This window comes from Lichenostomus cassidix, chromosome 1 (assembly GCF_008360975.1).
Source record: "Lichenostomus cassidix isolate B80296 chromosome 1, HeHo_3.0, whole genome shotgun sequence".
In the NCBI taxonomy this organism is placed as follows: Eukaryota; Metazoa; Chordata; class Aves; order Passeriformes; family Meliphagidae; genus Lichenostomus; species Lichenostomus cassidix.
Window position 1 is genome coordinate 30,313,635 of NC_139479.1, and position 123,506 is coordinate 30,437,140.

The 123,506-nt window shown below is 40.8% G+C and overlaps 9 protein-coding genes across 17 annotated transcripts; 5 read left to right on the plus strand and 4 right to left on the minus strand.

Annotated features, from left to right (window-relative positions):
• Positions 1–245: 245 nt before the first annotated feature.
• On the minus strand, positions 246–36,642 carry EIF5B (eukaryotic translation initiation factor 5B). Of its 3 annotated transcripts, none has more exons than XM_085054945.1 (24): positions 36,513–36,642; positions 22,962–23,087; positions 22,784–22,871; positions 21,755–22,403; positions 21,087–21,307; positions 20,759–20,909; positions 19,287–19,382; positions 18,157–18,249; positions 16,768–16,851; positions 14,378–14,673; positions 13,664–13,771; positions 13,409–13,519; positions 12,469–12,536; positions 11,181–11,322; positions 9,486–9,617; positions 8,652–8,834; positions 8,367–8,528; positions 6,645–6,776; positions 5,183–5,314; positions 5,000–5,076; positions 4,720–4,884; positions 3,605–3,743; positions 2,875–3,036; positions 246–2,016 (listed from the first exon to the last, which is right to left on the minus strand). In XM_085054945.1, the coding sequence occupies exons 1-24, from the start codon at positions 36,545–36,547 to the stop codon at positions 1,909–1,911; spliced, it is 3,660 nt and encodes a 1,219-aa protein (XP_084911071.1). In that variant the 5' UTR covers positions 36,548–36,642; the 3' UTR covers positions 246–1,908. The 3 variants fall into 3 exon arrangements, with proteins under 3 accessions (XP_084911071.1, XP_084911062.1, XP_084911052.1); XM_085054936.1 differs by lacking the exon at positions 36,513–36,642 and adding an exon at positions 33,638–33,762 and having other exon boundaries at positions 18,157–18,243; XM_085054926.1 differs by lacking the exon at positions 36,513–36,642 and adding an exon at positions 33,638–33,762.
• Positions 36,643–37,713: 1,071 nt separating this feature from the next.
• Positions 37,714–39,566, minus strand: LOC146444446 (uncharacterized). Its single transcript, XM_085049388.1, has 4 exons — positions 39,531–39,566; positions 39,308–39,396; positions 38,218–39,217; positions 37,714–37,990 (listed from the first exon to the last, which is right to left on the minus strand). The coding sequence occupies exons 1-4, from the start codon at positions 39,564–39,566 to the stop codon at positions 37,970–37,972; spliced, it is 1,146 nt and encodes a 381-aa protein (XP_084905514.1). The 3' UTR covers positions 37,714–37,969.
• On the plus strand, positions 38,761–48,787 carry TXNDC9 (thioredoxin domain containing 9). 5 transcript variants are annotated; one of them, XM_085054986.1, is made up of 5 exons: positions 38,761–38,900; positions 40,382–40,598; positions 42,808–42,926; positions 44,805–45,059; positions 47,253–48,787. In XM_085054986.1, the coding sequence occupies exons 2-5, from the start codon at positions 40,410–40,412 to the stop codon at positions 47,368–47,370; spliced, it is 681 nt and encodes a 226-aa protein (XP_084911112.1). In that variant the 5' UTR covers positions 38,761–38,900; positions 40,382–40,409; the 3' UTR covers positions 47,371–48,787. The 5 variants fall into 5 exon arrangements, with proteins under 5 accessions (XP_084911112.1, XP_084911102.1, XP_084911139.1 ...); XM_085054976.1 differs by having other exon boundaries at positions 38,872–39,015; XM_085055013.1 differs by lacking the exon at positions 47,253–48,787 and adding an exon at positions 47,027–47,144 and having other exon boundaries at positions 38,872–39,015.
• Positions 48,788–50,666: 1,879 nt separating this feature from the next.
• LOC146444448 (lysozyme g-like) lies at positions 50,667–61,981 on the plus strand. Of its 2 annotated transcripts, XM_085055032.1 has the most exons (6): positions 50,667–56,374; positions 57,576–57,650; positions 58,472–58,561; positions 59,617–59,813; positions 60,047–60,185; positions 60,876–61,981. In XM_085055032.1, the coding sequence occupies exons 2-6, from the start codon at positions 57,608–57,610 to the stop codon at positions 61,004–61,006; spliced, it is 600 nt and encodes a 199-aa protein (XP_084911158.1). In that variant the 5' UTR covers positions 50,667–56,374; positions 57,576–57,607; the 3' UTR covers positions 61,007–61,981. The 2 variants fall into 2 exon arrangements, with proteins under 2 accessions (XP_084911158.1, XP_084911152.1); XM_085055026.1 differs by lacking the exon at positions 50,667–56,374 and having other exon boundaries at positions 56,403–57,650.
• Positions 61,982–68,026: 6,045 nt separating this feature from the next.
• LOC146444449 (lysozyme g-like) lies at positions 68,027–72,828 on the plus strand. Its single transcript, XM_085049403.1, is given in 9 exon segments — positions 68,027–68,078; positions 68,462–68,526; positions 69,134–69,320; positions 70,011–70,091; positions 70,551–70,578; positions 70,580–70,744; positions 71,737–71,817; positions 71,819–71,868; positions 72,642–72,828. Coding segments are annotated over 9 exon segments (837 nt in total). The 3' UTR covers positions 72,770–72,828.
• Positions 72,829–75,451: 2,623 nt separating this feature from the next.
• On the minus strand, positions 75,452–78,900 carry MRPL30 (mitochondrial ribosomal protein L30). 2 transcript variants are annotated; one of them, XM_085055054.1, is made up of 5 exons: positions 78,777–78,900; positions 78,370–78,450; positions 76,604–76,750; positions 75,730–75,803; positions 75,452–75,634 (listed from the first exon to the last, which is right to left on the minus strand). In XM_085055054.1, exons 1-5 carry the CDS (start codon positions 78,786–78,788, stop codon positions 75,502–75,504), a joined length of 447 nt encoding a protein of 148 aa, XP_084911180.1. In that variant the 5' UTR covers positions 78,789–78,900; the 3' UTR covers positions 75,452–75,501. The 2 variants fall into 2 exon arrangements, with proteins under 2 accessions (XP_084911180.1, XP_084911172.1); XM_085055046.1 differs by having other exon boundaries at positions 78,738–78,860.
• Positions 78,901–78,958: 58 nt separating this feature from the next.
• Positions 78,959–83,233, plus strand: MITD1 (microtubule interacting and trafficking domain containing 1). Its single transcript, XM_085054957.1, has 7 exons — positions 78,959–79,112; positions 79,298–79,399; positions 79,856–79,992; positions 80,075–80,161; positions 80,814–80,929; positions 81,259–81,319; positions 81,407–83,233. The coding sequence occupies exons 1-7, from the start codon at positions 78,959–78,961 to the stop codon at positions 81,500–81,502; spliced, it is 753 nt and encodes a 250-aa protein (XP_084911083.1). The 3' UTR covers positions 81,503–83,233.
• Positions 83,234–84,454: 1,221 nt separating this feature from the next.
• Positions 84,455–86,157, minus strand: LIPT1 (lipoyltransferase 1). The gene has a single exon (XM_085054964.1). It carries the CDS (start codon positions 85,675–85,677, stop codon positions 84,559–84,561), a length of 1,119 nt encoding a protein of 372 aa, XP_084911090.1. The 5' UTR covers positions 85,678–86,157; the 3' UTR covers positions 84,455–84,558.
• Positions 86,158–93,282: 7,125 nt separating this feature from the next.
• Positions 93,283–117,840, plus strand: TSGA10 (testis specific 10). Its single transcript, XM_085049427.1, is given in 16 exon segments — positions 93,283–93,552; positions 100,853–101,008; positions 101,354–101,522; positions 101,710–101,805; positions 104,206–104,344; positions 105,353–105,413; positions 105,415–105,474; positions 106,351–106,406; positions 106,596–106,717; positions 106,720–106,757; positions 107,284–107,348; positions 108,948–109,087; positions 112,727–112,737; positions 113,312–113,508; positions 113,846–113,954; positions 117,751–117,840. Coding segments are annotated over 16 exon segments (1,779 nt in total).
• Positions 117,841–123,506: the final 5,666 nt, after the last annotated feature.

Consider the following 123,506-nt stretch of genomic DNA (forward strand, 5'->3'; position numbering starts at 1 on the left):
TTTAAAAAGCACTCAGCATTAATTAACTAAGGCTAGTTGTAGTGGTATTTTCTTAGTGATCCCTGTCTCAATCCCCTAAATATAACATTCAACAGGTAGCTGCTGCCTTAAAGCCTTTCAGTGAAGGTTGTAAGTTCCACAACAGGAGCCTGCCAACATCGCATATCCACTTCCCAGAGTTTTTACCTATGGGAAGAACACCCTTACACAGTTGAGGAAACAAGGAATAGATCAAGACCACACTGTTTGACATCTGTGTTCTCAAGAACTTTTTATTAGTGTAGTTTTCATGATTGCATAGTTTGCAAAAGAAAATTTTAACAATTAAATGCAGTCTCCTCCCTTTCATCATTCTGGTCACCCATTGATGGGAATTTGCACCACACACCAGCCATAGTGAAAAGGTCCTTTTCAATGGCAAGTTTAAGTTCTAACAAAAAAAAAAAAAATCCAGAAAATTAAATTCCATTTGCAAAGGAGGTGAGTTATTAAATGTTCCTTTGTAATGGAGTCCACATAGTCCCAATCATAACATTCAGATTTTTCCAACAGAAAAAGTAATCCAAGTGACAAGAAATCTGATCAAACTGCTTGTTGCAAGTTAAACTCCTGTAAGTATCTTAAATGCTAAAAATCTGAGCTGCATAAATGATCCTTCTTGATTTTGTTTCAGCTTGTGCTTTTGAAGAGTGTTTTGCTCCTGTCAACATGAGCTGTGAGTTACCCAGAGACAGCCTGAGTAAGAACACATCAAGCTGTCATCCCAGGCAGGGAGGCAGAGGGGAAGGAGGGGTAGGAGAATGCTGGGATTCCAGACTGACTCCTGGTCATCACAAACAACATCCATCCTGGAGCTGGTTCAGTCCCGCGCTGTCAGCTGACTCCACAGCTGGGATGCAGCATCCTAAGTCACAGCTCCCTGGGTGACAGCTGTTCAAGGTGCTCCTCACACCACTGGGAGCAGCTGGAGAAGAGATGGCAGCTCTGATGTCCTGCGGGAGTCCTGCTGTGCTAATCACCTGGCCTGCCCCTCCCGTGCTTCGGAAACGCTGACATCACCTTGAGCACACAGGAAGTGCATTCAGAGGAAAGGCCTTTGCTGGAAAAGGCCTCCACCCTTTCGCCAAGCAGAGAGACAAGAGGGCCTCTGCCTGGCCTTTCCACATCTGCTACAGCCCATGAAGTGGAACTTTGATTACTGAAGCAAACTGTAAAACAAGTGGGCTGCTACGTCCATCTCCTTTATTTGTGGCTCTGCATTATAATGATTACAAGTTGACTTCCATGAACTGTACAAGCAGTAAAAGGTGGGCAGCTATGCTTTACAACATTGTTTCACACAAAGCAAATACAGAGATATCCAATTGCCTAATTTTCTATTTAAAAAAAATTCTATAGGCACAAAGCAGAAGAATGTTGGAAAAGAAAGTCAAGGAAAGAGGTATGCATAAATAAAGAAGTATTTCTTACATCAAAAATGTCCCGAGAATCACAAAGTCTGCAGAAGCTTGGTTAATCAAATACTGCAGTACTGCTCTCATCAGTATAAAAGTGAAAGAGCTTTAGTTCTGTAATAAAAATTCAATTTATTTTATTTTGGAGAGGAAGAGGGGCAGAAGGTGAAAGGAAGGTGTAAGAGAGGGAAGGGCAAACTTTAAAACAGCAGCCAGTATTAGGAAGGGTAGTAGGAGAGGTGAACAGGCACATTGGAACCATGGGAACATGTAAATTGACCACTGTCAAACCAGTGTAAATTTCTTGGTTTCTCATGGAAAACATTTTATCCACATATTTTCCTCCCAAACATATACCCAACATATACTGTCTTCAACACAGGACTTTGTTGGTAACTTTTTTAGAACAGGAAGAGTGCATTTATTCCTGCCTCCACATTGCTGCAAAAGTTATCTAGATGATTTCAAACACTTTCTTCAGTTCTACTATAAGCTGCCAGTCAGACTTCTGCATCTCATCCCTGAACCAGTCCTTCAGAGCATCGATGGACTGACGGCTGATCTGAAACACACGAGACAAACCCATCAGAAACACAGAGGTATTACAGGCAGCTTTCAGCACATTGGAAACAATTTATCAGAAGAAAGGGTGTCAGTCTGCACACCAGCCAAACTCATTCCAAGCCCCCTTTTGCTACTGATCCAGCTGTATGACCCATCCCCTTTGTTCCCCTTCATTTCTCCTCATATCATGTCCCTCATCTAGTCTTGAGGGGCTGCAGTTGGACAGACCATCCCACACCTTGTGCAGTAAAGCAAAAACTGGAGCAGTCTCCTGCTTCTGCCAGGGCCCACAGTGCCATCAAACCCTCCCTGTCCCTATTCCTACTCACCCTTCACTTGTGGGCACACACCCTGGGCCTGTGTTTGACAGGGGGTGTCTTGTGACAAAGCAGTCGGGAGGGTGGAAAGCTGTGGCTTTACTTCCAACAGCAAAAGACAGAGCAAGGGATCATCTCCTCATCCAAGCCCAGTGCTCCATAAATCACAGCAACTGAAGGATTGCTATTTATTGTGCAATTTCAAGCACAGGCTGTGATGCCCTGGGGGACTGCTGAGCACCAGCTCCATGTACAAACAGTTTGTGAATAGTGAGTGTGGCATTTTGCTCTCAGGTGCTGTGAGCTGCAAGGTCTTTCCAGCCACAGCACCACATTCCTTTGGGCCTCTGCAGGGGCACCACTACACACCTCAAACCAAGGCTCAGCTGCACCATGCCACACACACACTGTCCCAATTGAATGTCAGTGTGGGACAGAAGGTTCCTCTCCCATGTTTTTAAGGCTTCATGCAACATTTCCACTTCAAGCAGGTTGCCACTCTGTCCTAAGCCCTCTCCAATGATGCAGATTGCTCTTACCTTGCTGACGAGGATATCTGTTGCTTCAAAATGTCGTCCGTACATTTTAGGTGATTCCCCAGGAATAGGTTCTATTTTAACACACACCTCTTGGCCCTTCTTTGCAACATCCACCGGTTTGTGGTTTATTTCAATACTTGTAACTATTCCAATTTCAACAAACTGCAATATAATGAAGCATCTGTAACACATCCACCAAACCTCTGTGCACACACCCTTCTCTAAACCCGTCTGTAGGCACAGACTTGCTGCAGGAAGTACGGCACTGGCGCAGCTGCTGCCTCAGCACGGGCAAGCAAAATGTACAGCACAGCAAGCACTCCATACTGAAAAGGGCAAGGACACCAATCTCCCACAGCTCATCTGGGATATCAACTGCTTATCCCTTAAAACATCAGCAGTGAATTTTCCCCCCTTATTAGCTACCAGGAATGACAATTTTGCTCTTGACTCAATACCACAGCACAGAACTAGCAGCAGGGAAGGAGAGTTGTTTGACTGGCAGGTGCCCTCCAGCCACACCTCCTGTGCCCTGCTCTGTGGCTCAACTCCTCTGGCAGAGAGCAGTAACAGATTTGGGCACCAGAAGAAAGACTTGATCTACAAGTCTGAACCTCATCTCCTACCAGAAATCTGTGCACTGGGGAAAGGCATGCAAGCACTCCATGGTGCATCATCCCAGAAACTACCAGCTGGGTCAAACATCCAGTGGGAAGAAGTCCTTACTTACATTTTTGCTAGGTACACACATGGGAGTCCCCTGCTTCACCTGGCCAGCCTCCACCACAACACCCATCACTATTGGGTCACGAGAGTTGAAAATGAACTGAGGGAGTATTTTCAACTTGCATGGAAACACTGCTATATGCCTGGAAGATGACAAGAAAAGGCACTTCGAAAGATATACCAGAACAATGTACATGACATTAACTGTTCTTCCTTCTCCCACACTTCTTGGGCATTCATTCTAGGAGTGTCACTTGGAGAAAAATCAAGCAGAAAAAACCCTCTTTTGAAATCTTGCTAATTCTAGTCAATACCTGACCTTCAAGAGCTACAGGGAGCAGTAATTGTGCATGGCTGGCATGGATTTTAATTTGACAGGCTTAAGCACTCAACTTAGACCAAGACCAAAGGAATAGTAATTTTACAGTATAATTACAGCCTCAGAAGAGCACAGGAATAGAAATATTGCTGCCTCAACTCCAAAATGTCACGATTTTTATTTGCCAAGTGAACAAAGACACAAATGCTGAGCTAAACAAACTCAGATTAGTACCAATATTAACTGAAATATATTTTCATTTATTTTGACTGTCCTTACTCTACTGAAGACCACCCAGTGACACATTATTCCAAAATTAATTTTGGGTCCCTATAAATCCTTAAATGATTACATATTCATGTTGCTGCAGTCAGAATTAAGCCCTCTGCATTGGAATTGCATGAATATGAAACAACAGAATCCAAATCCCTTTAGTTTTGTTTTTTTTAAATTCTGCAAGACTAACCCATCTGTCACATACTAGGAAGAGAAGCCAAGCATAGAAAGCAAACCTTAATAGAAACACTCCATATTACAAAACAGTTCTAGCTGAATCTTGTATCTGCTGCACAGCTTTCACAGCTCTCACCCTACTAGGCCTAATCCAGATCTAAACAATTAGACTGGAGCACTGAATTCTTGAAAACTATCAATTTATTGTCCTACCATCTACCTCCTCTCCTCCCTTTCCATCAGAACTACATGCTAAGGAAACAAGAGGCTAAATAAAGCTTCATTTATACTAAAATAGGAGAGACACTTATTTGGGAAGCATCCAGAATAGGATTGCTTATACTTACTTGAATTCCTCTTGTTTCTGTTTTTTGTAGTCTTGTCTATATTTTGTGAAGGCATCAAATAAGTGATAAATTATTTCAGCACTAAAAATACGAACTCCTAAGCTATCAGCCATCTCCTGCGCGTCACGTTCGATCCTCACGTCGAATGCCAGAATGACGGCGTACCTGTAGGGAACAGTGAGCCCAACAGTTCACCACACACACCACACCCAGAGCCAGGGCTGGCCCTTCCTGCACCATCACTGCATGTTTATCAACAGAGTGAAGCAAAGTTACTTACTGTGGGTCATGCTCCAACATAACTGATGCCTTCATTACATCTTTTTTATGGACAGGACCTATATTAATTCCTGAATACTGTTGAAGAAAGTCACAAAAATGAAATCACTAATCTGAGTCAAAAGAAAACAGTTACTGACTAAAACAGAACCAATGGCATCAGATAAAGCACAGTAGTACTTACTGGCACTTCTGATGTTTTAAGAAATTCAAGTAATGCCTCTAAAGAGCCTAAAGTAGAAGCCTGGACATAAACACCTTTCTCTTCTAATTTGATTGCATTCAGTGTTTGCTTCAGTTCATGTATTAGTTCATCCTTTAGAAAAGAAAAACAGGAGAGAAAAAAAAGCAAGTTTTAGTTCTCTTGCTATTTATGCCTCAGGGTACAAAATCTTCCTGTTCACAAGCTGCTGAAAATATGTGACAGCACTAGTGATAGGTCCCAACTGACAGACCTGCAGTGTAAGTCACACACAGCCTGTGAGACACTGACTGTTTCTGGCATTAGAAAAGCCCGAGCTGACCTAGACCTGAGGATTTTACAAGAAGGTGATCGTACAAAACCGAGCAGACGCCCTCCTCCAGAGCTGGTAACATTTCTCTGCAGACTACACATAACTCTCCCCAGCACTGCAAGTTTTTGCTGGCAAGGCTGAGCAAACAAATGGCCCACATTGTGCAACAATGCCTTTGGCTGCCTGAGGATCAATGACAAAAGCTGACACCTAAAACCATGAGCTGGAAAGGATCATGAACACTCTTTAGGCCAGGGTACAAAACAGGATGCAAGAGCAGCAAAGCCATTTTGTTGCTTTTAGAGAAATCAAAAAAAACCACATTTTTTTCAGAGTCCATGCCTTTTAATCCCAAACACTCAATCTCTTCCTCTGGCACATGAATGGGTTTTGCCATTGACTTTTAGCCATCATGTATCTACTACCAGTAGTACACTTTAAATAAATACTCGCATGTTTATATTTATTTATTTTAAAAACCAAACCAGCAACAAGGTCTGTGTTTGGACATCCCAAAAGTTTAACCTCCCTTCAGAAGCACAAAAAAGTAGATAGAAGACTAAAATAAGACCACAGTTTAAAGTAAATTATCAAGGTGTGAGCTTCCTTTCTTAACTTCCTGCCTTTGTAGCGCAATAAGAATCTCATCGCAGTTTTGGGTTTAGGTTTTAGCTACATCGTTCCCTCCACCATTTTTAAAGTGTAAGTCACAAAAGAAATCTATTACAAAAGTCTTAAATCAGCTTTGCAATCAGGAGAGTTTGCAGAACTCCACTAGCAGATATGTACCTAAAATAATTTGATTAGAACATATTCATAAATTACTACAAATACCAAATCAGCCATTAACAGAGTCAAACTATCCCATGATCCTTGTTTTCAAACCTTATTCTACCAGCAGAGACATCCCAGCAAGGTATCAGGGAAAAAACTAATGGTAAAAATATTGAAAACATCACACCACCAAAGCTTCACATAGGCACAAGGCTACACCATGTTACTGGAACAGTTCTTAAAACAACCAAAAAACCCAGTTACTTGCAAACTGAGCTCTCAACATTTGAATGAGTTTCATCACCAGAGAGCTCAAATTACTCTCAGTGTGTTGTACTTCAACATCAGCCACCTCACCTTGAGGACTGGGACTTCATCCTCTTTATGAGCTACGAGCAATGGCAAACCAGCCAATGTTTTTTCCAAATCTTTCCCAAGAATCTTCACACCTTGAGCAGCAACAACCTCTTTGTGCTTTTCATACTGGTTCTGAAAAAGAGAATATACACACTAGTAAAGAGTTCATGGAGCTGGTGCACAGCAACACAAAGCAGTGCTGAGCAGCTGAAGAACATAGCAGAGAGCAGTGAAATGCAGCAGCTCCCAGCCTTCATCAGTGATTTCTCTGCTTTCCACTTGAATGTTTCAGTCCTGGTGCTCCTCTCCCTTCAGATATCCCCTGCACCCCTGCTGAGGTGGGCAGGACATCGGGAAAGCTAAAAGCAGAGAAGGCAGCCAAAAAGAAACATACATGAGAAACGAGCAAGCCGCAATAGGCAGCTAGTCACTAATAAAACCCCACAAATTCAGCCTCAAAGGGAAGTGATGGGAAGATGCCAACAGCTTAACAAAAACACTAAAGCTGAGCTGACGCACAGCCCAAGGCTCCGCGCAGGAAGAGCTGTCTTGCTCTCCCACCAGAGGCCATCCAGCCTTCTCATGTGCCTAATTCCATGTTCAGTTTCCCAGGTTCTCCTCCCCATCCAGGAGGACCTCAAAGATCTCACACTCAGGGCATGGCTCTAACACATAACAAAACCAGTTATTTCTGAAGATCTTTAAATTGATGCTGGAAGGATTTTCTGGTTTGTTTTTTGAGGTTTTTTTTAGTTTCTTTTATTTAGATGTCCCATTCTTCTCCTAAAACTGCAAGGCAGCTTCCTTCCTCAGTAAGCACTTTATTCCCACAAACCTCTATTCCTTAGCCCTCCATCCCAAAATTTGGGTCTTATTTCGAGGATGACAATTCCACATGATCAAGCTGAATCAAAATGCATGCTCACTGCCTGCCTCACAAAAGCCCAACAGCTACCCTAGGCCCACTTCCCCAGCCCAAGGTTCCCAAACCTTAAAGGCCTGCTCTGTAACATTCACACAGGTCAACTGCATGGTTTTCTCTGCCTTAAATCTGTGCAGACATTTATTCCTTCTCTTTTAAACAGGAAACATGAAAGCAGCTCTTTTCACACCTTTAAATTATATGCATTAATCTTTATATATGTATTAATTTATTTACAGCCTTTTGTTTCTGTGTCTCCTCCTCATTTCATGGAATGCCATGCAGAAGGATCTCAAATTCAGGGTCTCTCCTCAGGCTAATAAGACCAGGGCAGCAAAACCTCCCACAACTCTTGAAAATGCCAAGAGTTTGCAGATTCTGCAGAAGTCCTGGTCATTGCCACTCACGAACCAACCCTAGAAACTCACGTGTTCACTTTTCTCAAACCTACGTGCATATGATTTTTGTTACTAAAAAGCCACTTTTACTAGTATTATAACTTGAACTCAAGAGTCACTGTAGTAGTACACTCCAGTTTCCATTTAAGATGGGTATCTCCCTCTCACACATACTTGAATCCCTTACTAAAGCATACACATCCTAATCCTCACTTCAGGGTATTCCTTGATCCTTTTCTTTGCCACTGCTGTAACAACACACACCCCAGTAAGTACACACAAGTAAATTTTCACAGAAGACACCAGATGTGCCCTGCCTTCCCACTGAAGCCCCACTTAGACAACGTTAACATAAGCACATTTACTACATTCTCATGCCAGTACAGTAACCAGCTACCATACCTTAACCCGTAGCTCCTTCATAGGAGGAGGGAGTAGAAGACCTCTAATCTGAGTTACAATAGGACCTTCTACCCCAGGAACAATAATGGTGTCTCCTTCTTTCAGGCGTCCATTAATCAGAATAACATCTATGGTAGTACCCATGCCTGGCAGAGCTTTAACCTGAATGAAAGGGGGAAAAAATTATTTTCATTTAAGCATTTTAAACACACTTTTTACCAGAAGAAAGTGTGCAGGGAGGGGAGATATTTCTGTCTGAATTTCAAGCGAGAGCTGCTGTATTACCTCCATGACTTGAGCTCTCAGCTCCTGACACTCAGCCAGTCTCTTGGTCAGCATGTTTTGTGTGAGCTCAACCAGAAGAGCTATCAGACTTCCCATGCCATCCCCTGTGTGAGCAGAGGTAGGTACAAGAGAAACAAAAGTGCGGGGATCCTTATTCTCGTAAAACAAGGCAGCATTCAAGCCCTGGAATCAGGATTAATAGTTACACAGGGAAAAGCATATATACACATCAGTAGCAACAGTAACATTCAACCCCAATCAAACACCACTGCATTTTTTAAATCCCAGTTAAAAAAAACCACTGTTACTGATGGTATGCTATGGAACATGAAAACTCAATCCAAACTTGGAAGCAGTGTTGGATAACTCTACAAAGCTAATTACCCCATCTAGCTTCTAGACAGCAATGTATGTCACCAACAGAGGAAGTTGCCAGAACTGATGTGATTCATACCCTGCCAGCACCCAAAAGAAAAAGAGACAGATGGGATTCTCTCAGGCTAGTCCCAAAGAGAAAAAGAACAGTGACAGAAAACTTCATTTGCTATTCATCACTCCACTGACCATGCACAGCAATTAGCTATTTTTCTCTAAACCAGCACTAAGGACAGAGCAGTTAAAATTATGTAAAATGCAAAAACAAAGAAGTTTGCTTTTTGAGAGGTTAACACCAGTGGGTCAGAAGAGATGCAACAGTTTTCTTGATATTCCAAGATGTTTTGAGGAAAGGAGAAAAAACAAAACAAAAAACATCCACAGTCCAAACCACACCACTCACCCATCCCCTTTACTATCATTTTTGTTAAGCAGAGAACCTTGAATATTCCAACCCACCTGTTTTGCAAATTCCACTATGATAGCTTTTGCACGTTCTTCAAATTCATCTTTTGTATTTTTTTTCTGCTTCTTTAAGGTGACAGCTACATCTGTATCTGGACTTTTTTTCCAGTCATATAACCTATCAATCTTAAAAACACAGCAGTATGTCATCTTATGCAGCTTACTAAAGGGTGTCTTTATGCTTATGTCACATAGTAAGTGAGAAATACTTTATCAGCCAACTTAGCCAGCCAGTAATTAACTGCCAACTTAACTGCTCCAGTAATCAAATTAAATCTTTATTTGCTTTAGCTGCTATATTTAGCTCTGTTTATGTCAGGCAGTATTACAGGGTAGCGATATTACCTCAAGTTTTAAAAATTCAAGCTACAGTAATCTAAGTTCATATGGAAAAGTTTATATGCATTAATTACATCAAGGTTAAAATAAAACATTCAGAAGAGACCTGTTTATAGCTTCACACACAAAAAACCCCCCACAAAAACACTGACGTTTTTGTGTTTTTTCCTGAAAAGAGACTATACCAGTTCCATATAGAACTTTTAAAATTTATTGGTAAATATGGACCCTTTCCCATGCTGCTACAGAGAAGGAACCAGAGTGGGTTGTTCAAAAGACAGAACAGCACTTCAGAAACACTTTCCCATGGAAGCTTCCAAAGCAGGACGGACTTAGCCCAAAAAGCTATTACATTTGCTGTACAAATCAAAACTACATCTTAAGAAAATGGATTACAACCTGATTAAATAACACAATTATAGCTAAAAGACTTTGCATCTTAAGTTATTTCATTTCAGGCTCACTGTAGGCCTATGGTGGCAATGAAAGATAGTTGGGTCTTCATGTCTGACTGAGACAGAACTCTCCGCTACCCTGCATAAGGACACCACTCCATTCAAGGTTTTTTGGGTTCTTTCAACAAGCAGCTGGTTTTGGCAATGAGACAATGGCCTCCTCCATTCCCACCACCTTCAGTCTTAATGCTCCTTTCATTTTTTGAAGTACATTGCAATTTTTACACTGCACACGAATAACCTTCTGACACTTCTCTATCAGCCTGTCAGACGGCTTCCAAAATCATACATATGGAAATTACTTGTGTCCAATATTATATAATTCATTGGGTCATCACAAACAGGCAGCATAATTTCTCGTGCACAGGATTTCTAAAAACAGGGCTGAAAATAACTGGCTAATTTTCCATCTAATATTGCAAAGCCCAAAACACTTCCCACCACTGATCAACATTAATGCTCCATGGGCTTAGTCAGCTTGACTTCAAGTCAAACTAACAAGTATCAGTGGCTAAAATAAAGTATGACTTGTCAACATGAAGCTTGTGTTTGAATTTTAGCAGAAAATCCACACAAATCTATATAAGTATGTACAAGGGGAAAAAACCTACAACTGAAGTAAAACTTCCAGAAGTGTGAATCCTATACAGAAGTTACATAAGGCAACAAAATTTACCAGTAGGGATTCAAAGAAGAAGTGATTGTTCTGCAAAGCTCCTGTAGAGCCTTTGTGGTATCAAGGACACAAAGATATGCAACACACAGGATCCAAGAACAAGCCCTTCAGACTTCACACAAAGCAATTCCAGTTCAAGGACAAAAACAGACAATTGTCAAATGCCAAATATACTATTAGAGTGGATAAATATACTATTAGAATAAAAATCTATCCTACCTTGTTGAGAGCTACTATAAAGGGGCATTTCTTCGATTTCAACAGATTTATTGATTCAATTGTCTGTGGCTCCAAACCATGCATGATGTCAACTACAAGTATAGCAATATCACAAAGTGAGCTTCCTCTATTTCTTAGATTGCTGTGAAATTAAAAGAAAGAAAAAAGAAAAAAAAAAGTCATTTAGCAACAGAACTTCAATAAAAACACCAAGTACAATGTCAAACTCACAGACAAACAAAAAGCTAAAGCTCTTTAATTAGTTACTTTCCCTCAAAAATGTTAACCATTCAAATGACACTTCTTAAATTTCATTTTAACAAAATACATTAAAGAATGTGAAGCAAACAAAAGAAATTATTCTCCCAGGAGTTTTCATATTATTATATATTTTTACAAGATATGTTCTGATAATTTTCTGAGTGTGAATTGAGACAGTTAAAGTGAAATGCAGGTGTAAAACATGAACAAGACTTTTTTTATATACTACATAAACACTAAGACTGTGATACATTTTACATTGCATTGTATAAAATCATCGTATCTTTGCTGCCAAACAAAACCTGGCTAGAAGATGGAGAGCTGTAAGTGGTCCAAAGCCAAGGTATTGATCTGAACGTTACCAAGTGCCCCACAACATAGCATTTCAGTGCTTACAAAGGTTTATACTGAAAATTGTCACATCAAAGTCTTAATCCTTCTGTTTGGAGATTTCACCTCAGTGAGTTTAGTTACGCATGTCATGTTTTAACCTTAAAAGGTGATTTCGTGGCTTGCCTGCATGCCACTGGTGTTCCTAGACCGCATTTGATCTCTGCTAAGACTCAGATGACTTGTGCAATTAGTTACTTTCAGTCTTACAAACTCAGTTACCTTAACTGGGACACTTATGAATGAGAGACTAGGACAGAAGCTTTTAATTTTTCATAGCAGAGTACTTAGGTCACCTGAAAGCCTCACCTTTTTTCCTCCAGCTAGCTTCCTGCTTCCATGTTTCCTCTTACACTAACTATTTATTTACATGCTTTTTCAGATATTCATGGTTCAATTGGCACGAAGACAGAAAATTAATCAGCTATAAAAGGCCAGCAATTAACCAGATATAAAAAGCACCTGCAAATGAAGCAAATCCACTTAATTCCTCTACTTTAAGTTGGTTTTGTTGGACTTCTTTTCAAGTGAGAACTAACACAATGAATTAGGCAAAGACCTCACACTTCGCTAAAAATACCTCCAGATGCTTTAGCCATCGGTTCTGAGAAGTAACAACATTGTGAGAAAACATTACCTGAAAGACTCATGTCCTGGAGTGTCGATTATCAGCATGCCTGGAATTTTTATGTTCTCTCTGTCAAACTAACATTTCAAAATATTAGCCATCTTGTAGAGATTACACAAGAAGAAAAAAAAAAACAAAATAAGAGCTGGCAACATTACTGATAGTCTGCACTTCAAAAATACAGATACATATTTTAAGGCCAGCACCCTCTATAAACCAAATCAGTCAGCAGCCATTTCAACTTTTAAAAAATGATGCAGCACATTCCCCCAGGTATCAATTGGTCATAAGCTAAGTTAAAATCTGTAAGACAAGGCAGCCTACAGAGGAAAAAAACATTTCAGGGTAGTGTGATGTATCATCCTCATCTTGATTTTCTCCTCTCCCCTAACTTCACATATTTAATAAGTTGAGTAAAATCTTGGAAAAAGCCATTATTACACCAAGGCTTTCCAGCCAGCTGCTTCTGCAAACAAAATAGGATATAGTATCCAAAACAAACAATATAGAACTGCTATTATTTCTATAACATGGTAAAATTAATCATCCAGGAATTGGCCCAATTTCACCACGTACAGCAAAGGCTAAGTTTTTACCAGAAAATATACTCAATAGGTTTCAAAAGTATTAAGGTTTCAAAAATCTCAATTTACAATCCAAATACTGACAAGTAAGCAGTGTATGTACATACACACACTGTCCAGAACTAAGTAAACAGTATTTGCATATTTTTCTGAAGAAACAGAAATGCATTAACTGAAATCAAATGTATGGAAAATGAGATACACCCTCCCTTTTGGTGGGGGAATGACAGGAATTGAAAAACAATCAACACTAAAATTAGAGAGGGGGGAAAGTAGATCTGTCCATGTCAGGAAACCTCACAAGGCCTTTATTAGTTTACATTTCATATTTTTTAAGATGCAGTTGCTGAAGTGCTGAAACTTACATTTTTCACCATCTTGGTTTGTTCATTAATAGCTTCAAGAGGAACATTAGTTGCACCAATCTGCTGAGTGATACCACCAGCTTCACTGTCCTGCACATGGGTGTGACGGAGCTAAAGACAAAAAAGAACCAGAAATACTTGCATGTAAGAGATGAAAGTTATGTCTGAGCACACTTCAATTCTTTCTGTCTTCAGCCAAAAAAATGCATGCATAAACAAGAGGCACAGGCAGTGCTTTCACACTCCACATCTTACCTTATCTAAAATTTTGGTCTTGCCTGTGTCTACATGTCCCAGGACACAGATAACTGGTGCTCTGAGCTTTTCAGTGTTCATATTTTTGCTGTTTTCAGCTCGTCGCTTCTACATAAAAGACACATAAAAATTGGTAAGTATAAACCAAAAACTACAGGTTATGTCTTGACTTGATTACATACATACAAACACAGAATTAATTGTGGGACTTACATTTTCAAGGCAATTTAAGGTCTGTCATCCCTCTTTTAGCAAATCAAAAGTTTTTGACTAACAGTTACATTTTTGCTTGGCTGGTTCTGGTTACAGTCTAGTAGACTAAGTTGTTACATCCACTAACACATAGCTTTGCTAATGGCACATTGTGAACAAGCAGCTCGGGTGTTAGCAGCCATGAAAGTGCTGAACAGTTTGGACATATCTTTTAAAACTTGAAAATATATATCTGTAAAGGATAAAAGCCTCTTTCTCCAGGAGGGATAGAGGTGCAGGGGAACAATGCTGAAATTGCCATCTCTGTGGTCAAGTTACCTAAAAATAAATACCTCATCTTCAGACAAAACCAAGTACTTTTTTCTTAATTAACACGATCTCTGAGCCTGCTTAAATATTAGCCCTGACACAGCCACCATTTTGACAAATTTGACAAACTTAACTGAAAATTAATCTGTTTGTTATACAGCACAAGAATCCAAGTGTATTTTATCTTAATACCTCAATTCTCCGTTTAGCTTTGTCATAAGCACGCTCCTCCTTAGTGCGGTCATCATCAGAATCATACTCAGAATCAGAGCTAATTTCCTTGCTGGGCTTTTTTTCCATAGATTGTTTTCCAATAGCTTGGGAGTCTGCCTCTCTCTCATCTGAAGTCTTTTCATCCTCATCTTCACTGCCTTCACTATCTTCAGATTCTTCACTCTCTTCTTCCTCTTCCTCCTCATCATCTTCCTCCTCCTCTTCCTCATCCACTTCATTTTGTTCTTTGACTTCAATGTGGACAGGTTTGGTCTCTGTTAAAAAAAAAAATCTAAAGTAAAAACCCTCTATTAAGTTCACTCTTGTGTGGGAGATGGCACCCAAAAGCAAGAGAGACTACTATAGAAGAACAAGGAGTGAGAATAGGTTCTATAATAAATGTTTGTCAAGATCGTTTTTCAGCTTCCAATGTAAAAAGTGTTCCATCCTCAGTGTTGCTGAATTGTGTTTAGAATCCAGAAGCAGAATGAATTTGGGGTGGGGTGAAGAATGATTTATCAGCACATTTATGTTTAACATTATTCGCAAATATTCAGACATTCTTTAAAACAGTGGGCACTTCATAAAGGAATAATGCACCAACACCTATTAAAAATGCCAAAATACTCCACATCAGTACTATATGGATTCTGTACACTACTGGTCAGGAATGCACATTTAAGTAAGTTCCTTACTACTGGTAAGGAATGCACATAACAATCAGAACAAATGGTCTCTGTTATGCCTATTAAAAAATCTAATCTTCAGGTTTTCTTAAGACTCTTTAGAGGAGATTAATATTTTTCATAGGAATTCTTCAGTAAACAAACAAAATGAATTATCAAAAAGTGATTTTCTTTCTTTGAAAGCTTCCCATTTCCTTGCTACACTCATAGTCCCTCAGCTTACTAATACACTAATTCTCATTCCAATTCCCAGAAAGCCTCTTTTTCTATATCCCATTGGCAGAGCTTTCAAATGCAAGCAGTATGAAGTGCTGTGTCCTCTCCAGGACACTGGTGCCAGACTAAAACACTTAAGAAGGTGAGCAGCCCTTAGAACTCAAAAGCACTGGAGGAGCACACCTGTGCTGAAATGAAATCCATTCTGCTGTATGTATCTGTATATCAAGTATTACACTTGAAAGCACAGGTATCAGAAGTATAGGCCAAAGCAAGTAAAAAGTACTTGATCAATAAATGGTCTTTGAGTGTAAGAAACAATTAAGACACATTATGGAAGCACTAAGTCCAGTAACCAACTCCTGTTCAGAACTGCTCACAGAAATACACTTTTCTCCACCACAGAAAAAAAAGACCTGAGAAATTATCCCTGGACTCTTGCACTGCTCTAAGTTCCCCATAAAAATTGCTGTGCAGACAGAATATGGCCTTTGGCACACATGCACAGGAATACAGATGTTCTGGCAATTCCTTCCTTTCTTCCAAACCTGCCTCTTAAAGAAGCATATCATAGAATCACAGAATGGTTTGGGCTGAAAGGGATTTCAAAGACCATCTAGTTACAACAACCCCCCTACAAAGGGTAGGGACACCTTCCACAAGACCAGGTTGCTCAAAGTTCAATACAACCTGGCCTTGAACACTTCCAGGGATACAGGAGCACCCACAGCTTCTCTGGGCAACCTGAGAAGTGCCTCCCCCGCCCCCAGCACAGAATCTCTTCCTAATATCTTCAGTAAACCTACCCTCGGTTTGAATCCATGTCCCCTTGTTCTGACACCACATGCTCTTGTAAACAGTTTCTATCTGTCCTGTAGGCTCCCTTCAGGCACTTGAAGGCTGCAATTACGTCACCTAGCCTTCTCTATTCCAGGCTGAACAATCCCAGTTCTCTCAGCCTTTCCTTGTAGAAGAGAACTTACCATAACACATGCACACTTAGCTTTCACACCATTTTAGTCCCCCGCTTCTTTCAAAATTTCTCTATGGGTTACTCTCCCAATGTTGCCAGATTCATATAATAAAAATACTATGGCTTTGGAACTATTACTAGAGAAATACAATACTGCGTAAAAGGTTTTCCTAAACTCTTAGAGGTGGTATTAGAGAAGAGGATTTTTACTGCCATAAAAAAGAACAAAAAATTACCATCCATTTATTTTAGGTGGTAAGTGCACATAAGAGTATCTCCAAAGGGTTGTCTTAAGCAGTATTTGCATAGTTTCTGGAAGCTCTGCTTTTGAGAAGAGGTTCTTATATCTATTTATCATCATACTTACCTCACATTTTATCTAACAGAGCAGAGGAAAAATCTAAGTAAAATATTGTTTTCTATATACACAGAAAATTCAGCCCAAAACCTCTTTAAAAGGAAAAAAACCACACATTTGGTATTTACATGCCCACCTTTCTCTCCATCTTCATCACTAACCATAGCTTCCCAGTCATCCAGACCTGCATCTTCTGTTTCGTCTTCTTCCTCCTTTTCTTCTGAAAGTAAGAAATCCAACACTGAAGTTAAAAACGTCAGTCCAGCAACATACAACATTTTTATATGCCCCTTCTTTTGACCTACTGCCAACTGCAACTTACAGGTTTGCTGTTACCATAATTCTATTGAATTATCTCCACGTTCCATAAAAAGAAGGTGCTGCATACTTAAATAATCTCCAGTTCTCACCACAAAAATCATGTAGTGCTAGCATCTTTGCCTAGCCTAACATTTTTGTGGAAGACACAGAAAATCTACTCATGTAGTTCCTGTCTGCATATCATGCCAGTGCCTGTATAATGCCTGCCACACAAACCTCTACCACAATCACGATCCTTGAAATGAGTTGCCCAATTAAAGAGTCACAAAGTGACAGAGAAACAAGAATACAAATTGGGTTACAGTAGAATTTTAACTAGTGAAAAAACATAAATTCTCTATAAAAAGGACATCAGGCGCCTTAACATAATTACATCATGGACTCCAGAAGCATTAAACATATTCATTCAGCAGGAATTCAGTAAGATATATGAAGAGAATCCAGCTCTTAGTAAGAGACAAATGGGAAAATGCAAACTTGCAACCATCTCCAGAAGAGGCATTATACAAAATATATCTGCTGCAGCACATGTGTCATAAATTTCAGCTCTCTGAAATGAAGAATAAGTTCAATACTGCTAGAATATTAGCTAGGAACTAACTTTCTGCCAGTGAACTCTATCTTATGGCAACTGAATGCCAACCATGAGATAAGTCAAGCTAGAATTACAGGACATATTAGGCTTTGTTTTCAAAAACTGCACATTTTGTCAGTATGCGTGTAGGCAAAAATGAAGGCAATAATCACTTGCTGAAAATTCAGTTTCACAAGCTAAGACACATCCTCTGCATTCAGCACTTGTGAAAGAAAAACATCTGGATAAAGAATACAGTCACTGTGAATATTGCACTATCAATACTAGAAGTAGCATACTTCCTCCCTACCTCCACCTAACTGTTGACAAAACAGACTTGTAAAAGCAAATGAAAAGTCAAGGGAACAAATAAGGTACTGAAAATGTTTATTTGAGACACACCAATTAAACACTGGAGTTCACCCAGAATAAGGGACTCTACACACTCTTTTTGAAGCTTCATGCCTTTTACGCCCTAAAATTTATCAGTTCCTCCCTTAAGAAAGGAAAAAAAAAAGGCAACTACATCAAGAAAGGATGGCTGCTCAGCCTCATCCAACAAGGTATAACTATCATGCAGCACTGACACACAGGCTTAAGCATTTGAAACTTATTAACATTACTACCAACCTGGCTCTACTGGAAGAGGAGTCTCTTCTTTCACTGGTGTTTCCAGTTCTACAGCATCTTCAGCTTGGGAAGTTACCTCCACACTTTCTGAAATTGCAAGACAGGAAGTTGGTTGCTACATGCTTTCAAAGTGCAAAATTAGTTACTTAGACATACAGCTCCACTCCAGCTTATTTGGAAAACATCTGGATTTCTAAGTAGTTGAACAGATTTATAAAATAGGTCAGTCATTGGCTAAGAGGATTACCATTGCTTTTGACATTAGAAACTCCTCACTTTCTTTAAAAGACAAGAGAAAATTAAGTACTACTAATGAACTACCAATATTTCCCCTACTGTTCCATTTAAAAAAAATAAATAAAAAAAAATCACTGATACAATTCAGAAAAGCACCATTTTCAATTCTTTACACATACTTCATAAATAATAAGCAGGCACCTAACTAATGTCAAATTTTAAGAAAAATAGCTAAAGAAATACATCTGAGTTTTTTAAAATAAAGGATTAGTCTTGAGAAGAGCCACAGTAATCCCCCCAGAGGAAAGTCACAAACCAATAAAGTAAAAAACTGACACATTCAGCCAACATCTAACAAATACAATAATTCTAAGGTTTCAAAAATGTAAGCTCTTTGAACTACTCTGAAGGAGCTGAAATCTGTTTTAATATACAAGAAAACAAATGAACAAAAAAATGAACAAAAAAGAACAGTACCAAAACTAAGATCAATCCCTTTTTATCCTGGGACAAACTCAGACTTAATTGTAAGTCATTATTACTTAAACTATTTTGTATTTGACCTACATATGCACACGAAACGTTCAACGTCACATTCCCAAAACGCCTTTACATCCTGTATATCTCCAACATTTAAAAAATCCAAAGACAAAATCCAGGTTAAGAAAAAATAACAGTCAAGTAGACTGTAAAACAAATGATCAAGAGAGCAGCCTTCAAAACAATTTAAGGATCATAATGCATCAGCACTTGGATGTGAGGGCAGGACTATTAAAAAAAAAAAAGCCTAGAGGAACTCTGAAGTGCAATTATCTTAAGATTAGCTGATTTATTTCAGAAATACTTCCAGAAATGTGACTAATTTATTAGGTATCCCTATATGCAAACTACACCTTCTTTATTTTCTGGCTGCTGCTGCTTCTTTCTCTTTTTGTCTTCATATATTGGCCTCTTCTTTGGCACAGAGTCTTTGGATGGCACTTCAACACCTGCAAAGCAAAACAAAAACAAAAAAAATCTTGTTAAAAAGAAAATCCAGGTAATTAATAAACGTCAACTTTGGTTTAAATGAGAACGCATTTTCCAATATTGGAAGATGAAGGAAGAAAGAGTACAAAATAGGTTCATTGCATACTTTACTCTTTTTAAAAGTTTGAATCCAAAAGCTAGAAAACTTGAGTGAGTTCTTCAGGTACTCCTGACTGCTCTCAAAAAGAAGTCAGATAACTGGAGGAAGAGGGTGGTAATGAAACAAAAATAAACAATAAATCAAATTGGATTCTACAACTGCAGGTTTGAAGTTATCACAGCCCTACATAAAATGTCATGAACACATACCTCAGGCTTAATGATTAAAGGTCTGCTATGCAAAAACACACTTAAAACCTGTCTGCCAATGCTCCTAATTTCAGACAATTTGGAGTAGTTAGAGGCACAACTCTTCTTAAATGTTTAAGGTTGTTCACCAGACAGCATTCTCCCTTTTGCCCCATGCTGGGAGTTTTTTTTGGTTGGTTTGTTGGTTTTTTAAATTTTTTTTTTATTTAACAACACTAATGGTTTCAGGTATTAAAATAATGCCAGGTTCAATTCATCAGCTTTGTCTTTGCCTCACCAGGAAGCATGTATAAAGGGATTCAATCAAAAACAGAAGTTTCGTGCAAAGACAAATTAAAAACTTAATTACTGCTGCACACAAAATTCTTTCAGGTATTGAGTGACTTATATTGCAGATCTGACAAAAATCCAGTTGTAGGGGCACATAAATAGAAGGATTCTAATAGCTACAGCAATGACTGAGGAGAAATAGCATTTGCATACATTTAAGAGCTCCAAACATTTTACTAGCAACAGAGATTCCAACATTTATGCATCCACCTACCAGTAAAGTATCAGACAGCATACTCTACAAATGCAAAGATACTCAGTACTCACAAATCGCTTTCCTTTTCTAGTCACAAACTATTGAACACATGAATTAATTCAACAACATCCAGATCACTGGTCTTACAAGACCTTCAGCATAGCCCATCTGCTTTTCCTGGTTTTTAGACTACACCACTTCTTTAAGTGCTTCTTCCTAAGTTCCACAACTAACATCTTTAAACTGGAAGTAGAATGTATTAAAAAGTTTTATATTTAAAGTGTAAGATGAAAAGACAGATACTTAACCTACGTAAAAAATAAAGGGGAAGGGAGGGCACACACTGCCTTCCTTGACAACAAAGCAGCTTTACATGGAATCACTCAGTACTTGCTCTCCTATCTTCAGATAAGAAAAAAACAAACACAGAGCAGTACCACATATGAAGTTTAGTTGGGCTTATTATTTTGGTTTTAATTATTATTAAACTTTACTGCTCACCCTGAGCTTGGAGTAGTTTCAGAGTAGCCTCTGCCCTGGCTCTGGCTTCTCGTTGAGCTTTTGTTAAAAGCTTTCCCTCCTTCTTCAGACGCTCCTTTCTCTCTTTTTCCTTCTGTTTTTTTCTTTCTTTCCTCTCTTGTTCTAATCGTTCCTAGAAAAAGATTAAGAAATATGCAGAAAATCTAAAGCACACTTTACACAAAAGCTGCCAAAGTATATTCTGGTCACAAGAAACACACTAAGGATTAATTCACCAACTGCACCAGCAAGCAGACAGGTTAAGGTTACTCTCTCCCTTATTTTATCCTTGGAGTGAGATATACAGTACCTCCTCTTTGCGTTTTGCTTCAAGTTCCTCCAGTCGTCTTATGCGCTCTTCCTCCTCTCTTTTAGCCCTTTCCTCCTCCTCTTTCATTTTAGCCAAGGCCTCTTGCATGGCTTTAACCGTGGCTTTACTGGGACCTTTTTTCTTCTCTTTCTCTTTTTCTTCTTTCTCACCTTTCTTTTTTTTCTTGTCTTTTTTCTTTTTGTCCCCCTCATTGTCATCAGCTATAGAAAAAAAGAGGTATACATTCAAAGATACTCTAAGAACAATTAATGTTTCAAATATGATAAATAACACCAAACAAAGAACATTTTCACTGGCTTCTACACAAACATTTCATAATGAAAACAATAAAACTGTCTCCTAAGTCGGGTCTGAAGTCCTAAAGTATCAGAATAACAGGGAAGTGAAAAAGTACTCTTGCAACACAGAACTGAAATCATGTACTGTAATGAGAATTCACCATCTGGCTTATTTTCCCATGTACCTGACCAAACTACAGGCCAGAAAACACAGCCACCTGTGAGCCAACACAGGCAGAAAAGGCTTCCAAGTACCAAGTATTGAACAATTCAAAATAAACCAACATACTATCCCCACTGCCTGGCACCTCTCTGGCCTTTTAAAAACTACAGTGTTTACATTACAGTTTTAGAAACCATGTTACAAACCTTCTGTTCCTGCAGGAATCTCTCCTTTTTCCCCAGTGCCAGGGATTGCTGTAACTTCAGGAGAAGCCTTCTCTTCTGCTTTCTTTAGAAATTCCTTTGGCTTTGCTGGTTCTTTACCACCTTCTAATTCTTCCTTCTCTTTCTGCTTCCTCAATTTGGCTTTTTCTTCTTCACGTTTTTTTCTTTCACGTTCTTTTTTTTCTGCCTTCTTCTGAGCCACTGTTTTTACTTTGAATGAAGGCTCTTCTTCATCATCCCCACTTTCAGCAGCAGGAGCAGACTTTGGCTTTTGGTTTTTCTTTTGTCCTTTTCTAGACTGAGAGACCTCATCTGATTCATCACCACTCTCACCTGTAGACACTCCTCCCCCACGCTCTTTGCTTTTCTTAATGTTAGCTTCATCTTCTGACAAATCATGTTTTTTACTTGACTTCTGAGTTTTCCCTTTGCTCTTCTTAAACTGTGTCTCATGATCATCATCATCACTGCCAGAAAGCATGTCTTGTTTTGCTTTCTGAGGTTTTTTAGATTTTTTATCTTTATCTTCCACTTCCTCACTGTCATAGTCATTTTCCAGATTGGCTTTTTTGCTCTTTCCTTTCCTTTTTTTATCTTGTTTTGATAAGCTTTCTTCATTGTCATTTTCAACCTGGTAATTAAACAATTCAATAATCAGCCATGAAAAATTATGGGAGCTAAGAAGCAGCATCAAGATACATCAAGAAAGACCTCTCTTATTGAAGACAAAGTTTGAAAGCAATAACTATTCCTGCTGAGTGTACCATACTTCAGCCAACAATTAAGATTTATTCTGATTGGCTTTGAATAATTATCATCATGAAGACATGGCTTCTTTCATGATTGACTTTACTAGGAAAATATGATGAGGTATAATTAAAAAAACATGCTAGTTGTATGTTTTACATAGGATCTTCAACTACACTGCCACACTACAGGTTCTCTGGGACAAAAGTGTCTCATATTTTAACTATTTTCTATTAAAAAGCCCACCTCCCTCTCAGTGTTCACCTTTCCCGTAGAAGGTTGTTCCCTGTCAACTTTCCCTCCTTGCGCCTCTATTGACAGTTCCTCCAGCTCCTTCAGGATATCATCTTCACTAAAATAAGAAAGAAGTTAGGGCACTTTAGTAACTTGAGTTTTTAGATAATGGAATAAGATTAGGCAGGTGGGAAAAACCCAAACTTACTCAAAATCTTGTTTCTTCTTCTCTTTTTTCTTTTTGCCTTTGGATTTCTGAGGCTCTTGATCCTTTGCAGCTCCTGCACCTTCTATCTCAGCAGCAAGGGCATCAATATCAATATCATCTTTTGCACTAAAATGAAGAAGGAAAGCAGGGTTATCACGAGTTCAAATATTAAGTTTACGTAAGTAGAAGCCATCTGAATAAAACAAAAGTTTCAAAATGCAGAATCAATCATAAAACACATGCAATGTAGGAAAAAATATCCCACATTAAACCATTATGCACTGTTACCTTATTCCACTCAGTAGGATAGGAAGGAAAAAACCTTCACATGTGTCATCTGCTTGAAGGGAGGTAGAACAGTAACACACATTCTGTTCTTGTAACACCGACTTCAAAAGTTTAGCTATGCAATTTGATGTAATTTCTTGGAAGAATGTAACTAGATTGTTTGACTTTGCTCCTTCAAAGGATAACTTGTTTGGCCCTTCAAATCACAGTAGGTGTCATTGATAGAACAGCAGCCACCAGCATGAAAGGGCAAAAATGAAGCACAAATAGAAGAAATTTTGCAATTCACAACCAGGGAATCCTACTAAGCAATACTTATCTGCTCCTTCAAATACCCTTTAGCAAACAAAAAAACCACTGTATTTTTATTTAGCAAATAAGTGGGAGTTCTTTACAGCATCCAACTCACAGTAACAGTTGCCTATGATTTGCCATCAGACTGAAAATTTTATTGTCTTTCAAGGAAAGAAGTCACACAGATGAACAAAGTTCAGCCCCAAGCCAGACTTTAAAGCAGATCATAAAAAGTAACAATGTAGTTGGCAAGCAATTATTTGTACTACTTGGCTTAGTATTACCTCTCCAAGACCTACAGAAAACCAAAAGAAGTTTTTGTCCAGACATTTTACCACCTATTCACACTCACAGTACAATTGTAAGAAAGGAGACTTACTTATTCCTTACTCCAGACTTAGAGCTTCAGTACTCAGATCAAAACTGGTCTGATGCTACTTTTATCATTACTTGCCGTTTCAAAAACCATTTAATCAACAAGTTGTTAATATTTCATTTAACTCCCTCTTATATCCCTGGGCAGAAAACTGTTGTTTTACAATTTCACTGTCTCATTTATTAGCACCCACTCAGGACAAATTAGCCAAAGGTTGACCCACCAAATAACTGAGACTATATCCAAAAAATAAGGGAAACAAATTTCTTCCAGATTCAGGACTTTCAAGATATCAGCAAATTCTAAACTACAAGAGCTTCAGTCTTTCCAATGTATAAACCCAGAAGGTGAATCTTAATAAAGAAAACCAAGTATTTAATTATTCAGCTACAGACTCTAACATTCATAAAGTCTCATTTGCAGTTCTCTTTGCAAAAAGGAAAGGGCTGAATTCTTTCGCAAGTTAATGCTGACACTCACAATTATTTTATCCCACATATTGGGAATATGGAAGTCACCATAAACTGTCTATATGTGATAATAGCACAACTAAGCAACAAAGTACTTCATTTATTTAAAGGTCAAGACTGATTATTTGTGTTTTTAAGATCTTGTATTTTCTTCTGGGCAGACTGAACAAAACAAGTGAAAAGCAGCACAACAAAGCACCTCACTGTACCACACCTGTATGGCCAGAGATACTTGTTAGTCAAGAGAAGAAAAAACACACCTAAAATATACACCTAGTAACACTCCCTTACATGCTGAGTTGATTAGTAGCATCTCTCAAATAGGTAACACAAGATCTCTAAAGCAGTCCTCACCTCCCTCAAGAGCAAATACACATTTTGGCCATTCCCACCCTAAGATGATTCGATGTTTCAGCAATTTAAGAGACATTTTTATAAGCAGTTTAACTGGTTGTATACTGGGGTAATAAAAATGCCATTCACTTCTATGCTTAGAATTAAAGCCCTAATGTCAGGCTCTGTATCTAGGTCTACACATAGGCCCACTAACTTGTTTCTGCGTTAATTGCTGAATATCAAGTTTATTAAGCACATTTGCTTACTCGTTATACTCTAGCAGTTAATGGAGGAGACTCAATCAAATCCAAGCTTGAAATAGTTTGAAAATACCAAAACACATGCTCTTCCAAGGCTGTACTGCTTCCATTACTACAGGATCTTAACGATGTGGTTGTTCAGATACTAAAGCACCAGGACTTTAAACAGCTTATATTTTATATGGATATTATCAAGGCTGACTTTTCACCATGCAGTTTAGCAGAAAGTTTTGTCCAAACATAAAACACATGGGCTTTTTGCTACAAGCAAAGAAGATGTCTATGGTAGGTTATGTTTTCCAGGAAATAGGTTTTGAGGGGGTAAGGGTTTATTTGTTGTTAAATCAACTCACTTTAAATGAACTTTGAAGAAGAAAACTTCTTAAAGAAAAAATAAATAAATCTCAAACACTGAAAAAACTATTTGACAGACATTAAGCTTTAACACCCACCAGAAAGAACAGTTCAGGAATAATAATAAAGACTGTTCAGCTGTCACAATAGTGGCATCAACACAGTACAAAAGCCTTTCCAAACTTGGCTTCCACTGCTTAATTTCTGAAAAAATTGTCAATGGTTGGTTTCTGACCAAAAAAAACCCCAAAAACTATACTTTCCACTACGCTTCCATTTACTAAGAAGTGGCAGAGCAAGCTTCAAATATTTGAGCCTCAGTGAAGTAAGCAGTAAAATTAAGGCTGCATGCACTCACATATACAGCGACAATTCTGAAGAGCTGACAAGCAAGATTATCATTGGAAAGCCAAGGAATTCAAACACTGTCTTCCATTACTACAAGTTTGTTCCCATACTGACCTTGAATTTCTTTACTTTTTAAAACTCTAATAGTCTTCCACTAGGATTTCATAATAAAAGAAAGTTGAAAAGAAGATTAAGAAGGTGCTCCCCCTAATCCTGACAGATTCTTATGTTGTAAGGATCCCACTACACTTAGATACATAACAGGAGAGCTTCTTTCCTATGGGCATTGTTAAATACACCTAGGAACTTTTTCCTGTACAGGTTTCTAAGCAGTCCCCCAACACTCATTTCAGAAACGCAAACACTCTTTCAGGAACCTCCTCCTCCAAGATCTCCAAAAGCACTCTATTCAGCCTTTACTACGGTCCAACCTTAAGAGGGCCTGATACAGGAACCTTAAAGGACCAGAATGCTCAAGCAGTTTTCAATTTTGACCTCAAACTGCTTTTCCATAAACAGATTTCACAGCCTCACTGCCTTAGGCCATTCAAGATCATAATGCTTTGCACTAAAAAAATAACCCCACACTTCCCCAGCATAAAAGGCTCAAGGAGATCTGGAAAGTGTTAAAATGAAAACAAAGTGCTACTGCATTGCTGAGAAGGAATTACTTCCCTGATTTTCCTTTGTCTTTGTTTCACAAGGGAAGCCTAAACCACCTCTGTTATTCGGATACTTTGATTCCAGCCTCTATTTTTGCCACCAGATATAAAAAGAGGTTTGATATTGCTAAAACAGCATTTCAGTGCATTAAATTGCAGCAGGAATTAGGTGTGTGTACTTCACTCAAACCGAAACAAGCGGTTTTCAAAAAAATGGCTGCAGACATTTTCTGTGGTGGTCTGTGCCTAATATAGGGCAAAACTACAGTCTGGAAAGACAAGTCACGTTTATTAAAGGAGAGTGCAGTAATCAATAACAAGCACACAGATCTCTACATTACAGATATCAAACAAAATAATTTTTCTTTAGAATTACATCACTAATAAAAAAAATGTTCAACATTTCTCCTACGCAATTTCACTGCCTTTTGCGATTTAAGCAGGATTAGAACAATGTAAATCTTTAAAATAGCACATAGAAACATTTACATACTTTATACTGAAAAAATATTTACTTTAATGCCCTAGAAACTACATTAAGAAATCAACTGTTGCCCAAAAGGGTTTCTGTACAAGTTGTCTGCATAGACTAATGAAAACCTGTATTGCATGGGAAAAGCCACTTAAGGATAGATTCCTGAATATTCACTGGTCACAAGTTAAATGCTGTGCTAACACACCATTCTGTACCAAACCAGGATCAAATATACCCAGATCATCCCAAGTAAATGTCTGGAGATTTTTAAGACAGACATGGGCAACAGAGGAAGTTCAGTAACATCTCTCATGCAAACAAAGCATCAAATCAGGCCAGTAACAGAAAGCAATACCCAAAACACAAGCTAAATTGCTCATGTTACATGGTAAACAAAATCAGCAACAAATAAAGCTACAATTCCAAATCCTGCCTATAAAAGAAAGTATGAAATTTATTTCAGTGTGAAGATTAAAACAGTTAGAAAATAAAAGAGCTGTTACCTACCACTGCACAGTCAGATGTACAAAGACATCCAGTAGCTCTCCTATTTATAAGATCCCACACAGTTGCAAGCTATTGAATCAGAAAAGTGAAAAAGATCTTGTGACTAACAGACACACAGTCTGTAGGAAAAAAAAAAAAAAGCTCTGCTGTGTTTCTCTTGCTAGTACAGCAAGGAAATGGTATTTAAGACTAGAAACACAGTTTATAAAGAAACAAGCCAATTGTTCAGCTATTACATAGCATCTGCCAAAAAATACTAAAAACACCTTAAGGTGTTGGGCTTATTTTATTTGAGGGAATGTTTGGGTTTTTTTTTTTAAACATGACAAACAAGCACAGTTTTGGATCAAGTTCTTTTTCTGATGCAATGGCCTGCAACAGCCAGAACCTAGAAATTCCCTGTGGAAGCCATCTGGAGACCAGAGTTGACCCTAACACAAGCTCTGATTTACAGATGCCAAAATTTATCTTAATCCTAGTTTCCACATTTTAAGACTTACTTTAGTCTCTTACAGGCACGCTTTGTCATTTTGCTTTAAAAAAATCCTGACATAGTGAAGTTCACAGTTTCTAACACTTGTTCACAATCAGCAAGATGTCTTTTTAAATTTTGAAATTCCACCATGTCTTTCACAGTGTACAATATTACAGCATTCACCAGTGCACCACTAACCAGAACCAAAGCTGTCATGCTCCAAATCAAGATTTAAACTTACATAGTTAAAGTGTACTTGTAACTGTTCTGACATACTTTATTAGGAAGCATTGATATTTTTTTTCTTATTTGAGAATTGTATCACTTCTCTCTTCTGTGGAAGGTTAAAAACTTACTTCAAGTACTGACATAGTTAATACATTCATCATTAAGGGATTCTCATAGTGTGAGCCTTCCATACTAAGGACAGATATCGCCTGCAATATAATCTCTGTAACAGAAAAATCTAGGCATGGAAATTTGAAAGACTTCCTTGGCATTGCCCTGGAAAATACAGCCAAATGCAGGAAGGCAGTACTACAGCTATTGAAATAAGAGTTAATAAGCTTTATCATTTTTCTTTGCTCATTGAACTACTGCAGCAAAAACACATAATTGCCCTTCCATGCCGAACAAGCTCCTCTAGCTTTCCATGCTGGTTCTAGTGAAGGAAAGCCAACTGACCAACAGCAAACATGCATGTTTACCTCCTATGTTTTCTTAAGACCACACACAATTAGGACTTCCAGTACACTTATTGCAGTTGCTACAACACATATCCCCAAACACGAGGGAAAAGCTTCATTATAACCAGGCACCGTGCAGCTACACGTGGCAGAGATAGCATCCTGACTAGGCAGCAGTGACATAAAGGGCAAAGAAAAACTACTAATCCATTCATGAACTAAAAGAGTGGAGCAATAGGATTATACAAAGGAGCTGAGCTGCCCTCATTCATATCAATTTGATTCTACTGACATTAGGTAAATGAAACTGCAGAAATTAAATTGAAGAATTCAGCTTAAAATGAGACAAGCCCTAAATACTCAACATCCAACTTCCAGCTTTGCAAACAAGATCGACAGGATAACACACTCCTGCTGAAACCACAACTAAAGTGTACACAGACTGAAAGATTACAAGCACTTTTTGATCCATTGCATTGAGCGACACAAACACAATTACTTATGCTTGCCTTCATCTTACAGCTAACATGCTAACCCAAACCATGCTAAAAATCTTTTACTTAGGATAGCTTTTAAGCTGTCTCTGTAAAAGTGAAGTTGAAACATAAGAAAACAATGTACAATTAACAACAGACTGAAACAAAGAAACCAAATTTTCATGTGCAAGAGGCAGAAGAGCCAGCAAGTTGACACAGCAAGAAAGTTGCATCACTGCTGTGAACTCACTGGCCACATTCCTGCATAATCAGAAGATTCATTTTTGCTGAGGCAACCTTGGAGACACTTCATCAGCTACATGACACCAGCTCTTCTACCCACCTTCAAAGGAACATCACTGTCATTAAGTCATTTTCTTTTGCATAAGAAAAAAAAAAAGTCTTTGACCTTCAAAACGACTGAAGAGAAGACGAACCATCTGTTTCCATGTGTCTGGTTTTGCAGTTTTAGACCAAGTAAAACTAATACTTTTAGACAGATCTTTATCATTATTTCCCTAGAGCACTCTACCCATCCTCCATGTACATGAACCACAAGCCCAGTAATAAGGATGCATTTCTAAATACAAGTTTATCCAAAACCAGCAAGTTACCAATGCTGAATGACATGCTTGTAGTTGTTTTCACTTGTAGTATTAAGATTGTTCGAAAGACAGAATGCCAGCTTAAGCTCTTCTAGAGCAACTGGTTTAAAGTGTGCCAAAACACAAACCATTTTGGAAGTAATCATTTAATTGTGCAAAACTCCACATCACCAATTCCTTCTTTAAGTGGGTTATGAAATGAAAAATGCAGGCATCTGCTGGCTCAGCAAGGCTATTCAAAACATGAAAACAAAGCCCTGGCCTTTTTCTCATTTTGGCCTATCAAAGTACATCACCACCACAAATTTCTTTTTTTGTTTCTGTTTTTCCATCCACTGAAAACATCTAACTTACATAAGACTGAGACAGTGTGAAATCCAGGAAAGAATGAACTGTGCTCCTTCCTCAGCCCAAAAAGAGAAGGAATGTCCATGTGAGCACCAGCTTTGCAAGCCACCACTGCTGCTCAGAGAGCTTAAAGAATAAAAATTAAAATTTCAGCCCCAGAAACAGGGCACCTTCCTCTTGCCTTTTCTTCAAGCTATGGTGTAGGGGAGGGGAGAACTGACTTCCTTCCCTGTTCCCAGCCACACTTTCCCCTCTTATCAGCTCAGGCAATCCCATGGCTGTAAGTCCTTGCAGAAAATCCTTTTTTTTGGGCAGCAGATCAAAACACACACCTGAGTTATGCTGTGGGAAGCAGACACAGCTGGCAGCTGGGGACAGCAAGGGTTTGAAATGTCCAACAGCCCAAGTGAATTGAGTTTCACATGAAACTACACCCTTGTGATTTTTCATAGATGAAGGAAGCTGGTGAAGCTACCTAATTACATGAGGGAGCAAGGAAGTAAAATCTGACTATAAGGGTAATTGCTTTTCATTCAGGCTCCCAAGACAATGACTCCATTATTAATATTAAAGAGTCATGCCTTCTCCTTCAAGTTTGACTGGGGAGAAAGAGTGGCATAAATATCAGCTAAGCAAAACCTTCTGAAAAAAACATAGAGAACCTAACCTTTAAGGCAAACAGATTCCAGAAAAATAAGTCTCCTTTATATAACCCATATTAAAACAAACAAAAAAACCCCAAAAAAACCCAAGCAAACAAATTCAAACAATCAACCAACCAAAGAAGAAAAAAAAAATCACCAAAGGAAAAACAAAAAAATCCCACACCACAACCTAGAATTCTCATTTAAACAAAGATATAACAAAACTTCAAGATAAAAACCTTCTGTTGTGGCTAGTAGCTAGCAACACAGATCTCTGGAATAAAGCAGCTCTTCAAGGTTCAGTTTATGTGTTTACATCTCCATAGAATAAGATGACTGTAAGCATGGAATATAGAATACTAAGTAAAAAACTTACATTCTGTGTTTTCTGAACAAGTTCTTTTGGGTTTTTTTTGTTTAGGAAAAGTGCAAAAATAAAAGAAATTACCAAGTTCAGTGTTTCACAACTTCCATATCCCACACATCTCACTGTATAAAATCAAAATACATCACAAAACCACCATTTAAAACAACTTCAGAACTACACTTTAATTTCCTGTAATCTGCCTATAATCCTGAAGAGCAAATGATGCCCACCTAGATTAACTAAAATTAAAACCAATACTTCATCTTATAGCATGTATTTAAAGAAACATATTTCAGTGTTAAGATGCAGATTCATGTCTAACATTTCAGAACTATTGTTAAAAAAAAAAAAAAAAGAAAACCCAAACTGACAGGAAGAACAGGTCAAAGGTGCTGCAAACACCAGGAACATCAACACACTTCTGTAAGGCACCAACTGCTTTCAGGGCAGAACATCCACCAGATTGTATCGCACAGCACTTTTTCAGCCAAGTTTAATGATTGAATTACATGTACACATAATTTGTATGCAGAAAAATTAAGTCCCCTAAGACTGGTAGAGGAATATTTCTGTGGACAAGTCAGAAGGAAGAGGAAATGGAATGTTATGCAAGCATTAAGAACTAGTAAATTGGAGACTGCACCCAGAACTGTAACCTTCTCTCCTAGGCAGCTTCTAAGTGATGACTAGCACAGACCAAATGTACAGTGATGCACAGAGTCAAAAAAACATGACAGCACAAATGCAATTAAAACAGCAAAGGTATGTAGAGCTTGTCTGGCTTGATGTTATGAGTGTCAACAACAACAGCAAAGTTTAACTCGCCATACACCTCTGTTGTGAGCAAGGCTTTCCAGAAGTCTTCAAATAACTGAAACAACAGATTCTGCAACTCCCGATAGCTTGCAATGTACTATTTTCATACTTTTTATAAACAGTAGCTATCCATAATATTTAGATGCTTTCATGAAGATAATGAAAGGAATAAAGATTTCAACAAGAAAAGCTGCTTCTTACAATTGCCTTAGTGTAGTGCAGTGTTTTTTGGTTTGTCACCCTTACCACAAATACTTCAATATTCTTATAGTCTTTTTACAACAATGCTTTGCTTTAAAATAAAATCCAACAAGTATATAAAGATAGTTTTCTTTTAAACATTAAATGCCTGTGTTACAAAGGATAGGTTTGGGGGAAACAAAAAATATACCTTTGCATAGAACATGACAATAAATTTCTGCAATGGCAAATTTATTTTGCATTATTTTATTCCATCTTTCAGCACAAATTCTTCTGTCTTCCAGATGAGATTGGCAAAATAGGGATTCTAATGGTTTATCAGCTGTTCTCCTTGATGGAGCTGCAGAAAGCTTTGCTTGTGGAAGTATTTTTGAGAAGCAGATAACGTGCAATGACTCTGGTGTACAGAATGTTTCCAAACTGAATTCTAGCATTCACAGAACTTTCCTATACAACATTGACATGATTTTACTAAACACACTAATAGACAAGAAACCAAATAGAATGACAAGTAGACAACAGCCAGGATTTAATTTGTAGGACAGAAAGCAATACATGGCATCAGTAAGAGCACTGTAAATCTTATTTTAGCAGCAGTGCTCACTCTTGGCTGTAGAATCACAGCTGGCACCTGTAACTTCTAAAGCAATAAGCATGAATGATCAGAGTGGAATGCCTAGGCAACAGGTCACATTATTAAAGGGCAGGAGAATAAACACACCTAAATACTACCTACTGGAAGCTAAGGAAAACTAAGAGAAAAAGATGACTTAATGCTGGGAGAAGAGGAAAAATACATGAAAAGCTAACACCATCAAAGGGAAAGACACGTATTTTAAGCAAGCAATAATCTGTAACAGAGTACATAGCACACTCACTAGGAAACCTACAGCAGCAGTTCGAGATTCAAAGCACAGTTCTGCACTTTATAACAGCCTTTCTTCACAAACATTAAAAACAAATCCTAACTAAATTCCGAAGAAAGTAGGATAGAACCTTGACATACCTTCTGCCGTTACAAGCATATCAAAGAACCAAAGCATAACAGTACTCCCAGAAAGAGCTAGACTATACATCAGAGCACCTACTCTTCATTAGGAAAGCTTGAAAATTCAGATAGCAAATATTTCAATAAAAATATGAGGTAAGAAGTTTCATTTGAAAATGAGAAACACAAAAATTCCAAAGAGGAAACAATTAAAGCAACTTCCCTATGGCTTAGGAACTATTTTGACCCAAGACACTCTCCACTTTTACAAAGCACCTAACACACCAAAGTGACCATTTCTAGATACATATGTTTCTTCACTGCTAGAAGCACAGCAATCAAGCAGCAAGACTCACAAATGGAGTTCCAGAGGAGCATAACAGAGGTGCTGGACAAGTATGAATAGATTTGTAGTATTCAGGTCACAATCTCTATTAATAACAAGCTACAGTCTTGCATTTCCATTCTTTTCCTGCTCACCACAGCTATCATCTCACTCAGGGTCTTGTTATAGAAACAGGGTATAAGTACATAGGGACAAAACTCATCCTCATTTCCCAGCACACTTCCCAGACATATATCAATACTCATCAGTAGGATCACTATCACACTCATTGGAAACAAGGGAAGAGGAAACTCCACCACAGAAGCCAAAGCTATGGGGGCGAGGGGAGAAAAGCAGACTAAACACTATTCATACCTTACATAATTTGTTTCAGTGTGTCGAGCAGAAAATCTCCTTCCTGTCACCACATCAATTCTCAAACAAATATTTACAACACAAACAATACCACCTGTATCTTCCCACATGCTTCCTCTGCACTGCAAGTTGTGCCCATGAGCTGCCACATGCTTTGGGAGCTGCAGCCAAAAGGATATAAGGGATTGTACCTGTAATATAACTGTTGGGAAAGAAGAGAGGAAAAGGAGGAAATAAACAACACAGCACTGTATGGCACAGAACTGAAGATGCAGCAAGCATATCCAACAGGAAGCCTTTGATTACACAGTGCCATGCCTCGCTCACCTTATTGGAAGTGGAAGGGAGACTAATGGGGGATGTTGGAACTCCAAATTCAAGTTACAGATGCAAATATGTAGTGCATCCTCTCTCTAAGGACAACTTGACATTCACAGGGATGTCATCTAGAACCAAGAACACCATACAAAGAAAGTTACCTCTGCAGGTAACACCCGTTCCAAAATATCACTGGCCTTCCAGGTCCATCCTCACTTTCATCCCTCAAACTCCCTGCTATAAAATACCCCCAAGTCTAACAATCCTGTCCTTCTTTCTCAGACCCATCCCAGTTTGAATCCTTCTTCCACATCATTGCTCTCACTGCCATACAACTGTGTAGCCCTGTGAGAGTACTGTCACTGCTAGTAGTGATTCCTAAGCTCAGTACTGAATTTGCAAGACCTCAGGACTAAAGCCCATCAAGGCTTACTTTGGCTGAACTTCTGACCTGCCTGTAACTGCTCCTTGATTTAGCTGTGACAGCAATTTCTCTAACTGACCAGGTGCCTATGCCTAATTGGTTCTACTTTTGTTTACCTGGGCATGCTGCAACCATAGCTTAATACAGAAGCAGTGAAAAGCAGCCACTGCACAGAATGAGATATTCCCAACTCCACAATAATGCAGTGTAAAGAAATACAGGCCTGGTACAGGAGCAGTGGCCTTGATAAGGGAAGAGACAACACGGAGCCCAAGCATGGAATGAACAGAGATGGATTCTACAGACCCAGCACAGGATGCCCCACAACTTGAGGGATGCTGGCTAAAAGAATGCAGACCTGAACAAAACTGATTTTTGGAGGTAACAAATAAGAAAGAAATAGCGTTTAATACGCAGTGCCTTTCACTTATTTGGATGTACTGTAGAGCTAACCAATGGAGGTAGCTAACCACAGAACTTCATTGAATAATCAGTGAGAAGGAAAGTCACGTTAGCAAGCATATAAAAATTATCTCAAGTGGATTCTAGAGTGAGAAAGATGAAACCACAACCATGAGTGATCACGTGCTCCTGGTGAAGGACACCTGATGCTGAGTTCTCTGCAGCAGCTCACCACCACCACCAGGATGAAACCACTGACCTTAGGACTCGGCAACAGGGAGCACTATTGTTCTTTCTTTTTTGCAACATTTAGATTTTAAGTAATAATCATTAGGTTCTCAAGACTTCAACGATTCTAACAAAAAATTCTTGACCTTTCCTTTGAGGTATGCTTCCATTATTTAGACACAAACGACATTTTGCATGTAGCACCCCAGAGTGGCCTGTGCTAAGTAACTTACACAGAGAAATATTTGCACAGATACGCAGAGAGAACAAAGTATCCATTGGGCACCAAGATTCTCAAAGCGCTCCCTTGCACACCAGCCACTACCCCTGAAACAGCACTGAAAAGCAGAGTTTCAGTACCTGAAGGCCTTTCCACGCTTCTGGCATTTACCACACTGCGCACTAAGACGAGCACTAGGTCTTCTTTCCTTCAGAGCATAAATACCCAACCCTTCCCTCTTCCTTCTCAAGTCACACTCAACTCACCTCCTCACCAAAGCTGCTCCCAAGATATTGATGTGAAATACAGACCGTGAAACAAGCTGGTAACAGCAGACACTACAAAGCAACACACATGGTGTGGCAAAAGGTGTTAGGAAATACAATCAGACGAGGAAAATACCTCACTAGAGAAAATGTTCATTACCCAGAAAGGACCCGAGAAACTGGAAGAGTTTATACCCTACACTGATACAGACTAACAGCCTTAAGTAAGCATCAATACATGCTTAAGTAGTAAGAACTGCTTAGAGATGAAATAGCATTTTGTGAAAAAGCTGTCATGGGGAGAACTTCCAGAGAAGTTCAAAAGGTTAAGGAAAAAAACGTTGCAGTTTGCAGTTTAGACACATTTCAAGACAACAGTTTTCATTTAACTACCTGTCACAAAACCTAAAAACACTATCTAAACCGATTGCACCTTTGTATTAATTTATAGGGACAAGTAAAAATACATTCTCTCCTGATGGTGTATGTATACACAATGTCATTCGGTAAGCATTCCATATGGTTAATTTCGCTGCCTTTATACGAAACTCTTACACACAAAAAAGTTCACAGATGGGGCATTGTCCACGACAATATGAACATAACCACAGAGGCGACCCTCTTATCCTCCAACCACTAAAATATCCACCATCTGCATTTATTAAATGAGCACACGAAGCATGTAGATATCACTGTCACAGCACGACCTATAGCACTAATGCCGAATAAGAGATAAAGAAATAATTAATAAGCCCACATTTGAATCACTTCAATTGCACTGAGCAGCTATTTTTTCAGCGGGAAGTCGAGCCGCCTGCCCCTTCACGGACAAACACACGCACGGCCGGGCCGAGCCGGGCCTGGCGCGCCCCGCCTGCGATGAGGCCGCGAGCCCCGGCCGGGCCCGGCGCCTGACTCAGCGCCGTGTGGGCCGTGTCACGCCGCCGCGGGCGGCCCGGCGCGGGGGTCCCTGCGGCAGGACGTGGGGGCGGGAGGGAGCTTCCCGGTATCGCTCACCTCTCCTCGCTCCGGTTCTTCTGCTTCTTGCCCATGGCGGCGACACCGGCGCGCGCGACCCCTCAGCGCTGACCGCGCGCCGCCCCGCGCGCCGCCCCGCGCATATGGCACCGCCGCGCGCCGCGCACGCGTCCGCCCCGCCCCCGGCCCCGCCCCGCCCGCGCCGCGCGCCTCCGCGCGCTATTGCCCCCTGCCGGTCGGAGGGGGAACGGGCCCAGCGCCGGCTGCTCTCGGGCGCCCCAGCGACCGACCGGCTTCGTGAAACCGACGGTGCTCGCCTCGGTTTGGACCTCGGGCAGCCCTGGGAAATGTCTGATGGCGCCCCGCATCTTGTAGCTTCCCTCCTGTTCCTCATGCAGCCCCCGAAAATGTTTAAGTGACACTCCAAATCTGTAGTTTCCCTCCAGCCCTCCTTCCCTCCCCAAGGGGACCAGGACTTCCCGGCAGGATTGTGACCCGTTTGGCCATGAAACCTGACTGAATAGCCAAAATTAACACGTTTGGAAAGATTTTACCTGGAGGCAAGTGGGACAGCTAAGTCAAAGTGGGGGAATGGAGAGGCTACGGGTGAAGTATTTAGGGAGCAGGGCAGCAGTACAGTGACCAGGCAGTAACTCTGGTGTGGGAAGCGCCCAGGACACCTCACCACTCCTCTGGGTGCACAAGACACCCTCCCCCAGCCCTTCACCGGGCTCTGCTGGTCCATCATCCCCAGCACCTCCCCGCATTGCAGGCAAAGCGTAACCAAAACTGTACCATCTGCCCCTGAGGTGACTGGCCTTCTGCCTAACAGGGGTCCCAGTAGGCAGCACAGCGTTTATGGCAACGACCAAATGCAGCTCCAGGAATGAGAGACACTCTCTGGCAGGGAACTCATCTGCCAGGCAGCAACATTTAACGCACAGTTAATTCCTTCCCCGCTTACCAGATTTTCTCAGGACACAAAGCTTTCCCTCCCACTCCCCTCCTTGGGAGGAGCCTTGGGAGCACACACGGCACCGTGCTCGCTCACAGGAGAGCCCAGGTCCTGCTGCTGCGGGGCAGGAGGAGGCGGCCGACGTTCACAGAGGGACAGTGTGGAAGTGAGGCAGCAACCAGTGAGGCAGAGGGGTTCTCAGGTGCAATCCCACCTTCTCGTGGACACGTTCCTCAGGAGCAAAGCGAGATGGAGCAGAAATAACACTCACAGGGAGCACAGACATCATTTTATGTATTTATTTAATAGGCTTTGAGAGCTGCATGTGTTCCTTTGTTGTCATCATCCTGCCACGGTAACTCCTTTGGTCGACAGAGCAAGGCTCACTGTTCTCTACACCTTTAAGCCTCAGGGTCACCACTTCCATCTTGCTTCGCTCCCTAGCACCTTAACTTCTTACTTCCCTCTGCCTTTACACAGCAGTAGCTCCTTATCAGTCTCTCCCACCCAGGTTTCTAGCCGACTGCAGATAAGGACGTGTTTATCTTTCCCCGTCAGCGCACTTCGATACCAGGGAGCCAGACTTCCAAGAAAAAAAAAAAGCAGAACACTTGTGTCGGATTTGTTGTTGGTTGTTTGTATTATTTTAAACACGCTTTACTATCCCATAATTTAAATCAGCGGATCTTCCCCCAGGAAGCAAAGCGGCGGCGAGCCCCATCTGCTGCAGCTCGGCTCGCGTTCTCGGTGAGCCCGCCGGAGCGGCACGGCTCCCGCGGCGTGACTTACCTCACGCCATCGCTCCGCAGCCCAGCCCCGCGGCTCCCGACCGCCACACCCCGCCGGGGCCGGCCTCGGCCTCACGCCCAACCCCGAGCAGGAGTCCCCCAAAGAGCAGCGGCAGCCGCAGGCGCTCCCACCTCCCCCTCCGCAGCACCCAGAGCCGCCTGCGCGGCGGCAAAGGGAGGAGCGGGGCTTGGAAGCAGGGGGCGTGTCTTTCCCCGCCCCTAACAGCGCGGCGACGGGAGGCGGAATCCGTGGCGCGGCCGCGGGCCGGTGCCGGGCGGAGGGCGGGTGCCGCGGGGTTCGGAGCTGTGGCGGAGGCGGGGATGCCTCGGGGCGGAGCTGCGGAGGTGAGGAAGGTGGAGCGGACACCTCAGGCGAGCCGCGCTCCTCCCGCGGGGCAGGCGCACTCCGGCCCGCGGCTCCCGCCCGCAGGTGTGGCGTAAGCACGCACGCACGCACATACGCATGCACGCGCGCCAACGGGGCGCGCGCCCGCCGGGCCGCGGCCAGGCAGCGTGTCTGCTGGAGTTCCGCGGGTGCGCGCGCGGCCCCCCGCTGGCGCGCGCGCCCGCTCTCCCGGCCAATCAGCGCTTCGGGGTAGTTCCGCGCGCGCGCATGCGCCCCGCCCCGCGCTGGCTCTCGCGATAGCGGCGGTGGGGCGCGGCCGGCGCGCGAGGAAGCGGAGGGTGAGTGGCGGGTGCCGGTGCCGGGATTGCGGTTGCGGCCGCGGGCGGTGACACCACCAGCACCGAGCCCGGGCAGCGCGGCGGGCGGCGCCCCGGAAAGCCCGTCCTGAGCCGGGTGGGTGGCTTGTCCGTGGCGTTGTGTGTAGCGGCTCCGCGGAGGGAGGCGCACGGCGCCTGCGCGGTGCCCCCGCCGTGTGCCGCCCCCTCGGCCGGGCCCCGGCGCTCCTTCCCGGGGCAGCGGCAGAGCCGCGTCGCCGCTGGCGTGCCGAGGCTCCCGGCTGCGTGGGAAAAGCCTCTTGGCACCCACGCTTCCGTGCCTTCAGAGCCGGGAGAGAGCTGGGCACCTCGGGTTGCAGTGGGGACTGGCGGGGGCTGGTCCTGTTTTCCTTCCTGTGTGCTTGCAGGACGAGCCTCCCTGTGCCCAGCGGAGCAGGGTCCCTCCGTTGCTTGCAGACCAGCTGGCCTCTGATCTTCGCTGGCGAGGTTTATATTCCCTCTGCAAGTACAAGAAGCAGAGTTTGTGGTTAGCAGCCTTGGGAAGAGGGAGGCAAAGCAAGGTGCCAGGCGTCAGAGGGAGTGTGGCAGTGACACGTGTGGGTAGCAGGCTGGGCGCTGCTGGTGCTGCAGTACGCCTGGAGTGCTGCCTGATCTTGGTACTCTGCCCATCGTCACTTAAAATGTTTATCGTGCCTGGGTATGCAAGGTGCTCACACAGCCAGTGGCGCTGGCAGTTCAGCTGCTTTGAAATACAGCCAAGAGTACCCGGGAACCCGAGTTCAGCACGTCAGATCCGTGGTCAGCAGGTTGAGAATCCGAGTAGGCTGATTGTGCACTGTCACCGTTTCAGATCTGTCAGTTACTACACTGATAATTTTCTGCAGCGTAAGTTTATTGGGGAGAACAGTTGAATGTGTTGTCACAGCCCTTCAAGCACCCTGGTTAGTGTTTTGTGTCTTTTGATGTGTTTGGGCAGGAAGAACTTTACAGAAATTTATTTTAGCTGTGTTTCTTCACACAGCAATTAGGTAGTGGCTGTTAAATCCTCTTGCTGGCTGCCATAGGTGGTGTTTGTAATAGCAATTTTCTAGTACTAATTAAAGCACTGTATTGGCCTGAAGCATTTGCTGTTGAGCACCTTGTCTTTCTTGTAGCTGAGGAGAGAAATGGTAATTCAGATTTAAATATGTTAATATGCCTGAGGGGCTTAAAGTAATTGCATTTAAGCTACTGGCACAAACTTATATATTGAGCATTGCATAGACTTGTTCTGAGGCATCTTATACCTCCTCCCAGCAGCTGGGAGCTTTCCAACTGAACCTTCTTGTTTCAGAATAGTTAGTAAGAACTATATTCTATCTACTTCTGTCTTCAAATAACACAGCTTTTTGTTTCTGTATGGTGTGAACTGCTAGCAAAGAGAGATCAGACTTTCAATTAAGTGTTTTTATAAATATTAATTCCTTGTATCACTGTTTCCACAGCTCTGAAGAGACCACTTTCCAGCTAAAGATGGCTGCTGATACACCTGTTGATATCCTCCAAAAAGTTCTGGAGAATGAAATACTTCAGTCAGCCAAGGTTGTGGAAGAACATCTGGATGCTGAAATACAGAAGCTGGACCAAATGGATGAAGATGAATTGGAACACCTTAAACAGAGGAGGCTTGAGGCCTTAAAAAAGACCCAGCAGCAGAAACAAGTAATTTCTGTCATACAGACTCTTGATGTGTAGAGTGTATCAGACTTTTTGGAAACCCTTGGGAAATTATATATGTTAACTAAGTATTTTGGGGTTGTTTGGTTGGTTTTGTGGATTTTTTCTTCTTCCTCTCTTTTCAGTGCTTATTAATTTTAGATTATCCAGGAAAGCGTCTGTCCATGTGTGCATGCTTTGTAACAGGGGGAGAGAGGAACCTCTGTGATTGTTACAATAAGGACAGGATATAGAGTCTCATACAGACATATGAGTGTGTCCATATTCACTGAACATTGCTATCTGGAACCATAAGCCTTGTAGACAACCTAATCATACGGCTTTAGGCTCCTTCTGCAGTGTCTTTCCTCTGAAGCTTCCTTATGGAACTTCTGGTTTGTTACTAACAGCATATAAGTGATATGTGCCCTCCTCTTAAGGTACATTGTGGAAGGGTGAAACAGGATTTTTCCTTGTTCCTGGGCTGGAATCATTTGTCACACTCTCTAAACAAATGAAATGTTGTCTTTGTATGACTACTCATTTTCTCTTAAGGAAAGTCTCCTTTGGGACTTGATATCTCATGTGAAATTGTGGTCTTTATGCTCCCTCAAAGCTCTTTTTGAACAATAGTTTACACCAAAATTTTGGTAATGTCTGGTGCAAGACCTGAATTAAAAGTAGGGAAGCTGTAGGTTTCTTATCTTATTCCATCTGAGCAAACCTGAAAAAGAAACAGACTGTGTTGGGGGAGAAGTGACTTGGCTGAAAGGAATGTGCTCTGGCTGTGATGGAATCCTTAAAAGCTCTTTAAAAGGCTTTGAAATGGGAATGCAGTGAAATGTCATGGCATGGTTGGGACGCTGGAGGACAGGCAGTGCCAGCAGCTTTGATTCTCTAAACATGGAAGTAGATAAAGTGGCGCACTGTTTGCTTGTCTTCAGAAGTTCAGTTTATATTTGATTCTAGTGTTTTCCTTTTTCAGAAGTCATAACACTTGGATGTCCTTGGATGTGAACATGTGATAGATCTCATACTAGAACTTTTTCATGTCATTTGGTATTAAGTCACTGTTCTCACACACTTTCAAATGCAAATGTGAAGTAGGACACTGCTCAGTAAAAGGAGTGTGCTGTCACACTATTCCAGAATAAAACTGTGCAGAGGGGAATTAATGCATAATCACTGTTGAGGGATAGGTGAGTTCTTGATTTGCATCATGATGACTTCTTCATATATTCACACTTCCATGAATTTTTAATGTATACAGTATTCAGGAGATTCTTTGTTCTATCCTAATTTAGCTTACAGAGTATCTTTGGTTTTCTTTGAAACCTTTTTTTCTTCACTCTGCTTAGACAAAACCACAAGATCAACAACAGTGATTTATCTAAATTTTTTTCCCCCGTTGAAAAAATGAAGGTTTTTGTCAAATTTTGTCATGCTGCACTGCTTCTAATCATTTCACTTAGTCTGTACTTGTTTTAATACACTGCAATTAACTTCTAGTAATATAGAGGTTGTGGTTTCTTTCCTTAAGTGTGTTTGTTGAAAATGTGGAAGATAAGCTCTTTAGAAACTGTATTTGTACACTTGATCAGACAATTTTTGAAGTTACCTCTAAATTTTGGCTTGTGACATTCCATTTCTCCATAGGTGTTATGGCTAATGGTGCACATGTGTTTTCTGAATGGTTTTCTGTGTGCCTGGTTCATGTTAAGATCCCTTCAGGGTATATTTGGTAGATAAACATCTGTCGCAGATGAGTTAGTTGGCTTTTTTATCAGCAATTTTTTTCATACAGTAAAACATTTAAAGAAATTTATTTAATTCATGTAATGACTTAAGTGTAAGATAAGAGTTCTTTGAGTGTACAAAAACATTTCAGAGAGAGTAGCCCAAGCTGTCAATTGGCAATTTTCAAATGCTGAAAGTTTTTGCTGTATTATTTGAACTAGTCTTGTCTTACTGAGAGGCTGCATTACAGAAATTTGTGTAGCTCTGTACAAGATTTGTATTTCCAAATAAGCAAGGTGTCTTGTGTCTTTTCAAGATGAAACTAAAGGGGAAGAAGTAATTTGTTTCTCCATTACTGTATGAAATGGTTTTCCACTGCAGACCCCCTCTGCCATTTTCTAAAAGTTGTAGAGGTTGCACAACAGATGAAGGGCTAACAGCCTGCATACTGATTACTTGCTTTTATGTTTTCCAAAAGGAGTGGCTTTCAAAAGGACATGGAGAATACAGAGAAATCCCAAGTGAGAGAGACTTTTTTCAAGAAGTCAAAGAAAGTAAAAATGTGGTTTGCCATTTCTACAGAGATACAACATTCAGGTATAGTAAATAAGCTGTGCTGAAGAAACCTTTTGTGTAAAGATGTCTGCACAAACAAATGTGTTCTTTTGTTTTTCAAATCCCACAAATAAATAGGCATTTTTTTAAATATTCACATTGCTTCATTATAGATCTCACTCACTTTTCAGGATATTTGAGTTTTTAAATGTCTTTTTTCCATTACAGTTAATCTGAACATGATTTGACAACAATTAATACTCTGCTACATAGTTAATTAGAACATAGATGTCTAACCTCTTTGACAATATTTGAGAGACTGCTGTGTTTCATTATTGACTTAGTTTGAGGCAGCCAGGTCTGTAAATGTAGTGACCATACAAGAGCAGCATTTCAAAAAGATGGCTTTGGTTATTCCAGGTAGAGATACTTCGGGTGGTTCTGGCAAATAGAAATAAAAATACAACCAAAAATCTTGTGTAGGCATCTTGACAGTTTGACCTTTTACTTTGAAAGGATTAGTTGCAGCTGCTTTTCCTTTGTGCCTGTGCCTTTGTGATTCTGTCACTTTTTTTAGAGTATGAGACACCTAGACCTGAGAATATGTCCTGACTCAGAATAGGAACCCAAACTAAGATGCCCCACTTCCTTGGAAGAATTTTAGAAGTTCTGGGTTGTGGGCTGTTCCTCACTGGGTCTCTCTCAATGTGTTCTGTTAAAATGCAGTTGCAAAGTAGAGCAGTTTATTGAAGGAGGAGCCAGTTGCCCTGGTTTTGGTTGATTGGGGGTTTTTTTCCCTCAAAGGTGTTATGTTCTCCCTAGCTTGTAGAATATAAACTGAAACAGCCTCCATGTGAGAAATTGAAAGAGGTCAAGGCTGGATTTTGCAGTGAGGTATTTGTGTCCTGTGTTTTCTAAGTGTTTAAAGCAGTTCCGTTTGGCTAGGTTTTACTCAAGAAGATGAAAGGGTGTCACTGCAAATAAGGTAGCTTAGAACAGGTTTGGTTCTTGTTTCTTGAATCAGCAGAATCTATAGGCTCAGACAGAAGAAGGGACTTCAGAGAAAGTGCTTTGTAAAATATGTCATGCTGACAACCAGCTTGAAGCTCGTGTTTTAGGTTTACCAACCACCATATCAAGTTGCTTTCATCTTTGCCCAGTCCAGCTTTTTGATCTGTTCTGTTCTCCTCTTGAGTTTAAGGACAGTCACATGACTGAGTTCATGCAGCAAAGCCAAACCACTTAGAGAAGACAATCCAGAAAGCTGAGGTTGCAGGTGACAAGTCCACAAATCTTTTCGATCTGACAAGCATTTTGAGCAGTTCGTGTCACTGTCCCATAGCTGGGAAACAGTAATTGTGTGCTCACTCCTATTCCATTGCAACAGTAAAGCAAAGTATATTTGCCTATAACACTACTGTGCAAAGCAGTCTGTGCAAATCACTTTTTTTCAATTACACTGAATTACTGCATCTCAGCTCTGAAGACAGTGGCTGCAAAAATGCAAAACACTGTAACATGTTTATAGTACTTCTGAAGAATTCTTCTATAGAGAAATTTTTCCAATTCACAAGCAGTGAAGCTGGAAGTCAGAAAGAAATGTCATCACTAAGTGCAAGCCTCAAGAAATGAGAGCAAGGCTTTCAGGTACATGGAAGGTAATTAGGAAGAAATTAGAGAAAGGGATGGTATAATTGTACAGTAAAGGTGCTCCAGGCTGTTCCTCTGTTAGTCATTAGATCCAGCTACTTCTGAAACATAGTTTCTCTTGAAACTAAACTCTCAATTACAAAGGCCATGTGTGAGTCTTAACATGCTAGAGCTATCTCTTTACTGCTCCTTTTAAACTTTGTCTCAAATGCATATTTTTCAGCTTATTCATTCTAACACTTCATATATTTTGGGTTAATTTTTCCGCAGGTGCCAAATAATGGACAAACATTTGACTGTATTGGCAAAAAAGCACATCGAGACAAAATTTTTGAAATTAAATGCTGAAAAATCTCCTTTCTTGTGCGAGAGACTGCGCATCAAAGTAATTCCCACTCTAGCACTAATAAAAGATGGAAAAACACATGACTATGTCGTGGGCTTTACTGACCTCGGTAACACTGATGACTTCACAACAGAAACCTTAGAATGGAGATTAGGCTGTGCAGATGTAATTAATTACAGGTAATTAAGTGTTTCATTATTTTTTTATTTTGAGATGAAGTGCAAAGAGAATGAGCTTGCAGACAGGAGAATCTGAAAGGTTGTAACTTCATTATGTTGTACGCTAAAAAAGACGTGAGAATTTAGTTATTTAATCTGTGTGCTTCATCAAGGGGAAGAGGAGAATCTCTTTGGCAAAGCATTGATACATTATAATGAGTGTTGCATTGTCCTTTTTTTATAGTAATAAAAATAAACCCAGTTCTTGTCATGAGGTATATAGAGTAGCAGTGATGCTCTGATATGGCTTCAGAGTCATGCATCTAATGTCATGCTCTAGAGCAGCTATAGATGCTTCATGTCACAGTTGCAATGCAGTGAAGTCTGAGCATTTTTGATCCACTGTAGAGAAAATTCAGTAAGTCATCCTTAAACTGCGTCTTAACATTACATACATGAATATACTTCAATGAACAGTACTGAAAAGGGAAAATAATTTGAAGATGTGTAAATAAATTAAGTAACCCTACAAGATAATCATCGCAAATGCCTTATTAAAGATGTACAAAACAAAAGGCAGTAGAATGTATCTGTCACTACAGTAGCCTAACTTCACAGGAGAATTATTTATCAGAACTCTGCTTTGCATTCCAGTGTGACTCAAATGTCATCTATTTAGGTTAATTTTGCTCTATTGTTTTGAATGTCTTTGGTGCTTTTATAATTTTAAATTTTATTACGTGTATTTATTTAAATGTCTAATTTTCAAGTTTTGGCAAGAAGTACTGTATCTTAGAGCCAAAGAAACTACTATTCAATTTGGCTTAGTAGCTGTTGAACTTCAGGTGAAATGACTGAAATTTATAATTTTAAAACAACTGCTATTTCCCAGTTCAGTAACAAACAAATATGCAGAGACAGCTTGGATGCATATTCTAGACAGCAACAGCCTTTTATAGCAGAGATCCTTCACTGAAGTTGTATCAAGCAGCACTGAATTTGCTAAAGATTGATATGTTTGCTTATGGCATAATTTTACTTCTACTTGACTCTACTAGTAGTGTGTGTTTGTTCTTAGCTCCTTGCAGAGCGGGGGAGTTGTTTGGTTCTTCATTGATTTTGGCAGACCCTGGCTTTGCAATGTGAGCCACATTTCCACACTCCCACTCTCTGGAGTGCCTGGAAAGGGCATTGGCCTCCTCAGAGCCTAGAAATAGTTCTTTTCATTCAGCCTGTGGGATAGCAGATGGTAAAAGGATAAACTTTTTTTAAGGGAAAAACTGTTCAGGTCAGATTATTTGCCCAAAATCAGTATTCAAGTGGTGTATTGACATACGTAATTAAGTATCAGTCAGTGAGCTGTATATTTAGGATTAATACCAGCAAGACAGTATTAACTTTTTTTTAATAACTACAAATTTCTAAACACTCCTCTGTAGCTAATTCCAGATGGTTGTAATTGTTCTCACTCACTGACACATGGATGCAAACCCTCACAGGTCATGTGAGCAAAAGCAGAGGACACCCTTTTCTGAGCAGTGGAGGACATTCCCCTCCTTGTGCAACCCTGCTGGAAGACAAGCAGGTGCTCCAGCTTTATGTGAAAACCTGCTGTTCCCTACAGGAAGCACAGGTCCATTCCCATGGACACACATGCTGTTGAGAGCCCTTGCAGGATCATCAGGGCACTCTGAGGTGTGAGTTCCCCCATAATCCTGTAGATGGAGTGCACTGTCCTGTGGGGAAGCTGCTCTGTCCAGCCCAGGCAGAGACAGCACAAGGGGACTTATGGCAAACCCCTGTTTTGACTCTGAAGTCCCCATTAACAACATTTTAGCTTTTTTTGTACTGGTGGCTCCTCAGCAGTTTTGTAAAGTTTCTCTGTAATTCCCTGGTTACTGTTTAATCTGACAGATGGTTATCTTTGGGATGATCAGTTTGCACAAAAAGCCTTTTCAGATAGTTTTTCTCTACAACTCCACTCACAGGTGCTGTTTACTTTCACACTCCTGTCTTAACTCCAGTTATCCAGGCCATTTTGTCCAGGATGTGCTATGCTAGCAACATCACAGTGCTGCTTAGGGTGGCTGTGGAAGAAAGTAGGCATTGTGTTCTCTTAGAATGTGTTTTTCTGGAGAAACAGGTCATTAGACACACTGGTTACTGTCTGTATGAATATGTCTTTAATCAACTTGTCTTACCCTTTTCCTGTAGTGGAAACTTGATGGACCCACCTTTTCAAAGTCAAAAGAAATATGGAACAAGCTTTACGAAGGTGGATAAGAAGACCATCAGAGGAAAGATATATGATTCAGATTCTGATGATGACTAGAAGAGCTGCCTAAATATATTTGTAAATCATCTTTTGTTTATGCGTGGTACATTTCTAAGAATGTTTTTTATAAGGCTTAATGCTTTTCATTACATCTGCACATAATTCTCATTTTTCTATACAGTTTTATACAACTGAGTCATAGCAGAAAAAAGCTTAAGTATTTTTTTTTCTCTTTTGAAAGTCATTTGTAATTTGAAAAACTTAGTCCTTCTAACTAAACGACATGGCAAATGATGAACTTAAGCCATTTGTCTTCAGTATTAAGTATATGAAATGTTTTGAAGTAACTTAGAAACAGCTGTATGAAGTCAGACCAAAGGTCCCTCTGGCCCAGGATCCAGTCTCAGTGGCTAAAAGGAGATGCACAAGGAAGAGTGAAAATAGGGTGACCAGATAGCAATGCTTCCAAAAATCTACTTTAAGCAATCTATGGCTTGGGGAACTCTATCTGAGAGCATTTGCTGGTAAAATAATGGAAGAAAAATCTCTAAATCCTCATAGTATCCAGGCATCCACATCATGTGGCAAGGAGGCCACAGTTTAACTGTGCTGTGTGAGGAACTACTTCCTATTGTTTTCATTGAAACTGACAAGGGGTTTTTTCTGTTTTTATTTATTAAAGGAGGTAGCAGACACTTAAAAAAAATAGATTGTTCTCAATCAGTTCCTCTTCTGGCTTATTTATCATTACTTATATTATCAGTGAAGCACCACAAAATTATTAGTAAAGAAATTGTGCATTTAAACAAATAATTGCTTATCTTATGGTGCCATATCATGCCATTGAATAAATTAACTGCATTGCACTATAAGTTGTAAAAACAGTCATAACTTCTGCGAATTCTGAAATAGATGGCCAAGAGAAATGCCCTTTTACCATCTATGAATGCTGCATGTCAGAGCTGATACAGCAGGTAATAGCACATAGCAACAAGCATATTGAAAACAGCCTTGTTCACAGATTTGTATCATTCTGTGGTTGTGAATGTGTGGATTTTATAGCAGATGCTTTGTACAAGAGAGTAGAATAGAGAAAAGTATTTGGGAGAAACCTTGATTGTTAAGTTTAGATATAGTGCCGCATAATGTGTACTGTTCTTCAGTAATGGACAGAATTTTCAAGAGTGATCTTCCTTGGACATAATGTAAAATTTCGGGCTAGGTGAACAGTTGATGAGTTTTCTTTTCATTTTCAAAAAAAAAAAGTAGTTTGCTTTGTGCTGAAGGACCCTTTTGAGGTGGTACTTTGAGTCCAGTTGGTCCAAAAAGCAGTGAAGTGGGTCTAGTCAGATTTGCTGCCTTGTAGTTGAGAACACTTGTGATTGGGCCAACCTAGCAATATATCTCTTTAACTTTAAAAAATTATATTTTATTTCTGTTCACGTACATTGAAATAAAATTATTTTAATTCTAATGTTGACTACTGCATCCTTTCAAAGAAGGAGATCTAGGTGCTGTGGATTAATTTCACTATTAATAAAGTCCATCAGAAAGGCTGTAGGAACTCTTTCTAGATTTCTAACAGGTGATGTAAATCTCTGTCTTAACATACAGGATCCCTTTGAGAATGCAATCAGCTTAAAATGTACACAGCTGTCTGTCCATTTAGGAGAGCATAAAGTAGACTTGCTTCATGTTGATCTCCCTTATAATGCACAGATTGTTTAAATGCATTAGAAAGTGCTCCTTTTTCTTTCTTTTTCTTCATCCAGTTGCATGAAATTTAGGAAACCAATGTTCCAACAGTATTTTTACAAGTGTCTTAGCAGGACTCATCACTGAACCCTAATTGTGGTGAATTAGGCTGTGGAAATATAAAATCACCTAAGTGTAGTTGCGTGCTGTGTGGAAATGCGTGGGCTTGTCAGGATTCCAGGACGGTGCGTTGTTGGCGGTTACTCAGTTCCACACATGAATAGCCTCATTACAAACTCAACGCAAATCCTACCTGGAGTCTGTGGTTTCATGTCACTTTAAGCTGATGATTTTTTCTGGGTTAATCTTCCTTCATCCTTCCTGGGACTTGTTCCTTCATCAGGCTTGGAACATGACCACACATACTCTAGTGCTGATACAAGGAGTTTGCAGGAATGTGTGGTTTGGGTAGAATCGTAGATTCATGGAATGGCCTGGGTTGCAAGGGACCTTAAAGATCATCTAGTTCCAGCTCCCCTACTGTGGACAGGGACACTCCTGCCATGGGTGAAAAGGGAAATTGCGACCGTTCATAATAGTGAGTTCAAAGTTATATTGAAGTAGCAATCTCCTAGATCTTCTCCTTCAAATCTTTACTTTCAAGTCTGCTTTCTGCGTGTTCTGTTTTGAATGAACGTTAAAACTGTTGCTGAATAATCTCTGGGTTACATCTCCCTCCTGCATATTACTTTGAGACGAACAATTCAAACCTGAAAATTTTATTTTTGCTGAAACCTAGAAGTTCTTTAAGAAACGGGAAATTTGTGTTGTTTGATTAGTGAGGAATAAATTGCTCTTCTGTGGTTGAGTTTAATGATTTTGCCATGCAGGTTAAATTAATGAATTGTCCATGACCATAAGACCTGGGACAGCAAGCAAGAAGTGTCATGATACATAGAGCACCAGCTCAAACAAATGTCAGCTGTACAGACTTGAAAAGCAGAAAGATTAACTTTGTCAACAGCAATCTAGTTGGCCATATGGTTGATAGATGAGATTATTATGATGATGATTCACAATATCTAGAAAGAACACAGGTTGCATGGGATTAATTGCTTACACCAGATGGATCAGATATGTGAGGACATGACTGACTAAAGTTCCTGAGCCTAGACTAATCGCAAAATGATATCTGGTCTGGCATGTGTCAGCCATGAAAGAGTGTTAAGACAACAAAGAGATGAGAAGTGTTCATGTATAGTTTTGGAAGTGATGGGGCTTATGCTTGAACTCAGCATAGAACTTTAATAATGATTAGTGCTTAAGTCTGTGCCTGATGCTTCTATGAAATAATAAAAGCATGAAGGTAATAACAGCATCTGGGTTGTTCAACTCTTGATGCTGAATTATGTGGACTCGACTGTACATTCTTTCATCACTGATTGATCCTGGGTTTTGCTGTGGTTCTCTTCAATAAATCTACCCAGAAGTGAAATGCTGAGTTGAACTTTGGGATCTAGGAAGTGTGAAGTAGTCCCAGAAAGAGGCAGGGTGAGAAATTCTGGAGAGGATAACAACAGAGTAGCTGCTCTCAGACCCCATTAGTAGGCTGCATTTACCTGCAAGCATCACAGGGGTCATGAAGGGAGGCCAACTCGAAAGATGAATTGATGCTCTCAAGTCCTCTGTTCTAAGTAGTCTGCTTTTGTTCTATCCCCCAGCTAGAAATTCTAAAATTAAGCCTTTTCTACAGAAATTTCTATAGAAAGTTTGGGGTTTGACCAGTACAGTTTCTAAGACAAGCCCTTTGTCTTCCAGGTAAGAGTAAAGCTGGTGTTCTCAATCCGTTGTGACGGATGCTGTCACTTTGTCTCCCACGTACACACACAAACAAGCACAAGCTGATGCAGAAATAACCTGGCTTTTTTAGTCATTGCATATACAACAGCTGTGTAATCCACTTTTTGAAAGGAAAATTTTGTCAGTAGTGCATTTATCTGTCTGTCTCTTTAGAGCAGCTGTATATGACAGTCTGAGAGTGAGAGTTACACTGTGGAGCTGAAGGAAAGCCTCTCTAGGAATCAGAAGGTTGGGATCTGTGGTGTTACAGTAGGCTACTTGAAAACTGTTCTGAGGGGTATGTTACCCCTGAGCCACCTTTAAAGGATAAATAGAGACAGGTTCCACCATATTTGACAAAAAAATCTCTACTCTGATAGTTTGTTCTTGGGTCATACTTCAGAGCATTCAGCCTGTCCAATATGATTGTGGTGATCCAAGACATTGAAGTCTGCCAGATGCTCATTGTTCCCTGTCCTCCTGCAGAGCACTGTTGTGTATCATATACTACAGAAGGGAACTTACACTCATACTTTCTTCATCAATTTAAAGCAACACATCAAACTGGCTAAAGCAGTACATAAGACCCCAGAGCATTGCCCAAAAATATCTTGTTCAAATCTGGTGAATTAAGTGCATGTACACTGAGAGATATTGGGTGTTTGTTGATGGAAAGGAAGTAGTTAAGAAAACTTAATTTCAGAGATCCTATAAGGTGCATAATCTAAGGCTACTTTTTGGGTTTTGATTAGTTGTTACAGTCATGGCTTGAGCTGCCTAAAATAAGCCAACACTGATCCCGTTGCCACGTAGCTGTGTCAGCTCAATGTTGAATCTGTGTTAATATAGTTTGCCTTTTGGAACACAGCCTGTTCAAGCATCACCCACCTGGTGGTAGGGCTTCAACATGTGACTCTTATAAAAGAGGTTTAAAAATTAAACCTTCACAAACCATGCAATCTCCAGTGACAACTGGCTTTTCCCAAGATGACATCATATGAAAATCAGTACACAGAACAACATTAATTGCTTTCCTGATCTACTTCCTCCTTGCTAATTATTCCTTTTGTTATTGCATTGCCCTAGAAAAAATTGCCCTGAAATAGTTTCCTGTTTGGTTTCTTGAATGTTAACAGTCCTCAAGGCTCTGTATCATTAATTCCAGGCACACAGAAATATTCTTAATAGTTGTCATCGAATCACAGAATGGTTTGGATTGGAAGGGACCTTAAACATCATCTAGTTCCAACCCCAGGCAGGAACACCTTCCACTAAACCAGGTTGCTCAAAATCCTATCCAATGTGGCCTTCAACACCTCCAGCTTCTCTGTGTAAGTTGTTTCAGTGTTTCATGGTGAAAACTTTCTTCCTTGTATCAAATCCAAACCTACCCTCTGTCAGATTGAAGCCATTCTCCCTTGTCTTATCACTACATGTCCTTGTACAAAGTGCCTCCACAACTCTTCTTTGCCCCCTCTAGGTGGTGGAATGTGCTGCAAGGTCTCAGAGTATTCCCTTTGCAAGGCTGAACAGCCTTGTCTGTGTAGGAGAGGTGCTCCAGCCCTCTAATCACCTTGGTGGCCCTTCTTTGGACTTGCTCCAGCAGTTGCATATCCTTCATATTTTGGGAGCCCAGAGCTGAATGTGTTACTCCATGTGGGATCTCATGAGACTCTAGTGGAGGGGCAGAATCCCCTCCCTCAGCCTTCTGGCCAAGCTGATTTTGATGCAGCCCAGACACAATTGCCTTTCTGCTCTGCAAGTGGACATTGCTAGGTCATGTTGAGCTTTTTGTCAACCAAAACCCCCAAGTCCTTCTCAGAGCTGCTCTCAATCCATTCATCCCCCTGCATGTAGTTGTGCCTGTGATTGCCCTGATCCATGTGCAGGACCCTATCCTGGCTCAAAGTTCAAATTACTCACTTTAGGGGATAGATCTGTCTTTAAGCTACAATATGAGATGAGCTCTCATAGGATCCAGTCCAGTGACCCTTTTGCTAGAACACTTATCCTACAGTAAAATTAAAGATTTCATTTTAGAGAACAGAAGGAAAATAGTTTTTTTCATCCCTCATAAACACTTCTGGCCTTAGTTATTTTATGTGAAGGCCAGAGAGATGCAGATTGTGATGTTATTTCAATGTTCATCTGCATTCTTCAGTAAGGCAAGGTAACTTGCCTTACTGGACTCTCAGCACTTGTTCACTTCTGAATACAGTGAAAACTGAGAGCATCATGTCTTACAAGTTTGAAGACGTGTAGATGTGGTGCTTAGGGATGTGGCTTAGTGGTGGAATTGGCAGTGCTGGGTTAATGGTTGGAGTTGATGATCTTAGAGGTGTTTTCCAACCTAAATGATTCTGTGATTACTTCCAGGTATACTAGATGTAACAAAGAAAAAATATGGAAATTTAATTATTAAACTGGGTGTGTCCCTTTAAAAGCTGGGAAGGACATCCCTAGAGGATTTGTCTGAGATGATGCTACAGATGCATCTTTAACTGGTCAGTTAGTGGTAGGTATCCAACATACGTCAGCAAGTGATGGGCAGCTTCCCTATAAAGCAGTTACAAAGTGTGAGAATACCTGATGTTACCTATAATTACATCCAAGACAAAAGGAACAACCTGAGAAATTCATCTGCCTGTCGATGTTATGAAATGAGTTGAACTCCCAATGGAGACAATAATTAATGTGGGTATCGTTCCAAGTAATTTTAGATGGTATTCTCACCACCCAGTGACATGTGATGCTCTAACCTGCAACCTGAAGGAGAATAACATGTGCAGCATCTAATGCTATTCAACGTGATGCCTCATTTTGATCACTTCTCCATTAAGTGGAATGAAAAAACTCCACTTGGCATGAGGGGGAAAAATGTAAAGTGAAAATCTGTAAGTAGGAAAGAACTGTTGTTACTGAACCTTGGTGTGCTTTAGATCTCAGGTGTGGTCCCTTTATGTAAGACAAGTGGAAAATGCTGTTGTGTCAGGTGACATTTTTTGTCCACTCTGCTCTCCCTTTACCTGAATGTAACAGTGTTATTGACAGATCACAGAGAAACCATATCCATCATCACTGAATGCAGCTTAATGTCAGGATGCCCATGAATACCAGGAAGCTTTCCTGCTTCTTAAGTTTAAGAAGATGCAGTTACCATTTGATAAGTGAGTTCCTCCTCTTTCCTTGACTTTCCATCCCCTCCCTCCCAGTCACATGCTGTGCTGACCAAACCCAGCACAAGTAGAATAGGTATTGGCACTGTAGTCCTGATGCAATTTTCCAAATTAAATCTATCATAAAAATGAAAAATCGTGCTGTACTAGTGACAGATGCAACCCACTCTCATTAAGTGGCTCATCTAAATTCAGTGCTCTGGGTTTACAGCCCCACAAAGACCTTTGAGCAGAAGATGGTGTTTTCTGAGATCCTGCATCTCTCGTTACAAGGTGGTGTCTTGGACACATGCACTGGCTAAGAGCCTTGTTCCATTCAAGGTATATGAGCATATCCATGTTTTCACAGAGGCTGGCTACTTTTGGCTTTTACTCTAAAAGGCAGTCACCAAATTTTGTGTGGATAAAGAGGTTTTTAGCAAGAAAAAGTCCACTTCATAGCTCTGCTAAAAATATCCTCTTATTTGGACTTACAGTGGAAATTGTGTGAATACAAAGAATCTGTCCCAGGGACCTAAGAGCTTATAGCAGCACAGATAAAAATACTTGTATTTCAAACATAACATCTACTACTCAAGGAGTACATAATGAGCAATGCAATGCAGAGGAGGAATTAAGAATTCATGTGACTCCTGTGAAATGTAGAAAAATGTGATTACATGGGTAATAAATGAAAGAGAAAATACATAGCAAATACAAAAGGTATGTAAATTCAAAACCTTATCTGTAGGATCATCAGCAAGTGGACAACACATTAGGCATTAAATCTTACCTAAGGCCAGAGGCTACTTCTCAAGAAAAAGCCCCAAGTCATCAGCATGAACACAGGCTCAGTGACAGAGGAACATTAGTTTTTTGTCACTAAAATGATGCTGGTTTTATAAAACATAACTGGGTGTTAATACTAAATTGTTGTAATCTATTTGAGAGAATACATCTCTTTCTAATACAATTGTCTTGTTCTGTAGAGAATAAATGAATATGTCTGTTGGGTTTGTTGCCATCAAGCTGTGCACTGTGAGCTTTTCCCAGATAATTTCTTCTGGTTTTCCTCCCCTCCAGCATTTCATCAGTCACTATTTCCTTTAGAAGTCATAAAGCACCCTGTGCATGTGGTGTTTCCATTTTCTATGTGTTAAAGCATGACAACACCACAGAGATGCACAGCTTACATGACGTCAAACTTTACCTTCTGCTATTTAAAATGTTAAACCCCAGTAAAAGGATTAACTTATAGTCTACTCTGAGATACCACAACGAGATGTCAGGTTTGCATGTGAAGAATAATTGCCTAGCCTTGTTGTAATCTTTGGGAAGATTTCATTATGGGTTCAATATTTAGGACTCACCTTAATTCTTATCCCAAACTTCCTGTAACAATGCCTGGTTTTGAACATGGTAATTAGTATCTGGCCAAAACAGTATTTCCTACCTGCCACATCTCCAGCCCAAAAGAGCAACTGGAATAGATAGATTTGTGATGCATTAAATAATGAAGAGAAAGCTACCAGAAGAAAATCTTGCCTTCCTAGCCTCCATGCATGCTGGGCAGTCTTGGGAAGAGAAAAATGTAAATGAAACAGGATTGAAGGGCACTGGTCTCTCAGACTGTCTTTCCTCTCCAAGTGACTGAGATGTTTTAGATATGTCAAAAGTCTCTTGGCTGCAAAGTGCAAGGCTTTCAGAGCCCCTCTATATGTCCCCACTCACTTCAGCTGCTGAGAGACTAGTTTCCTTCCTCCTAATTTCTGCTGCAACATCCTGCATTCCCCAAATCTGAAACTCAGACCATGCCTCTGCTCTCAAAGTAGTTACATGCCCATCCTGCAGTAGGTTTGCTGTAAGCAATGAAGTGGTTGAATGATTTTCCTTAATTGTCCTTGTTAAAATTCGTATGCAGGTATGATACTTAATTAAAATCTTACCTATCTGAAATCCCTGAGGAAGCAAGACCAAAAAAATGCTCCCAGAAATATGTCCAGATGCAAAGCAAGGAGAGGACTACACAGGGATCTGATTTTTGCCTGGCCTCTGCCACTGATTCACTTCAATAGTTTCTGCAAGTCATTTATTGTGCATCCCAATGGGCTTATTGATGGAGGAAAACCAGTATTTATTTCCTTTCACAAAGTTGTCCTGAGTCTGACTAACCACCACTTGTGCAAATCTTTGGATGAAAGAAATCATTACAGTTCTAAGCTCTTAATATATATTACTTATTGTAGTTTAAAACAGTCATCACACTAGGTAGAAATTAACATTCCAAAGCCCATAGGGTGGATACCTTTTCCTACATATATATATAAAAGTCATCAAGTGACCTGCCTCAGAGGAAGGACAGCTGAAGACAGGTGAGTCTGAATTCACTCATAGAATATTTATTTAGAACAAGAAGCCTTGATTTTGTTTTGATTTAGCATGTTGCCAATGTTGTGATTGCCATGCTGTTTCTACTTAAGGCCTGTGAGATGTCCTTTTTGTGATGGGAGTGAAAAAATCTCCTGCATGTGGAAAGAGCTACATCCTGTAGCTTTCAATAGGGACCCAGTTGGATATGCCATTGAATGAATTGGTGTTGGGTCAAGCTGTATTGATCTGGGCTCATGAGTACTCAGTGTCAGTGTTAGAGCTCAAATGGAGCTACTGAATGTACCCTGACTTGGCTGTGGGCATTTGCTGGCCTGAATAAGCTCAGTCAGGACAAGGGGGTCTTTCCAATGATACCAGTGGATTGTTTGTCTTTCTGCATCCATGCAGTCTTGGTTTGCAGTAGAAATACAGGCTAGAGAAATGTTATTAAAACTGCTAATGTATTTTCAGGTGTTAACAGGATTAGTGTTAATTGCCTACAAGACTTGTGGTGTCTTTTGTGTTTAAAATCTTCTCAGGGGAAAAAAACCACCACATTTGTAAGCCATAAAAGCTGCTCAGTTTAAAGGTGTTCATCAGCAAGGCAAATACAGTCAATTTTTTTGTGTGTAATCTGATGACATTTTGGAATTTTATTAATAGACACAACAGATACATTTATTAGTAAACTGATTATCTACCAATATCACACAGGGAAGTATTATTTCTCCAAATAAATCTCAGAGTTGCCTTGCATGCTCTTAGCAGAGAATTAAGGGTCATATTGCTTGAATTTTGAAAACAAGTTTTTCCAAAAGCCAAGGAAAAGTGCTTTTTGAACACAGAGGCAGGGGTTGTGTGCGCTTTGTAGCACATTAGACTTCAAATACCTGTAAAATTAAAGGTAGTGAACATTCTCATCATAAAGACATGCTATGGGGCTTCAGGAGGGGCCATGGGAGCAAGCAATGAGAACTAACGGGAGCTAAAAAGGTACCTGCTGGTTCAGGCTGCCAGCAGGGACCTCCCTGATCCCTATCTCCCCAAGGGGAGAAAGTACCTCTGCTGCCCAACCCCTCCTCAGCTGTTGCCATCCCTGTCTGGGTGCCTCAGGGTGGGAGCTTTTGGCATACCAACTTTGCAACCGTGCTGTCGAAAATCAGCACTGATTTCTTCATGTTTTGCAAACCACTGTGTTTCCAGGTCTCCTGGGACAGCTGAGGAGAGCCATCGCCATGATCCCCGCCCTGCTCTTGCTGGGTCTTTCAGCCCTTGTCGGTGAGACAGGTTTGGGTTGCTGTCAAAAGCACACTGGGAATTGTTTGCAGAAGGACCATGGAGAGGAGGTGTGCAGTCAGGCCTGAGGCTACCTTCCTGCATGGCTCTGTAAGACCCTGTGTGGCTGAAGGTCCTTGGCTGCTGTATGAGGCTACTTGCTGCACACACATGCCTTTTAAACTGGTACATCTGGAGTATGGGACTGAAACCAAGGTCACAGACATGTCTCCTCTTGATTTTCCCAGCTAACCTTATGCAATCTCCCTGCCTGCTCAGAAATGGTCTCACAAAAGTGGCAAGTTGTTTGATGGAGTCTATTTGTTCCTCAGTTACTGGGGAAACAGGGTAATCTTCCCAGACTGAGGCAAGCATCCTCCTGAATTAATTCCTCACCAAGTTATAGAGGGACAGAGGAGACAATCCCAGCCAGTGTGCTCAGATACCCCAGCCATCATCTGAGCAGTTCCAAACACTGGGGAGCATTGAATGGGAAGAGCCCTCTGCAATAAATGCAGAGGCTGTGGTTCTCCTCTCCCACACCAGCCTTCAGACCTAACAGGGCAGGTGCATATTCATCTAAACGATCACTAGAGCCATTTGCTTCAATATTCAATTAGAAAAGAACCAATTTCTGTTCTCCACCTTTCTTTGATAACATTACTGATGGAGAGCAGTGGCAACCATGCAAGCAGAGCCAACACAAGGGGATGTGGATTGCAGGTCTGGACGACTCTCTCATTCTTGACTGTTGGCACTTGCAGCACTTGTACAATACTGCTCTGAGATCTTATGTGTTCAAACACCTCCATTCAATATTTCAGCTCCTGCCGTGAGTTCCAGTTGCTATGGCGATATAAGTGCTCTTCAAGTCCCCACGATCACCTGCACACCCGTAAGATCCTCTGACTGTGGTATGTATGATTCACTGCTCTCCATTTGTCAACCTGTTTGTACCTGACAGATGCTTTACTTTCTGTTGTTGGCAAATTAAATGTGGTGCAGCTATTCAACTAGCCGAAAGGGAGAAAACAACACTTCCTCTCCCAAAATAGCATGTGCTGCGAAGCCTCCAGACCTGCTGGGAAGTGGAAGGACAAACTTCAGGTCCCATAGTCAGAATATTCAGCCTCAAAGCAAAGGGAAACAGTACCACCCCATTTCAGTTAGAACAGCTTCTTCATCCACCAGGATTTTAGCATCAGCCTCCTCACAAAACCCCAGGGCCTGCCTGCTCCAAGGGTAAGAGGCACAGAGCCAGGTCCTGAGTGCTGCATGTTGGCTGAGCTGGCCAGTGCTGACCTGCCAGAGACATACTTTACAGGGGGAAAGTCCCAGGTGTGTAGCCATCCTACCTCTGGATGACTCTTTTTTGGTAACTCCTTCACATTTCTCTCTTTCTTGCCTGGTGTTAGTCCCCTGTGTCACCACACAACTGACTACGTCATGTTCACACTGCTGCTAACTCCAGGGATTTTGCCATGTTCCTCGGAAATAGGCTCTTCCAGGGCAGACACCTGACTGCGGGTTTTCAAGCATAGATCTGAACCTACTTGCTTATTTTCAAACTGTTCCAAATTTGCTTTAAAAAAGCCCCAGATCTGTATAAATAGAACATAGCTGTTACCGCAGTTTGGCTAGCCAGTAGTAACATACCCCTCAATTTTTTCAAATCCAGTTTGAAACTTCAATTTTCTGACTCCAGAGGTGCAGCAGGAGAAGAAGACCACACATGTGTGGTTCCACATCCTAAGAAGCCTCCCTGTTCCCCATGTCATTCTTGGGTACTGGAACAGCAGCTCTCTGCCATGGTCAGACCCAACAGGGCCATGCTTGTTCTTCAAACCTCACTGTACTACCCGGTGTAGATGCAATTTCTTAAAAACTTGAGTTATTCCTTTGACACTCAAGGAGGGAGCAAGGGGTTTGGACAGGGGTGTGTGTAAGTCTGCCTTTTCCTATGCTGCAGGATATGCCATGATACGGAGGACTGCTGAGGCAGACCTCGTGCGCCTGAGGAGATACGAGATCCCAATTAGGAGAGTAGCCAGGAACCTGTGCTTGGAGCCAGCGCTCATCGGTGCCATCATGTCCCAGGAGAGCCGTGTCGGCCTGCTCCTGGACGACGGCTGGGACCGGGGACGGCAGAGATACGGCCTGATGCAGGTACACCAGGGTGATGAGCATGAGTAACAGCACAGTAATGTAGTGCATATCCCAGGGCCTTCCCTTAGCAAAAGATTGTTCTGTGTTTGAAACGCTGCTTTATTGCAATCCCTCTGCATCAAAGGTTGTGCCTAAGTGTTGTCCTGTTTAGTTCAATGAGTTGCAGCCTGGGAGTGCAATGAAGATGGGGCTGCATTCAGAGGGAAACCCATTTTCTTGCTTGTCTTTCCCAGATCAGCAGGCAGCAACTGCAGCCTTATGTGGCGTGGGATAGTGAAGAACACATAAATCAGTGCTCAAATATCCTGGTTCTTTCCATTAATGAAGTACGGGCAAGACATCCTACCTGGACCTGGGACCGGCAGCTGAGAGGTATGGGATGGGCTTTGTCCTAGGAAGGGACAGACTGATGGGAGTGCTGTGTGCTTGTTGGTGTTGCTTTTAAGGGAAAAAGAGCATCAGTCTGGCAGATTTTATAGCTACTCTTAAAAAAAAAAAAATTTAAAAACCCAATCAAATAAAGAAATCCCCAAAGCCTCAAAATGAAAACCAGAACCAGAGTTTTCAAATTCAACAGAAGCAGTACCAGATCAGCAGACTGGCAACGAGAAATGGCTTCTATATGGATAAATAAGACTGAGGACAGCAGAAAATGAGGCATCACAACACAACAGGATTATTGTGGCAGCCTGTTTTGTCCAAAAAGCTTGTGAGCCAGGTTTCTAGTAGTCTGTGCTATCTGTGCGCTGGTTTGGTCATCCTATGCTATTTCTTACTCTCCATTCCTTGCTCTGGTACTGCCTTTCCCTTGCTCTGATTGCACCCTTTTCTACAAATAGTGCTACATTTCCACCTGCATTTGGAGAGAGTCATGGGCTCCTCCCTATAGCAAAAAAGATTTTACAAAGTCAGTCACTTTTCAACAATAATGCACAACTGGCACTTTGTCAAGCAGTTGTGATATTTGGTGAGATGCATGGCCCTTTTTGCTGCAAATCTTTGCTCTTATATCTCTATTTCTTACTTACAAGTCCGTAACAACTCGTTCTTAACTCTTTCCAGGGGGACTCTGCACCTACCATGCAAAAATGGGCAACCTCCAGGTCTACGAGGCAGACCCATGCAGCAGAGACTACAACTACGCCAACAGTGTGATTAGGCGAGCGCAGTACTTTAAGAGAAACGGGTTCTAAGTCATAAACCCCCCCTGCCACCAAGCCTCCACTCTGCACAGACTGGCCCAGCAGTAATTGTAGTACCCAGAGCAGTTCCCCAGGTCTCCTGGCAGGATTGATGCTAGTGGCATTGCCAATGACACCTTGCTCACTCCAGCAAATCCCAGCTCCCCTCTCACTGATGGGCAAGTCCAGCACTGCCTTCCAGAAGACCCCCAGGGATGAGATACCACAAGCTCAGGGCCCTTGAAAGGCAGATGGGGACAGACCAGCAATGTTTAAATTTTGAGTGAGGAAGGTGACTCTTTCTGTGCAAAGCTGAACCCCAGGGCTGTTTGTGCATCCACCAGACATACCCACACAAGCAGCTCTTCTCTCAGCTGTGCTATTCCCATCTGCATTCACCTCCTTCCCTCTCCATGGCCAATGCAGGGGATGAAAACCCTAAGTTTTCCTTCCCTTGGTGCTGCTGGCTAAGGGGCAATGAAGAGACTTCTGACTGAGCCTTTGGTCACTGCAGTAGCTGAGCGTTCCTGTAGCCAGCCTTGAGGGGGACAATGTTAAACATGCATTGGTTGGTCTCCTGAGTCCATGGCCATGGTGCAACTGGGGACCTCTTCAGTGCCTCTATATGGAAAGTGCTGCAAGTGCCACAGCAGGCATGCAAGATGCCTTTTCAGCAGAGACCAGCCCTTGGAGCAGGAGTCAGCCCTGTATGTACCCACCCCAGGAGCTGTATCACAGCAATAGTTTTGGTAAAAAACCCACAACCTTTCCTGCTTTAGCTTTGGCACATTTATGCTGAGTTTCCTCCAAATTTAAAGCATTTCGGCATCTGTCCCTCTGCCAGGAATCCCCATTTCTAGTAGAAATTAATGAGCTCTGGGCCTATAAGGTCTGTTTGAAAGTGGATGGATCTCTTGGTGCCAATTTATTAATTAGAGAATAACTATGAGAACAAGAGAGAAAATAAAAATAAGTGTTAAATCCCAATGTTTATTTTTTTCAATTTCATGGGACTCAGTGGGTAGCAATTTACAACTTGAGTAAATAACCTCATTCAATACTCTTCGAATGGGTTTAAAACTCAGTTTGAGAACAAAGAGAGGAAAATGGTACTGCAGACTGGATAGGTCAGAAGAGCTGAGCCTGAGCCCAGCCACTGACCCAAACTTGTGAACATGGGAATAGGGATGTTCACATTTAGCCTTTCAAATTACCATTTTGGAGGTGTCAGGGCACTTTTCTTCCAGCTGTCACCATTGCTGATGCAGAAATGGTGTGCCTGGCAGTCTCTGCCGGGCAGCAAGGGGCAGTGTTGGGCTGCCGGGAAGGGTCAACGCAGGCAGCATGAGAGCTGGTTTGGAGACAGCTTTTGCAAACACAGCAATTTTAATGCTGTGCCCTTGTCTTGCCAGTCACTCATCTGCTTACCATCATGGCAAAGACTCTGCATGATTAACATATGTTACAAGCAAACTAATTTTATTACCTCCGGAGACCAGAGGGAACTCTAGGATGTCTCAAATGTCCCTCATATATTTTTTTTAAGACTACCATAAACAGTTTCGTGTTGAGAAACCACAGGTATTGAACTATATACTATTTAGTCTTTAGTGAATTCTCCACTATATTAACATAGTTTTACTAAAATCATTACTTTGTAATGCAAACTTATGAAATGTATCACATGGTTGTCTACTTGGCATAGCTTATGTAAAATTCATAGGATGAGGCCTTTGGTGCATTATGTTATGTAAACCTCTATGTTACATAAACCTCTTATGTAAAGCCTATGAATGAATTTTTGGTAGATCATTATAAACTTCAAATGGGGCAGGGAATCTCATTGCTGCCTATGTGTACAAATCTGGGGTTGAGTTCTAAGGGTGAACAAGAGTGGAGCTTTTTTGGTTGCCTTCATGTCATCCTCAATAGGTGTCAGCAAGCTCCTTGTCACCACTACTGGTGCTACCAACCCTGCAGATCTCTGAGCTCCTCAGGAGTCCAATTTGTGCAAGTGTTACCTATGAAGCTGCTGCCTGCTGGGTTGTGCGGCATTGCCACAGGGATTATTTATATTTTTTAGTCTTTTTAAAATTCCCAGTTATGGAAATTCCATATTTTGTTCCAGATTTTGTTTTAGGGTGTCAGCAATTTGCAGTGAATACCGAAAATCTCTGCAGAAAATGAGCTGAAACTTGATAAATTGGTAGGAAGGAGTAAATAATTAAGGGAAGTTTAGCAGTAACATGCTGCCTTGAGATTTGAGCTAAAGCTTTCCTGACAAATAATGAGTTCAGATTGTTGTTCCCCTCTGTCTTTCTGGTCACCTTTGTCCATGTTACTGGAAGTTACTTTTCTGCCTGATGTGGACAGGGGAGCTGCAGTCACACTCTTGCTCACCGTTTTGACCTACAGCCTGTTGAAAAAAAGCAAACCTAACAGACATCTTGCAAAGCAAATGATCTAATACCAAGTAACATATCAGAGAAAGCAGAAGCACTGGTAAGGAAAGAGGAGAGCTGAATCAGAAGGGAAAGAAAGGTCCAGGGAATCAAAGACCAAGACATCTGCCTGCAACACTGAGGAAGATGTTAAAGGATTGAATGGTTCCTTCAAGAGATCCTGAGGGACAACAAAGCAACAAGGAACAGTCAGGAGGGTTCTGGCAGCCTGGCTTGCCAGGGGAAAGCTACCTCAGACCAACTAAAATCTTTATCTAACTGGGTTAGTGGCCAAGAGAGAAGCCGTGGTTGTGCCATATCATGAAGATGATAAGGCTTTCAGCAGAAATATGAAGTGCCCTTGTATGCAGAGGGCCTTAAAATAAGTAGAAAAAGCACTGGTTATCAGCAGCTTCTGGCTGAACTGGTGAGATTTTCAAGTGGAGCTACACAAGTCTGTCCTACACCAGTTTCTCTGAAATTTGTGGTCAGAAAATGAATGGAGGATATGAGCTATCAAACCATGGGCTACATGGAGAGGGAACATGGGCACTTCCACTGATGGTTATAAACGATGAGAACCAGTTAGGAACCAAAGCACTGAAATCAATTAAACACAGGTGCAAAACACTGGAGGAGATTAAGCAAGGGTGTAGCAGGCAGGTGACCGTCACACAGAAAGGGCTGGAAATTCTAGTGGGAAGCAAAGTTGATGCCAATGGAGGAGGAGAGGAGAAATCAAAAAGAAAGAAAATCCCATTTGGGGGATTATATTTGTCATAGCACTGTTTGTGAAGCACCTGAGATAACTCTCAGCTGTTGAGCTGTGAGAGTCAGTGAGGCTTGGCAACAGCACTTGAGCCTGTTGCACCAACAAAAATGCACTCAGGACAGTCACAACCCTGACGGAAAGTACAGCCTGTAGAAACAAGGAATTAGATTATTTTTTTCCCCCAAAAAAGAGAAAAAACACACAGTTATGATTTTCTAATACGCAAAAGAAATTAAGGGCAATAACCTACATCCTTCCCTTCCCCTTGATGGTAAGGCAAGCAGTAGTGAGTTTGGCAGCAGATTTGTGTTGGATACTTCAAAAAACTTTCAGGATAATGAAGCAATGCAACATTCCCTGGGTGTTTTAAACAACATCCAAGGTCACCATATAAAAGTAGCTGTACATCATACATAATCACAGAATGGTTTGAGTTGGAAAGGACCTTAAAGGTCACCAAGTTCCACCTCTTCTGCCATGGGTGGGGGCACCTTCCACTAGACGAGGTCGCTCAGGGCTCCATCCAACCTGGCTTTGAACACTTCCAAGGATAGGGCATCCACAACTTCTCTAGACAACATATTCCAGTGCCTCACCACACTTATATTAAAGAATTTCTTCCTAATGTCTAATCTAAACCTTCTCTCTTTCAAGAGAAGGGGAAATTGTGTTGCAGAGAGGGGAAATGCAATAGGTGTTGTTTAAGGACCTTTCCAGGCTAACACTGCTGAATCAGAATCAGCAGTCAGTCAGCAAATGGAAAACAAATTACAGTCAGGGAAGAAAAACCATGATTTGGTTTTACAACTGATGTCAGTACTTGGAAATCTATTTAAATGTGCTTGCTACAATAAAGAGCAAGTGTGAGGTGGAGGCTTTCTCTCTAATCAGCTTGTTAAGCTGCAGGTGGTATGGGTTGATCCCTCCATGGCTCAGGCAGGGTTCTGCCCGTAGTCTGGAGCTGCAATGACTGGCTTTCATGGAAACCAGGCAGAGGGACCAATTAAACAACCTCTTTCAGCAGTAACTGAAGCAGGAGGAAAACGCTGTCAAAAACAAGTCCCTGCTGGGTCAGAGCCCTAAGCCACGTGGGAGAACAGATTGTTTTGATGGCTGATTCCGAATGCTGCAGCTGGATCTGCTTGAGCCACGTGTCCATGTCTCTCACTGAGACATGCAGAAAACAAAAGGAAATGCCAACTCATCAACGTGCTGATTAACTGTGTTTGTTTGGCTTTGTTACTCGTTACAGAACTGGGCTGGGATTTCCTAGCCAGCAACCTTTTCCCAGGACAGGGCCTCAGCCTGTGGTCCCAAGGACTCCTATAAAGCTGGTGCTGCAGCTGTGGGGAACTGTTTCTAATGCTTGCCTCCGTTTATTTAATTGCCTTCCTTGAAACTGAATACTCCCATATTTGATGTACATGGCCTGTGTTTTCCAGTTTCAGTGTTAAAAGATATCACATCGTAGGGTTGTAACCTCAGAGCAGTTCCTCACCAGCATCCTTTGAACAGAGCCCTGGTGCCACTCTCTAGCGTTTGTTTCTATGGGTTCCTCAACCAGCTCGCCCTAGAAGCAGGAACTTACTGCAACCAAAAATTCTGCTTCTGCACCTCATTCCAACAAGGCACTGATCCAACCGGTGTGCAGACTACTACTCATGCCCCCATCCCACATTTACTGTTCCTCTGGCTTCACTGACCATTCTCACGAGATTCATAAATGTGGAGGTTTTACCTCCAAGTTGCCAGCCAGAGGGCTGGCCGTGGGGGCAGGGACAGCCTGTGCTGTCTCACTCATGGTGACAGGGAGATCAGCCCATGAGCCCCTGCGGCAATGTATGCACCAGCTAAGAAGATCATTTGCCCAGGCTCCTCCCCTGCCCCTTCTCCATATATGGATGGTTTCTAGACTGTTCCTCTTTGTTCCCCTCCTAAGTTGTACACCATTGGTTGGTTTGAATTATGTATCCTCCCCTTCTATGTAATGATTGGTTGTTACCCCTGTCCCTCTTTCCTATGGCTTTCCCAGTTGGTCTGCATGCCAACCACGCCCTCTCTCCTCCCCCTTAAAACCCTATGCCACTGAGTGCTCAATGGCCATTTTGTCCCTGGAGCCATCTTGCTGCCCGACACCAACTGCCGCTGACAGCTTGCAGCCTCTGGAGCTCCAGACCCCGTGCCCACCCCTGCTTCTCCGCCCTGCCTCTCCTTCCCCGGACCTTCCCTACTGCGCCTTACAATAAACCTCTGGAGAACTGCAGACTGCTTGCTGTGCGTCCTTTTGCTGCCTCACCCCCCCGGCCTCCCCACCTGTGTTTGCTACCACAACACATAAAGGATAGTACAGTCCTACTACAGCATTTTTATCAGCAGCAACTGGGATTTCCACCCACAGGTTTTTAGAGTGCTTCTTTTTTCCTGTAATATTTTTATCCTTCACATACAGCATCACACCTCCACCTCTACATCCTACTCAGTTGTTCCTGTGAGGCTGGCAGTGCTGTATCTCATTGGTTTTCTAGCCTTCACCAAGCCTCTGAGACACCTGCTGTCTCAGGACTGTCATTTGGTCCAGGCATTTAGGTTCTCCTGGCTTGATTTTGAAGTCTCCAACAACTGTACAAAAACACTTGTATGTTTGCCTTTGCTTCATTGCTTAATACTGCATATGCCAAATCCTTGCCACTGTATTCTGTCTGTTTTGTCTTTCTCATGTATTGTGACCATGGTGTTTATTTCTCTACTGCTTTTTCAGAGGTAAACTGAATGCCAGTCTGGTCCACCTTGCAGATCACATGAGTTCAAACTCATGGATACTCCACTCAGTGGACACTCCACTTTATTTGTCAGCCTTCTCCAGCTTCTAGTGGAAATGCTTCTCTAAAAGCTCTTCGATTTCCAGTGACATGTTGTCTATGCTACAGCTCAGGTGCAGCCTCCCCCTTCTGTGCTGCACCTCTCATCCATCTTTTGCCAATTCCTCGCATGTCTCAACCATCTACAAGTCCCTGCATTTCCCCATGAGGCCATCTTGCAGCCTCGGGACAAGGGACCTTCTCCCATCATGCAGGGCATCGTGCCTTGCTGACTTGGGCTGGGTAACCTCCCACAGCTTAAATGGGCTTAACTGCTTTGGGAAGCTTGTATCAGCCTAGTTTCTCCCCTGAAAGCATAACTAGGATCATGCATTTCTTACCCACCCCTTATGAAGCTAATTAGCAATTAGGAGAAATGTTCAAGAGCATGAAAAAACCCATACAGTGAGGATGTGGCTGACCTGAGTCTCTACTGCTGCAGCTCTCACTCAGTGTTCCACACTCAGTTTCCAAGAACTGGAAAGGTTTCTTGTTCCAAGGCAGGCAAGAAGAAATTTTACTCATTTCTGTCCTTTAAATCAGGCTTTATTTTATGAATTCCAGGCCTATTCAGCCACTCCTTAGCTGATTCAGATCAAGAAACTGATGAAGTTTTCAAAGGGATTTGGGTGTGTGCATGGTTATAGAAATTAGGATTATAGATTCATACTAACAAAAATCCTGGCAGCATATGTTTTGTACCTTTCCCCTAGAAATGACGACAAACTCTAACAAGACATGGCAGGCCTGAGCCATGAAGGCTATATAGAGGACCAGATTATCCCTCAGATGTTTGCCCTAACCCATTTAATTGTCAGAAACAATTCTTCCTGCCAGCCACAGGAGAGAAGAGTTAAGAGTAGCTTCTGGTCCAGTACCCTGCAACCTGGCTTCTGGGTAAACCAAATTGTCCCTGCCCTGTGACTCTTGTGATCAATGAAAGGCTGCTTGATAATCAGTCATGGATATTGATACTGAATGGATCCTTCTGGCTCTTGCTGTATGTACCATAGGTGGGTGTCCTACACTTACCACATGCACAAAATATTTAATAGCAGGGCTGTTAGGTTACATAGAGGCTACATAGAGGCTGAAGAGCTAGGTTAGTATAAAGAAAGTCCCAGGGAATTGAGACAAAACTGTCCAGGTGTGGCAAAGGAGGCTTGTATAGAGAATACGGGCAGGGAATAAAGTTGTTCACAGTGGGAGTGCCTCCATTACTGGGAAGCAGAAGCAGCAAACCAGTATATCCTTTATGTTTCTCCCCCAGCCATAAGGGAATAGTAGCACAGACCATTTGGAGATTACCAGTTTGTGAATCACCTCTGGTGGTATTTTGAATTTTTTTTATGTCACTTGTTTTGAGCCACATGTGTTCTATTTTTCTTCCTGACAGATGCACTTTTCTCTGTTTCAACCTTCTTCACACTCAGGCATAATTGTGAACAAGAAGAGCCCCAGGTACGGGCTGCTGTGACTTTTTGCAGGTGGTTCTCTATGGGACATATCAACAGTACACGAAAAACTTACAGAATTGAATCTCTCAGTGCAATGACACGGGATTCATTCGCCAGCTTAAAATGTAAAAGAGCTGCTGAAAGAACAAAACGGCATTTCACACCCAAAATCTACCGTGGGGGAGAAGCGGGTCAGGATAGATCCTGCCGCGGGGAGCTCTGCCATCCAGTGGCTGTTTTCCTTACTGCTGCACAGCTACAGTAGCTTTGAAATCCACACCGCCTGCTAATTTGGGGTTATTGACCTTTGTTGTCTCTGTGCAAGAGGGGATAACAACAGGGACCTGGCACAGTCTCTGTATATCCAAATTCTCAGCAGTTGCAGCTCTGGTCATGTTATTGTTCCTGGATCTCTGCCTGCAAAATTTTATTAAATCCAGAAGCGCTGGTTCCCATTTTCCCATTGTCAGCATGTTATTGCTTCCAAGAACTGAAGGGGAGCAGTTGTTTTCAGACAAGGCTCCTCCTAATTCCAAACTGTTAGCAATGGGACTTCAAATTAAATTAAAAGCTATTTCATTTTTTAAATCATAACTGTGTTTGTGTTGTAGAGCAGAATCCCTGCTGTGTTTAGGAGGATACACAAGTTGTTAGGTGTTTCTGTTTCTTGTAAGACCAGCGGGGGTGGGAAGTGCATTGAGCCAGCTGTTCCAGAACACTGCCAGCAGATAGAAAGCCCATTTGTCTCCAGGAAGTGCGTTGAGAAGGTGGGGAGACATCCTACACCAAACATGTCAGGTCTGTGATCATTGTCTAATAGTCTTGTAAATGATTCACAGTACCAAAGCCTGTTTTCCATTAAGTGTTAGCATTGTTCCTCTCAGTTGATGTTTGCATGTTTTCACTCCTGCAATGGTGTGTTGGGACAACAGATAAATGCAGATAAATTGCAAGTCAAACAATCTGCAAGTCAGATAAATAGTAATCAGTGTAATTGAAGGATGTTTCTCTTCGATTTTCTTGTAGCTATGGAAAAGCAAGCTGGAGCCAGTAAACAGTGTAGGATTCCTCTAGACTCTCATATTTATTTGGGGTTTTTTTTCCATTTTGAAATGAGAAACTCCCTTTTTGAGATGCCTTTCTCCATTGGCCATGCAGACAGCCCAAGTCACAAGCTTAGACTAGACAGCTGAGTTTTAGGCAATTAGGGGAGATGAATTGTGCACAAAGCACCAGTTCACCTCACAAGGTACACCTGAGCTAGCCTGACCAAGAGGCAATGCCCTCCAGAGTGGGCCATACATACCATGACTGTAACTGCTAGCACAAACACCTGCACTAGTATCTCAAGGATGCCATGGGTTTCAGTCATGGATCTGAAAGCATTTTAACATCATGAGTCACACATTGCATTGGCCTGACATCTGGTTGTTAATGCTGCTCTGTGCTGTTTCAGCTGAAATCAGCACGTGTTCTTACACCGTTCAGAGCATTATGGGAATATACTGCATGTTGACACAACTGGAGCTTTGGAGGCAACTGTGAAACCAAAAGGTCTGAGCTGTGCAGGTAGGCACTAATTCAGTCGTTCATCTCCCCTTACACCAACACAAAAGCTCATGCCTATTATGGATCCTGGTCTCCAATTGCCACTCATTCCCAAGCAAGCAGATTTTTTCACAATCAGCAAAGATCCTACTTGGGCAGATAAGTTTATGTTGGGAATAGAGTTGCCTTTGAGATAACTTTTAAGACCATAATAGAAAAGATGGAAGTCTTCTGCGTGCATTCAACATCCAAATCATCTGCTTTTCTCTCTCCCTTAAGAGAGTTTCCCTCAGAACCTGAACTTCTGAACATTTCCCCACTATAGTCCTAAATTAAAAGTAAAATTAATCAATACTATCTTGGTTTGTCTCTAAACAGATTCAGAAAGATTCGAAATGTCAGCTCAGCCATAATGACTGTTAGAAAAACTGGGTTTGGATTTTAAAAATGAAAGACAAGGTAATGCATGTCATATTGTAGGAGTTCCTGGCTCAGAGAAGGCATCAGAAAAAGAACATGGAGAAATACCATGCCAAATGGCAAAAGCTGGCAATGATGAGGGTCTTGCTGTAATTGTGATTGATTGCTGGTATTGCCTTTCAAGAGTCATGTGCTGGGACTGTGTTTAAGGATGGCCTGGGTGACCATGGGAATGCATTTGGCTTAGTGCAGATATGGTCAACCTTCTTAAAAATACAAATCTAATCCTTCTTTTGAAGCAGAGTCAGAAGAGTGGCAGGGGCCCTGCTGAAAGGCAACCCCCTAAACCTTTTCAGCCAAGTCTTTGGCCAGACTAAAGCCAATGCTGACCAGGCTGTCAGCTCCCAGCACCAGGGAAGGACTCCAGTGAGTATCAGTGCATGAGCAGACTGCTTTTACACTGTGAAGCTGATGATTGCTTCCCAGCACTCCCTTGGGATTGAAGAGATTAATTGTTCCTATTTCACATTTAGATAATAAGTCTTGTTCCGAAAAGCACCTTTTTAAACTGAGCACACTGTAGGCTGCAGCTACATACCATCAGGTTAATTACACTTTATGCACCACAGGGGGCTGGCTAGTGGGGGATCTTGCTTCATTATTCATGCCTACATTTGTGTCTCACTTGTTTGCCAAGCTGTATCCTTATCTGTAAAATCCCTAAGCATTTGCATGGGATCCGCTTTTAACAGCTCCAATCCCCTCAGACTTTTGCTTTACTACCTCATAGATAAAGGGAGAAGAAGAAGGATTGGGGCAGAAATCTAGGGGAGATCCCTGTAAGAAATAATTTTTCCCACCCTTGATTCAGCTGGGGAGGTGGGGAGCAGTCACTTTGTTGTGAAAACAAGGAAGAAACAAGCAGTCACCTTGTTGTGAAGCAGCAGAAATCCTGCTTTCTGCATACTGTCACCTTCACAACAGCAGCTATGCTGATTTTTTTTAAGACTCTGACAGACAAGGAAGTAGGGCACCCATTCCTCTTCAGTGCCCCAATGTCTGCCCTTCACACATCTGCTGGCTTCACCTGCACCATGAGAAGTGCTTGCATCCTCTCCAGAGTCACAAAAGAGGTAAATCCTGAGATTAAGGACCAAAATAAACACAAGCAGCCTGTAAGCAACAAAGAGCTCTGGATAAATAGTGGGGTTTCTGGTGTGCTGATGTTGCTGTCTCACTTCCAGGCTGACAAAAAGTACAATAATACTGGCGAGCCATGGGACACAGAAGAACACTTAGCACAAGACACAGAGATTTCATACAGGATGAAAAATCCAGAAAAAATCCCCATCTTGGACAAAGGAATGGCACCTCAGAGGCTGAGTTTTGTCAGCTTTGAAACACTTCACACATATAAAGTCAAGCGCAATAATGATGTAAGCACTGCAGAAAACAAAACACATCCTAGTCCCTATGTTCATATAGAATAATATTCCTTAATATGCAGTAAAAGGAATAGAGGAATAAGACTTGGTTAGCCTTCCAGCAGGTTTTTTTTGAAACTTGGTAACTACCATGACATTTTTCAGCTGCAAGGAGTAAGGGTGGGCTCTCTCCCTTCCTCTCTCCATTCCATTTGTTTTGTGGTTCTATACCCACCTACAGAAAGCAACCTATCCTGGTTGCCTATCCTGGCAATTCTGAAGGAGCAACACAGTAATTTTGAAAACACATGATCTTCTCTGGAAGAAACATTCCTGGGCACTGATTACACTGAAGCAGCCATTATGGTTGGGTCCCTTTACTCCAACTACAATACAAACACGTCTGAGGTTATTGGTGTGGGTGGACGTGAAGGAATATGCCCACAAGGAAAACAGTCATAAAACTGAAGATGTTAATGTCAGCAAAACATAGCAAGGGATCAATAATCACCAAGTATGGATGTAAAGAAGGAAATTATGATTTCTTCACTAGACTAAAACACAAAATGAATCCTCTGACAAAAATAGCTGGGAATTACTATGGCCAGCAGTACTGGTGAAAACAGATCTATAAACTAAAGCAGTGCATCTCAGTTGTGATGTTTGTTTGCTTATTTAAGGATGAAGTAGCACCTCTATTTGTATGTTTCTTTCACCCTCATTCCAGGTGGGATCTCAGCCTATAATGCAGGAGTTAACACTGTCCAGAGCTATGACAAAACAGATGGATAAACTCACAACTATGCCAATGATGTGGATGCAAGAGCCAGGTTTTATAAGAGAAATGGATATTGAGACCTCTGAGTAATGATTAGATTTGTAGCCCTGATTGCATACTTTGCTTCTAATTCTGGATTTCTCCCCCAGAAACAGCAAGAATGGGGGAAGACAATGAAGCCAGGAGAATGCACTAGCTTGAAATGGGTTTTTTTTCAGCTGAGGCTAAAAAAATAACTTAAAAGATAACACTGCTAATAGTCCAAACTGTAATCTATCTCTTGCCATTTATTTTTCATCTTACTTCATGAGAATATTCAGAGTTTTCATCTGTGCCTGCAGTTTCTCAAGCAGCACATTCATGCTGCAAGAAAGCTGTAACACTACTTAGAAAGATTTTATCTGCCTTACATTTTATCTGTCAATACACATGTCTAACAGCAGTACAAAGCAGCGCTGGCTGTTGAGAGTGGCTGAGCTGTCCCTGTCAGAGGCTTTTAAGATCCAACCAGACAAAGCACTGAGCAACCCTGTCTGACCTCAGTGCTGACCCTGTGTTGAGCAGGAGGTTGGACTGGAGACCTAAAAGGTACCTTTGAATCTGAATTTTGGAATCATCTGAAGTCAGTTTGTCTGTTCCCTAAACAAAAAGGCAACATCTTTTATCTGTGCTTCATAAAGATCTATATGGAGCATTACAAAGCTCCACTGGAGAAAGGATGTGGACACACACTGTATTTGTGCACTCTGCTGGTTCAGGTTTTAGGCTTGAGAGCAAATCTTTAGAGGATGTATGCTTATACAGAAAAGGTTTGGGATAGCAGACTAACTGTGTGACAGTTGGGAGAAATACCATTTCAAAAACACCCAAACTTGCACATATATTGAAAAGTTTAAAAAAATACTATTTTCTTTTTCATTGAAACTGATAGCTTGTCAATTAAACATCTCTGTAAACATCTCTTGTAGCTGAATCTTAACCAGAAATAACAGGTAGTATCTATTTTCCCTTCTCTCTACATGGGAGCCTGTTATTAGCTCTGCTTTACGGTAGGTAGTTTATCAGACACTTTAAGCTGTGCACGATGTAAGCACGCAAGCCTTTTCATTAACACCTTCCCTCCCGGATACCCTGCAGCACTTTTGCAGGCTGCAGCGTCAGAGATCCATATGCATGTCCATACACAGACCGCGTGGGATGGAGCTGGCAGAGCCCTCTGCTGGAGGCTCACCGGCCTGCGGTGCCGCTGACACGAATCCCCAACGTGCCTGCCAAGGCTGAGCCAGCCTGGCCGTGGTGCTCTGCGACACCAATCCTGGCACAAGTCTTGTTATTTGCTATCCACCAGCAAGATCCATTTCCCTAATTTTTTGTGTCCTAGTATTTGCACCATCTCTTTAAAGCATACCCTGTACCTTGATGCACTACACATGTCCTTCAAAAGGGCTCAAATTCCAGCTTGTACTCCCTGTGGGAACATGATCAACACCTTGCAAAGACTGCAGTTATAGCACATCGCAGCATAAGATGCTGTGCAGAGACTGGAAGAGAGGAGGGAGGTAAGAAAAGCAACATTCACTTATGTGCTTCACATATTCCATGCTATTTTATTTCAGCTCAAATTCTTATTTCTGCCTTCAGCCTGGCCATAGGGGCCGCAGTTCCCAGTGCCACTAGCATGGCCTATCCTTTTCCTTCTGCATACAGTGCCTCCAGTTTTTATGTCCCTGTACTGACATATCTATTCCTTTGAACTCCTACAGGTGTTTACTCTTCTCTGCCAGCAGGCAGAAAGGATAAACACTAATTTTCAGCGACTGTATCACTCTGATCTTCTCACAACATACAGTCGTTAAGGTTAACTCCTCTTCAGTGTGTCTAGTGTGGGAGAGGCTCACAGCATGTTAAACTACAGAACTTGTACTGTAGTTTTTGCAAACTACTTTATCATTTGATACAGCAGCAGCTTGCAAACTTTGGCTGTAATTCTTAAAACTGTAAATAAAACTAGGCACACAGTAGTATTTTATAAGCTTGCAGCCCGTAATTCTAACTTACACCAGAGGTACGCTTCAGGGTCTCCATGTTTCTAAAGTCTGCAATTTTAGAACAGGAAAAGCATTAACTTTCACAAAGACTGCAGCTCTTAGGCTATTCGTACTGAACTTTTAGGATCAGGGGGATACATGTGAAGGCACCATGTTTCCTGAAAAATAAATTGTACAACCTACCAAGATGCGAATAACTCCTGTTACTCCCAAATGAAGAGCTCACGTACTTTTTAAGCTACAAAAGAAGCCAGATGACTTTGTTTGCTAAGGAACAAGCATGAGATCTGGATGACCAAGGTAAGTTGCTCTCTGTGGACAACCAGTCAATTCTCATGTGGCTACTAAACAGAGGGCTTTGAAATTCCAGTTCCCTCCCTTGTGCAGTGAAAGTCCTGCATTATCACTGTAAGCCTTTACTGTTAGCTGTGAAATGTCCTCACCATCATTAGCTAGATCTAGTCTACTCACTTTTCTGCTTATTTGACTTTATTTATAAAGTTCTCTTACAGCTAGCCATAAACTGCAACAATCTAGCCACAAAATTAAAACACAAAGACAGAGAGCCTATAAGTAATTTAATATTTCAGATAACTATTAACAACATTGAATTTCATATCTGTACACCTGCAATCCTTCTCTAAGCATCAGTGTCACCTTGCCATTCATACTAGGGTAAGAATTTTTACATTTCATACACAAACTCTTAACTGGGGATTCAAAGTATTTATTTTATAAAATCTAAATCCAACCAGGACACTTTATGACTTGATCTCTTTCTGCTCCACAGGTTTCAGGCGCTTTTTAATTATCAGCTCTCCCTTGGTTGTAAGAAAGGTGCTGGACATTTCCTCTTCTGTTGGCAGCCCGTGGGGTAGTTTCAGTGGCTGTATTCTACAGGCAAAAGAGTTTGCTTAGTGAAATCCTGTGACTAGAAGAGAGTTACATTAAATGTTCCAAATTAACAAATAAATAAATAGTTAACAAACCTTATCAGATGTTTAATAACTTTCAGTCTGGAATTGACAGAAGGGATATTTTTGTGCAGTCTTGGCCGATGTGCCTACATAAGGGATAAAACAGGTTTTACAAATGCGTTGCCAAATCCCAAATCTTTGTTCACTGAACTTTGCACACTACTAGTAAAAAATAAACCACATTTGCAAATGTAAGATTTCGAGAAGTGTCATGCATCAAGAACATACATAAAAATAGGCAATCAAAACTTGATTCCAGTAAAATGACAATTTCAGCTTTATTCCTATTCCACTATAAATGCATTTTTATCCCAACTGTTAAAAATACTATATATGTAAATACAAGAGTTTAGGGGCAAAACTGCTTCCTTCAGTTATATTTTAAATTGATCAAACACACATTTTTTTCTCTGTAATGTAACACTGACTAGACAAATCTTTGCACAATGTGCAGTTGGCCTGAAAAATTCAGAGAAACACACCTTTGGCACAAAGTTTTAGAGTCTTGAATTTGGAAGCCTTTTCACTGATGAACGAGTCTTATTTGCCTCCCTACAATATCTGAACAATACATACCACAGAGAACTGAATTTGAAGCATTTACAAACCTATTTCTATTAGTTTAACAGAATTCTCAGGGTAAAGCTCTCCTCAGGCAATGCAGCACAATACCATACAGAGATATTGTGAATTCCCACTAAAAGCACATTAGCAACAAACATTCCCCTCAGCTCTTAAACACATCATCAGCTTCTCAGATTGCTTTTTGGCTGCTATAAATGCCATCTAATTATGTTTTGTGACTGCAAAATTGAAGTCTTTAAAAAACCCACCACCTTAGTGCCACATTTCTGACATACGCAACAAGAATTAAGAACAATCATACTTTATCCAGTCCAAGATCACGTATTATCTTCTTTTCCCAATATGGGCGACCAACGACACTTTTTATTCTAGTAACAACATGGATTTGGTGGGGCTGCTCAGGGTCACCTCCATACTTCTCATGATCTCCAGGCCGCGGCTGAAACACCTAGAATGAAAAGTTCTAAATTAAACAAAAAGTTCTAAATAAAAACAAAACCAGCGTTTTTTCCCTAAATATCTAGTAATCATTATTACAGCTAATTACTGTCTAAAACATACTTCAACCTTGCTAAAATTTTTACATATTTTTCTTTTCAGGTGGTCAAAGCACCAACAAAGTGATCTCAAATTTAGCTTTTATAATATGAAGTCAAACACATTTTTATAATGGTTTGCTGATAAATATAGTAACTCCTGAGCTTGGCTTCCAACTGCAGAGAAATACATGAACAATAGCCTGTACCAGCACAACACCTAATTCACATGCATTTTATCAGGGAGCCTGTGCTCAGCCTCTGGATGGCAAGTTTTTTCACAGGCTTTAAGAATGCTTTTAAGGAAAAGAGTCAACTGACAGCAGATGGTATCTTGCAAAAATAACCTAAAACTCTAAATGTAAAAATGTAAAGTGCAAGTCAAACTTCCCATCATTTTGTTTAGTTATTGAACAAAATATTTCAGTAGGAAGTGACCTACCAGCAATCATCTAGTCCATCCACCTCATCGGTTCAGGATGGACCGAAAGCTAAAGCACTGTTAAAGCATTGTCCAAATGCCTTTTAAACACTGACAGACTTGGGGCATTGACCACCTCTCTAGGAAGCCTGTTCCACAGTTTGACCACCCTCTCAGTAAGGAAATACTTCCTAATGTCAGGTCTGAACCTGCCCTGATGCAGCTCTGAGCCATTCCCATGTGTTCTGCCACTAGATCACAGGGAGAATAACTCAGCATGTCCATCTCCACTTTCCCCTCCTCAGAAAAAGCTTCCCAGAACAATGAGGTCACCCCTCAGCCCCCTTCTCTCCAAACTGGACCAACCCAAAGTCCCCAGCTGCTCCTCACAGGACATGCCTTCCAGCCCTGTCACCTGCTTTGTTGCCCTCCTCTGGATGCACTCAGAGAACTCCACATCCTTTTTACACTGTGGGGCCCAGAACTGCACAGAGCACTCCAGGTGAGGCTGCACCAGCGCTGAATGCAGCAGGACAATCACCTCCTTTGACCAGCTGGCTGTGCTGTGTTTGATGCACCCCAGGATGGGGTTTGCCCTCCTGCCTGCCCTGCCCAGGCTCCCTCCCTGCTCCCTCCTGTTGAGTTGCTGCCCACCAGCACCTCCAGATCCCTTTGTGAAGGGCTGCTCTGCAGCCACTCCTCTCCCAGTGTTACTCCATCCCAGGTGCCGAATCTGCCATTTGTTCTTGTTACATTTCATGTCACTGATGAATGCCCAAGGCTCCTGGGCATTTTGTCTTTGCAAATCTGCAAAGACAAATCTGTCTTTGCAAGCTTACTGATAGTGCATTCAGCTATTTCATCCATATGACTGATAAATATTTTGAACAGAACTGGCCCTAGAACCCTGAGAACATTGCTGATGCCTGGTCACCAGTCAGCTGTAACCCCACACACTGCAGCCCTGGGCTCTGCCCTTCAGCCAGTTCTTCACCCAAGTGCACTGTTGAACCTGCTCATTACAGAGTCTCTAGAAATCTGTCATACCACAGCAATCACAGAATTTAGCAGGCTAACATTTTCTAGTTTCTCAAATACTGAAGCACTTACCGATTCTGGAATTCTCGATCTGGTAAAGAGACAACGAACCCACGCCGGGGACGCCATCGCCCCCATCCTCTTCCCCAGCATCTGCAACGAGAGGAGGGCATAACTCGCCTGCACTTTCCTTACAGCTCTGCGAACTCGCAAACAGATGACAGCTACGAGTCCCAGCCCACCCGGATCCCTACGTTCCCAGCCGCTGAGGAGCCCCGGCCAGGACCCCCCACTGGATCAGCCCCCACGAGACCCACCTGGATGCCCTCCTCGGGACCCCTCTGGATCCCCACTTTCCCGGAGGCTGCAAGCCCCAGCTCCAGCCCGGGTCCCCACCTGGATTACCCCCACAGGCCCGCTCCCCAGCCCCGCACCCTCACCTTCCCGGCGCCCGCCAGGCCCAGGCCCGCCCGGCCTACCTCGGCCGCCATGTCGGCGCGCACCCTTCGTCCCGGCCGGCCCCCGGCGCCGCGGCAGTTCAGTTCCGGGCGGGCGGAAGGACAAGGGTGCGACACCTCGGCTCCCCGCCCAGCCCGCGCTGCCCGTCCCGCTGCCCGTCCCGCTGCCCGTCGCCATCCCGGTCCCTGTCCCCGTCCTGCCCATGTCGCGGGCGGGCAGCGATGGCACTGCCGCGCTGGAGCGGGCCGGGGCGGAGACGGTGAAGCGGGCGGTGCAGCTGGATGCGGCGTCCCGCTTCCAGGAGTCGCTCGTGTGTTACCAGGAGGGCATCGACCTCCTGCTGCAGGTGGTGAAAGGTACCGGGCTGGGCACCGCCGTCAGGGCTCGGGGTGGCCCTGGCGACACGGGAGCACTGCTGGACCCCCGCGGGCCACGGAGAGGGAGGGAGCTGGCGGTCTCCTCCCGGGAGAGCCGGGCCGGGAAGGGCTGGGCAGAGCCGACCCCTGTGTGTAACTGGCCCCTGATGGATTTGTGATTCCAGCCACCACAGATGAGGCGAAAAAGCGCCGCTACCGGCAGAAGATATCCGAGTACATGAGCAGAGCCGAAGACATCAAAAAACACATTGAAAAAGAGAAACAAGGTTTGTGTGAATACCTAAGCGGGGAGTGCCAAGAGGAGGGAGCCAGGCCCTTCCCAGTGGTGCCAGTCACCACAACACGAGGCAAGGGGCAGAGACTGATGGACAGGAAGTTCCTGAGTATGAGGAAGAACTTCTTTACTGTGCAGTGACCATGCTCTGGAACAGATTGCCCAGAGAGGGTGTGGAGTCTCCCTCACTGGAGATATTCAAGAACCGTCTGGTTGCAATCCTGTTCCATGAGCTCTAGGATGACCCTGCTTGAGCAGGGAGGTTGGACCAGATGACCCACTGTGGTCCCTTCCAGCCTGACCTGTTCTGTGATTCCATGAGCTGTGATGTGCCCAACGTACCTGTTTGCTTTTAAATGTCTGCTCTTACGTGAATGATGGGCGAGGTGGTTTAACATAGAAATTTTGTCCTCACCTTTACTTACAAAGAGACTCACTTTCCTTTCAGATGGCAAATACCATAAGCAAATCAGGATAGAAGAAAATGCAACAGGTTTTGGCTATGAAAAGCTTTTCCAGGAGTACCTCACTGAGATTGTTTCTGAAGTTTGGGTGGAGGACCCATACATTCGGCAGGTTCATCAGGCAAGTAGTTACTCAGTGTAACTGATACAGATGTAGCTACTAGAGAACTTCCAAGCTACTAAATTAAAAAAAACTTTTTCAGTTGTATAACTTTCTACGATTCTGCGAGATGCTAGTTAAGGGGCCGTGCAAGGTGAAAACAATCCATCTCCTCACCTCCTGTGATGAGGTAAGTGTCTAGATTTTGGGTTCTATTTCCTCATACTCAGATCATGCCACATGCAAAACAAAATACAAAAATGCAGACTGGTTCCTGCTTGCCAGAACTCATTAGACTCAGGCTCTGATGCTTTCAGCAGAAAACACAGATTAAGTGAAAAATAAAAATGTGATAGTTTAACATAAGTTATTTTTTAAGTTCAGAGCTTTCTGGTAACTAACAAATTCTGGGTAAGCAGAATCTTAAATTGAAATTTCTGTAAAAGTTTTGTTGTGGAAAATGTCATAAAAGCCAAAGCATCTGTTGAGACAAGGGTTTTTTTCTCTTCCAGCAGCTGTATTTAATTGTCATTTTAGAGGTTTTCATGAGCTGAAATCTCTCAAACTATCACTGCACTTATTTTGGCTCAAATAGTACATGCCTAGTTTCAAAGGGCTGAGAGTGAGCTCTTCCTCCACATCCCTTAGCAAATAGTACCTGTAGTCTGTCTGCTTTTTGTTGTGTCTTTGAAACTGCAAATCTGCCTTCAAAAGTGACTTTCTTTTGGTTTACTTTGATACTAAAAAGGTTTTGTTTGTGAGTTTAAGAAGAGGTAACCAGAAGTAGAATATATAGTTAAAAAATCCCCCAAACCCCATAATGTTATTTTTACTTTTGATAGGGTAGTGGGAGGGGTCAACAGATGAGTGCCTTGGAAGAAATAAAAGAGTCATTGAGTAATTATGGAGTAACATTGAATATTGACTTTTCATCTTCAATACATGATCGAGAAATCAGGTGGGTGATATAAAAGATGAGAAAATGTTATTTGAAGCCAAACTATTTAACCCTAACTTTTGAGACAATTATTAATTACAGCTGTGATTAATAAAGTAGAAGGCAGTGACCCTCACTGGATGAAATCAGCTGGCCATAGTTTCATATTTTCTAATTGTGAATATAATATTAGTTGTCTTTATACAGAATGGTGTCTTCTGTGGGTCACACAGGTATTGGTGACACTGGGAAATAATTATGATTGAAACAAGGAGCATGTGCATCATGTAGATATAAGTTTTTTTATTCAACATACTCATAGTATCCAAATTTGTGCATTTTTAAAACAGATTCAACAATGGATGGATGATTAAGATAGGAAGGGGTCTTGATTATTTTAAAAAACCACAGGTAAGGATGCTTTGACTTCTTTAATTAAGTTAAAATGAGCTCTTCTACAGTCTGTGCTCACCATCTCAATTCTGTTCATTTCTGCAGGGTCGTTTCAGCATTGGATACTGTGACTTTGACTTGAGACCTTGTCATGAAACAACAGTGGATGTCTTTCATACTAAACATACAAAGAAAGTATGATCAGAAGTTACTGCTTTTAATAAGTGTTTTCATAAGCATAAACATGTAAGACTAGAAGATCTGATTGCTCACAGAAACAACTCTTCTAAGTACTTAGTGCAGCACAGTTTTTATAATCTATAGGTTTAAGAATATTTGAGACTTTCCAGTCTGAGAAAACACGACTGCATGATTCCTTCCCTGTACTGCTTCTGTAATCTTAATTAATCCAATCCATGTCTAAATTTTAACCTGATTTTGTAACACAATATTGTCTTTTAAAGGCCTCTTTACTGTCATTTCTATTTTTACTGTTAATTCTGTCTTGAGCCAGTTCTGGATTTTGTATCTTTAACTGGCCACCTCACAGTCATTGGAAGCTGGGCTGCCACATGTCCTCTTTTATAAGCAGTCTTATTTATTTCCTTTAATCCCTGTATTCTAGTCATGACTATTATTCTGCTGGGGTTTGGTCAGTCTTGTAATACTTTATTTCACAGACTTCACTAGTAATCCTAATAATCCCAAATTTAACATTTCATTTTCCAAGCTCATTGCCTACAAATGTATTATTGTTCAGTACAAGTCATTTTAGGGTTGTGTTATGTATCTCTGCATAATGAATTTTGGACAGGGAAGGCTACAAACAGCTCTCTTCTCTTCCCTGTCCCTGCTATGAGTTCTTTTATTCCAAGATACACAGTCATACCTGATATTCATCCTTTGCATTAGGTGTGGAAAGAATGTGTGATACTCTCCCAGTCTTATTCTCTGACTTTAAAGTCCAAGGACTGGCTATTCATGTCACTCTCAACTGCAGTAAGCTACTTCCCTACTACTAACGTAGTCCCCTAAAAAGAAAAAGTTATCTTTCAGTTTTTTCAGAAGTTGGATACCCTGAGTAGCTCAGCAGGTCAGAGCATGGTGTGAGTAATGCCAAGGTCATGTTTGATCCCTGTTAAGGGCCATTAACTTAAAGAGCTGGACTTGATGATCCTTGTGGGTCCCTTCCAGCTGGGAATATTCTGTGATTCTAAGCAGTATGCTATTTAGAACAAAGACAAAGTCTTCCCTTGTCATTCCTTCACCCTCTGGAAAACAGAAAGTATTACCTGAGCTGCTGCTTCTTTTTCTTCTTATACAAGAGTTCTTTGTTAGCCAAAGTCATATGCTCTGACATGAAAAACAGGCAGTGGCCTCTTTTTCAGGTCCCACCAAAATCTTTTCAGCCTCAGGACTGACAGGTGCCTTACGCTTTCTGCCTCATCATACTGTAAGCCTCTATATTCTAGTGGCATGTTTATTGCGATAACTTTTTCTGTCTCCTATATTTCTTTTTCCTGATGGTTGGTGTATTCCATTATCTTTTTTTTATGCTTTATTATTTCATTTTCTGCCATCTCATGCTGCTAGTTTTTTCCTCTTGCCTCTAACAACAAATCTATTCCATAGCAATCAAGAAGAAATTGAGCTGGTCTTTGCTTTGTTTTCGGGGTGATAATTTGCCAGTGGTCTGCCTTTTTTATCCTTTCTCATAATAATGTTTCAGCTATGCAGTGTTCCATCAGCAAAATGAATAATAAATGTGCTACAGAGCTGTGTGCTACTAGTCATTCCCCCAGACATTCCATAGGAGCTCCCTGGCCTGCTGCTGTGATAGTAGGTTTCTAGTCACTGTTGTGAATTTTATTCAGTTGTGTATAACATATGCCTATTTTTCATGGGAATAAAGGTTAATTTTTATTTTTTGTAGCTTTAGTAATTTGTTTGACTTCTTCACTACATCAGGGAATTCAAGGAAACTGGGTAATGCCTCATAGATCCAGCCACTTTCTGGAGAAGGTAATTTCCCAAATATGAAGCTTTGTGTCTTTTAACCTAGTCAGCAATTTCAAACACAGACAATCACAGAATCAATTAGGTTGGAAAAGACCTTTGAGATCATCCAGTCTACCAACCTATAACCCAACGCCACCTTATGAATTAGACCATGGCACTGAGTGCCACATCCAGTCTTTCCTTAAACACCTCTAGGGACAGTGACTCCACCTCCTACCTGGGCAGCTTAGTCCAATGCCCAATCACTCAGTGAAGAATTTTCTCCTAATGTTCAGCCTAAACTTCCCCTGGTGCAACTTGAGGCTGTGTCCTCTTGTCCTGTCACTGGTTGCCTGGTAGGAGAGCCTGACCCCCACCTGGTCACAGCCTCCTTTCAGGTATCAATAAACATCTGCTCTGACATAATCAAAATTATATTACACTTATTTTTCAACAACAGTGAAATACATCTTGAGCCTTTCTTTCATAATTTTGCTTTATATTGAGCTATCTGTTTAACATTAAAACTGTCACTTTCAGTCCATTGTTACTTTTTATTGGAAATTTTTCTCCTAGGTGATAACATAAGGAACCTTTCTCCTAGATCTGTATTTGCATTTCCTAATGTTTAATTTAGACACCAGTACCCATAGCAGCAGGGACTCTCAACTTTGTGCCAAGCAGTGCAAGAACAAAGAAGGCACATGTGGCCTCTGTCCCAGCCTCTCCTGCCCTCATCATATAAACCCCCACAGTGAACTTCTGAATCCTTCACCTGCTCTTGCACATGCACGGGCAAAATCCCTAACCCAGGGTGGAACTCCAGAGTGATTCACTACCTAGTGGTGAGCTGAGCTCACTACGGTGCTTGTACAGCAAAGGCACAGGGGCACCAGCACTCTGCAAGAAAGGACTTTCAACCAGAAACCAGGGGACATCCCTCTCCACACAGCTCAGGAACTGAGACACAGTCTTGGGAGTACTGTCCACAAGGAGCAGGATGCAGGCTGGGGCGTCCAGTGTAGCAGCACAGCATCAGTTTTACACCTACCCCATGCCGTGTCACCCATTTGTACCTTCTCTGCTACAGGGCCAATTTGGGACACCCCCACGAAATTTAATTGTAATATTAAACAAAAGCACAAGAATAAACAGTTTGATTTTTACAAGCTGAATTTTTTTCTTACTAGAGAATGTTTTAATTTTGTTTTCAAATTAAATAAAAAAGCAGCAGAAGTTTAACATTTTCAAAATGCAAGTCACATTAGCATTATCATATTCTCACATAGTAGACTCCACCTGCTGTGCAATTCATCATCTTGTGGACACACTCTTAGCAATGTTGTCACTAGCGTAGTGGTTTCGTTTGGGCAAAACTTACTGCCAGTAAGATTCTTGACCAGTTCACTGTACAGTCCTGGTGGCAGCCACTGCTCTGGCAAATCGATGTTACAGACTTCAATCCTTCCATGCTTTACATCCATATTTACTTTAACGTCAAGAACAGAATCTTTATAGGCCATGTTAAGACAAGTGCTAATGCTGAACTTTGGTGTCTTTCCATATACCCATTCCCAGGTTTGTAGTTCTTTAGTTTTGTTACTAATTCCAGGAAGCAGAGTCTCATCGGCTGGATTTATTAAGGTGATATGGTGATCCATTTGGTGTTCTGCAGCATATTCTTTAGCAATGGCATCCAGAAGCATCTCAGAAGTTAAACTAGGATCCTCTTCAAAGAGATTTTTCACTGAGGCAGGCACACTAGGAGTGGCATTGCTCTTTAGCCCTTTATAAGGACTTTTTAGCACAGAAGATAAAACAAACTTATCTGCATTACAGAGTAAGGTGCAGTGGTGATAAGCACTTGTCCTTCCCAGCTTTGCAGCGGTGCCTGAGATTTTGTACTGCCTATCTAGCAAGATGTCATACCTGTCTGTGACATGTACATCTAACTGGGGCCGCAGGGCTTTCAGTGCCTTCACAACAAGCTTCAGGTTTTCCATTCGTTGATATTTTTTTCTGGTCGTGAAGAAAGTCAAATTGATATTACCTAGGTCATGATAAACTGTCCCTCCTCCACTTCTTCTCCTGGCTAGTTTTATATTTTTTTGCCTTAATAGCCTGAGGTTGCATTCCTGCCATGGATTCTGATGTCTCCCTATTACCACAGCAGGTGAATTTCTCCAAAGGAAAAGGATCTGTTGCTTCTCTAAATCCATGTGGTCATGGATCCAGTCTTCCACAGCTAGATTTTGGTAAACATCGTTAGAAACAGACTGGATAATGAGGCCACCACTAGCTGTGCTCCTGAAGCAAGCTTTTGGAGTCCTGAGGATGCACGACAGCCAAAGGCAGTTGTTCAACGACTGCAGTACCATGGTTTTAATAAATGGACAGCGGATGGAAGGAATGCCCGCTCTCCTGATGCCGAATGCGGCAAGTGAATTTCAGTTCTTGTGGCAGAACTGAAATGCCAGCGGCAGGCATGAGGCAGTCATGCTCTCCGGTGCTCCTCGGTGATGCCGCTCAGACCCCGGCGGGAGCTCCGCAGAACAGCCGGGCTGTCGGAGCAGCTGCTCCTCGCAGTGCCTGGTGCCTGAAAGACCAAAGGAACAAACGAAATGTCTCCTTTCCCCTCACCCAACGCCGCCTTGCTAATGCGGTTTCACTTCGCGTCGTCCAGCTTTGTTAGTGTTTTCTGGGTTATTTTCGATGGGGTTCCTGGCGCGGTGTCCCCTCAGCTCCAGGCGCCCCTGCCCGCACAGCCCCGCCGGGCGCCCTGCGCTACTCACGGCGCGGCGCGGCGTGGAGCGGAGCTGTCCCTGCGGTCCCCGTGCCCGTGTCCCTGCGGTCCCTGCGCCCGTGTCCCTGCGGTCCCCGTGCCCGTGTCCCTGCGCCCGTGTCCCTGCGGGATCCTCGGAGCCAGCGGCCTCGGCAGCGCCTTCCGCTTCCCGGGTGAGAGGTGCGGGGGCGGCGCTGCGCCTGTGGTGCTGCGGGGAGGGCTGCGGGGAGGGCTGCGGGGAGGGCTGCGGGGAGGGCTGCGGGGAGGGCTGCGGGGAGGGCTGCGGGGAGGGCTGCGGGGAGGGCTGCGGGGAGGGCTGGGAGCGGGGATGGCCGCTCCGTGAGGAGAGGGGTCCCGCCTGGCAGCGCAGCCACGGCTCTGGGCAGGGGAGGGAGCTGGGGAGCAGCGAGAATGAGCGGGTCACAGACTCACAGAACGGGGGAGGCTGGAAGGGACTGTAATAAATTACAATCAGTTTAGTTCACGAACTGTTTGAAAAAGGTGATAAGTCTTAAAATTGCCTTTCCTTTTATTTTTCTTTTTTCTTTCTTTCTTTTTTTTTTTGCTGTTATAAAAACGAATCTTGTTAGGAACCCTGCCCAACCCCCATGAGGCAGATACAAAGGAATTTGGCTCAGGGGCCATAAAAAAACCTCCCCCTGTGCAGCCCCTATGAGGCAGATACAAAAGGAATGTGGTTCAGGGGTCCATAAAAACCTCCCCCTGTGCAACCCCCACGGAGAGACCATCCCAGGAGGCCCAGTAACCATCACCCAACGCAGAGCACACCAGCCTAAGACGTCTCAACAGCCAATCAAGGATTCATGAAGAGACGCCAATCAAGACATACGGGGGGAGTGGGGTACTAAAGGGTTATAAAATTCAGTCCTCTGTGGGCCCGAGGCGCGGTGCATAGAAATATGCTTGAATCTCTGCCCGTCCAGCGCTGACTTGACTGATATCCGCTTGCTTTTAATTAATAAATTTTTTTAATTGGATCTACGTCCCTGATTGGATAATGAGGCTAAATTGATAACAAATTTTGGTGCCGCGACTCGGATAGGGAAATTCCTCTGGAGTTCCCCAAAGGGAGGCGCCCCGTCGTGATTTGACGGCCTGGAGGGGACACTCCACTGGCACCCCTAACCGACGAACCCAAATTTCGGATATCAGCCAAGGGTTCAAGGCCCCTGAAATTCCGTGCACAGAAGACCACAAGACGCCGGACAGCGGAGTGTGAGTATCGGTTGAGATACAGAGACACACATGGCGTGGGTGGTTGGGGTGGTTTTCCCGGAGTGCAGCGTGTGAGACGTCCATATGCGGACGAAGTGATTGGGACTCTCCAGTAGTGCAGTTCCTGTTCCCCGCGAGGGGTCAGGTCACGACCGAGAGAAAGCGAGTGTTGTGTTGTTGGTGCGTGTGAGGGCACTCCGGAAGATGGGACAGAGGGACAGCAAGCCTTCTGCCTCCATGAAGAAAAAAATGGGAGACTCCCAGGGATTCCCCCTGACAGTCCGTTAGGCATACAGCTGAAATATTGGGCTGATGATCCCCGGACCCAGGGGAAGAGTAAAAATAAAATGATTAACTATTGTGTAGCAATTTGGGGAGGAAGACAGATTAGGGCAAACTCCTTATATTGGCCGGTCTTTGGATCCGACGAGGAATCTCTATGTCAAGCCCTAAATCTCTGGGTTAACAGCAAAAGACCATTTAACCCAGAGGAGAGCGACTATGCGGCTCTTTGGCTCCCTTACGAGAGGGGGGTGGGAGTGTTTGTGCTCCAAAGAAAAGACAAAAGAAAGAAACTTGTTGATACACCCCCACCATACGCACCACCACCTCCTGCAGCTCCACCACAGCGGGAGGCGGGAGGAACTCCCCCACCACAGCGGGAGGGGGAAGGTGCGGCTTTGTTACATCAGGAAGGAGGGGGTGTAGATCCGTTAGTCCGAAGAGGGGGAGGTGCGGCACCACCACCTCCTGCAGCTCCACCACAGCGGGAGGCGGGAGGAACTCCCCCACCACAGCGGGAGGGGGGTGCGGCTTTCTTACATCAGGAAAAGGGGGGTATAGCTCCGTCAGCCCGAGGAGAGGGAGACAGCCTGACTCCGGGGGGAGGTGCTGAGCCATCGTCTCCTGGGAAACGGGAAAGTCCCTTATCTGACTATGAGGTCAACACTCTGCAGGGTCCGATTACCCGGAGCAGAGCTCAAAATTTATACCCTCTAAGGGAAGTGGCTATGGGGATGGTAAACCAAGAGGGGCGTGGCCAAGTACCTGGCATAGGGTATGTAGAAGTGCCTCTGAACTCCATGGATGTCCGTGAATTTAAAAAAGATATGGGGCATCTTTTAGAAGATCCACTTGGGGTAGCAGAGCGAGTGGATCAATTCCTAGGTCATAGTCTCTATACATGGGATGAGTTACAATCAATTTTGGGGATACTTTTCACCATAGAAGAGAGACGCATGATCCGAATCGCAGGCATGCGTATTTGGGAAAACCAGCACCCACAGGGTCCCATGGGTGATATAAAGTGGCCTTTGCAAAGGCCCAATTGGGACAATCAAAACCCACAAGATCGGGCTAACATGCAGGACTTGAGAGCTATTATAATTCAAGGAATAAAGGAGGCTGTGCCTAGAGGGCAAAATATGCACAAAGCCTTTAATGAGAATCAAAGGAAGGATGAGGATCCAACCACCTGGTTGGAAAGGCTAAGGAAAAACTTGCAATTATATTCTGGAATAGATCCTGATAATCCGGCAGGCCAAACCCTTTTAAAAGTGCAGTTTGTGTCAAAGGGATGGCCTGACATTCGGAGAAAATTGGAGAAGTTAGAAAATTGGCAAGAGAGAGGGTTAGATGAATTGTTAAGGGAGGCACAGAAAGTGTATGTGAGAAGGGAAGAGGAAAGTTATAAAAGGCAAGCCAGAGTGATGGCCGCGGTGGTGAGGAGTGAACAAGGAAATGCAAGAAGGCAAGAAAAGGAAAGTCAGCTTCTTCGGTCTGAGAGCTTGCGGGCTGAGAGAGAGTTTCACCCCCCCCAGAGAAGGGAAGGAAGAGATATGAGTAAAGTTGTGTGTTTTTATTGTCAGAAACCGGGGCATGTGAAAAGAAATTGCAGGCAGAGAATCGCCGATGAGAAAATGTTTGCCGAGGAATAGGGCTGTCAGGGGCTGTATTTGCTGGGGTCACATAAGACCGCTGGGCCCTTGATAAAAATTTAGATAGGACCCCAGCGCCAAGAATTTGAGTTCCTTGTAGACTCAGGAGCTGAAAGATCAACAATTCAATCCTTGCCATTAGGGTGCAAAATTTCCAGAGATACAGTACAAGTGATTGGGGCCAAAGGAGAACCTTTTGGAGCATCTGTGATTAAGGATGTACTATTTGAAACACCATCTAAATTAGGGGTGGGATCACTACTACTATTACCAGAAGCAGAATCTAACTTGTTGGGACGAGATTTAATGGTTGAATTAGGCATTGGGTTACAAATAAAAGAGAGTGAATTGCAAGTTAAATTATATACCTTGTCTACTCGAGACGAACAACAAATTGACCCACAGGTATGGTATACACCAGATACCGTGGGTAAACTTAATATTGAACCAATCACAGTTACTCTCAAAAACCCAGAGATACCGATTAAAATACAGCAATATCCAATATCTAACGAAGGCAAGAAGGGTCTGCAATCAGAAATAAAACGATTATTAGAACAAAGTATCCTTGAACCATGCATGTCTCCCTATAATACTCCAATTCTGCCAGTTAAGAAAGCAGACGGCAGCTACCGATTAGTCCATGATCTAAGGGAAATAAATAAAAAGACCATTGAGCGATTCCCAGTAGTAGCCAATCCGTACACTATCTTAAGCCAGTTAGGACCACATAATATATGGTACAGCGTCATAGATTTAAAAGATGCCTTTTGGACTTGCCCACTCGATATAAACTGCAGGGATTACTTTGCATTTAAATGGGACGATCCAGAAACACATATTAAACAGCAACTCCGATGGACTGTGCTACCTCAAGGATTCACAGAGTCCCCTAATTTATTTGGCCAAGCACTAAATCAAATTTTACAAAATTACCAACCGGGACCTGCTATAAAATTAATTCAATATGTAGATGACCTCCTCATAGCCGGACAGCTTGAAGAAGATGTTCGACGAAAAAGTATTAAACTATTAAACTTTCTAGGTTCTCAAAGACTGAAAGTGTCCAAATCCAAATTACAATTCACAGAACAAGAAGTAAAGTACCTGGGACACCAGTTAGTAAATGGGACCAAGAAATTAGATCCTAGTCGAGTCCAGGGCATATTAGATATGCCCCCTCCGAGAACCAAAAGGGAAGTCAGGCAACTACTAGGACTGTTTGGATATTGCAGGCAGTGGATTTTGAATTACAGCCAAAGAGTAAAATTTCTATACGAAAAGCTAACTCATGAGGGCTTGCTAAAATGGACAGAGCAAGATGATGAAGCTTTTCAAGTTTTAAAACAAGAATTAATTAATGCTCCTGTGCTAAACCTCCCAGATTTAACAAGGCCTTTCTGTCTGTTTGTAAATGTAGATGAGGGCACAGCGTATGGAGTGCTAACTCAGGATTGAGCTGGGAGCAAAAAGCCTGTGGCTTATCTGTCTAAACTATTGAACCCAGTGAGTAAAGGGTGGCCCACTTGCTTACAGACAGTAGCTGCAGCCGCTCTGATGGTGGGGGAGACAATAAAAATCACCTTTGGAAGTGAGATCCGGGTATTTTCACCACATGACATAAGGGGGATTCTAGCCCAAAAAGCAGACAAATGGATTACTGATGCCAGGTTACTAAAGTATGAAGGAATGTTAGTGGCATCACCTAAACTGACTTTAGAAACCACATCTCTCCAAAATCCAGCACAATTTCTATATGGAACCCCCTCCACAGAACCACTGACACATAATTGCCTTCGAACTATAGAAGAACAAGCAAAAATTAGGCCTAACCTCGAAGAGGAAGCACTTGGGGAGGGCAGAGAACTCTATATAGATGGGTCTGCCAGGGTGGTAGAAGGAAAGAGAAAATCAGGCTATGCAGTGATTGGTGAAGGCTTTGAAGTACTTCAGTCAGGACCCTTAAGTCCTGCTTGGTCAGCGCAGGCTTGTGAGTTATATGCCTTGCTGCAGGCATTAAAAATCCTGGGCTCCAGTAAGGGAACAATTTATACAGATTCTAAATATGCTTTTGGGGTAATACACACCTTTGGAAAAATATGGGAAGAAAGAGGCTTGATTACATCTCGGAGAAAAGAACTAATCCATGAACAGCTAATTAAAGAGATCCTAAAAACAGCCAGGAAACCAGAGCGATTGGCTGTGGTACATATAAAAGGGCACCAAAAGAGGATTAGTAAAACTATCCGGGGTAATAACATAGCCGACCAGGAAGCCAAACGTGCAGCTCTACTAAATATAAGAATTGTGAGTAAGCCTGGTGACCCCTGGAGACATCCCCGGTTAAGTTGTGAGAGCTGCAAACAAGATCCCAAAAGTGAACCCTGTTATTCCTGTCTAAAGGAATTAGACCCAATGGATGCATTTGTGTGTAGCTGCTACAATCCTTACAGAAACTACTGCTATGCGTGTAATACAGATACTGAAGATCATGAGAAACTTGCCTACAACCCTTACTGTAGAGACATAGAATATGTTGTGCCAAAATTACTAACATTTACTATAAAAGAAAAAGAGAAACTAACACAAACGAGAGCAATTGAAAATCCAGAAGGGAAATGAATGCTGGCTGATGGGAGGGAGATCTTACCCAAGAGCATGGCACTTCGGGTATTAAAGAAATTACATGAGAAAACACACTGGGGAACACAAGCCTTGGTGGACCACTTTGCCAATAAATATATGTGTCTAGGGGTGTACAACCTAGCTAAACAGATAACTATGAAGTGTATAACCTGTCAAAAAGTAAACAAACAGCATTTAAGAAAAGCAGTCCCAGGAGGAAGGGAGTTGGCTCATCGTCCATTTTCACATGTGCAAGTAGATTTTACTGATTTACCCCAAGTGGGACGATATAAGCACTTGCTTGTTATCGTAGACCACCTAACCCACTTTGTGGAGGCCATTCCTGCAACTAGAGCCACGGCACAAACTGTTACTAAAACTTTATTGGAACACATAATTCCCAGGTATGGGCTAATTAAAGTTATAGACTCAGACAGAGGACCACATTTTGTCTCTAAAGTATCTAAATTAGTTGCAGATGCACTGGGAATCCGTTAGGAACATCACACACCTTGGCACCCACAAAGTTCGGGGAGGGTAGAGCGTATAAATGGAGAAATAAAAAAACAATTAACTAAATTAATGCTTGAAACAAAAATGAGCTGGGTAAAGTGCTTACCGCTAGCTTTATTAAACATCAGGACACAGCCTCGCTCAGATGTAGGAGCGTCTCCATTTGAAATGTTGTATGGAATGCCCTTTGATGCAGAAATCCCTGCAGATCATCCTAAAATCTCTGATGCTCATTTACAAGCTTATATTAATCAGTTGTTTAAACGGAGAGAAAAACTACGACAAAAGAGCTTGGTAGTTCAAAGACCTCCCCTCTGGATACCGATACACAAACTTCAAGTGAGAGACGAGGTACTAATAAAATCATAGAAAGAATCCACACTAACCCCTCAATGGGAGGGACCTTATGTTGTCTTACTCACCACAGAGTCTGCCATACGAACTGCTGAGAAAGGGTGGACTCACGCCAGCCATGTGAAGAAGTTCACCCGAGACCCGACGTGGCAGATCATCCCATCGCAACGGCCTGAGGACTTAAAGCTAAAGCTTAAGAAGCAATAAGCTTCCTATAACTCACATGAATCTTGTCAACATTCATTTAAAGAAGCCTGCTTACAGTTATAGATCTGGATATGCTCTTAGCCTATATGCACAAGATTATGTGGTTAAATGTTATGATACTAATTGTAATTGTTATCCTTTTGTGTGCTTTGTTTGCAAGGTATGTAATGAAAAGTGATGGATCCATTGCAGAAAAGAGAGACCCCCATCAGGGGTTTGTCTCCCTTGCTATAAAGCAGAAAGAGCTGAGACAATGCAAATGTTATAATTGGCACCTATCATGGGCAGATTGGAAAAGGGGTCTAAAGAATGGTGAGAGACCTTCGCCCATGGCATTCACCCCGACTTGTACTGTTATCACTCCGATAAACCCAGACCCATGGTGGCCGAGCTTGTTAAGAGCGAATGCAGAGTCAAACTTGCGCACTTACCCTGCTCGAAAGGAGCAGTCAAACACACAAACTGGATTAGTTACCAGAACCGCTGGAAGCAGCGGCACAGGTGCTTCACAGAGGTGTATCCTTGCTGCTGAGAAGATAGATACCCCTGTGGCTGAAAGCAACCCAGTCGACAAGCGAAGCAGAAGTGAGAAACCAAATGTGAGAATGCAACCTGGAAATAAGACTCTGAACTTCCTTTTCACGAAATGGAGTAAACCGGGGTGTTTGCCAATCAAATTGGAGAATAATCTGACATTGTTTAAAATATCAAAGGCAGTGAGATCCTCCACTCAAGCCTTGCAAATATATTATGTGTTACTGATAATAGCCTGTTCCATGCCATGTAGCAATGCAGCCTTGACACTCTCACACCACCCACACCAACCATTTAAGTGGACACTAGGCAGGTTAGACAAATCTACTGTAATACAAACCCACATTATGGTAGAAGCCCCAGTTTTCACCGTCACCTCGTGTGACATGGTTGATTACTCACCCTGTGAAAACCCAGAAACACGAGCAAAAAGATGGGTGGGACCAAGAGCCTTTTACATGTGCCCTAATCCAAATCCAGCAGACACTAAGAGGGGCCAGATTTGGTGCGTCAAACAAAATTCGTACTGTGCATGGTACAGATGTAAAACTATAAACTCAGTTTATTCTCCAAGAGCCGGAAAAGATCAATTTATCACAGTCTGGTGGAGACCATACGGGTGCAAACCACCTAGATATAACAAGGGACCTTCTGCCTATGATCCATATGCCAAGAGTGGTTTAGAAGAACAGAAGGGAGTTCCTTGTCAATTTGCAGATATACATGTAGAACAACCCGATGATCCAGGGTGGATAATTGGAAAAAATGGGAGTTTAGACTTTGGATTCCAAGCAATAATCCCATTAACGAACCGGGAAATGGTCTCAGTCACGATCCGAAAGGCCTCTTTTACATAAAAAAAGAAATAGTCCTTCCAGACCCACAACCTATAAGTCCAAACACAGCAATCAATCCACGGAATATGCTACCAGAAACTAACATCACAGATTCAGATAATCTATGGAAATTAGTAAAAAATAGCTACTATGCTTTAAATGCTACTAATCCTAACTTAACAGAACATTGCTGGCTTTGTTATAGCTCTAAACCACCCTTTTATGAAGCTATTGCTATTGATGGAAGAGAGACTAAAACCAATGACAGCAATCCTACCCAGTGTAAATGGAGAAGTGATTTAAATATAAGAACTAGAATCACCTTAGCACAAGTAACTAGAACTGGCACCTGCATCGGTCGAGTGCCACAAGAAAAACAAAGCCTGTGCAGTAAAATTGTAGAAAATCCTAACAATCAACAACCAGCTAAATGGTTGTTACCCGCAAAAAAATGCACATTGAGTTTGTGCCAGTGTTGGAGTCACCCCATGCATACCCTCGAATGCTTTTAAAACCACGGATCATTGCATTCAAGTCATGATTATTCCCCGACTTACTTACCACTCTAATAAATATGTGCTGGATCATCACATGATACCAGAACACCCTATAACAAAAAGAGAGCCGATCACAGCTATAACCATTGCCACTTTATTAACATTGGGAGCTACTGGAGCTAGCACTGGTATAGCTTCCCTCGTACAACAAGGAAAAGAGTTTTCCACACTAAGAACAGCAGTTGATGAGGACCTTGTAAAAATCGAAAGTTCTATTACTGCGTTAGAAAGTTCTCTAAGATCTCTGTCTGAAGTTGTATTACAACACGGAAGGGGTTTAGAGGTTTTGTTCGCACATGAGGGTGGATTGTGTGTAGCTCTAAATGAAAAATGCTGTGTGTATGCTGACCATACTAGAGTAGCCCGAGATGCAATGGCAGAGCTACGAAAAGGACTAGAAAAGCGTAAACGAGAAAGAGAGGCCACACAAGCATGGTATGAAAATTGGTTCCAATCTTTTCCCTAGTTAACAACCTTACTATCCACTATTGCTAGACCCCTAATTATGTTAATCCTAGCCCTAACGTTTGGACCTTGCATTTTTAATCGTTTAATTACACTTGTTAAAAACCGTTTAGAAGCAGCACATCTATTGCCTATTACAATACAGTATAAGGACATTCCAGTTAATGAAGATTCGGCTCTCGAAGATGAAGATGACTTATAAACAAGTTGGTCATCACTGTCAGAGCCTAGATTATCATCCAGACAAATTCGTGAACTAAATGAACATGAGAGAGGGGGGATTGTAATAAATTACAATCAGTTTAGTTCACGAACTGTTTGAAAAAGGTGATAAGTCTTAAAATTGCCTTTCCTTTTATTTTTCTTTTTTCTTTCTTTCTTTTTTTTGCTGTTATAAAAACGAATCTTGTTAGGAACCCTGCCCAACCCCCATGAGGCAAATACAAAGGAATTTGGCTCAGGGGCCATAAAAAACCTCCCCCTGTGCAGCCCCTATGAGGCAGATACAAAAGGAATGTGGTTCAGGGGTCCATAAAAACCTCCCCCTGTGCAACCCCCACGGAGAGACCATCCCAGGAGGCCCAGTAACCATCACCCAACGCAGAGCACACCAGCCTAAGACGTCTCAACAGCCAATCAAGGATTCATGAAGAGACGCCAATCAAGACATACGGGGGGAGTGGGGTACTAAAGGGTTATAAAATTCAGTCCTCTGCGGGCCCGAGGCGCGGTGCATAGAAATATGCTTGAATCTCTGCCCGTCCAGCGCTGACTTGACTGATATCCGCTTGCTTTTAATTAATAAATTTTTTTAATTAGATCTACGTCTCTGATTGGATAATGAGGCTAAATTGATAACAGGGACCATAGCGGGACAGCTGGTCCAACCTCCTGCTCAAGCAGGGTCATCCCAGAGCTCATGGCACAGGACTGTGTCCAGATGGTTCTTGACTACCTCCAGTGAGGAGACTCCACACCTTCTCTGGGCAATCTGTTCCAGTGCTCAGTTACCCTCACAGTGAACAAGGTCTTCCTCATGTTCGGGTAGAGCTTCCTGTGCATCAGTTTCTGGCTATTGCCTCTTGCCCTGTTCCTTGGTACCACCAAGAGGAGCCTGACTCCATCCTCCCAACCCCTTCCCTTCAGGTACTTATGGGCATTGCCAGCAATACTTACAGGGTCATGGCAACACGAGCCCGGTGCACAGTGCATAAAATTGATGATTTCTATTGCAAGACAGATGTGCAGTTCCTCACAGCAGGACATTCTGGATGCTAGAAGCTTTTATGAGTTCACAAGGAGACTGAAGGAGTTAACACAAAAGCAGAGGCTTGTGAAATACACGGAAACTCTCCATGGTGCTCATGAAGATACAGAAACTAAATGCTGATGGCATAATTCTTTAGCAAGCTGGAAGTGATCAAAGACTAAATGTATTGCTGGCAGCAGATTGTCTTCAGATTTGAATTTAAGCCATTCTTAAAGTCTACCAGACCTTAGCTATAACTCTTCAAAAGCTATTGTCTGTGCTGGAGCTTACTCTGTGGGACAATGTTCAGTGCTAGCTGAAGTTTTTCATCCACAGTAGTATCCCTGTGGGCAAATATGTGCTGGGTTTCTCTTCTTCATGGATGTGTATCTCTAAAAGGTGCATTGCATGCTTTTGTCTTCCATTCTGCCTTAAAAGAGCTGGCTGTAGTAGGGCAAGTAAAAAGTAAGAAACCATCCCCACATGGGTGGGGGATTAGTGACAGAAACAGACTCCAAAAGGAACTTGATGTGATGTGTGCTGCAGCACCTGGAATGTTGACACACAAAAAAACCCCACCACCAAACAAACAAATAAAAACCAACCAACCAACCAACCAACAACAACAACAAAAAACCCCCAAACCAAACAACCCAGTTGGGAATCATTTAAAGTGATTTGAAATGGGCATAACTTTGACTGGTGATAATTTTTCACTGGGATGAGCTTTTCTGTAATGCACAAGGTAAAAAGCATGTGCACTTTGTCCATGAAAATATGCTGAAAATCAACTTTGAAGGCAGTTGACAAAATGCAAAAGTGAACCCGTGTACTCTAGCACTGGTCAGAGGTATGGAAATGCACCTTGTGAGACATCTGATGTTACTAAAACCCAAAGAAAATCTGGGGCCATTTGTTCCCACTTTGGCACTTGACTCTTGAACATTTGCAATGCATCATTTTGCCACAGGGTGTCCCTGAAAACCTACTCTGAACTGTTGCACTCTGTGTTTTTCTAGTTGAAAACTGTTTTCATAGTTAAAACCATAATTCCCAAAAAATGTAAAGTGTGCAGAATACTAAGCGGACACATAAAAATGCCATGGGTCTGTTTCTGATAAGCTGAAGGATAAAATACATATGCAAAAATAAATGCCTTCCTATTGTTGAAGACAAATCCAGCAAGATAATTAGAAATATTCTGGCAATAAGCAAAAAGTATGAATTAGTAAATGCACACCATGATTTATTTATCTCTTCTGGATTGGACGTTTAAAATGTTTTATGTCCCACCTACTATTGTATAAATCACATATCTGTAAAATACAGCAATTACTATTTTTACTTTTGAAAACAATCCCATGTATGAAATTAATTTCTTCTTTGATCAACAAAGCATCGTTTGGTAAACAAAAAGCAATGCAACTGCTCTGCACAACATAAACCAGCATTAAGATATACATGATAACTCACCATATGTCCCTTAGAGGATATCTTAGACATAAGAGAACAAAACCAATTAAAAATTTATAATTTCACTCCTAAAATGAATTTTAATAAAGAATAATTTTGTTAAAGTTGTGAAAACATGAAATGCTCTTTTCACATCTCTTTTGGAGATAAACATGATAATGCCAAGTCTCCTCTTCCACCATGCTAAAATCTGAAAGTGAGATTTACAAGAAATTCAGGATAGGGAGAGGGAAAAGAAAACTACTTGTTTCTCTTGCTCTGTCTCTGGAAGTTAAAATCTTCCAATTTCTTTTCTGGCTTTAGTTGGGGATCATATTTCAGATGTGTTACTCACTCCTAATATCTGAAAAGGTGAGCTGTATCCATGAGTGCTTAATAGTGGCTGCTTGCCAAAAAACCTCATCATTCACCCTGTGCTGTCTCTGGAATGTGAAACCTGTGCTAGTGGCTAGCAGGAAGAGAGGATGTTTTGTCTGGTTTCTCAGCTTGACTTTGGGACTACCTAAAGCAGCCTCTTTCAAAAGCTGTCTATATCCTTGCCATGAGCAGGCAATAGGAGACACAGGATTCACATGGCCTCTTTTCCCTTTCTTCAAAGGCACCAGTTCTCTTGTCCCTGTCGGTGCTACTCCAAGAAGATATGTGCAGCCAGAGGTACTGTAAATAAGAACTCCTATAAGAAAACTTAAGAAGTTATTCCTCTTAAATGATTTTGTTGGTGGAATAAAGAAAAGCATAATTAGCCTCATAATACTCTTGATATTTTAATTTCACAGTGTTTGTAAACCAGTAGTATGTTAGTCCTGGCATTAAAAATCAAGAATGAGTTCAGATTGAGTTTTTATCATATGTGTGAAGATAATGTTTGACACTGTCAAAAAGCAAGGGTAGTGCTAAGGGTAATATTTATTCTGGATGATACAACTGGCACATAGTCTTACAAATAGATATGTAAATTAGATGGGTTTTGGATAGAAGATATGGTTTAATTAAAGGAAGCTATTTTCACAAGATTAACTCAGTCTTATCTAACACTCGTTATGTTCTTGTCAGGCCAGAGAGATTGTGTTGCAATTGCTGGTGTTTTCATCTGTAAAAGTGTCTCTTTGGATATTAGTTTCTGGAAGAGATGAACCTAATTAGAGTAGAGGTGCTCAACTGAGCTCCCTGAGTTCACTGTCAGTCCCAGCTGATCAGCTGTGGCAGTTTCAGAATATTCATCTCTCTCCTGGGGCTGGATTGACAAGACTTGGCTGCTTGGCTTTGTCTCTGAAATCTTCTGACCTGTAAGCATTGCTCATGCTGCCCTTTTCCCTGCCTTTTACTGAGGGTTTTGCATTAATCAGGCAAGGCCTATGCTCCATTGTGGGCCAGGGAGGTTTGAGTTAAAGGTGCTTTAGAAGAATTCTTTAAGTGAATTTCACTCAAAACAACAATGGGCAGTGGTATTGCACATGTCTGATTGTGCCAATTTATGATGCTGACCCACCCCCTGTTTCCATCCCCAAATAACTATGAAGAATTTAACTATTATTTGAGGAAGTCATCTTTTTATCTGCCAAGGTGTGGAGAGAGTGTTGTGTCACTTGAGGAACAGCTTGGCTTAACTCCCTCCACCCAACATGCTAAAAAGGTGTAGCAGCAACTGGTCACTCAGTGTTCATTTGTACTTAAAATCAAGAAGAAATATAAGCACCTTTCCCTGACTTTGGTAGTGTTAATTGAGAAACTGTGCTCTACATCATAAACCTGATACTGAAAGTTGAATTTTCATAGATAAGAGTAATTTTAAAACCTGCCAAAGTGAAACCAAGTAGAGAAATAATTAAAATTTCTATTAAGGCAGTGGTCATAAATATTTATATCAGAATTAATGGGAAAAGGAGTTTACTGATAATTTTGTATAAGATTTTACAATGCATCTTTTAAAAATTATTTTTAGGATTATTTCTAACCTCTCATTTTGTTTTGCCTCTATAATTTCAGTCATATACACCTGTAGGGACAACAGATACTATGATGATTTGGAAAGCAAGAGTAAAGGAAATAAAAGTGCAGAGACTGCATGCTTGCTCCAAAGTTATTTAGGTAAGCTGTTCTGCTGGTACTGAGCCAGAAGTCAGTATGTCCATCATAGCTGCTTGGCTTCTGTCCCACAGAACTCCTGGCTCAAGGAAATCATAGGGTCATAGAAGAGTTTGAGTTGGAAGGGACCTTAAAGACCATCTAGTTCCAACCCCCCAGCATGGACAGGGACACCTTCCACTAGGCCAGGTTGCTCAGAGCTCCATCGAGCTGATATTAAACACTTCCATGGATGGAACATCCACAGCCTATTTGGGCTACCTGTTCCAGGGCCTCACCATCCTCACAGTCAAGAGTTTATTCCTAATATCTAATCTAAACCTTTCCTCCTTCAGCTTAAGGTCATTCCCCCTTGTCCTGTCACTGCATGCCCTTGTGAAAAGTCCTTCTCCTGCCTTCTTGCAAGCACCCTTTTGGTACTGGAAGGTCTTCCCCAACCTGTTTCTTCTCCAGGTTTGAACAACTCCAAATTTCTCAGCCTGTCTTCATAGGAGAGGTGCTCCAGCCCTCTGATCAGTTTAGTTGCCCATGTTTAACTACTGAAGCTATAACTACCAGGAAGAAAAACTAAGCGATTGTGAACAGAAGGATGCATAAGATGGGAATGGGCCAATAATAGAAGTTTTCAAACTGGATATAATAAGAATGCATTTCAAGTTTTGTTTCTATACTTTAACCTTAAATAACCATATTCTTTAAGGAAGTGATTTCTAATCCAGAAGTCTTGAAAATATTGAGAGAACGTGAATAACTTGAGTCAACACTGAAAATACATAAGCATCATGTGGCAGAAATTCAGGGTAACTTCAAAGTTTCAATAGCTGAGAGAGACAAAATTGCCAATCTTTATGAACAGGTAGTTTTATTTATATTTGTATGATTAATTGAAATAGCAAGATGATACGTAAAAAAAACTTCTCTTATTGGTTTTGAATAAAAAAAGAATGCCAAGTATTTGTTTAAAAATAGAAAAAAAAGTAATGGAAATTCTGTGATTTGAATCTGTTGGTTCAATACAAGCTTGTAAGTTCTGTCTTGAGTTAAAAATGCGTTCCTGAATCAAAGAATGTGTGCACAAATGATTACTTCATCTTCGATATTACAGAGTTCCAGTGATCCTCTAAGTCACCAACCACAGGCCACAGTGATATATTGATTATCTATTCCATGTTTCTGTCATGCTGCTGTTTTTTAAAAATAGGCACAGGAGGAGATTTCCTGATTTTGTCAGGAAGTTATGAAATGCCCCAGGACTCCTAAAAGCAGTGTGACAGCTCAGGTTGTATTAAGACATGTGGAGATAGAAAGGGATACAGCACTGTCAGATTTCCAAAGGATGCCTACAGAATGTGATAGCCTCAGGGAGCAGTTACAGGTCTGATTGTGTTCCATCCCACCTCAGCCCCACCCCACAGGTTATTTAAACATGAAAACTACTTAGCAGTGTAATTAAAGTTGCTAAGGATTTCCATTCTGATCTTGAGAATTAATTGCTTTACTAGTCTGTGTTGAGTTGAGACTTGTTCGAGATGTGATTTTGTTGTTGCTGTTATTTGATACAAATTTCCCAAGAAACTGCCTTTAATGAAAAGGCTCATTTGGAACAGAGAATTGAAGAGCTGGAAACTATTATGCATAATTTAAGGGAAAATAATTACTTATGGAATTGTAAATACAATACAGGCGACGTTCATGGTTAATCCTGCAGGAAATGACGGGCTGAGAGCAGTGCATGTTATTTACCAAGATTATTTCCGCTCTACGCTGCTCTAGTAAAAAGCCACCTGGAGGACTGCTTCCAGCTCCAGGGTCTCCAATGTAATAAGGACATGGACCTGTTGGAGTAAGTCCAGAGGAGGCCATGAGGATGATCAGAGGGCTGGAGCACACCTCTTCTATGAATATGGGCTGAGAGAGTTGGGATTGTTCAGCCTGGAGAAGGGAAGACTTTGGGGAGATGTTTTAGCACCTTCCAGTACATAAAGGGGACCAAGAGAGCTGGGGAGGGACTTTTCACAAGAACGTGTGTTGTTAGGACAAGGAGAAATGGCTTTAAACTGAAACAGGACAGGTTTAGGTCAGATACAAATTAGAAATTCTTGACTGTGAGGGTAGTGAGGCACTGGAACAGGTTGCCCAGAGAAGTTGTGGATGCCCCATCCCTGGAGCTGTTCAAGACCAGTCTGGATGGAGCACTGAGCAACCTGGTATAAGGGAAAGTGTTTCTGTCCATTGCAGGGGGTATGGAACTAGATGGTCTTTAAGATCCCTTCCAACTAAAACCATTTTATGATTCTACGATTTTAAGACTCTTACCAAGCTTTTGGCACTGTTACCCACAATGTTCTTATATCCAGGTTAAGATAGGCTTATTCCACCTGGAGTAGAAGTGGCCTAAGAGTGACATAAGTCCTACCTGCCAGTACTCATCAAGAATCATAAACAGGCTTTTTACAGCAGTGCTGTGTGGAAAAATGAGCAACAATGGGCATCTTCTGAAACCACAAGGTTTCAGGCTGAATATGAGGAAATACTTGCTTCTCATGAGGGCACTTGAGCTGTCTCCAGCCTTGGAGATTTTCAAGACTGGACTGGACAAAGCCCTGAGGAGCCTGACCTCAGAGCTGGCCCTGCTTTGAGAGGGACTTTAGAGACGTGGAGTCCATTCAAATGTGAATTATCTTATGACTGTGTATTTCTAAGACCTGATGCTTCAAAACTAAATGTAATTGCACTGTTCTGGCAAGTTGTATTTAATATGGTTTAATTTAGTTGTGTGTGCAAGTGTTTGCTAACATGTGGCACTAAAACAGAAAATGAAAACATTAATAAAATTAATATAAATCTTAAATTTACTTACAGTCGTGGTAGAACCTGATTTTTAAATAAATTAACATTGATTTCTATAGTATATCTTTCTTCTAGATCTTTATGTTATAAATTCTGGTTCATCTTCTCTTTCCCCCTCAGCCTTCTAAAATCCTACCAAGCTTATAAATATAATACCACAGTTTATAATATTAAACTGAGTGCATCTGATATGAAGAATACACTGTAGGCTGAAATAGCTCTGAGTAGTAAATTAACTTTAATCACACGCCTACATATGATGTGTAGTGAGTATTGGGAGCCTTGTTTTAGGTACATTATCTTATTTCTTCAGTTCTTTTGGTACCCTTTGAAGGCAATACATCAACATGAAATTTATGGCACTAGGATTGAGAAAGCTATTGTATATCAGAGGCTTACTGACTTGCTCTTTAGAGGTCTGATCTTTGATTATAGTAACTCAGAAATTAGTACTGAAAGATTCAGTAAATGAGGAGAGGGATAAGGTGAGAAAGTTTGTACTTTAAGAGAGGCATTTAAAATAATTTAGAAAGGACAGTCCTTCCAATGTTAAGTATAAGCATTTTAATAAAAAGATAGAGGTTTCTTTGAACCAAAGATTTCAAATCAGCTTTGCTGGAGTCTGTGCAAGAAGCTTTGGATATGTTCTTTGTTCTAGCTACAGACCTGAAGGCTTCATGGTGGTAACTCAGTTACACAGTGCTTTATTCAAGTGTTTTACAGTGATTTCTCTACCCACTTTTTGGCATAGGTGTGTGACTTAGTAGAGGGCTAAAGCCTTTATTGGTCATGTTGTGTCCCAAACTGTGAGTTCTCCCTTCATACACTCATAATAATGTTTTCTTTCATGTTATTTTGCACTGAAAACTTTTAATGCTGATCAATGACAAACATTTTTGCCCTTGGGCATAATTACCAACTGAAAATTCACATGAATAAATGAAAATATTCTCAGTGATCTGAAAGATAGGAAATTGATTTACCTTCAAAAGAAACGAAAATCACATTTCAGCTTTTTGACAACTATCTTCAGTAAACTGAGTCAGGCCTTGAGTAAATGATATGCTTGGACATTTCTTCTTCAGCAAACGATTTGTGCTAAAAACAGAGTAAAAATCGAAATAATATAAATTCTATGTATAAATCAGCTCTTTTTTTTCTCAGCTGTTAATGTTTGATTATATTTATAGTGCCATAGTGAACAGTTAGAACAGATGTCCAAAGTGGCACTAATGAAAGACACCATTGATTTTCTGGAAACTGGGATGAAAAGATTGACAAGAAAAGTACTGGATTCTGAAACTGAGCTGAGTCGACAGGAAGCTGAATATGTTTCTCTTAGGTAAATAAAAGTATGTAATTGCATTAATTTGACTAGTAACATCAGCCTATGTTCACTGGTTTTAGCTCAATGGGAAAGGAATTTATGAAAGCTGCTCATGAGCCATCCTTCTTTTTGAAATGAAATTGCTTTCCTCATTGCTTGTTTATATGTAAATGTTCTTGTCTTGTTGATGTGATGATCTGCTGGAAACCATCTTCAGTGTAAAAATAAAATTCATTTAACTTAGGAGCTTTCTGTTAGAAACTACAGGGATTGATGGGTTTTGATAAATTGCATATGAATAATTTTCTTTTCATTTTAATTTTTTTTTAAAAATAAAAACAGGCACACATGAGTAAACTAGTGAGTGTCATGTCGTTAGTTTTAAAGATCCGTTTCTTAGCCTTGGTGCCTTTTAATGAGAGGAACTAAAATGAGGCTTTGCATAGGGCTTATGGTCTGCTGCTCAACTGGAGTTCCTAACCATGTTGAGAAGCACAGTAGGACTAGACTCGATCAAAGCCTTTAGGGAATAAAACATAGGTCAGTGAGTGCTGCTTTATAATAAATTGTCATATTTATGAATACTGTTGAGTTGTTGGAAACTAGATGCTGCTATTGAAAGCTCTTTTTCTGTCCACCCCCAAACAAGGCTGATAATTCTTTTCAGTTTCGTGAACAGTGTGAGAATCATTAGTATTACTACATTTTAACAGACAACTTGGTTATAACTTGGAACAGGTCAGGCATCCCAATGGGTGACTTTTATTTTAATTATTTTTGTGACCTTTTTACAACCTCCTGTTGCAAAGAATGCTTCTTACTTTTCTACAATCCTTAACAGAAATATTCAGAATTTAATATACTGAGATTGAAGTTAACATTAATAAAATATGCCAAATAGTCTAAAATAATCAGAAGAATCTCAGTTTTCCCCATCTTTTGCAATTTTAGTGACCTTTCCAAAAGAAAAAAATCAATATATCAGTGTCTGAATTTTCCTGTTTAATGCTTCTGCTTTTCCACTTCATTGAATGAAAAGACAGAAATGAGTCTTTCAGAGACCCAGTGAAGACTTGTTAAGAAATAATCTTGAAATGCAACTTAGGCAAGAGTAAATTACGTTTTTAGATGAAAAAAACTGGAGAGTGACAGATCCAATTTTTATAATAAAATTCAATAGACTAATTTTTATATTCTGCATGCTTCTTTTTTTTGTTATGGGTTGAAATAAAAGGCATTTAATGCAAATAAATATACTTTTGAAAGTTTTAACAAGTGCAAAACTCTGGTTTTCTTTCATTATTGAAAGGTTTTTGCATTTTAAAATTATGTGACAGAGCTCTGGCAAGTGTAAGTTTCAGTGACAACACATGCTGTCAGTGTGTGCTGCTAGCAGTGTGCAGTGTCTGAGCACATTGGTTATATTTGTGATCCTCTAAGGCAGTGGTAGCACCTCTCAGAGCCATAAAATAATGATGATGGAACTTGTAAAATTGTGTCTGTTTTAGAGAAGAGATGGCTGTCTCTCACCTCTCTTGTGTCTCCAGTAAAAGACATTTTCTAATCCTATGCTTCTCTTAATATATGTGTCCAAAGACAAGGGAGTAAAATAATATACTTTGTGCTAGAGTTATTTTTTTATCGATTAAAAACTACCAGACTAGTAGTTTATTGATTGTAGAAGAACTGTGTTAACTTACCTAATAGGAAGAAGACATTATTTAGGTTTGTGACTTTGAGCCAAATGCTATATTTAGAAACAAAGAATTCAAAAATTAATTTAAATTATTATATTATGCAAAGAGGTAACATTTGTTCCTTTATTTGCCAAATTAAAAAAAAAAGAACATTAATCTCTAAGCAGTACATAATGAAACTTGGGAAAATCACAGTCCATTTTGTATTAAATAGCTATTTTATTCAGCTAGCTGAATAGAAATAAATATAATATTTTTCAGTTTTTTCACATTTATACTCAGGAGTGGTGAGAGATTTATTTTAATTTTGCATTTCTTTTCAAGGAGAAAATAATTTCAGATTTCAAGATCTTGATTTCAGAGTTGTAGCATTCCACAAAGTAGGGATGAAAATTCAAGATAATTGTAAAATTTTGATTAATTTATAGCTTTAAATAAAAAATGGAATGATAGCATGTGCTAATGCATTACACCTTTGTTTCATGACTTGAAAAATACTGGAAAACCTTTAATTTATATTTGGTTGGGCAGTATTGTCATACCTGAATAATTTTTTATTTGCTGCTTAGAAAATCTGCTGAAGAAGTCTCCCTCCATGAGAAGGGTATCACCAGTTTGCATCAACAGCCGCAAGAAACTGGCAAAGAACTCACACAGACCAACAAGAACAGAGAATCATTAGCTCAGGAGAACAAAAAGACCATCTTTCTACTATTAAGCAAGAAATTCAGGTATATTTGTAGAGAGACCCCTTGACTAGAAAGAAAAAGGGGTGTGTTTTTCAAATAGCACAGAGAATTGGTGGGTCCTCATCTGAAGTAAATCCAAGACTAGTTTTTAAGTTTAGGTTTCAAACTCAGATTTTCCCCTTACTGTTCAGCTCACTTGTGTAAAGAGGACTAGCTATTCTTTTGCAATGGTTTGGATATTTGTCTTGAGAAACAGCTAATAAGTGGTTTTTTTCCCTGATCTTAAAATAAAAAGGAGGCAGCTATATCACTTATATGGAAAAGTACTATAAAGGAAGCAGCAAGTATTTCTTATAGTGTGCTCTGACTGGCCTAGAGAACTTAAAAGTTTATTACTTTGATTTTATAATAATTTAATGCAGTACACAATTTAATGAGGTTCTAAACTTTATTATTAAAAGGATTGTATTTCTGTTTCTTCAAGAGCAGCTTTTGGATAAAAGATACTTGAAATAGTGGGTCATAATACAACCTTACATTATCTACTGTATTTTTTATGTCTGTGCAGTTCCTAGTGAAAGTAGTTAAAATATTTCAAGTGTCATCTCATGCACACACAATATTCCTGCACTGGTATGTTTTCCAAGCCCCTAGAAATTTAGCTTAATACCTGTAGGAGTTCATCAATGTAGTGTTCTGGGTTTTCTTCTTTTCTTCAGCTTCTTGCCTTCATTTAGGTTTTCTGGTACTTAATCTGTGCACTTACTCTACTGCTCACTTGACTTTGTCTTCCTCTAGAAGTGCTACTCAGTTTTAAAGAGGCAAATGAACTGCTCCTGATGTTAGGTATATAAAAGTTTTAAATCATTAAGGTTCCCTTTTAAGTGAAGAACAGTGCTCCAGGAGATTCATCCCGTCCCAGTTTTTAAAGTGATTAATTTTACCTCTCTCACTTCATTATAGAGGCAGTATAGCTAATGACCTTAGATCAGGCGCTTAATTTTTAGGTGAGATCAAAATTTAGGTGATACCACTTGTATTCTAAATAACTTTTCTCCCAAACATACTAATTGTTTCTCTTAGGTGCCCTCCTAGAAAGGGTGAGGTTGGCAGTGGCTTTGACTGCCAAAGGTTCACCAGGGAATCACTATTCTTCACCTTCTCTTGGAATCACGGTTAATAATGATGGTATCTGCTGGTACAAAACGCAGCTTCCTGTTGCTCCCAGCTACTTTGGAAAACTTCACAGATTTCTTTGCAATACCTGGATGCTTGCAGAAGCAGTTGGAAATGAAAAACCTTCATCTCACAACATGAAGTACTTTTTAATAGGATTGCCTCTAGAATATGTATTGATTCCTCTAGGCTCTTCAATTAATTGAGGTGATACTCCAAGTATTTAAAGTATTATCATTTCTTCACTTGGGTTTACTGGAAAAGTTCACAGATTTCCAGAACACCTGTCTCAGCAACTCATAGCCTTTTTGCAACAGGAATAGGTTTCTCTATAGAGTCTTCCTCACAGCACCACCCCCACCACACACCTTCCCCCAGTTCTTGCAGTTGAGTTCTCCTAGTAATTTTGCACAGAAGTTCCTGAACTGTGCAGCTCAAGACAGTATTTCTGCTCGTTTTTTCCTTTTTCTGTTCTCTTTCTCAAGCAGTAGTTCTCGGAAATCCTGTATCTGTTCTAATACTTGTTGCTTTATTTCTCCTGATTGGGAGATAACCACTTAATTAATTAGGAAATAAGCAATTAATTAATAATTAAATTACTTAATTTTATCTGTCTTCTGCTTTTTAAAATATAGGCTTTTAAAAAACTCTGATGTAAAAAAAGATGGAACCGACTGAGCTCTGCTTGTTAAATGGGATAGGCTGTTTCATTATGACAATCTAGCTGCTAAATAAACCATCTGTATTGGTCTTCTTCCTTTACATTCCTTTATGGACATTTGTCTTCTTTCTAAGAAGATTTAGCATTATTTATAAGTAAAAAAAAGTACTTTTCACAAATTCACAAACCTAGCCATTCTAAACAGATGTCTTGCTCATTCAAATGTAGTCATCTTGAACAAAACTCTGGTTCTTAAGAAGTCTCTCGATGTTTTGGTTAAATGGCAAAATTTTCAGTGGAAAGAGAATATCCAATACCATATCTGTAGATCTTTAGATATCCCTATTTTGTGCAGCTTATTAGAAATTATTAAATAAACAAGATTTATGTATTAGGAGAGAGAACTCCATGCTCTTGGAGAATTACCACAAAGCCCATGAACAAGGAGAAAGCTGGGAAGCAAAATGCCATCAAGCAGAAGCAGGCTTTTCCTCTGTTAGACTGGCATTGATCAGTGCAGAGTCTGAGAGCCACAGTTGGAAAGGGAAAAGAGTCACTTGAAACACAGATGGAGTAAGTGAGTTGAAATTGTTCTTTCCATAGTTCACCCTTGAAATGGTCTGGTAGTATTTTAAAATTATGTGTAATGCCACTTCTTCTGTTTTAGGGAGATTTTCCACAAAGAATGGTATGGATTTTGACTTCATATAATAATATGATTAGCATTGCATTAGTCACACTTGGGAAAAAAATCTTTAAAAAATTATAGCAAATTTCAAAGAAAACAAAAAAAATTAAATGCTCTCATGTTTGGAATTACTGAAGGCATTAAGTCACACACAGCTCCACAGCATACCTGAAACCTATTGAGCACTTGGTCACCTGTCATGTTCCTGTCTCTGCTCTTCTTGCTTTGAGCTTCTCAGCCTTCTTTCCACTGCTTTCGATGACCCAAAGAGCCTCTTCCAACTTGAAAACCTGAACAACTTGAAGAGAAATTTGCAGCTTGTTTTTGGAAATATAGACACGGTTTGGGGCTTTTACAGTTTTTGTTGCAGATCATTTCTGCTTCCTGAATATCACATGAGCTGCTGAGGGCTACTCAAGAACATTAGATATTCCAGAGGAACCAAACTGCTGCTGTTCAGAAAGTAGATGAGAACATAGCAATAACAAAACAGCAGAGGAGGATGGTGTGGCAGATTTTGACATTCTTTCAAGATGTAACAAAACTGGTACATGGTTCTAGTTTGTCCAACAAGCCTGAAACTGGCAGACATTTCATCCTTCTAATTCCTTCCCAAACGCCTGCTATTGAGTATGAGTATAGGAATAAAAAGGCCTCTTCATGAACAGGATGTCAACATATGGGGTCAGAATTCCAAATGTCATATTCTGGTTCATACAGTTACATGCAAGGTGCATATCTAAAACACAGAAGTTTGTATTCAAAAATCTTAATGTGCTCAGCAGTGCTTTGTGTTCCTTGTGCTTTTTTTTAGGTGAGACAGAGCTAGAATTAATGTGATGCTCTCCCATACCATAATCTCTTTGGATGTCATTTCTCATAAATCCTTTGAGCAAATTGCAGTGCCTTACCTCTCACTTTGCACTGTTAACCTCCCACACTCATTGTGCCACCCACTGAAAATTAAGGAGTTGAAAGTGACTGACCAGGAATATAAGTATCACTGGGCACAGTACAGGCATTTTTCAAAAAGGAAAAACCTAGGTTATGTTAATTTTAAATGTACCAAATTCTTAATGCTTTAAGTCAGACCTGCTGCTGCTGGCTTGTGACTCCTCTTTAATGTGACTCTTTCATCTCTTAGTCATGCCTGAATTTATAGGTGACAGCAGTATAAATATGACTGACAGAATCTCAGCATTCACAGATCATCTACATACAAAACCAAATTTTATTGTTAAAATAAGAGGATCTCATTTGAAAATAAAATGCGGTCCATGGCAGACTTTTCAACGTTATTAACTCTGCAGAAGGAGTAGAGTTTTAGGACTACAGTTTAAAATGTCAGTAGCTAATTTTGCTGTCAGAAGCAAGAACTCTTCTAGTTTTTATATACAGGAGTTATTTAAAGAAATAACTTTAAAGTTTATTGTAGAATAAATTACTGCAGCTTCTTAAAATTTGCCACAATTACATAGAGATATTTTGTAGGATTTTGGAAGCAGTTTTAATTCTTTTTTTTATTGGAGTTTGATACTACTTTACTGTAGCATTTAACCACAGAAGCAGCATAGAACTCTCCTACCTCTAACAATTCTCTTGGGAAAATGGGTGGAGAGCCTCAAAACATACATTGAGAGAGAGTCTCTGTACTTGCAAATGTCACATCTGCACAAGAACTTTGCATTAAGCTAGATATAATCAAGAACGATTAAATTAGCATTTAATTTCCACAGCAGAGAAAGTAGTAAGGGTATGTGAAATATATTAGAAAAATAAGTTTATGTTAATATTATACTTAAGGGATCCAAATATACTTTAGGATCATGAATGATATTTTTTTCAATTTTTAAAATGTTTAATTTGGCATTTCTCAAGGGCTTACTCCTCAAAGACCTTCAAAGGTCTTTGAAAAGGGCACGACTTCACTGCTTTTCAGGGCTTTACTATGAATATTCAAAAGCCAGGGCTGAAAATTACTGTTGTTTTCAAGAAAGATATCTTGGATTTACATCTAGTCACTAGGTAAGCAGAATCGCTGTAGTTGTTTATTAGCAATGTAGTTGTTTATTAGCAATTGACAGAGACTTCAAAATGATTGACAGTATTAGGAAGTATCGATATCAATGCTCTTTTCTTTATTTCCCTTAAAAATCAGTTTTTGATTACCTCGATTTTTACAAAAACTACAAAATTAATGTGTGATACATAAAGTTTTTAGAATTCAGTTTGGATAAACTTTGAAAAGTTGTTCATACACACTCAAATTATTCAGGTACTTTCAGTATGATTCTATCACTGACCTGTCCATCCTCTGCTGCAACTGAGATAATTTCTTGTTCTTTACAGGCTTCCAGCAGTCTCTTTAAACCTTTATGCCTTTTGCATGCACCATGGGCAAAGTTGCTGTTTGACAGTTGGTTATGCATTCCAGCCAAATGTGTATGATGTCTTTTGTATACTTGTGAAATCCTCTATGATTCTCTTGATAGGGAAGAGTTCCAGCATATGACATTTATCTGAAACTTTTATGAGAATAAGCCTCCCTGGATCCTTCTGTGAAGGGGATTGCTGGGACTGTGGAGAACAGCAACAGTTTTGGCAAAGAAAAATACAGAAATGCAGTTGGAGAGTTGGAGGAAAGTCAGAAGCTGGGAAATTTTCACTAATTTTTTTTTTTTTAATATCTTTCAACCAGTAGTCTTTCATCAGCTGTGTATAACCTTCAGATAAGGCTCTTGCTTTACACAGTATTCCAGTGCAGAATCTGCATTACTAGATTGCAGCATATTTATATTCAGAAGTGGAAACTGAACCAGATTCTGAATAATATTGTTCCTTCAATATATCTAATACTGTTTATTTTCCTATTTCTAATGCTGTCTACAGTTTTCAGTATTCTTTTGTTCTGAAATACAAATGTAGAATATCAAAGTTGTTTCTCTGCAAGGGAACTAGATTTTTGAGTGACAGTCCATAGAAAATGGGATCTTTCAGAATGGAGAAACATTTCAGTTTAGTTTGGTAAAAGAAAAAAAAAAATCAACTTTTGCTTTGATAAACTTAAAATGCTTTTTTCTTTCTTCTCTCCTTTCCCCCCTCTGTTGGCCTACAATCTGCATTCTTCCAGTATCTTCCTCCTTTGAACACACATATGGTTATCTTCTGAAATTTCTGAAGAATCTGCTGGAGAGGTGGAGTGTTTGTTAAGATGTCTCAGTTCATAGATTTCCCATGACCTTTGCCTGAGCATTATTGTGCTTAATGTAAACTAGGCTTGAGTAAAATACAGATAAAAGTGTTGCAGCACCCCAACCAGACTCAGTTAGACAGACTAAAATGCATACATGAAGAGATGAAGGGAAAATAGCATCTAGTTTACTTATGCTGAGATTAAAATAAGCAGTTTTCTTTGTCTCTGTAGCTGACCTACTACTGATTTTCCTGTTTCTCAGTCTCAGAATTTTTTTTTAATGTGTGTTGTAGCTATGTCTCAGGTATGTCAATTGTCCCCTTTGCAGTGGACTATACTAGGTTTTATGGGTGCTCTTTTTTAGGTTCCTCCAAGGTATATGGATACATAATATCTTTAGATTTTATTCATTTTTCCTTTTCCCCCAGTTTATTCTTGATGTTCCTGTAAGTAAAATAGGTGTAATCTCACTCTGCTGGTGAAGCTGATACTGGTTTTTTGTACCAGGTGTTATTTCCTGCATGCAAACAGTTAACCAATAGTTTCTTGCCTCAACAAAATGTGAAACATTTTTCCTCTTCTTTGATGATTCTATCTACAGAATCCATTGATCCATATATTTCATAGTATTTCATCATTTGTATCAAGTACATTTATATTAATATATATAAATTGGATGAGTTTATAAATCTGACAAAGGATTTTGACTGGGAAAATATAACACTAATCATCCATCTTGGAGTGAAAGCAAATTTTGTCATTGATCCTAGACTTCCTTTTTTATTTTTATCCTTTTTTTTTTTAAGGTTACCCCAATAGAATGCCAATAAGCTCAATGGACTTACATCTGAAACTTTAAAATCTTTGTTTATCTGCAGAGCAAGTATGAGTCATACTATTCTGAATCAGAGCTGCTGAGAAAACAACTGGGAAGTGAAAGAACATCTATGAAAAACCTGAAATCTTTGCTTGTGTCCAGTTGTGAGAATGAATTTTGGTCACAGAGAGCAAAACAAGAAAAAGACTCTGAAATTCAGTTTCTTAACGAGCAGCTTGCTTTAGTAGAAAATAATCTGCCAGTAAATGACCAGGAGAGCATTTCAGTTTTTCTCATTCCTTCCAAGTGTATTTAAATAGAGTATTTAAATTCCAAGTGTATTTAAATCTATCTGCATTTTCAAATGGCCAATGGAGCTTGACTACCTTAATAGCAGAAGATACCAAAAACCTGCTTTTGATTCCTCAGTTATACCCTAATAGACTTTTCTGCACAGTATTGTATTTTGCTCCAAAAAAATGTTCGTAATCTCAATTGCATGGTATAGCTGCCCTTTTAATTTTGGATAATTGTATTTGGCTACATGCTTGGAGGATTGCAGTTGCTATCTAATTAATGTGTATGGACTTCACAGGGCTGTGCAGAATCAAGTTTTTAGTCACCTCAGAAAAAGAGCAGCTCAGCTAGAGTCAGAACTGGATATCACCAAAAGACAGCTGGGGACTGAGTGCTTTGAAAGGCAAGTACATGTTTTTGTATTGTGCTTCCTGCAGCTAATTGGGGTGAAATGCAGTATAGTACTAAGACTTAGACTAATTAGTCAGATAAGCAACATATTTTGGGTTTACACTGCTGTACATCTCCCGTGTGTTCAGACACTATTCATGCCAGTAAATTTAGTCTGTTCAGCTGTTATACATGCTGTCTAAATTAGTTGTGTAAGTTCCCTGTATAGCAAACTGAATGAGACAGTCAGATAAACTACTACCCTCTGGAACAGCCTGGTTTAGGATGAGCTGGGTCACTTTCCTGAAGATATTCATCTCTCTTCACTCATTTATACTGATGCCTGTCTTGATCGGGTGACTAGTTTTTTATACAAGTGCTTTATGGTCTACTAGTTCTCTGGAATGATTTTAGATTGTATCTACCCCCATTCCCCAGGTACTGCTTGAAGTGCTATGGATGGTTCCCAAATGGCAGGATGATGAAATTTTTTAAAATTTATTTTGCAAGAATATAGTTTAACAACATGTAGGAGACATAGGAACTGTTTCATGTGATTTGGCCACAGCCCCAGAAAATGGTCCTTGTCGTGCTTCATAAATTAGTTTATGCTGGCACATTCACTTCCTAATTTCAGGCATCATTTCGTTCTGCACCAAGGCGGTAAGTCACCATGGCTAGTCCAGTCAGCGTTATAACAAGGATATCATATACTCTCTCCTTTAAACTAACAACAAAACCAAACCAATCCCTACTCACATCTGTTGCTTCCATTATGTACTACGATGATACTGACTTTATTGTTAAAATTTTTCTTATATGGCCAATTTTCTGGTTCTCCCTTGCCAGTCCCAGAAAAATAGATTGGCTCTAAGAAGCTGGCTTGGAGCTTTAATTTCTTTCCAGGAAGCAGAGATGCCCTCTCCAGACACCTCATCCTTACTTATGAGAGAACAGAATATCAACAATTTACTAGTTAAATGAGACACCTCATTCTCAGACCTGTGCTATAATCACATCACTCTGCTTCTTTTAGCTCTGTCTTTTACACATCCAAAATAATACCCAAAACTGTAATATTTTATCCTCAATACATCCATGAAATAGAGAAATTTTTTTTTCCAAAGATAAGAAAACTCTAAAAGACACCAAGACTATGTAAATAAACTAAGTTCCAAACACTGTGTGGGAAATAAAAATAAAAGCACAAACTCTGATATTTCTTGTCGAAATATCAACTGAATTCCATGGAATTACATTCATGCAAGAAAAGTTACAAGAAGATTCAGGATCCCAATTGTTTGATGATACTTCTTTTATTTTGTTTTATTGAATTGTATCAAACTATATAGTCAACAGCAGCTACTTGTACTGGGATGCTGTAGTCAAAAATTCTTAAAACAGTAATGCTGTATCCTTAAAACAGAAATAATGCTACAGAAAATATCAACTTGTCACTGTTTTGTACAAAGTACAATGTAGATGTAAATATTTTCATCTTTCTTATATAAAAGCTCTTAACTATACAGTCTTTTTTCTAGTTTTCAGAATAGTTTTTATGCTATATATGTCCACCTTTTTACAAGAAACATAAACTTTCCTATGTCTTTAAGTACTTGTAAGCCTGAGGAGGAGCAAGACCAGCTTTCTTGTTAACAATTAGTGGAATGGAGCTTCCACAATATGGAACTGCTCCCTACCATTTCAGTCTCAGCTTAGTTTCCTATTTGGTAGCTGCATGCTTGTTGCATGGTGCTTTTTTGATAGATTGATGGCAGCATGCATTAAAAAAATTTTGCCAGTTGAGGGGGTAAAAGTCTCAGTTCATTACTTGCTTTTGAGATGATAATGTACTTCCAAGTTTAATTTGTTAACTGAGATTATTACCTTTGGCACTTGATTAATCTATGCTATCAAAGGCTCTTCTAAGTATTAAAAATAGGTCCTAATAATAAGATACAAGTTTCCTCGGGTCAGTGAGCTGGTTCTGGTGCCCTTAGGAAGAAAGCACAGCTGTGCAAGACATGATTTTGTAGCTACTGCCAATCCTTGATAGCAAGTACAGGGAATATTCATTCCTCTGACAGAACAGTGTCTACTCCTCCATAATCTGAGTACAGTGTAGGTCTTAAGTTTGTTGAAAGAAGCACTGTGTCATTTGGAACAGTTTCATTTACTTTTAATTACCATAACACTTTCTTCTGTTTTTGATACTTACAAAGAAAAGAGGAAACAATCCATGTAGTCACCACACTGATACTAACAATTATGGTGCTTTTTCTATTTGCATTACTCCCTTTTCAGGATGATAAAATTCCATTCTAAGTAGTAAACTTCTGGCTAAGTAACAAATGAAGACTGATCTTCTACAACCTAGATTAGCAATTAAATTCCTATCTTGTGTGATGTTTCTTTTTTGTTCTGGTTTTGTAGGGGATCTTTGCTTGATTGTTTTGGTTTGATTTGGGTTTTTTCTCCTGGTTGGCCTTATGTGACTTTTGCACATTCCTAGGGTACAATGAGTTTAAGGACTAAAAATGAAGTGAGCCAGGTTTGCTTAAAATTTTCAGACTGTTTTAAGCTAAGTTTTTCTCAATCAAATCAATGTAGCTTTTGCATGGAAATGAACTCAATTTTTCTTCCACTTGATTGTTTTCCATTTTTGAGAATTCAAGATATATAATTAATATATAATAACTATTATAATTAATAACTTTTTTCCTCATCCAAGTCTTTGTTATACTTTTATTTTTGCTAGGTGGGAAGAACTAGGATTGTTTCAGACTTATGGAATCCAAGAATCCTAGAATGGTTTGGTCTGGAAGGGATGTTGAAGTCCATCTAGTTCAAACCTTCCAGTAGACCAGTTGCTTAATGCCCTTGAACACTACTTAGTTACTTGTTTATGCTAAATGGTTTGTTTTCATTAAAAAAGGTGCAATAATAACTGAAACATTGGCAGTTTGTGGTACATTTTAAAAGCTTAAATGGAAAGAATTTATCAGGTTTGTGTAGTGTAGTGATACAGTAATGAATAAAACAGCCTGTTGGAAAAGGCTCTCCTAAAATGGAGCAGAGATCTGAATCTGAATTGTCTGCTTTATGTAAGTGATTTACATTTGATTTGCCTATTTGCTTTAATGTCCACAATATTAAAGTTCTTGATAAATATTATGTCAAGAACTTAGAGTGTCTATCAAGAAGAAGATGGAATAGTAGAAATGTCTGAAATATCTATGAATGATGATTCCCCTCTCAGTTAACTCTACAAAGATTCAGAAGTCATTGAGACCAGATGGAAATAAAAAAATGATGTAAAATATTGTCTGAGAGTAAAAGCAAGAATATTATTGCAAATATTTGGGTGTAATAATCAGCAGAATCTCAGAATAAAGACTTTTAAAGTAGGTATTTGGGGAATTGATGAAATATGATCTAAGTGTAAGTTCCTGTTAAGTAGTAAACTACTAGACAGAGAACTCCAGTAGGAGAAATCTCATTTTTCAACTGCTTTAAGACAAGTTACCAGGGATTGAAAAACATACTGTAGAATCAATTACTAGAAACTGGAGAGGCTTATTCCACAGCTAATGTGTGACTCTGCAGTATGCATGAAGTATAATGAGATAGTAGTGTTGGAATCACTATTAATGCCCTTCCTTCTCTGCAGGGTTCTGGTGCTATTTCAGCAGTCTGTGATGGGAGATGAGGCAGACAGGCACCTTTTCATTCTATGGAGGATGTGATATCAGAAGTAAATTGGACAGGAACTTTTTCTTATTATTCCATCTTTCTCTGTGTCTGTTGTTCCAGACTCCTTGCTCCAGTACAGTGAAAATGATGTGTCCTGCAGTTTGTATTGCAGACCTGGTGGGAAAGACCTTTTCTGTCCGAGTTTCTTAAGTGACAGGAGTCCAGTGATGTGACTCAGTGACAGTGATGTGATTGCCTTTCACATCAAATGTCTTATAGCATTTTTATACAATAAAATCTAATCCATCAAATTATCTGTATTGACTGTTAAAGAGACTAGGAAGCTTCCTCAAAGTGCTTTCAGAATCCACACCTAGATTCATCCTTTTTGCTGTCTTCATAAAAGAATTGCTTAGGTCTCTGGTTTATTTTTGCAAGCAAAGGCATGTTGATCACAATAATTGGTTCAGTGTAAACTTGCACATATATTCCTTTATATGATTTTTATGTGATAAGCTGACTGCTCAACATTAACATTAATGTTTGAGTAATAATTAAAGACAGCATGACCCATATGAATGCTCCTAATACAGTAAAAAAGCAACTGTGTTGCTTTTTTGGGAAATGGGTGGCTTTAAAAAGCTTGTAAAAATAGTTTAATGAATAATGTTTAAAAATAATTTAAGTATAAATATATATGTGTAACATAAATTTTAGGATTATCTTCCACAAAAGTAACAATATTTTTCAGTACAGGTGAACTGATTTTAATTTGGAGGTCCTGGTTCTTCAATCCTTCTTTGGCAGACAGCCACAGAAGTAATTTTGGCAATCACCAGTGTTAATGGGACTGTTTGCAAGTAGTAAAGACTATAGGAGCAGATATAATGATATCAACCATGGCCACATTATGCAGTTATTAAAAGGCATATTGTGCACTTTTCCCAGGTGAGAGAAGATGATCATTTCATTATCCTGGAAGATGAGAAAGACATTTTTTATTTTGCAATCATATTGTCATACTGATTTTTTTTCCTAGAAGATGATCACAAAACAGTTTGAGAAATGTGATCCTAGTCTATAAAACTAATACCCTGTAATCTAGAAGATGAGAAGCAGATATTAGATAAACTTAGAATAGATAAAAATGAGTCCTTTTTGGGAGTGGATATGCTGTACAGGGCCCCATGTCATAAGATGCAATTCCTTAGTTGCAATAATGATGCTTTTCCATGTAACATAATAAAGAAGTCAGTAAAAAGCTGCTCACCTACAAAGCAAAATCCGAAGATTCTTAAGCAATTTGAACTTTAATATTCTTCTCTTATGCAGAGAGGAATAAGGGAATATGAGATTATAAATATCAAGATGTAATAAACCTGCTTTTTCTTGAGTACTCTGGTAAAGTAATAGCCTTCTTATTAGGGTTAGCCTTTCCTTACATATGTTTTGGAAATGAAAGGCTTAATTTTTTGCAGGAAAATTACAAGGGGATTACGAGGTCGTGGATGGAGCCAAAGCAACTTTTGTCAATGGTGATGAGAAAGAGACTGCAAGTGACTTCTCTCAGCAATTAATTGCTTCATAGTTTTTGATGGTTAAGAAAAAACCCCAAACATTCAAGTGAGTATATTTCGAGAGCAGGATCACTGCAGTGGCAAACCCCTATGTCTGACCTAAGTCAGAAACTGAAAGAAAGAAAAAATTAAAGAATTGTATTTGCTGAATTTTGTAGATAATATGTTTTAGTTTGACAATAAACTTGCTTGTTGGCAATGTCTGTATTAATAGCCCAAGAGGAGTGGAACAGTGTTTGTAGGTTGGGAATTGTATGTACTGCTCCAATAGTATATTCTAAAAACCTACAGACTATGATGGAATATTAAACTTTATCCTTAGATAAAGGCTGATAATGAGCTCAGAGTCCCTACAGATCTTTACTTTTGGTTGTAAACTCTCTAATCTGCAATACATCTTAATTTTTTCAATACCCAGGAATTACTGCTGTATATGCCCAGCCTGAAATGTGTTACACACATTGTGACAGTATCTATTTCCTCATAATGTGGGTTACTTGTGATTTCCTTGTCATTGCTTAATTACAATATTTTGATTGGAAAGAAACCTACACCAAAAAAAAAAATCTATTTATCATTTGTTTGCATTTGTGACACTTATTTGCAACCATGAACAATGCTATACTCGATTTATATGTATGTATTTCTAAATTGCCTTTTACCACAATATTTTTACATAGGCAAACCTGAAAATACAATTTGTACTTTTATAAAAAATAGGAGCATTTTAAACACAGCTATACTGTTATGACCTAAAATTATCTGGTTTGCATAACAAAGAAATGTATAGCATTTGTAAAAGTATTCATGCTCTTCTGCAATAATGTTTCCTTAATTTTTAGGCACTGGTTATTGAATTGTTTCCCACCAAGTTTGCTTGCTTGTGACAATGGAAACTGTCACCATTACTCAGTAGAAGGTACTTCAATGAGTGTAACTGGTTTACAGGGTTTGTAGAAGAAAGAATTCAGTACCCCTGGTGTCCTCCTCCTTAGTATCTTTTCTGCATACTAGAAGAAGCAGGATGTATGGATACACTGTAGTATCTCCATTACAGTATAGTCCCACCTTCCAAAGAAGAAGACTTCATCGTGTGTTGCTGGGTAGAAATATTTCCTTGCTTCTTGTAAAATCTACTTGTAAAATGCAAGCAACTTTCAGCAGTATTTGGAGCCTTGTATCTATGTGATTTATCCTGGTTTTTCCACTCAAAGAAAAACAGATTTAGAATGCATCATAGATTCATAAAACCATAGAATGTTTTGGGTTGGAAAGGACATTAAAGACCATCCAGTTCCAACCCCCCAGGCATGGAGGACACCTTCCACTACACCAGGTTGCTCAGAGCTCCATCCAACCTGGCCTTGAATACTTCAGGGATGGGACAGCCACAACTGCTCTGGGCAACCTGTTCCAGTCCAACACCCTCTGAGTAAAGGATTTCTTTCTAATACCTAATCTAAACCTGCCCTCCTTCAGTTTAAAACCATTGCCCCTTGTTCTCTCACTATGTGCCTGTATAATAAGTCCCTCTCTCTCTTTTTATAAGCCCCCTTCAGATACTGGGGTACAATTAGATCACCCCTAAGCCTTCTCTTTTCCAGGCTGAACAGTCCCAATTCTCTCAGTCTTTCCTCCTAGGAGAGGTGCTCCATCTCTCTAATCAACTTGGTGGCCTCTGGAATCGCTTCAACAGGTCCATGTTGTCCTTGTTCTGTGGACCCCAGAGCTGAATGCAGCACTGCAGGTGGGGTCTCACCAGAGCAGAGGGACAGAATCCCCTCTCTTGACCTGCTAGCCATGCTGCTTTGGATACAGCCCAGGACACAATTGGCTTTCTGGACCGTGAGTGCACATTGCTCAGTGATGTCCAGCTTGTCATCCACAAGAAACCCCAAGCCCTTCTCTGCAGGGCTGCTCTCAATGATTTCTCCCAGTCCACTTGTATCTGACCCAGGTGCAGCACCTTGCACTTGGACTAGTTGAACATCACGAGGTTCTCATGGGCCCAAGCTTGTCCAGGTCCCTCTGCATGGCATCCTGTCCTTCCATTGTGTCACCTGCACTGCTCTGCTTTGTGCCATCTGCAAACTTCTGAGGGTCACTCGATCCCATGATGGTGTCTTTGATGAAGACACTGAAGTCTAGATTGATGACATCTATCAGTCTCCCCTTGTTGACTGTTGTCATCATTCCATCACTTCTTTTTCTTCTTTTTAGTCACTAATAAAGCTTGAACTTTAGCAACCTGTAAACTGAGTTAAGATTCTGCTGTCAGTGTTAATGCAAGTGGTTTTAGTCTTTGAGCAGAAAAAATGTTCATGGTGTGAGGTACTCTTTGCTAGTACTACAGATGAGTTTTTTATTCTATCCCCTTCATTTCTTCTCAGACCAGCTAATCCTGTTGGTGTTAGTGTAGGCAGTGGAGTGTTAGCAACACAGTTATCAGCATCAGATGTAGTTTAGCAGTTCTGTTACTCAGTTGCTTTTCTATATTCTTTTAATCTTTGATATTAGCAGTTACAATGATACTATAGAATGCATAAGAACTTGGTATATATTCCATATTTAACTAATTAATTTGCATTAGCTTCTCCTTCCACATCTAAGTGATTTTGGAATGAATAGCCTTGCAAAGAGAAATGCAAATTGATTTACTGATACATACCAGAGGGTCTGTAAAGAAGTGTGATCTTTTAATAAAAGCAGCAAAAGAGGCTTTTTAATGTATTTTGCACTCTTAATGATCTCTCCTCTGATCCACTGAACTCTTACGCTAATTCCCAGCAGAGGGAGTATGTGAAAAAAAGATGAACAAATCATACCCAGCTTTGGTATTAACATGCACAGTTATCTGAATGTGTGGAAAGATATTGCAGTTAGTTTTACATTTTAGACACTTTCCAAAGAGAAGAAAAAGAGCTTGATAGGACAGATAAAATTTTCATGTGATTCCACTTGGATTGACTATATCAAAACATAACCTTATTTAATTACAAGGATCAGATTTTTTATTAATAAACTTTGAAAAACAAAATCTGCTTGTAATTAAAACATTATGTATAAAGGCATGGCCTGAAATGATGTTCCCATCCAATGGATTTTTTTTGACCTAACTCCCTAATATATTGTAATTCGATTTTCTCTAGGCTGTCCCACATTTGATTTTTATTAAAACCCATGAAGCAGCTTAATAATTTATTTCAGCAGATGCAAAAGTCTAAGCTTAGTTTTAGGTTTCCTATCTTCCTTCTGTGCTTCTCATCTACATTGTATTTTTAGTGTTTTTATTTCCTGAGGTGGGAGGAGAACAAACATTTTTTATCTTGAATGCAGCCTACACCCAAGCAATTATATAGAGTACACAAAGCAGAAAACGTCTTTGTTGTCAGAGCTGCAGTGCAACCGAGCAAGTGAACAATGTACTTCTCAGATTTGCTTTACACGAGGGTATGTCTTTCCTGCACATAGTAATATTTCATAAAATCACTTTTGCCAGAATAGCATGAATATTTTTAAAACAGTGCTACTTGGCTGAAATAAAACCTGTAATTGAATTTCTTTTTTGACCCGCAGTGGCTGCTCTAGAAGTAACATTAAAATTATTTTTCATTTTAAGACTGAGTCAGTGTGCACCAGCTTTCCATTTTCATTTCTGGTTCCCTTATCACTGCCCTAAGAAACAAGCAACCTCCACAGCATTTTTCACTCTAATGCCTTTACCTTGGACTGTGAGGCAATGTGGTGTGGTGTTCATTCATTTCTCAGGCAAAACCTGTATTTTCTATACAAAACTGCTGTCCTCAGACTCACTGACTTTACACGGAAGAGACTTTGGAAAAAAAAAAAAAAGTGCTCATGTTGAAATCAGAACAAACAAGTTTGAGAGAAATGTATTGAAACAGGTAAGCTGCCGAAGTGGGAAACCAACTACTCAATGTTTTTTTGGTCAATTCTTCCAGCCAGCTCGTCCAGGCTTCCTTTCTCACCTCTAGCATGGAAGCTTAGCTTGAAATAGCCCATTTGAAGATCCAAGGGCACTGCTGTTCACACTGCAAACACCTTCAGCTAGAGCCTTTCACTCTGATAGCCCCGCACGGATCCCGACTGTAGCTACGTGCTGCAATCACCCCTCCACCTCCAACCTCTTTAACTCGCTCGAGAAAACACCTGGACATGGCTCGTCGCTGCCTCGGGTAGGCCAAGGGGGAAACACGATTCGAGGCAGCAAGCTGTAGGGGTGCAATCGCCCCTCCACAGTGCCCGCTCCGCTCCTTCTCCTCACCCCCCCGTGCCTCT

Bases quoted from the DNA above. Each gene is read 5' to 3' on its own strand.
- LIPT1 (XM_085054964.1), bottom strand. From the start codon at position 85,677: ATGGTACTGCAGTCGTTGAACAACTGCCTTTGGCTGTCGTGCATCCTC.
- MRPL30 (XM_085055046.1), bottom strand. From the start codon at position 78,788: ATGGCGGCCGAGGTAGGCCGGGCGGGCCTGGGCCTGGCGGGCGCCGGG. The intron at 75,804-76,603 runs GTATGATTGTTC...TCCCTTATGTAG, and splicing joins GTGATCTTGGACTGGATAAA to GCACATCGGCCAAGACTGCA. The intron at 75,635-75,729 runs GTTTGTTAACTA...TTTTGCCTGTAG, and splicing joins GTTATTAAACATCTGATAAG to AATACAGCCACTGAAACTAC.
- MITD1 (XM_085054957.1), top strand. From the start codon at position 78,959: ATGTCGCGGGCGGGCAGCGATGGCACTGCCGCGCTGGAGCGGGCCGGG. The intron at 79,400-79,855 runs GTTTGTGTGAAT...CTTTCCTTTCAG, and splicing joins CATTGAAAAAGAGAAACAAG to ATGGCAAATACCATAAGCAA. The intron at 80,930-81,258 runs GTGGGTGATATA...TTTTTAAAACAG, and splicing joins ATACATGATCGAGAAATCAG to ATTCAACAATGGATGGATGA.
- LOC146444448 (XM_085055032.1), top strand. From the start codon at position 57,608: ATGATCCCCGCCCTGCTCTTGCTGGGTCTTTCAGCCCTTGTCG. The intron at 59,814-60,046 runs GTACACCAGGGT...TGTCTTTCCCAG, and splicing joins AGAGATACGGCCTGATGCAG to ATCAGCAGGCAGCAACTGCA. The intron at 60,186-60,875 runs GTATGGGATGGG...AACTCTTTCCAG, and splicing joins CTGGGACCGGCAGCTGAGAG to GGGGACTCTGCACCTACCAT.
- TXNDC9 (XM_085054986.1), top strand. From the start codon at position 40,410: ATGGCTGCTGATACACCTGTTGATATCCTCCAAAAAGTTCTGGAGAAT. The intron at 40,599-42,807 runs GTAATTTCTGTC...GTTTTCCAAAAG, and splicing joins AGACCCAGCAGCAGAAACAA to GAGTGGCTTTCAAAAGGACA. The intron at 45,060-47,252 runs GTAATTAAGTGT...CTTTTCCTGTAG, and splicing joins GCAGATGTAATTAATTACAG to TGGAAACTTGATGGACCCAC.
- LOC146444446 (XM_085049388.1), bottom strand. From the start codon at position 39,566: ATGGGCAGAGTACCAAGATCAGGCAGCACTCCAGGC. The intron at 39,397-39,530 runs GTACTGCAGCAC...TTGTACTTGCAG, and splicing joins GATCAGGCAGCACTCCAGGC to AGGGAATATAAACCTCGCCA. The intron at 39,218-39,307 runs GTCCTGCAAGCA...CCGGCTCTGAAG, and splicing joins CGCTGGGCACAGGGAGGCTC to GCACGGAAGCGTGGGTGCCA.
- EIF5B (XM_085054926.1), bottom strand. From the start codon at position 33,747: ATGTGGGAAGATACAGGTGGTATTGTTTGTGTTGTAAATATTTGTTTG. The intron at 20,910-21,086 runs GTACTGTATATC...ATCTTTTTCTAG, and splicing joins AAGCAAAACGCAAAGAGGAG to GAACGATTAGAACAAGAGAG. The intron at 14,674-16,767 runs GTGGGCATGTAA...TTTTTTTAACAG, and splicing joins TGATGAAGATGGAGAGAAAG to AGACCAAACCTGTCCACATT.